The sequence below is a fragment of the Nuphar pumila genome, chromosome 13 (assembly GCF_984573655.1).
Source record: "Nuphar pumila chromosome 13, dmNupPumi1.hap1.1, whole genome shotgun sequence".
NCBI lineage: Eukaryota > Viridiplantae > Streptophyta > Magnoliopsida > Nymphaeales > Nymphaeaceae > Nuphar > Nuphar pumila.
In genome coordinates this window covers 6,189,105-6,313,246 of record NC_143261.1, presented here as the reverse complement: position 1 = coordinate 6,313,246, position 124,142 = coordinate 6,189,105, and the positions used below count along the sequence as shown (strand labels likewise).

Genomic DNA, 124,142 nt, shown 5'->3' with positions numbered 1-124,142 from the left:
CCCTACATGGAAACTTGTTAATTATTTATTATTAACCTAATTAGTTGGGTTTGGACTGGGCCTGCTCCACATCGGCTCATTGGTCTTCAAACCCAAGTTTGTTAAGAACCGGACCAAAGCTTGGCCCATTAATAAATGGGCCGGTCAGCACTTAAAGCCCAGTGGGCCTAGCTCTACAAAAGCCTGGACCCGGCTGATGTCCACATGGGAGATTTCAGATGTGCACATGTTTTATGCTTTTCCAAAAGCACAAGAAAAGTAACTAAGCTTCTTTGAATTGACAAAAGTATACACTTTTCATTGTTTATATATCCATGAAATAGCAAGCTTTTTCCTTATAATTAGGGATGCAAACCCGGACCAACTAAGTACATGGAGAAGTCGAATTGGGTCGGATCCCGAAACAGTAAAAAATTGCAAAACCTCCATCATGGATCTGATCCATATGCATCCATACTTATAATGGTAACAGTTTGAAAGGCAATGCTTCATTTTTTGAGTGGGTAAAAAGTTAAATTCTTTTGCATACGCTACAGACGGATTGTTAGCAAAATGAACTTCTCTAATGGAGGTCTATATTTTAACTTAACTGACTAAAAAAGATAGGTGTGTACTTGATAAAGATAGACCTCCAAGGCAAACAAAACACACCTCAAAGTATGTATGGGAATTTGATTCTTTAGCACATTATCCATCTCGGCCTTAGGGATGGCAGTGGACCGAGGCAGTGGCGGGGGACAAGGTCTCCACACTCGCACCATCTCAAAATCCTATCTTTCATCCTCACCTCCATCCCTGCACGGGTTTTGATTTTAACCTCCATTCTCGGTCCAAACAAGACGAGGCAAGGTGGAGCCCCATTTTCTCTCAGTTCACTGCCATCTCTGAAAAAGGATCGGGGATGAGGGCGGGGATCGAGGACAGGGACAGGGCGAGATTGGGGAAAGCATAAGTCTATCCCCGCCTCCATCCCTACGTGGGTTTTGATTTTTAACCTCAATTCCGGCCTCCATCCCCGTTTCATGTCCTCCATCCCTGGTCCAAATGGGATGAGGTAGGGCAGGACCCCTTTTTCCCAGTCCACTGTCATCCCTACTCAGTCTTTAAGGTAGACAACCAATTGATCAAATCCAAACACGTCCGTATGAATACATAAAACATAAGAGATTTGGTCTTTTATGATTACGAGGCTTGCATTCACCCACGTAGGACTTCACACGTTAGGAGATTATGATATACAAAAAGTTCCCATGGTCGGTTTCATTGATACGTATGTGCACTAGCCAATGCTATTTATCGTTTGAAAAAATTATTAGTGCCACATGAATAAATAAAATGAAAGAAATTTGGACTTTTATCATTGAGGCAAGCAATTAGTCATCTAGGATTTTTTGGGATACTACTCAAAAAAAAAACAGGCACCCAATGCAAATTGGCAGGCCTGATCCAATTGGTAAAACCTTTGAGGTCCTGCCTCAGAGTTTCATGCCACTAAAATACTTTTTTTTTTCTTCCTTCCAACTACAATGCCACATTAGGAAATTATTATGTATAGAGTTTTTTTATGGCAGGTTTGCTTGAGAAACATGCGCACTAAGTCAATACTATTGTATCATTTGAGAAAAGTTGGTGCCATTGTTTTTTCAAAGTATGGGTGGGCAACCAGCCGGACGACCGATGGAACAAGACAACTCGATGTGTTATGGGCCGGGTTTGGGTCAAGGTTTTAGGGCTAAACCCATTAGCTATTAGCTTGAAACTCAGCCTGTTATGTTATATATGTGGGCCGGGTCCGAGTCAGGTCTGAGTTATTTATTACTTTTAATAATATAAATTTTAAAAATTAATTAATTGCAAAATAACTTGATAACTATTATTATTTACCTAATTAGTTACATTAATTTCATGAAAACTAGAAAGATATTTAGTTGGGTACATCCATACATGAAAACTTGTTAATTATTTATTATTTACCGAATTAGTTGGGTTTGGGCTGGGCCCACTTCACATTGGCTCATTGGTCTTCGAACCCAAGCTCGTTAAGAACTGGGCCAAAGCTTGGCTCATCAGTAAATGGGTCGGGCCGCAATTAAAGCCCAGTGGGCCGAGCTCTAAACAGGCCCGGGCTGGATTGGGGCGATGCCCACCCCCTACTTCAAAGTGGAATGGTAGGATTTTTAACTCCTATGGCAACCGACATATTTAATGAATGAACTCAAGTGATTCACGGTTACAATCTCACAGCTATGTTGCTTCGATTTTGCAATAAAAATATCAATGGGGGGATTTCAGATGTGCACATGTTTTGAGCTTTTCCAAAAGCACATTCACACATCTAGGAGTTGAAGAAAAGTAACTAAGCTTCTTTGAATTGATAAAAAGTATAAATTTTTCATTGTTTTAGTTAGATAAAGATTACTGTTTATACATCCATGAAATAGCAAGCTTTTCCCTTATAATTAGGGATGCAAACGGATCCGGACCAACTAAGAAAATGAAGAAGTCGGATTGGGTCGGATCCAAAATAGCCAAAAATTGCAAAGCCTCCATCGTGGATCTGATCCATATGCATCCATACTTATAATGGTAACAGTTTGAAAGGCAATGCTTCATTTTTTGAGTGGGTAAAAAATTATTCTTTTGCATAAGCTACAGACGGATTTGTAGCAAAATGAACTTCTCTAATGGAGGTGCATGTTTAACTTAACTGATTCAAAAAGATAGGTGTTCACTTGATAACTTGCAACATTGAACTTAGTGCACGCTTGCAAGCCCTGTGAAACACTTTCTCACTTTGGAAATTCGACCACTTTTTTTTATCAGCTGAAAAAAAGTTCTTTACCGCTTTGCAAACATGCTAATTCGTTTTCTCAAAGCACTATGACCAAAAAAAAAGTAGGGTTTTTCCATAGTTGAGAAAATATACCTGTGAAAGTGTTCTTCACTCTTGGTCATAGAACAAACCTCAATCACTTTTTCAGAGGCAGCACTTTACTTTCCCTCTTGCAAAAGCATGCCCTTAATTGAATTTGAGAAGTTTTCTTTAGAAACACATCTTTTCCCTTTATTAAACATGCAGAAAGATAGCTGCAGCATCACAAGTCAAAAAGATATTTTCCTTTGTCAAGAGATAGGATTCTTTTATTTCTTTTCAAGCCAAAAGGCTTCAGCATCATCTATTAAAGTAATAAAAAAAAAGGCATTCAATTCAACATCAACACATTGAAATGTGGAAGTGACAATTGACATGGCTATCAAGTGCCAAAGATGCCACACAAATGAGATTGCTCGATTTATGCATTCCAAGGCAAGTGGCATGCGTCGAACCAGTCCAATAAAACCCTCTGTACTTGTAAAGTATGCAAAGAATTATGGGTAAATATTTGGTATTATGATGAAGGTACGGAACTATTGATAATAAAATTACTTTTATTTTTTTTGCTTTTTTTTTTATGTATTGGAGCTTATGGTTGTTTCATTTAGATAACCAAGAAGAAAATCATTTTGCTGGTCGATGATAGGTGATATTGTTTACCAAAGTCTTATTTTTGGATAACCTCAGTTTAAGAGAAACCTTGCGGCGAGGGATGCAAACGGATCAGATTCGGATCAGCTAAATACGTGGAAGAGTCGGATCCCAATAGGGTCAGAACAGCCAAAAACCACAAAACTCCAGTGCTGAATCTGACCCATTTGCATACACAGTCCTTGCCCACTGAGTGAAGCCCCCCATCTTTGGCCTTGTGGCAAAGAACATGCCTAGGCTATTGAATTTGAGACACCTCTTCAACTTGAGATGTACCTAGCTAGAGAGTGAAGCCCTTGTTGGGCTTTTTTTCTTTTTTAAAGGCAAGCTGGGGTTAGGCAGACCCCTACCAGTTATACATAGATACCACTGGGATTTGAACTTGCAACGTCTCACCACAAGGTGACGTGCACTAGCTGCTCCTACCAGACAAGCAGAGCCCCTGTTGGTTTGTGAGCCTCTTTCTCGATTGGTTATGAATTCCCAATAATCATGTGTACTCCTAATAACACAATTCTTCCAATCAAAGGGCAAGAAATGATCATTAATTTTCATGAGCATGCTCAGGGCAGGTTTGCCAGCAGTGTAAACGTTTCCGCCTCAGGGGGTCCGGCATTGATTTTGGGCTCTCTTTTCGTGAGGATATGGAGCCCCACATTTGCATTGTCGTAATGGGGCCCTGCAAAAATACAACTAATGTTGTGAGTTTTCGCCAAAAGCCCCAGCTTTCCACGCAAATGGGCCCTTAGGTGTTGAATTTGCATGGAATTGGTTTCCACTCCAAGCCAAAACATGCTACTGGACAACTCAAGTGATGCAAAAAAAAATTGAATACAAAAACAGATTCCCAGATGCTCCAGTTAGGCGTTGCATCCATTGAAAAAAGATAAGATTCGGAACGAGAAAATACAAATACTTAAGAAGGTAGGCGTTGCATCCATTGAAAATAAGATGAGTGAAAATCGTTTACGGTGGTTTGGGCATATTCGGCGAAAGCCTAATGATGCTCCGGTTAGAAGGATGGAGAAATGAAAAAATCTATTAGCTAAAAGAGGTCGGGATAGGCCTAATAAGACTTGGATGGAGATGATAAGAAAGGATATGAATGCTTTGAACTTCACCGAGGACATGACATTGGATAGAAATGATTGGAGGAAAAGGATTCATGTGGAGGACCCAAAATGATTTTTTTTTTCATATCGCCAACCCCAATTCATATCGCCGACCCCAATTGTTTGGGATGAAGGCGTTGTTGTTGTTGTTGTTGTTGTTGTTGTTGTTGTAAAAACAGATTCCCAGAAAGAATATGGCATATTGATATTATCTATTTGGCTCTTAGAAAAGAGTCACAAGGTGACACTCCACAGCCACATCACAAAGATATGCTAAGTGAGCCATATCTTTTTGAAAGTCAGAAAACCTAATCTTATGTCTCTATCCTGTCTTTGACCAACAAGAGCCACACCTTCCCTTCTTGCTCATTGTCCTGCTTGGGCAGGGACGTATATTCTGTTTGAAGTGTTGGTGTTGTTTTTTTAAGTCAAGCTGGGGTTAGGCAGACCCTTACCAGTTATACAAACTATACCATTGGGTTTTGAACCTGCAACTTCCCGACACAAAGTGACATGAACAAGCTGCTCCTACCAGACAAGGGCGCGGTATGTTTGAAGTGGTGTTGGCATACTGTGGAGGTATATTATCAGGATGGTCATCTGACTCATCTCTTATATATATGTTGCTGTGGGCGACCTAGTTTCTTGCTCTGGCTAGGGTTTAATGCTCAATAAAAGATGCATACGTATTAACTCTGGCTCTCTGCATGGGGCATGCGCATGACTGAGTAATGACTGTTTAGCTGGAGAGTCTTTCAAAAATCAAGCTTCCAATGTGTAACGCTGCTGGTTGTAGAAATCTAGGGTTGGAGTTAATAGCAAACTTTTTTTAGATAATCCAAGAAAAAAAAACTGCCTTATCACCGATTGCCATATTGGCTGGTCTCCGGTTGTTTAAAACTGTTGAGGTCCTCCCTGCTCACCGGAGAGTGCACCGGCTTCGACCTTGCGGCAGGAGTTGATAGTAAACTTTGATAATACTATATAGGTGGCAGCAAAGGATATAATGACTTGAATTTCTCAAAAAGCAGTGGGTTAATATGTTTTTGGAAAATTTTCAAATAACCACCAAACTTCTGTTAATTATCTATTTATAATTACCAAAGGGAGGCTCTGCTTGTCTGGTAGGAGCAGCTAGTGCAGGTCACCTTATGTTGGGACGTTGCAGGTTCAAAACCCAATGATATAGTGAGCTGGGTCCTGTATCAAGCTGAAGGATCAGGATCGAATCCGTCTGCCACATGGGGCGGGGGCTTGTGTTTTCAAAACAAAAAGTTGTATTAACTGGTTGGGGGTAGCTTGCCTTTCAAAAAAATATCTATTTATAATGACCATTTTACCCAAAACACCTTTTCCAACTCAAAGGGCGTAGTTATTAGGAAACATTTCCTGCCCTCATTGGCATGACTTTTCATATCTGTCTCTCTCTCAACTCGTAGGAAAATAGGTTGGGTCAAGCTTAGGTGTGTCAATGGGCTGGGATTGACCCAAATCCAAACCTTATAGGATTAGAGTTTGGTGATAAAGGAGGTTCAATTAGAAATTGGGTCAGACCCAATGGGTCATTTAATATATAGAAGTGGGTATGGTTTACAAAATTTCATCCCAGACTCAAGTTTTGATTAAAATCCATGATTCTTTAATATAGAAAAGATAAAAAAATATTATTTTACTTGGTATGGACCGGTTCTGGTTCATGTAATGCTTATAGGACCTGGGTATGGTTTTTCTTATACTGAACCAAATGGGACCTGATACTAGCACCTCAAAGTCATATCCGTATTCAAATTCACTGGGTCCAAACCAAATCTGACCCATTGACATCTCAAGCTTGATAGAGTGGACCTGATTTTTGAAGAATAAATCTTATTATAGATCTAGTTCACTATATTCAAACATTTAGGAACTAATCACCGTATGAGTCAATCTCGTATTGGATCCTAAAATGCACTTATTTCTAGGCAAAAAAGGTAAAATAAGTTAGATTAGATCAAATCATATTTTTTACCAGATTTTGACCAAGATTTAACCATATCCATCCATATATGTTTTTTCCCAATATGATATGGATTTGGATATACTGTATATGGATCTGATTTAGCTCAATTGACATAAAATCTGACCCATTTAGTATTTAATACTGAACCTCTAAACCTGCTTTATATCAATTTAGGTTTGTTTAGGTCTAATTCTAAATTTGTTGGGAAAAATGAGTCTATTTAAAACTCAACCCATTAAATATGTCAAAATCATACCAAAGACGAGCCCAAACCCAACTTACATTAATTAGGTAGGTTTGTGTGTAGTTTTTAAATCTTAAATAGGTATATGGATATGAGAACTACTTGACCAAACCTAGTTACACCTCTATAAATAACAGAGTTAAAATTATGATGGATATGGTTCAAGTTAGATGTAATACTGGTTCTAACTTTTGAAGAGTGGATTAGGTTTCAGATATGAATCTAACTTGAGTCATACAATAAAGCTGAGGATCCATAACAAAAATGAGATAATATATTCCTTGATCCAAGAAAATGGATAAAACAAACAGATTTTTAAGGGAAAAGATAAACGACTTGGGTTTGGCCCCATTATGACCCATAATCATCAAGGTATGCAGCCTATGCTTATTTGATTTCAACCACGGGTATGGATAGACCTTAACTTTATATATTCTAGTTCTGAACAAAATTCAGATATACACTATCCGGATCCTAATAAAAAAATGTGGATTGAATATAGTTTAGACTTAGGTTAAAATTCATACCCCATTTTCATCCATAATAAATAAGGCAACAAATGGTGATTGTGATAAGCCTCAAGGGGTTTGGTGCAGTGAAAGGGCCTTGGCGCCTGGACAGTTGGTAAGAGTTTCATTCTCGTAAGTGTCAAACCTCTTTCATTAATGAGAGCAAGGGATAAGCCCTTGATTGTCCTGAACCCGGATGACTCACTCTCCAGGGGTAAGGGGTGCATCATAGGGTTTACTTACATCTACAACAGGCTTAGCCATCGCGATTAGGTCTTTGATATCGATGGCGCTTTTCCCATCCTTCATGAAAAAAATGGTGATTGTGAATTTGTGATGCGTCAAAGCAAAAAAGACTTTTATGTATAAAGACAAAAAGAGTAATTTTAGTTGAGTGGAAAGAAAAGCACAATACATTGCAAAATTATTATTACTTTTTTTTTTTACCAACAGGGGCTTCGCTTGTTTAGTAGGAGCAACTAGTGTGTGTCACCTTGTGTGTGAAGCTGGTTATATGCCCCCCCCCCCCTTGAACACGCAGGTGCATCTTCGGGGATCTGAATGAACATCACGTATATAAGCACGTGGAGCGCTTATCCCCATGTGTGTCGGCATCACTTAGCCTCATAGTCTGGTGTGATTGTAAAGACTTAAGTACCATTTCTTGCCATTCCTGTTATGAAACGACGGTTCGAAAAAGGGACAAAAATGTCCATCCAAAAAAGAGAGGATGTCATGAAATGACGGTTCAAGAAAAGGACAAAAATGTCCTTCATTCAGAAAAGAGAGGATGATCTTAACTCTTCAAAGTCTAAACATTTCGTTTTTGCCCTAAGTAGTAAACGACGCACCATCTGCTTTAACAGGAGATTCCTTTGACAATGCACCATTTGCCATTGTCTATTGCCGTCGGAGCACCCTTTGTTGTCGTCAGAGCAACATTTGTCATCGTCTGCATAGTGGAAGCATCGTTGCCACCATCGGTTGCATTTACCTTTTGGGTGTTTCTTCTCCACTATCGGATTACCAAAACTCATGTTGTTTCGATGAGTTTCATGTAAGGTTTTGTTATGTAAACAAATCAATTTGTAAATCTGAGTGTTAAATCTTACAACTGGTTGTACTATTCATGCTAAATAACATCTATTTTCATACTAAAATAAATCAATTTGTACCTATCCACCTTATGGGCATCGAAAAACAGTTAGCACGATGTGTTCTTATGAAGACCAAACATTACAACGATATGTACTTATGAAGGTTACATTTCTACAATGATTTGTACGTTGGAATGCAACAATGATTTATACATTTAATGCAGTAGCAATTTATACGTTCGATGCAACAACAATTTATATGTTTGAATCAGTAGCGATGTGTATTTATAATTTATGAAGTTACCACGATTTGTACTTAAGTTTGCTAAATCATACAATGATGTTTACTTATGAAGCTCAAATGTTACAACGATATGTACTTATGAAGGGTGTGATTTCTACAACGATTTACAAGTTTGAAGCATGAACGATTTATACATTTAAATGAGTAGCAATTTGTACGTTTGAAGCAACAACGATTCATATGTTTGATGCAGTAGCGATATATATTTATGAACTTACCGCAATTTGTACTTAAGTTTGCTAAATCTTACAATGATGTTTACTTATAAAGCTAAATATTACGACAATTTGTAATGTTGGTGATTGTATAACGAATGTGATAATTTATAATAACATATACTTGGGGAGGCAATTGTAACATATAATGATGTGGTTAAATTTATGTGTTGTGCAGGTTAGCAATGACTAAAATTTGTAAGATAAGAAAGTTCTCGTTGTTCGATGGGATGACTATTAGAGAAATTATATGTCAGTCTGATATATATGAGTATTATGAAACGTACCAAAATATAATGAAGATTGAGAATGATGAAGACAAGGACAAAGCGTTGAAATTATATAATGTGGAGCATGATCCATCAGATATTGAAGATAAAGAGCAAAGGAAGAAGGATTAGGAATAACTAAAGATGAAGAAGAAGAAGGATGGCAAAGAGAAGGAAAAGCAAAGGAAGGAGGAGGAGAATGAAAAGCAAAGGAAGAAAAGGCAAATGAAAAAAGGGGAGGAGGTGGAGAGGGAAAGGCAAAAGAAGAAAAATTAGGAGAATAAAAACAAAGGAAGAAAATGCAAATAAAGAAGGAGGAGGAGAGGGAAATGCAAAGAAAAAATAAGGAGAAAGAGGAAGAGAAGGAAAGACAATTAAAGAAGGAGGAGGAAGAGAGAGAAAGGCAAAGGAAGAATAAGGAGAAGGAGAAAGAGAAAGAGAAGGAGAAAGAGAAAAAGAAAGAGAAGAAAAGGCAATTGCAGAAAAAGAAAGCGAAGGAGGAAGAGAAGGAAAGGCAAATGATGAAGATGAAAGAGGAAAGGAAAAGGAAAAAATATCAAGATGAGGAAGAGAAAGAAAGGCAAAGAAAGGAGAAGAAGGACGAGGAAGAGAAGGAAAGGCAAAGAAAGGAGAAAGAGGACGAGCAAGAGAATGAAAGGCAAAAGAAGGAAAAAGCGGACGAGGAAGAGAAGGAAAGGCAAATGAAGGAGAAGGAGGACGAGAAAGATAAGGAAAGAGAAAAGAAGAAGCGGAAGAAGGAAGAGAAGGAAGAGGAAAGGCAAAGGAAGAAGCATCAGGATGAGAAAGAGAAAGAAAGGCGAAGGAAGGAGAAGGAGGACGAAGAAAATAAGGAAAGGCAAAGGAAGAAGAAAGAGAACGAGGAAGAGAATGAAAGGCAAATAAAGAAGAAAGAGGACAAAGAAGAGAAGGAAATGCAAAGGAAGGAGAATGAGGATGAGGAAGATAAGGAAAGGGAAAAGAAGAAACAGAAGAAGGAAGAAAAGAAAAGAAAAAAGAAAAAGTAGAAGGAGAAAGAGAAAGAGAAGGAAAGGGAAAGAAAAGAAGAAGTAGAAAAGCAGAAGAGGGAGGCGAGGGAGCGAAGGAAGGAAGAAGTAGAAAATCTGAGGGAGGCGGCAGAGTGAATGAGCAACAAGAAAAGCAGAGGAGGAGAGAATGAATAGAGAGTAAGAAAGGTAGAGGAAAGGAGGAAGAGGAGCGAATGATGGAGCAACAAGAAAGGCAGAGGATAGAGGGAGGGGATAAAGAGGACAAAAGTGTGACCAAGGTACGTAAATCGCTCAAGTCTGTCACGATTTACTATGATAGGTATTATTATGTATAGTGATTACTGTGATAGCAATTACTATGTATAGTGATTATTGTGATAATGATTACTATGTATAGAGATTACCGTAATAGTGATTAGTACGTATAGTGATTACGTAATGATTTACTATAATAGATATTATTATGTATAGCGATTACTATGTATAGTGATTACTGTGATATTGATTACTATGTATAGCGGTTACTGTGACCTATGTATAGTGATTACCGTAATAGCGATTAGTACGTATAGTGATTACTTTGATATCGATTATTGTGTATATGATTACAGTGATAGCGAGTGTATAACGATTATTATATATAGCGATTTGTGTGTATAATGATGTGTAAAAGTATAAATGGGACTAATTGTGATTTGAAATGAATAATATATTATTTTGTGTTATAGGGAGGTCAGAAGAGAAGTAGAGCACCAGGTGAAAAGCTCAGAGGGCGGTGTCAATGGCCTGTAGTTCTGTCGTGGTATGGACAGCTGAGTGAATATCAAAAGGATCGATTATGAAATATGCACTTCGGCGGCCTTCTGGACCAGCATTATTTTGAAACGTGTTGGAACGCCATGACCCACCTTGTCAATAAGTGAAATCATATGACAAACACATTCCAGTTTGATGGTTTTGAGGTCACCATGATCCTAAAAGATGTGGCGCGGATTACAGGTCTTAAGTACCATGAAAGTATTGTCCTAGCACGGGATTCAAACTATAATGCAAGGGACAAGTGCACGACCCTTCTAGAAATGTCAATGGAGAACTGGGGTCAATATATTTCTGGTGAAAGCAATTTCACATCGATAAAATTTTCTTCTTTTTGTAATAAATGGGAAGGTCAGTAAGCTAAATGTGCATCTGAAAGAGCTGGCCAAGAGTTGTGCAGCTTCCTTCTTTATTTTTTTGGACTTACTTTATTTTTGGATTTGTATGGTTTGAGGTTAAGTTACTAGTGGTTGCAGTTCTTGAAAGACTTAAATGAGGTCGACAAGTATGCATGGGGTACTGTTATGCTCACACACTTGTACAACCAACTTTATCGTGTGAGTAACGGTACAAAAACCGTCGGAGGGTTTTAGCTATTTTTTAGGTAATTGTTTATTACATATTTGGTAGTTATAGACTAAGATCGTTGAAAGTTATAGTCTTACTAATATATTATTTTTGTAGGCCTGGACATGGGAGTATATTGTTGCCTTGCGTCCTCAGTGTGGCCCTACGATTTATGGTTTTCTCAAGATCGGTCGGTGGGCTACAATAAATGTCAAGGAGGATAATGCTAAGTTTATTTTAGATGGTCTACAATTAAATAAGGTAAATATTTTAAAATCATTTACAATCATTTTAGCATTTATCATTCATTAGTATAAATCATTAAAATGTTTAACAATCTTAAGTAATAATCGTTGTAGGATTTTATCTTCGTTAGTTTAAATCGTTATCACATTAGCATTTAGCATTCATTAGTATAAAGCGTTCTAATGTTTAACATTCTTAAGTAATGATCGTTGCAGGATTTTGTATTCCTTAGTACAAATCGTTAGCGCTTTAGCATTTAACTTTCATAAGTGTAAATCATTAAAATATTTAGCATGCTTAAGTAATTATCGTTGTAGGATTTTGTCTTCGTTAGTACAAATCGTTATCGCATTAGCATTTAACATTCATTAGTATAAATCGTTCTAATGTTTAACATTCTTAAGTTATGATCATTGCAGGATTTTATATTTCTTAGTATAAATCGTTATCACTTTAACAATTAACTTTCATTAGTGTAAATCATTGAAATGTTTAGCATTCTTAAGTAATCATCGCTGCAGGATTTTATCTTCGTTAATACAAATCGTTATCGCATTAGCATGTAGCATTCATTAGTATAAATCGTTCTAATGGTTGACATTCTTAAGTAATGATCGTTGCAAAATTTTGTATTCCTTAGTACAAATCATTATCACTTTAGCATTTAACTTTCATTAGTATAAATCATTGTAATCTTTAGCATTCTTAAGTAATGATTGTTGCAGGATTTTGTCTTCGTTAGTACAAAGTGTTATCGTTTTAGCATTTAGCAGTCATTATTGTAAATCATTGTAATATGTAATATTCATTATTATAAATTATTGTAATACAAATCACTCATTAGTAACAATCATTGTAATATATTTAGCACTCGTTATTATAAATCGTTTTAATATTTAACATTCATTAACATGAATAATTATGTATATACCTAAACCACAATCTCTAATATACAAGTTGTGTGGAGACCGTATGGAGATGGGGAGGACAAGGACCAAGATGTTATTATTGAGGTTGCGAGACTGTCTCGCTGCGATATTTGGCTCTTTAGCAAATATGAAGCCGAGTTGCAACATGGTAGTCGAGTTCTCCTATAAGCTGGCTTGGGACAGTCTACCCAAAAGTAGCATGTGGAAGTGATAAGGAAGATGAATAGTGGTGGGTCAGGAAGATAAATTGGCACGAACGCTTCAAGAAACAATTGGATAACTTGAACAAATAAGGTGTTTGTGCCATAGCATATGATTATAAAGAACAAAAATATGACCCCAACTATTTCAAAAACTATTAAGAACCCATGCATCGAAATCTGGAGATTGAGAAGAAGCAATGTGGAAGTAAGGTCCCTCTTGTCCCCCAGCATAGAAAAATGTCCATCATGTCCCTCCGGCTGCAACTACGATTCTCTCAGTTACAATACACGATAAGAAGCCAATACAACTCACAAAAATGAAGGTAGTCTCTGCTATAAGGTTAGAGATGTTGGAGAGGGAAAATAAGAAGTTACGAAAGCAGGTATAGAATTTGAGGAGACAAATGTGGTCATAATATGGTACACTGGTAGAGATGATTACCAGTGGTTTTAATAAGATCGAGGGAACCAAGAGGTTACTAAAGAAAGAGAGTCCACCAAGGAAAAGAAAGAGATGATTTGTATGTCATAGTCCATCTGAGTCGTCAAGTGCCACTGAATAATTATTTATTGTAATTCTATAATTCTTTGTTGTAATGTGACATTCTATAAATATATAATTTTTTTTAATAAGTCTAACACACAAGTACCACTGAACAAATAGTTGTAATGTTCGGCCTTCATAAATAAAAATCTAAGAAGCTTTTAGTGTTGTGTAATATAAAAATTATTATTTGATTTTATAAGTTGTCATCCTATCACGATTTACATAATGATTGATAAAAGGCTAAAACAATTTGTACGTATGAAGGCTACATGCTATTGTGATTTGCTTGATACCGATTTGCTTGCAACCAGTTATAATTTTTTTTTGTAACGTAACATTCTATAATTATATAATTCTTTCTATAACAAATCTTGATTTATTTTTTATAGAGGAAGTGTCCTATCATGATTTGTACAACCATAGACATAAAGCAAAAAAGATTTATCCTATCACGATTTGCTTTTACGAGCTTTGTCTATGTGAACGATATGTCCTATAGCGATTTATACAATGACTGATTTATAAAAGGCAAAAAGGAAAAACAATAAACAAATTGACACGATGTTTAGACTTTGTAAAGTACAAATTGAGGTAACTTCAACTATACAAATTGAGATAACTTCATAAATACAAATCAATTTCGTTCATAAAGGCAAACAAATACATATCGTTATCGTGGTAACTTCATAACTATAAATCAATGTTATTTACAACCACATTCAGTTACAGAAAAATATGAGTATTTAGTTATAATATATCATAACCAATGGTTTGGCTTAGATACAATACATGACCATCATCATCAGCATCACCCCCACGTCCAAATAGTGATATGCTTCGAATACAATCCAGATGCACATGAAATCCAACTTGCTAGTGCAGAAAGCTTCAAGGCATAGCTGAAAAAGCTGCAAAATGTATGGGATCCCAACAGGTAGAGAAGATGGAGCCCGCACGACTGTAGTATATTTTTCATGAAGTATATCAAAGATTAGATAGATATTTTTCCAACTGCAAAGTATGGTTTGCGAACAATGGAGGGTTCGACAGTAGAAATATATCAAATAGATGGTCATCAGCATCACCCCATGTCTATCATGTAGAATATTTGTGCTTGCTTCGGTATGGCGACAACAATTGAGGATGGTTATGGTCGTTATATTCTACGTAAACTTCAATATACTCCATGACAAATACGTCACAGTCGTATGTGTCATGAATATATCGATGTATACACAGAAGATAACTATCATAATCATCATCGGAGATTATTCAGATCTTTCCTCACAGCGTGAAACAACTAGGTTATCAACATCAAACCCCATCTATCAAGCACAAGTAGAAGGAACATAGAAGAACAAAGAAGAAAGAAAAATACAAGAAAGAAGAAGAAGATGAAGGTGGCGGAGAAAAAAGAAGAAGAAGTTGCGCTGCCGCAGAAAAGAGGAAGAGAGGTTAAATAGATTTGGGTTTTAGACCTGAACAACGGGTCGGGTCGGGTAGGGTTTTACATAGAATAAGGTTTTACACAAATTTATATTAAGGTTTTACATATACTAGAGTTTTATGTACGTGTACACAAATTGACACGATGTTTAGACTTAGTAAAGTACAAATCAAAGTAACTTCATAAATATAAATCGATTTACAACTTGATACTGATTTAAGTAACAATTGCAAATCAATATCACTGTTTCGTTCGTAATATTTTAGTAACAGTTGCAAACCGATATGAGTAAATTATGATATTACATTACATATCGATATCGTTTATAAAGACAAACAAAGGTATATCATTGTCGTAGTAACTTCATAAATACAAATCGATGTCTCGATAATTATTTATTATAATTCTATAATTTTTTGTTGAAATTCTTTAATTCTTTTTTGTAACGTGATATTCTATAAGTGTATAAATCCCTTTTTAATAAGTGTAACACACAATTGCCACTAAACAAATCATTGTAATATTCGACCTTCGTTTATAAAAATTGAAAAAGCGTGTAGCATTGTGTACTGTGAAAATTATGATTTGCTTTTACGAGTTGTCTTTCTATCGCGATTTACATAATGATTGATAAAAGGCTGAAATGATTTTGCACGTATATTTAACTATTCTGTTGTCAACATTATACATAATATATGCTTCTTGCCTTTTCGGATGCTCTTCGCCATCTCATATAATATGATATTTATACATATTCTCAGTTTCCATATGTCCTTCTATGTTGCAATTCATGACCTGCATAATCCCCTTCTTAATTCATTTAAATGCAGTTAGTGTATACAGATCTGCAGGTCGCATCAATATTTTTATGTCTCAAGTTACAGGGCGTGTGTTGAAGCATTTTACATCTTGTTCAAGCCCATTCTGTCTAAGATCGTCTATAAATAATTCATATTATTCCAAAAAGTGAAACATTGTTAAACATGAATACAAGGTTTTCTTCAGTGTGTCATGCATAGATTCAGCTCTTTGTGTGCTTATCATACGTGCACAAAAGTATTATCTTCCATATGTCAATGCCCACTTCTCTTTGTCTGCATATAAATTTTGTAACCACACACAGTCTTCAAGGTCGTACATCTAAATCATTTTCTCCTAATCAAACATAAAGGTGACCTCATCTACGCTCTCAAGTACACACCTTGTAAACTTTTTATCAAACCATGTATTCTGATTAAATATGTGTCATATGTTCTTTGCTGTATTTTGAAAAATATGCCACAAATATAGGTGATGATGTGCATCTGGCCATACATGAGACACTACAATCGTAATTGCATGATCACCATCTGTAAGTACAACTTCAGGGTGTTTCCCATTCATTGCCTGTGTAAAGGCTCTGAACAACCACTCAAAGGTTTTCTTGGCCTGGTCATACAAAAAAATGTTGCCTAATATGCAACTCTGTGAGTGATGGTTCACTCCGACAAACTGCACAAATGGCCACTGTTTAGTATTAATCTTCACTGTCATATAAAAAACAAGCACATCATTAAAGCATTCATAATCTGCTATTGACTTTAAATCTGCCCAAAACATATTCACAATATATTCATCTTCATTCAGTTGCATTGCACTAAAGAAACCAGGGTCATTGTTTGATTTCTTCTGCAAGTAATCAACCAAGAACACATTTCTTCATTCTTTATGCTATCTGCCATCTTCTTTTTCAAGTGGTTTCATTGATCCATAGGTGTGAATGACATATTCTCACGACCACCATCTATGTGTGCGCACAAATTGTATGTCTTCCTTGGTGCAATGCCAACGTTATAAGGTATTTTAACAATTACAACATGCGTTTCAGTTACTTTACGATGTGACCATAACATAGGAGTCATAAATGTAGCTGTTAATTCATGGTTATGATCACTGATTAAAGTACAAACTACATATTTTACATTCAAAAGTCTTCTTAACACCATTCTCGCTGGACATCCACATCTTGAATCTGACTTGCTTCTTATTGGATTTCTATTTGACTTCTTCCAACCTTCTTTAGAACAAACATGTCTTTCTCACCACGACACTCATGTGCATTTTTTGACCAAGAATACCTTCTAACACTGAAGCCAAGTTTGAAGGCATAATCATTATAAAATTTGTATGCAACTTCCTCATTATTAAACTACATTCTATTTACGAAAACAAAGTCAAGTGTACGGTCATGATCGTCTACCTCATCATCGAATTGCATTTCTTCTGCTGGAACAAAAAATACCTCATTATTAAACTGCATTCCTTACTACAATTTATTTAAGATGCATATAACAACGGATATCAATTAGTTAAGCAAGTCAAATAAACGATTGAATGAATCATAGTATAAAAGCAATAATGATTTGTTATTTGCTTATACTATGCATTGAGTTGTTATTTACCATGCTAATAAAAGAAACAATTTATCATATATATGTGTTGATGATAATGAATTACGTGATAGTGATTTGATTATATCTATGATGCTGTGAAGCAATTTTAATAGAAATCGCTAAATGAGCAGTGATTTGAATACACAAATTGCCATCGCAAGCGTGCAACAATATAAATTCTGCACACACATAATTTTAAAATCATACTACAAATATATTATAAATTGACACTAGAAAATACATAATATCTTACAAATCGATATACATATCGCATAATATATTACAAATCGAAGTGACAATTCAACATAATAGCTTATAAATCGATATTAACAAACAAAATAATAACTCACAAATCAGTAGTATATTACTACAACTGTGATTTGTGATACATTGCATATACTGAGTGAATGAACGATACCGGATGGGGTAGAGGCCCTTTCTCGCATCTTTAACAAAGCATTCTTGTCAACAGGTTCCAGCGTTATGTAAATATCTTTAATTTTCCAACTATCGAAAAGTCAACATTCACCTGCAATAACAAAACAACGCCTTAATGACACTCACGACGACATACGTTCTTCAACAATAGCATAATGACATGAAAAGGTACTCACAACGCCTTAATGGCACTTGTTGGAATGTTTGTGCATCATTGCTTTTTTCCATACTACCTAATGAAAACAAAGAAAAAGAGAAGACTGTAATAAGAGATGGCTGATAAATCCCCCTATGACGCCCATCAATGATCGAACCAGTCGATCAATTTATAGTTATCTCCACGAGGTAGGAATAAACCTGAGAATGTTTTGTAACACAAAGCAGGAACGAGAAGGCTGCAATGTGTTGTAATACAAGCTAAAAGCTAAGGCGGGAACCTAGATTCGCGGGAATGTGCAAAGCTATTTATGAGAATACATTTTCGTCAAACACATCTATTTTACGGGAGGACATTTTCGTTAAACTCATATCTATCTTTTTTATATGTTATTTATCTTTTTATATGTTATTTTATTATAAAATCATCATGGGTAACATTGGCATATAAATTATTATGGATCCCAAGATATTCTTCCATACACACCAAAACACATGAATTTGTCTTCGGGGGAGAACGCAGAACCCCCTCCCCCCTTGTGCGGGGACTATGCACATTCAAAATCCAATGGTACAAGTGTATAACTGGTAGGGGTCCGCCTGACCCACCTTCCCTTTAAAATAAAAAAGAATAGGTTGCAACTTTTTTAAGTGTAAAATGGAAATCTCACACCATGAGTCAAATAGAGGCTCATGGTTAAGCTACCTGTGGTTGAGGGTTGGACTATTTGCTTAGGGGTGGCAATTTCTGACACGACCCGCCAACCCGCCTCTTAGGCGGGTTCGGGTTGGGCTTAAGCCAACCCGTTTAATAAACGGGTCGACCCGCGTAACCCGTTTATTAAATAGGTCGGGTTCGGGTTGAGGGTATGCCAACCCGCCAACCCGCCAACCCGGCTGACCCGTTTAATAAACGGGTTAGGCGGGTGGGTCAACCCGCCAACCCGACCCGTCAACCCATCAACCTGACCCGCGAACCTGAGAACCCGTTTACCCGACCCAACCCATTTATTAAATGGGTTGGCGGGTCGTGTCGGGTTACCCGTTTATTAAATGGGTCGGGTTCGTGTTTGCCACAGCCGACCCGTTTAATAAACGGGTCGGGTTCGGGTTGAGGTATGCTGACCCGCCAACCCGTCGGGTCGACCCGCCAACCCGACACGATTGCCACCCCTATATTTGCTTAACGGTGAGAATTCTTTGGTGGATATTTGAAAAGCCAAATAAGGTGGTTATGTTAGATAGAAGGAATACTTTGGTGGTTATTTGAAGAATACCCTACATTTTTCTTCCTTTTATGAAGTATCCCAGCCACTTGACAAGTTCCTGCCAATAGGATCACAAAATACAATGGGGAGTCGAATTGGATCGGATTCTAAACACCCAAAATTTTAAATGGATCGGATTTTAAACACCCAAAATTTGAAAGTCTCTTCCTGAATCCGACCCGTTTGCAACCCTACTGGATAAGCTTTATGGGGTTGTGAGACTAGTTTTTTTTTTTTTTTCTCTTTTGACTTACCACCCTAAATAATTAGAATTATTTCTAGGATCCCTTTGCATGTCTATGAAGCACCTTCTCGGTAAGTAAATTTTTCCATAGATTTGCAAACACGTTTTTTTTTATTTTATTTTATGTGTCAGTAACTTAAAAATATCATGTAATTTTCACATGTGAAAAGTCTTTTGTGAAAGCTCTCCCCAATCCTCATGTAAGGAAATAGTTCTCAGCTGCTTGTTGCAACCTGCAAACATATTTATAGATAAATAACGGAAGTTTAAAATGGCAAAATAACGGTAAGAATTGAGATTTTTGCTTCGTTTTTTCAATTTTTATTGAAAAATATTAGAAAATATTTTAAATAATAGTTTTAAAAAAATGCAAAAAAATAAAGAATTAACCGAATTATATTTAGATTTGCAAAATATCATCAGTCAATTTTATAGGATTTATTTTTTTCAAAACATAACAAGAAAGCATTCAACCCTTTTACTAAAGGAGTTACAAGTTAAACCAAACTACCAAAGAGTCAAAAACAATTTTGACATCTGCCCGTTTGCTTTCCCGGGAAAATGACGCATGGGCCCACTGTTTCACTCGCGAAGCTCCCGATTTTAGCTCTCGGGAGAGAGAGAGCGGTCCCTATCGGAAACCGCGTTCGTTTCCCCGAGAATTCGGTTTCCCGAGTATCTTGCGCTGGCCTGAAGCGCGTATAAAGGGAAGAGAAGGTCTCCCCTCGTGGACTCGGCTGTCTGTGTCGCGGGAAAAGGAATTCCATCGCATTTGCCCGAACGGAGGAAAAAAGCACCGCCCCTGGGTCTATTCCTATGCCCTAATTTTCCTTTACCATTCTTTTATTTATGTTTTTTAGTGGAGGAAATTTGAGAACGATTTGTTTGGAGTTTGGTGGTGGTGATTAGTAGGATGTAAAGAAATTTGTTTTTTTTTGTTTTGTTTATTTATTTTTGTTGGGAGAAACGATTTAGAGGAGTATTCACGATTCATGAAAGCGTGGTTTTGTTGTTTTCCTCCTTTTCTTTATCATTTTATTGATTTCTTTCTTTTTCTTTGTCGTTTGGTGGCGTCGCATCGTGAAATGGACGCGACGAGGAATTGGAATTCTTTACTGTTGTGGGAATTTATTTAAACCCTGAGTTTTTTATTACTTAATTTATTGTGTGGAGATTTGTTTTTATCTTTAATCAGAGTAAAATTTGATTACTCTTTCTGACTGAGTTGAATTCGTAAAAACTATGGTTCGTTTAATTTGAAGTTAAAATTATTTACTGTTTGTATGACTTAATAATTTCAGTCCTCAAAACACTAGCCTTTTCCTTGTTTCTTTGTTTTTCTCAAGAATGGTGTTCGTTGGGTATGTTGAATTTGAAGTAAAATTTTGTTGGTGTTTGTTTTTATTGACAGATTTTCGTAAACCTAGGGTTTTTGTGTGTTCTGAGAAGTTGGTGGTGTTGGTCAAGTATGGATTGCTTGAACAAAAGGGATAATCCTTTGGTTTAATGCCTTTTTCTTTTGTCAAAAATTCTCTCTTTTCTTTTGAAGTAAAATTTTATTAGTATTGACTGGAATAAAATTATTGAATACATGAAGTTCTTCCTTTTCTCTCTCTCTTTGGCGTCTTGTTTTGACAAGTGCTGAATAGGTTTGATTAATTAGTTGGGGAAGGATTGTTTTTTCTGTTATCTGTCTTCTTTTCCTATCTGTAAAAAAACACTTTCCGAAGAGTAGCTGGGGTTTATGAAATCCTATTTCGTTTCATTTTAGTTTTCTTTTTCTTGAAGTTGCTGTTTGGTGATGTTGACAGAATCTGATTTATTGCTGGGGAAAGGCAAACGTTGGAGCTCAAAGTGTAACATGACTAAGAATATGCGCTCTTTGTGATATTGCATGTCTCTCTGATAAAACGAATCCATACACGGTTCTCACATGTCCGTTTAGGTGGAGGGAGGAAGAACCCTTTGTTGTCCATACCTCACGTTAAATACGAACCAGAATCCCTCCTTCTCTCTTATCCCCCCACCCTTTTTGTTTTTCCCTCATCCCTCTTCTTTTTTTTCCCTTCTAATTCCTGTCACCCATCTTTTTGGTTTCAAGTGCCTAAGGCTTGTGTTAGCATCTGGTGCTGATAGGTTGCTCCTTATTTGGTGTTGGACCTGCTATGTTATCGGTATTGAGTAAAGAAAATCCAGACCTAGAATACTCATTTCTCTTAAGAGCCGGAACAAATGACGATGTCGATACCGAGAGAGCCAGAACGAGTTATGAACCACAGAGGAGGATCGGTCCTGGGGAGGAAGACGATTTTAAAGAGTGATCATTTTCCTGGTTGCCAGAACCATCGGTTGAAGCCTCAGATAGAAGGGGCTCCGAATTACAGACAGGTGAGGGTGCTCTTCTTGTGGATTTCTATTTTCTTAAGCCATTTTGTAGTAATACCTTTAGTCTGAGGGTGAAGGAGTAATTGTAGTTTTTCCTGTAGCTGGCCATGGAGAGGGTGATTTTTATGAATTTATTGGTTTCATTTTTTTTGGGGGGGGGATTGGATTGCGGTCTCTCTCTCTCTCTCTCTCTCTCTCTATATATATATATATATATATATATATATATATATATATATTAGAGAGAGAGAGGGAGATTCCCTGATCAAAGAATGAAGAATGAATACACAGGCTGCATATGAACTCAAAACTATAGAACCTGGATTTGTTCATGCAGGTGCCCGGTGTTATAAAGAATGTCCCTTGAGGCGCAAAAGGCATGCCTCAAGGCGCAAGATTTTTTTTTTTTACAAAAAGATTTCTGAGACATGATCAACAAGATTTTTGTAGGTTAATCTCATATACTTTTTTAGTTATTTCAGTTATATAATCAGTTTCTTAGTATATTACTATATTTTAACTTTTGTTGGTTAATCTCGTATATTTTTCAGTTATTTCAGTTATGTAATTAGTTTCTTAATATATTTTAACTTTTGTTGGTTAATCTCATATATTTTCCAGTTATGTAATCAGTTTTTTAGTTACTTTTATATGTTAATCTCATATTTTATAGAATAATATCATATATTTTAACTTTTGTAGGTTAATCTCATATATTTTCCAGTTATTTCAGTTATGTAATCAGTTTCTTAGTATATTTTAACTTTTGTTGGTTAATCTCGTATATTTTCCAGTTATGTAATCAGTTTTAGTTACTTTTATATGTTAATCTCATATTTTTTAGAATAATCTCATATATTTTAACTTTTGTAGGTTAATCTCATATATTTTCCAGTTATTTCAGTTGTGTAATCAGTTTTTTAGTATATTTTAACTTTTGTTGGTTAATCTCATATATTTTCCAGTTATGTAATCAGTTTCTTAGTATATTTTATCTTTTGCTGGTTAATCTCATATATTTTCCAGTTATGTAATCATTTTTTAGTTACTTTTATATGTTAATCTCATATTTTTTAGAATAATCTCATATATTTTTAACTTTTGTAGGTTAATCTCATATATTTTCCAGTTATTTCAGTTATGTAATCAGTTTCTTAGTATATTTTAACTTTTGTTGGTTAATCTCATATATTTTCCAGTTATGTAATCAGTTTTTTAGTTACTTTTATATGTTAATCTCATATTTTTTAGAATAATCTCATGTATTTTAACTTTTGTTGGTTAATCTCATATATTTTACAGTTATGTAATCAGTTTCTTAGTATATTTTATCTTTTGTTGGTTAATCTCATATATTTTCCACTTATGTAATCATTTTTTTAGTTACTTTTATATGTTAATCTCATATTTTTTAGAATAATCTCATATATTTTAACTTTTGTAGGTTAATCTCATATATTTTCCAGTTATTTCAGTTTTGTAATCAGTTTCTTAGTATATTTTAACTTTTGTTGCTTAATCTCATATATTTTCCAGTTATGTAATCAGTTTTTTAGTTACTTTTATATGTTAATCTCATATTTTTTAGAATAATCTCATGTATTTTAACTTTTGTTGGTTAATCTCATATATTTTCCAGTTATGTAATCAGTTTCTTGGTATATTTTATCTTTTGTTGGTTAATCTCATATATTTTTTAGTTATGTAATCATTTTTTTAGTTACTTTTATAAGTTAATCTCATATTTTTTAGAATAATCTCATATATTTTAACTTTTGTAGGTTAATCTCATATATTTTCCAGTTATTTCAGTTATGTAATCAGTTTCTTAATATATTTTAACTTTTGTTGGTTAATCTCTTATATTTTCCAGTTATGTAATCAGTTTTTTATTTACTTTTATATGTTAATCTCATATTTTTTAGAATAATCTCATGTATTTTAACTTTTGTTGGTTAATCTCATATATTTTCCAGTTATTTCAGTGATGTAATCAGTTTCTTAGTATATTTTAACTTTTTTTGGTTAATCTCATATATTTTCCAGTTATGTAATCAGTTTTTAGTTACTTTTATATGTTAATCTCATATTTTTTAGTACTTATTTCAGATTTTCTATTTCTTATTGGTTGTTATTTCATCAATAAAGCATTTCTTTATTTATTTATATTTTTAGATATTTTTTTAAAGTTTTTTAAAAAATATTTGAGGCTTACGCTTTACGCCTTGCCTCGGTTTTTGGTGGAGCGCCTCGTTACGCCTCAACACTTTTCACAACACTGCAGGTGCCTATTGCTCATCAGTAAGACTGATGCTAAATGTGTTTCTATTGGTCCACACATGGCCCTTTGGAATGAATTGCCATCAAATTTTAACATTGACTTATCACTGTTTTTTTTTTCATTTTTTTCTTAGGTTCCTAAATTTGTTTATTTTGTCAAGCTTTTCCAATTAAATGCAAGAAAAAATGAAAAATCTTACAAGAATTTTTCGGTTGAATAATTGCTGTTTTAGACATTCTTTTGCAAGCAATATCTTAGGAAGAAAAACAATGCCAATTCTCAAGTCCAATTCACCAAAACGAACCTGGTTAGTTACGGGAGTTCAGAAGGTTACCAAAATGAACCTGGTTAGTTCCGCGAGCAATATCTTGGTGGTTTTGAGCACATTTGCTTTGTGACTGAAACATGCGTCTTCCCAATCTTGCAACCTGTTGGCTTGTCTATATTTCTTCAATTGGTTCCTTGTCTAAGTTTAGATTTTTGTTGATGTCTTACAGGCTGGCTCTTTGCATGTTCATGGTGTTGCAATACCCACCACAGATGGGATCCGAAATGTGCTTGATTATATTGGAGCCCAGAAGAATGGGAAACAAAAGCAAGTGCTTTGGATAAGTCTTCGGGAGGAGCCTGTAAGTTTTGTTGCTTGTTTAAATGTGGTTTTTTTCCTTTGTAGTTGAGGTTTTCTTTCAATGACTTTTCGTCTAGTTGTAAATGACTTCCTATTTACTTTTCCTCCTTAATTTGAATTAGTTGATAGGTTTTATACTGAATAAAATGTAATGCATTTTTTGTTTGTGCTTTGCTGCTGAATAGGTTGTGTACATTAATGGCCGCCCATTTGTTTTGCGGGATGTGGAACAACCTTTCTCCAATTTGGAGTATACGGTGTGTTTTTACTACTGTTAGGACTTTCCATGGCTTTTTGATATGCTACAAGTAGTGAATGTGTCAAAATAGTTTTTGGATTCAGTATTTTAAGATGTATCTTTTAATTGGAAATTCAATGGAAGTTACTAGAAAGGATCATAAATTCATAATGAATCAGGTGAGCTTGCCCTTGAAATATGATATTCTTGTGATCTGTTTTTTCTTCTTGATTTGTAACTGTTCATGGGAGATAAAGGTGGAGACAGCTACTGATGCATTTCCTTAATGATACTGCATCAACGGAAGAAAAGGGGTGCTTCAGGATTCTGTCAAACTCTCTCATACTATTTTGCCTAAGATAGTCACTCTGCATGTTTGGTTTATCTAGCATTAGGCTCTAGATTAATTTGCTCATTTTGGTAAGCAGTGAACTCCAAAATTATGAATGTGGTTTGCTGAATTTCTCCAACTGTTTTTTAGTAGTATAGTTTAAGTTAGAGCTGCCAAAAAGTGGTCGGCATTTGGTTTAGTTAATGAGTATGTTTATCTATTTATATGGCTTTATAATTTTCTTAAGCGAAACTGTTGTGTGACCAGTGGTCACTTTGTTGTATTTGAAAATCAAGCTCCTCAAATTGTTCTGCCATATTTAAGGTCGATTGCATTGTTTCCTTTTTCTTTTTCATTTCTTTTGTTGATTTTGAGAATGCCAGTTTATGCACAATATTCCACCGCATTAACAACTTGATATTTAAATGATTCATGGCCTCCCTATTATATTCTTTGCTTGAGTGTGTTGCATATTCTACTTCTTATTTCTTTGTTTCCAGAATATGCCGAACAATTGTCTCTTCCTTAAATTGGTCTAACCTGAAACTGATCTGCCATTTCAAAATAGGGAATCAACAGAGCAAGGGTTGAGCAAATGGAAGCTCGACTGAAAGAAGACATAATTCTGGAAGCCGCAAGGTGTTGATAAGAGTTCTATGTAGTTGCACACATTAAACACTTGTTTGTTGCATACATCCTATTACTTTCTTTCTATAAGATGGATTGCTTATATGTAATTTAATTAGCAGATATGAAAATAAGATCCTAGTGACTGATGAACTACCAGATGGTCAGATGGTAGACCAGTGGGAGCCAGTCACTCAAGATTCTATCAAGACACCTTTGGAGGTTTGATTCTTGGTGTTCTCTCAATTTCTTATCGCCGTGTATCCAAGATATGTTTTCAGATGTGATGATTTGTTATGGATATTGTCTTTTCTCATTATTAGATTTATGAGGAGCTTCAAGCAGAAGGATACCTTGTTGATTACGAGCGTGTTCCTATTACAGATGAGAAGTCCCCCAAGGAACGAGATTTTGACATTTTGGTTGGTCATTTCATCCTAACTAATATTATTTTACAAATTTGTAGTTCCATCAGTTTGTTCTTATTTGATTTTGCTCCAGGGGCTGCACAAGCCTGATAAGGTTTAAGTTTTGGTTGGTGTGCATGCCTGAGTGGTTAGTAGATCTTTGAGTTTTATATGACTAGGTGGATAGCTTGGATGACAGTTGTTGTCTATGTCCCATGATGGCCCACATTCTAGCCTATTGAATTTTATATCTGAATTCCTTAATTGATGTCCATCATATTGTGTGCACACACACGCACACACATGTGCATCTTCATTTATATGCAAGTATATCCATCAGATTGTTTCTTAAATGTATCAAGTTAAAACATCCTCTTATGATACTCCAGGTACATAGAATCTTACAAGCAGATATAACTACAGAAATAGTTTTTAACTGTCAAATGGGACGTGGAAGGACTACAACTGGGATGGTGATTGCTAATTTGGTTTATCTTAAAAGAATTGGGGCATCAGGTACTGATTGTATCTTTTCTTCTGCAATTTGTTTCTTTAAGGAGTTGCAAAGTTTTTCTTGCACATTGAATATAGTTAAGTTGCTTAATTTGCAATCTGTTAATTTTTTTCTCTGCTGGTAGTATTAGCAACTAGAATTACAATTTGTATGAAGTGATTATGGTGTGATGTTAGGCTCATTGACTTCAAAGTTCAAACATAGAATATTGAAGATGTGTAAGAACATATAGATGGTCTAATCTAAACCATGGTTATCAAAAGCTTCTGTTAAGTTGTGATTATATTTGTGGTAAATGTCGGTGTATCTTCTGTGAATGATAAAAAGATGTGCTGATTTTGGTGAAACTTAAATGTCTTTTAGGTAATTCATTTAAAGGGATAAGTAGAACTGTTTAAAATTTTCCTCATTATATGAACATGTACATCATTACACATTTCAACTGAGATTTGGTATTTGCTGCTTGCTAGCTATTATGATATTAGCACACAATGTTTTTTGCTTGAATTAATCATATGATAGAGTAATTTTATCATTGTATATGTAACCAAAAAGAAAATTCTTTAGATTTGATTGGCACAATGGTAATTTATAATTTATTTTTTTAAAGATGAATTTAGTTAATCTTGGACGTAATGATAGTATCATATAGTTTGACAGTTTTGACTTTTAAAGTTTGACTTTGAATTTCTAAATCTTTGAATTGCTTCTCAAATGCTTCTTAATCATGTCATGTTGCCTGCTTCACATGAACCTGAAAGGCCTTCACTTCTTGTTTTCGTTTCCCACATTGTTCCTCAATTCTGCTTCTTTCTTTGACTACCATGGTTGAAGTGACTGTTAGATTCAAATGGAATTGCATGTTATTTTGGAAACTGAAGACAATATCACTGAATTAATGTGTTCTTGAATTTGTTATCATTGGAGACAGGAAGCAAACATTGATCTTTCAAATTCACCTCTTCTCTTGTTATTATGATTGTTGACTAAGATCGGTCTTATTCTATTCATGTGTTTGGAAAATAGGTATTTCTAGGTCCAATTCAATTGGGAAAGTTCTAGATACGGTCCCCCATGTAACTGATGATATCCCCAATTTTGAGGAAGCAATGATCAGAGGTGAATATGCTGTTATACGAAGTCTAATTCGTGTTCTGGAGGTACCTTAAAGTTTTTTTGACAATATGAAAATTCTTTCATCATTTGCTGTGCTATTTGATCTTTACATATCTCTATTTTATTCTGATAAGCTTTCAGGGTGGAATAGAATGTAAAAGACAAGTTGATAAAGTTATTGACAATTGTGCCTCTATGCAGGTATTTTTCTATTGTAGAACCTCTATTTGTATTTGACGTCATTTCTTCAATGATTTGCAAAATGGGAAGAAGTTATCTTTGGTTATATATTCTTATTCTTGCTGTTACAAATTTCTGCTTACTTGGAAGTTGATCTTGTGTCAGTTGTCTGATTTCTTTTTTCCACTGAAATCAACAGAACTTACGGGAAGCTATTGTTACTTATCGCAATAGCATTCTTCGTCAACGAGATGAGATGAAGAGGGAGGCAGCACTTTCTTTTTTTGTGGAATACTTGGAGCGCTATTACTTCCTCATCTGCTTTGCTGTGTATATTCATACTGAGAGATCAGCCCTTCATCTCAATGGATCCAGACAGAACAATTTTGCTGACTGGATGAGGGCACGACCTGAACTCTATAGCATACTGCGCAGGTGTGATACATGTGCAGTTCCTGTCATAATTCTTTGAGACTTGTAGCCTTTATTTTTATAATTGTTAGGGTGTGATTTTGCTATACATGGAAGAATTAATTGTTTTTGAAAGAAAGGGATGCCTCTGATAACCTGCAGCAAAAAAGTTGAGAAAGAGGAAAAAGAAGAGGACGTTCGAATAGAGGAGCAGTCCACGGTTTTTTTTTTTCCCTGTGGCTGCCTCTTGTTTCATTGCTATTTAATATGTTTACACTAGGGTTCGGCAATTTACCTGAATACCCTTAATACATAAACATTTTACATGGATTTACAAAGAGTACAATAGTGAGTTGGATCATGGATCTATCCTAACCTGATCCAAATATGATAGGACGCCATTTTCTAACAGCCTCCAAGCTGTACATGTAGATTGAATAATGGACAGCTTGCTCTTTAAGAACCATAATCTTGCTCTCATGGGTAGATATCTGCTCGGACCAACGATGTAGGGTCATCCACAGCTCTCTAGCAAAGACACCCGTAGGAACCTGCAGCAATACCTCGAGAGAGAGAGAGTGGCCGTAATGAAAGCCACAACAAACTGATCATTTTTCATTCAGGAAATGTACTCAAGATTTTTTACTGTAGAACCTTGAGGTAACTGCCCTTCCATAGTAGCTGTATACACAATTAACTTGGCAGGCATTGGTAGAGTCCTGTCGAGATGCCCAATCAGATCTAAGCTGTTGATAAAAGGGGTGATTTGCTTCTTCCATGTAATGAAGTTGGAAGAATCCAACTTGTCTGAGACAAGTTGGTTGAGAAAGAAAGAGTTCAATGTGGGATTGGAAGACGACATATTCAAGAAAGGTAAATAAAACAAGAAACAAGATACCCCAAGGAATCAGAAGGAGAAAAGAGAGGCAGTATACTGATCTGAACAGATTTGCAGTCATTATATATATATATATATATATATATATATATATATATATATATATAAAAGCAAATATAGGAAAGAAAATAACAAGAAAACACGTCAAAAGAAATATGAACACAAAGATTAAAGAAAACACAAAATCAGAAGGAACAAAAGTTGGAGAAATCATAAAGAAATCAGAAAACTCTGATCGGTATAGGTGCTGACTTCAGCAGTAATGGATGCCTCTTTTTTTATAACTGGTCTGGTCTGAAATATATGCAACGACCAGATGTAATCGACCCTTAATTTATTTATTTTTTGTTGGGTCCTACTTTCCTTTTTTTATTTTTGTTTGGAAGGATTTAGGCAAAGAGTACTGATCCCCAAGAAAGATTAGATCTGTCACAAATCTGAGCAAATATAGATCAGATCTGTGACAGATCAAAGGAATCTGGGAAAGAGGAGAATAAGGAAGAGTAGTAAAGAAGAATAAAGTAGAATAAGAGATAGGGATAGAAGGTAAGAAGAAATAGAAGAAACTTATCTGGGAACGAAGGGGAATCAACAGCTGCTTTGATATGAGGGGACTTATGTCTCTCCCTGCTCTGATACCATCTGAAGTTTCTCGGGTTCTGTGTCTGCATTAGGAAATCATGCCTTAAGAGAGAAGAGAGGAGCAAATGTGAGCAACCAACAAAGAGGACGACCCACTGTGTTAGGGTTCGCGTCCTTGATATGTATATCGTTATATCTCAAAGAACAAAAATGCCCTTGGCAAGAATACAAAAGAATGTTTATGTCCTATCTAACTTGAATGACTGAATTACCCTTTACAACATGGTTATTCTTAGCACCTAGTTGTTTGAGCCACTTGAATTTTTGCAAACAATAGCTTAGATTCACTGGTGTCATCTTGTCTCTTGTATCATTAAACTGGTCACTGTTTGAGCTTTAAAGAATTAGGAGGGTTCCAAATCAAATAACAGGTAAAACTTGGGGAGTAAGTCGAACTTGATGTATTTTTTGGAATTCATGAAGAAAAAATTTTCTTTTTACAGTGCAAAAAAAAACAAAAAAAAACGAGTGTCTTTGCAATTGCATTACACTCAAAATCATGCAATTGTCCTAATTTAGAAAATTTTAAATGACATCATAACCACAAATCATTATGTCATTTTTAGTGTAACGTCCCAAAATTTCAAACTTTCGAACCTTTAAGAGTTTGTTTATAAAATCAGGGGAAGACTATTCTTTTGTCAAAAATCAGAAAAGCAAGCTACAACTTTGGGCACGTTAGCTAAAAGAACCAAAACTCACTACACATGTTACATGTTACATGCAAAACACTTGAAAATGCTACTTTCATATAAAGGAGTTCCCAAATTGTACAAAATTCGGATATCCAAAGAAAAACCCGTTACAAAACCCAAAAACAACCAGGACGTGAGCTAAGAGCAGAAAAAAGAAAATCATGAAGCCATCTTGCAATCGCGCCATCGCCCATGGTGTATCTAATCATCACATGTACCCATAGAATGAGTTAGTTTCGCGAAAAACTAGTAGGTGCACAAGAGAGACTATAGGAAACTGAATTAAGCATATTTAATTTAGCATGCTAAGCAATTTAAAGTAGATCAACAGATATGCAGTACAAGCAGGTAAGCAGTGCAAAACAGGTAAGCAGTGCAAAACAGGTAAGCAGTTCAAAGCAGGTAATCAGTGCAAAACAGGTAAGCAGTGCAACTGTCAAAACACAACATGACGATTCATTTGATCGTAAGCTGTGAACTCCCATGCAATAAGCAAGTCTCATGACCCATCAACCAGTGTGAACAAACTTTATGTTTCGATATTACTGGCCTGCGGGTACGCGCAGCTAAAACGTAGAAACAACTGAGACTAATTCGAGCGTCTGTTATTCTATGCATTTTCAATAACCCGAGTCCGCTCCTAAGGGGGACGACTTTCAGCCAAGAGAGAATTCCCCAAAGGTAGGTAAACAGTGCCACGGATGCATCCAACTTCTGCAGAAGTCAATGGGATCTACCACCTAGGATAATGTCTGGTAGTCTCTTTCCCTAACTCCAATGACTGGGGAGGCCGGATCTTTGCCCGTGGGGTGGTTGTTAACAACCTGTCTATTGGAGTTTTTGTACTACTTTGTCCTCTCTCTTGACAGACAACAAGAAGCGAATGGGTGCGTTAGGGGTTGCTTAACTAACAACCCATTCTAATGCTGCGGTCTTTCAACCACTCTAGCATCTTGCCTGTGAAGGTGAATTATTCACCATTTGATGTGATTACAATATTGTGCATTTAACACTATTCGAGGTCGCACGACCGTCTCATCCGATCATCACAGTAATAGCGTGTAGTGCATGACTATAAATACTCTAGGATGAAAGGGGTGTAGTTCCTCAATAGGAACCTCAACAAAAGTGTTTTGCAAATATGCAACATTTCTCAAACACTGCTTTGCAGGACTGCTCACTCGAAAATCCAAGATCCTGGCTAAGGATCCCTCTTTTGAGACGATGATGTATCGTTAAGCCTCTGACTCAACTCTTATCGTAAGATGGAGAGCGGTAAATGCCCTTTGCATCCTCCACGAGGATGCTTGATTGAACATGCAATGAGGGAAGACTTGAGCGTCATCTGCAATGGCAAGGCATTAACGAAACATTCACAAAAGCAGGAGCCTGGGCGCAAAGCGCGACGACAAAGTAAAGATTGTAAGCAGGAGTGCAAACGCAAAGCCTAGGCCTAAAGCGCGACGGCAAACAGAAGACATGACAGAAAGTAAAGGACAAGGATCGCGAAACCACGTCCTTGAGTTAAATGTGTACTCGTATAAACATATATATATATATGTATATATATATTTATTTAATTATCCTTTTTAGTTAATTGAACTCAATTCAATTGTCCAAGTCCTTCGTGCAATCTTTCCCTATCGCGGGGTATCGCAAGAAGGTAGTCACCTGCGAGCGTAAGTGATTGCCAGTTCGGTTCGCGGGGCGCGAACAAGCTCCGTTGCAACTGCAAATATGCGATATTAACATGCAACCAAGACGAAAAGCGAAAGCAAGGAGAAGACTCGACTTCTCCGATACACAATGCTGGGGCCAACCGTCCCAGTTGACCCGAAAAAAAAAGGAGGGGGCAGGGCTCAACGACCCTTGCTACCAAATGAATAGGTGCAGGGGCCATCAGCCCCCACTGGTTATTTAAAAAGGCAGGGGCCATCGACCCCAAAATTTTAAAAGGGCAGGGGGCCATCGGCCCCTGCTGAAACAATAAAAAGGGCCCCTGCCGGGAAAATGAGCAAAGAGAGGGGGGGGGGGGTGTAGGGGCCAACCCCCCTGCCCCTCGCTTGCAGCTTTTGGGGGAGAAGGCAGGGGCCAATGGCCCCCGTCGGTTTGCTTGACAGGGAAACGAGACAGGGGCCAATGGCCCCCTGCTGGCATTTAAAAGATGAGGAAGGGCCCAAAGGCCCTTGTCGTAAAAATCTTAAGACAACGAAAAAGGGGGGGGGGGGGCTTCCTGACCCCTTTTCATCGGACCGCTGCGGGACCGAGGCAGCGAGAGGGGGGAAAAAGGGGGGAGAAGAAAAGAAAAGGGGAAAGAGAGGAGAAGAGGCGTACTTGGGGGGTCGCCGGACGGGGAGGTCGCCGGTGGCGGCCACCGGCGGTAGACGAGAGAGAGAGAGAGAGAGAGTCAGGGTATCGAGAGAGTGTCGGGGAGAGTGAGTGAGAGAGGATTGGGGGGAAGAGAGTGCAGAGAGAGAGATACGAGAGAGCGAGAGGGGAAAGGCAGTGAGTGCAGAGAGAGAGATACGAGAGAGCGAGAGGGGAAAGACGGTGAGTGCAGAGAGAGAGTCGGGGGAAAGATTGCAGAGAGAGAGACGAGAGACCCCTGCCTCGCTGTTTTTAGAAGACGTGATGGAGGCGGTGCCTCTGTTGGGTTTGGGTCGGGTCCGGGTTCGGATCCGACCCAAATCCATCTTTTTTTTCTTCAGGTTATTACATCCTACCCTCCTTAAAATAATTTCGTCCTCGAAATTTCTATTGCATTTATTGGCTAAAATACAAGGGTATTTTTTCCTGATGTCTGACTCAGGCTCCCATGTAGATTCATTTATTCCATGGTGTTGCGAATGTACTTTTACAAGAGAAATCATCTTCGATTTGAGCACTTGGTCTCGACGATCAACGATTGCCACAGGTCTCTCCTCAAACGTCAAGTCTTTTTAAAAGTCCACATCATCGAAATGAATGATGTGCGACAGGTCGTGAACGTATCTTCTCAACATAGATACGTGGAAGATGTTGTGGATCTGAGCGTACTGAGGAGGCAACGCCACACGGTAAGCCGCCTCATCGATCCGATCCAGGATTTCAAATGGTCCGACGAATCGGGGACTCAACTTTCTCTTCTTCCCGAACCGAAAAACGTTCTTTGTAGGAGATACCTTAACAAAAACCATCTCTCTCTTTGAGAAAATGAGCTCTCTACGCCGATGATCGGCGTAATATTTCTGCCGACTTTGCGCGGAGCGAAGACGTTCCCTGATCATCTGCACTTGCTGAGTATAGTGCTACAACACTATAGGAGAATCTTGCGTCTGTTCGCCTACCTTGTCCCAGTAAACAGGTGATCGACAAGGCTTTCCGTACAAGGCTTCGTACGGGGCCATACTGATGCTCGCATGATAACTGTTATTATACGCAAATTTTGCCAATCCAGTATGAGAGTCTCATTCTCCCTTCCAGTCCATCATGCAAGCTCACAACATATCCTCTAAAGTCTGAATCGTACATTTAGATTGTCCGTCGGTCTGAGGGTAGAAGGCAGTGCTGAATTTCAACTTCGTGCCTAAGGTTAACTGCAGCTGTCCCCAAAACCTTGAGGTGAACCTCGGGTCACGATCAGAGATGATTGACACAGGAACACCGTGCAATCTCACAATCTCCCTGACATAGAGGTCCGCCAAGCTGTCCAGTAACTGACTGAGACGGATAGGGAGGAAATACGCCAATTTAGTGAGTCGATCTATGATCATCCAAATCGCATTGTGTTTCCTCCGCATCCTCGGCAAATCGACGATGAAATCCATTGTGATGTCCTCTCACTTCCATTGTGGAATCTCCATCTGCTGCATCACTCCACCTGGTCGCTGGTGATCGATCTTAATCTTTTGACAAGTCAAGCACTTTGAGACGTACTCAGCTACGTCTCACTTCATTCCGCTCCACCAATATCTGCGCTGCAAATCTTTAAACATTTTTGTGCCGCTAGGGTGAATCGTGTACTTGGACTTGTGGGCTTCTGCGAGAATCCCTTCTCTCAAATTAGGATCTTCTGGCACTCAGAGACGATCCTTATGTCATACACTTTCTTTCTCACTCAGACGGAAGGGGGTATCGGCTCTCTGCGCTAAAGCCTTCAACTTCTCGTACTGCGCATCGATCTTCTGTCTGACGAGGATCTTGGCCAATAGCTCAGGTTGAGCTACCATGCTAGATAGACTGATTGAATTTTGGGTGACTCAAACGGTTCCCACGATACTAGATCCTCGATCAGCTTCCACCTAGCGAATAACAAGTTAATGGAAACGCTGAGAGACTTGTGGCTCAGGGCATCGACCATGACGTTCGCCTTTCCTGGGTGGTAGGACAAAGTGAAGTCGTAATCCTTGAGGAATTCTAGCCAACGTCGCTGTCTCATATTAAGCTTCTTATGTGAGAACAAGTATTTTAGGCTTTTGTGATCTGTAAAAGCCTCGAACCGCTCCCTGTACAAATAGTGCCGCCCATATCTTCAATGCGAAGACCACCGCTGCTAACTCCAAATCATGAATCAGATAATTCTTCTCATGAATTTTAAGTTGGCGCGATGCATAGGCGATCACCCTATCGTTCTGCATTAGGACACAACCCAAGCCTGTCCTGAAAGCGTTGGTGTAAATCACGAAGTCACCTTGACCCGAAGGTAAGGCCAGAATAGGAGCAGTCGTAAGACGTTCCTTCAACATTCGAAAACTGCTTTCACACTTGTTGTCTCACACGAACTTAGCTTCTTTCTTTAGGAGCTTCGTCATGGGTAGAGAGATCTTAGAAAAGTCTTGGATAAATCTTCGATAATACCTAGCTAATCCAAGAAAACTCCTGATGTCACGAACATTCCTTGGTTGCTGCCAACCCAGCACAGCCTCCACCTTCGCCGGATCCACTAACACTCTTTCTTTGGAGATGACATGCCCCAAAAACATGATCTCCTCGAGCCAAAACTCGCACTTGGAGTACTTAGCAAATAAATGCTCCTTTCGCAAAGTTTCGAGAATAACTTTCAAGTGCTCACGATGTTGCTCTAGTTGTCTGAATACACTAGGATGTCGTCGATGAACACGATCACGAAGGTGTCCAAGAAGGGTTTGAACACCCTGTTCATGAGATCCATGAACGCTGTAAGGGCGTTAGTGAGTTCGAAGGGCATGATCATAAATTCGTAATGCCCGTACCTGGTCTGAAAGGCCGTCTTGGAGATATCATCTCCCTTAATTTTGAGTTGATGGTACCTAGATCTAAGGTCGATCTTTGAAAAGATCGTGGCCCTTTGCAACTGGTCGAACAGATCCTCGATACGTGGCAACGGGTACTTATTCTTTATTGTTGCCTGGTTGAGCATCCGATAGTCGATGCATAACCGCAATGATCCGTCATTCTTTTTCACGAACAAGACAGGAGCTCCCTAGGGCGAGACACTGGGGCGAATGAATCCCTGATCCATTAACTCCTGCAACTGCTTCTTGAGCTCTGCTGGCGCCATCCGATATGGAGCCTTTGGAATTGGTGCAGTACCAGGCAGCAACTCGATGCTGAACTGCGCCTGATGCGGCGGAGGAAGTCCTGGTAGCTCCTCTGGGAAGACGTCTGGAAAATCTTGAACCACCTCCAAGTCTCCGGTCGGGACTCGCATCGGCTCGGTCTGGATGACACTGATCAAGAAAGCAGTGTATCCCTTCTTCAGGTAGTTCTGCGCCTTTAACGACAAAATCAACTTGCTCGCCTGAACGAGTTTCACGATCTTGAATTCCACCTTGGTCATTCTTGGTGGAGATAAGACAATTCTGCTATCTTGGCAGAAGATCTTGGCATGATACTTGTGCAGCCAATCCATGCCTAGAATGACGTCGAATTCTGTCATATCTAGCAGGATAGCACAAGCCGGTAAATGCCGATATGCCAAGACTATGTCCAACTCTGGCACGTAGGCCGCACAAATCGTGTTTTTGCTAATTGGGTTATACACTATGCAAGGGTTTTACAGGTATGTGAAACAACTCAACAAAATTTACCGAAATAAAAGAGTGTGTGGCACCACAATAAAAAAGCACAAAAGTTGTTTGGTTAGCGACCAAAAGGGTACATTGCACAAGGTCGCCCTTGGTCAACTGCTCGACCGTGGCGGTGTAGATGCTTTCCTGTGCCTTCCTCTGACCGCTCAACTACGGTTGCAGCGACTGATGCTACTGCAGCGGTGGCCGAGGGAGTAGAGGTGTTCCATTGTTCTGCCTGAGGTCATCAGCCGCCTTTTTGCGACAATCGCGGAAGTAGTGGCCCATCTTGCCATAATACAGGCATCTGCCTGTATCGAGCGGGCACGCTTGCCCAAAGTGGGATCGTCCGCATCTGGGGCATACATTGCCAGCCTGCTGCCTAGCTGGAGGGTTGCTCTGAGGCCGCAGACGCTTCGAAGGAGGAAACTGTTTCTTTCCACCTTCGATCTTTATGGGAAAGAAGGACCGTTTACCCGGGCCGCCAGATGGTGTCGTCGGCTAACTACCCGCAGAGGGTGGTCTTCTACTTTGAGCACTCTTAGTGTGCTCCCAGGCTTCACTCAGGAGGGTGGCGGCAACAACTGCCGTAGAGAAGGTCAAGGGCATACTAGTTAGGACCCGATACATGAGCCCCTCCTTCAACCCCCGAATAAACTTTCCTGTTCATTCGCGATAATCCTTGAACAGGTTGGGGCAGTAGGGTTCTAAACTCTGGAATTTGGCGATGTAATCTGTCAAACTCAAGTTGCCTTGCTTGAGCTCCAGGAACTCCACCTTCTTCTTCTCTCTCGCATGAGGAGGGAAGTAGTTCTCCAAGAACGCTTTTCTGAATGCTTCCCAAGGAATTGGTGAAATTCCCTGAAACTGCACACCCCGAGCCATATCCCACCAGCTACAGGCATTGTCTTTCAGTCTGAAGGTCCCGAATAACGTCTTCTTATCGTCGGAGACTGACAAGACCTCGAACACTCATTCCACCTCCTTCAGCCAATTCTCGGCCATATCTCGGTCGGGCTTGCCAGCGAAGGTCGGGGGATCAAGCTTTAAAAATCTTTCATATGTCACTGCAGTATGCTGGCACGACTAAGGAAATTGCGCTTGATCCCTTTGGGAACGAACCTGGCCTCGGATTACGTCGGCCAAAGCGCCAAGAGAATCCATGACGAATCCCTGTTGTTCCGACCACCCGTCTGATGAATCATCGTTGGAGTCTCGAACCATCCTTAAATCATAAAGGATACCAAAATTAACAATTTTCTTACTCCTAGATATTTAACGCAGAAAGTGTCAAGCTCTTTAGCTTAACGATGCAAAAACAAACACAAAAGAAAGAAAATGTATACTCACAGCGTGATGCAGATGCTCAATGGTCAAGAATCCTTGCTTCCCTTAGCTCTGATACCAGTCTGTAACGCCCCAAAATTTCAAACTTTCGAACATTTCAGAGTTTGTTTATAAAATCAGCGGAAGACTATTCTTTTGTCAAAAATCAGAAAGGCAAGCTGACAACTTTGATCACATTAGCTAAAAGAACCAAAACTCACTACACATGTTACATGCAAAACACTTGGAAATACCACTTTCATATAAAGGAGTTCCCAAATTGTACAAAATTCAGATATCCAAAGGAAAATCTGTTACAAAACCTAAAAACAACCAGGACGTGAGTTAAGAGCAGAAAAAAGAAAATCATGAAGCCATCTTGCAATCGCGCCATCGTCCGTGGTGTACCTAATCATCACCTGTACCCATAGAATGAGTTAGTTTCGCGAAAAACTAGTAGGTGCACAAGAGAGACTACAAGAAACTGAATTAAGCATATTTAATTTAGCATGCTAAGCAGTTTAAAGTAGATCAACAGTTTAAATGATATGCAGTACAAGCAGGTAAGCGATGCAAAACAGGTAAGCAGTTCAAAGCAGGTAATCAGTGCAAAACAGGTAAGCAGTGCAACTGTCAAAACACAGCATGACGATTCATTTGATCGTAAGCTGTGAACTCCCACGCAACAAGCAAGTCTCATGACCCATCAACCAGTGTGAACAGACTTTATGTTTCGATATTACTGGCCTGCGGGTACGTGCAGCTAAAACGTAGAAACAACTGAGACTAATTCGAGCGTCTGTTATTCTATGCATTTTCAATAACCCGAATAGCTACTTGAGTCCGCTCCTAAGGGGGACGACTTTCAGCCAAGAGAGAATTCCCCAAAGGCAGGTAAACAGTGCCACGGATGCATCCAACTTCTGCAGAAGTCAATGAGATCTACCACCTAGGATAATGTCTGGTAGTCTCTTTCCCTAACTCCAATGACTGGGGAGGCCGGATCTTTGCGCGTGGGGTGGTTGTTAACAACCTGTCTATTGGAGTTTTTGTACCACTTTGTCCTCTCCCTTGACAGACAACAAGAAGCGAATGGGTGCGTTAGGGGTTGCTTAACTAACAACCCATTCTAATGCTGTGGTCTTTCAACTACTCAAGCATCTTGTCTGTGAAGGCGAATCATTCACCATTTGATGTGATTACAACATTGTGCATTTAACACTATTCGAGGTCGCACGACCGTCTCATCCGATCATCGCAGTACTAGCGTGTAGTGCATGACTATAAGTACTCTAGGATGAAAGGGGTGTAGTTCCTCAATAGGAACCTCAACAAAAGTGTTTTGCAAATATGCAACGTTTCTCAAACACTGCTTTGCAGGACTGCTCACTCGAAAATCCAAGATCCTGGCTAAGGATCCCTCTTTTGAGACGATGATGTATCGTTAAGCCTCTGACTCAACTCTTATCGTAAGATGGAGAGCGGTAAATGCCCTTTGCATCCTCCACGAGGATGCTTGATTGAACATGCAATGAGGGAAGACTTGAGTGTCATCTGCAATGGCAAGGCATTAACGAAACATTCACAAAAGCAGGAGCCTGGGCGCAAAGCGCGACGACAAAGTAAAGATTGTAAGCAGGAGTGCAAACGCAAAGCCTAGGCCTAAAGCGCGACGGCAAACAGAAGACATGACAGAAAGTAAATGACAAGGATCGCGAAACCACGTCCTTGAGTTAAATGCGTACTCGTATAAACATATATATATATATATTTATTTATTTAATTATCTTTTTTAGTTAATTGAACTCAATTCAACTGTCCAAGTCCTCCGTGTAATCTTTCCCTACCTTGGGGTATCGCGAGAAGGTAGTCGTCTGCGAGCGTAAGTGATTGTCGGTTCGGTTTGCGGGCCGCGAATGGGCTCCGTTGCAACTGCAAATATGCGATATTAACATGCAACCAAGACGAAAAGCAAAGGCAAGGAAAAGATTCGACTTCTCCGATACACAGGGCTGGGGCCAACCGTCCCAGCCGACCTGAAAAAGAAAAGGACAAGGCAGGGCCCAATGCCCCTTGTCGCCAAAAGAACAGGTGCAAGGGTCATCGGCCCCCGCTGGTTATTTAAAAAGGCAGGGGCCATCGGCCCCTACTGAAACAGTAAAAAGGGCAGGGGCCGATGGCCCTTGCTTGACAGGTTGAGAGGAAAAAGGAGACAGGGGCCAATGCCCCTCTGCCGGCATTTAAAAGACGAGGCAGGTGCCAAAGGCCCCTGCCGGAAAAATCTTAAGACAACGGAAAAAGGGGGGGCTTTCACGACCCCTTTTCATCGGATAGCTGCGGGACCGAGGCAACGAGAGGGGGGAAAAGGGGGGGAGAAGAAAAGAAAAGAAAGGGGAAAGAGAGGAGAAGAGGCGTACCTGAGGGGTCACCAGACACGGAGGTCTCCGTTGGCGGCGGCAGACGCGCGAGAGAGTGTCGGGGAGAGAGAGTGAGAGAGGATCGGGGGGGAAGAGAGTGCAGAGAGAGAGAGATACGAGAGAGCGAGAGGGGAAAGGCGGTGAGTGCAGAGAGAGATACGAGAGAGCGAGAGGGGAAAGGCGGTGAGTGCAGAGAGAGATACGAGAGAGCGAGAGGGGAAAGGCGGTGAGTGCAGAGAGAGAGTCGGGGGAGAGATTGCAGAGAGAGAGAGAGACGAGAGACCCCTGCCTCGTTGTCTTTAGAAGACGCGAGGGAGGCGGTGCCTCTGTTGGGTCCGGGTCCGGGTCCGGATCCGACCCGAATCCATCTTTTTTTTCAGGTTATTACATTTAGAATTATTATAAGGCAAATGAATTTGCACCAATCAATCCTGCATCAACTTTACTATAATAATAATAATAATATCCTTATTATTAACAATTGGCTTGGTACTTGGACTTTGGCTCCATAAATCTGCTACTTTTTTCTAATTTTCTTTATCAATGACCTGTCATTGATTCTTACCTTTCCATTTTGTTCTTTTTTCAAATCAAGTTTTCATTCTCCTTTTGATTGGCTCTTAAATATTGTTTAAGAAAACTGATGACAGAGTAGCACTTCTATGGAACCAAAGTCCAGATGCCAGCCAATCTTACAAAATCCCAAGCCACTGAGCTTTTGCTAAGCTAAGCAGTTGAAATGTATGCTTCAAGGTCCACTTGAAGAAGTGAAGGTGGCCATGTTAGCATTTCTTTCCTGAAATGTCCAGTGCACTTGACAGCAATCACCATGTTTGATCCACCATCTTCACAATTTAGTAATTTAGTCTATTTTTTTCCTGGATCTTTGTCCAAGGTTCAATGAGAGTACTCAAAAGTGCACCTCTGCTCACCAGTATACCACTGAAATTCATGCTTCACACATTCACATTCCTGGAAGAAGCCTCATTTCACAACTTTGCAGCAATTAATATATTTATTTGCAAGATGAAAGCCCTCCTTTTGGAATCCTCTTTTAAAATCTCCATGCTAAGGGGTTCAAATGTCACCAAAAAGCAAGCAAAATCCTAGTCTGCAGGTTAGTGGCTTGAGGTAAGACTTTGTGGGTGTCTTGTCCACTCTAGTTCGAGAAGAACCTGGTAACATGTACCAGTGGAAAATCTCTCAACTTTTGCTTCTTTTTCCAGACAGTCAAGGCTGGTTCTAGACGAGAAAACTTCAATGCGCTTTCATTAACACCAACCTTTCTAACATATCTGGATAAAATCTTCAGCAAGAAATGTGTTGTCAGTGGGTTATTTATTAAGGTAACTGATTGGTAACAGTGCATATACAATATAAAGATGATAAAAAGGCTAAATAGATGTTACTTTCTTCTAAGATATTGTTGCTATCATATCAAAAGTCCTGCTTAGTTTTCATCATACTTTCTTCTAAGATATTATTGCTATTGTATAAAAAATCCTGCTTAGTTTGCGGCATACATAACTTGTTATTCCTTATTTTCTGACAAGTGCTGTAGATGTTTGATTTATGCTGTTTCAGATTGCTAAGGAGAGATCCAATGGGTGCCCTTGGCTATGCAACTTCGAAACCATCTTTGATGAAAATTACATCATCAGCTGATGAACATCCATGTGACATGGGAGTGGTTGCGGCTATGCGAAAAGGAGAAGTACTTGGAAGGCAGACTGTTCTGAAAAGTGATCATTGTCCTGGCTGTCAGAATCTCACTTTGCCTGAGATAGTTGAAGGTGCTCCAAATTTCAGGGAAATTCCAGGATTTCCAGTTTATGGTGTTGCCAATCCAACTGTTGATGGTATCAGGGCTGTCATTCAGAGGATAGGAAGTAGAAAAGTAAATTGCCCCATTTTGTGGCACAATATGAGAGAGGAGCCTGTTGTCTATATCAATGGTAAACCTTTTGTACTTCGTGAGGTGGAAAGACCATACAAAAATATGCTGGAATACACGGTATGGCATCTGTAATCATATTTTAGTTGATCCTGTTACAAAGTTGTGCCCATTTTTATATTTTTTAGTTGGCTTGTATTTTTGCTATCTGGAAATTTGAGATTATTCTGGCAATGGTTTGATCCCATCTAAACAGATGGCAGTTGCCTTGATAGGTGTAAGAATGTTTTTCTTTTAGGCATTTATTTCATCAATTAGCTGTTGGATGTGGGAAATTTCTTTATCTTCCGTATCTTTTGTGTCATAATGAGTTTTTCTGCTATCGAAGTTGATTGGTGCTTGCTACTCCATTAACATTTCTGGTCATTGAATTGATATTATCAATGGTCATTGTATTTCAGGGTATAGATCGTGAGAGAGTTGAAAGGATGGAGGCTCGGTTAAAAGAAGACATTTTAAGGGAAGCAGAGTTATATGGAGGTGCTATAATGGTGATTCATGAAACAGATGATGGTCAGATATTTGATTTGTGGGAACATGTGTGTTCTGAAGTTGTTCAAACCCCTCTTGAAGTTTACAAAAGTTTGGAAGCTGAGGGTCTTCCAATTAAATATGCAAGAGTTCCAATTACTGATGGGAAAGCTCCCAAGAGTTCCGACTTTGATACACTGGCGATAAACATAGCGTCTGCTTCAAAAGATACTGCATTTGTTTTCAATTGCCAGGTAGCATGCCTTTCTATTTGGTTATTCTAGTTGTAAGCCTGATTTCGTTTTTGCTTATATGCAATCGGTTTGTCGCTTCTTTTATTTGATATGATTGAAAATCATAATGTTTTCCCTTTTATTTCAACAGATGGGTCAGGGAAGAACAACTACTGGCACTGTCATTGCTTCCCTTGTGAAGCTTCGGATCGAATATGGGAGACCTATTAGACTGCCACATGACGAATTATCTCATGAAGAAGTTGATAGCGGGTCCTCTAGTTGTGAGGAAGCAGGAAATGAAAATGTTGCAGGCACATTAGAGATTACGAAAACTAAGCATGGAAATAAGCTGCGACATATTTTTGGAATCAATGATATCTTACTACTACGAAAGATTACAAGATTATTTGACAATGGCATTGAATGCAGGGAAGTGTTGGATGCTGTTATCGATAGATGTTCAGCAATGCAGAATATCCGTCAAGCCGTTCTTCGATATAGAAAGGTCTTTAATCAACAAAATGTGGAACCAAGGGTAAGGAGGGTTGCACTGAATCGTGGTGCTGAATATTTAGAGCGCTACTTTCGGTTGATTGCTTTTGCAGCATATCTCGGAAGTGAAGCATTTGATGGTTTCTGTGGGCAAGGGGATCTAAGGATCACATTCAAAACTTGGGTACATAGGAGACCAGAGGTCCAAGCAATGAAATGGACCATAAGGTTGCGGCCTGGGAGATTCTTTAATATTCCTGTAATGTTTCTGTCTGAGTTTAGTAGTGGTGTATCTCTTTGTTACAAAAATATATCTGCATTAACCTATGCGTCAACGAAAACTTATTGTGTGATCCTTCATATGGCAGGTGGAACTAAGGACACCTCATGAGTCTCATCATGGTGATGCAGTGATGGAAGCTATTGTCATTACTCGTAGTGGTTCTGTTTTGGGGAAAGGTTCTATACTCAAGATGTGCTTTTTCCCTGGTCAGAGAACCTCAAGTCACATACAAGTTCCTGGTGCTCCACATGTTTACAAGGTTTTTCTTCTGCATAGTAGGAACCCCTGAATTAAAAACTGCCTTTTCTGCTGCTTCAAAATGCTCAGTGTACCTGTGTGATTCTAATGCTTCACAATGTTGGTGCTGGTGTCCGCGCGGTTCCATATAGAGACATTTATGCACACACTGTATACATCAAATATGGTGATGCAAACTCTTAGGCATGCACACATTGTATGCATCACATTTGGTGACACACACACACACACACACACACACACATGTACACATTTGCATGAGCTTAGTAGAAATATCATCTAGGCGTGAGAAGGTGTCAAATGAATGTTAGGCATGGTTGTTCGGCATTTTGAGCAAGGATTCAAACTAGATCTGATGAAGTTGATTTAGGATCCATGTCTTGTTTTGTAACTTGATCCAACAAAAATGGTTGAACTCAAGGGTTCTATGTAAGAAGCAAGTGGAGCTAATATGTTCTGGACCTATTCACTGACCTGACAAAAAAATAATGACTCAGATTTGAGGAATCCAGTTACGTATGGTTGTACATAATCCAAATATGCATTTGGATCTAATTTTAAGATCCATGTTCGAGAATAAGGTGTTGGATGAGACCATAGGTATGATTAAACTAATTTACTTGACATAGTAAAGTTTGTAGACCCAATTAGTCGAACAATTGAAATCCAGAGATGGTCAGAGTTCCAACCTGATTACATGTAAAAGCATATCTTACTAAGGTAAATATGAATATATTTTTTATGATGTTTATCTTCATCTTCCAAGTTGAGTTCAAGTTATGGTTAGTAATCTGGCACATATGCTTTTTATCTTTTCATCATATTGTGTCATAATTGTATTCATGTGCCATGCAGTATATGACTAGGTCTTTGGAAAAAAGCATAATACTGTTTGCCAAGATGTCTTTTGCTGTCTGATCCGTCTCTTTCTTCCAGGACCACAACAAGATTATCTTTGGAAAGGCTTTCTAGTCCATTTAATTTTATGTCAACGTCCCTTAGTTTTTATTGCAGCATATATGATGCTTGATATTATCTTTCAATGTGTAATTATTATTTTTCCTTTTAAAGTTTCCGTGTGTATTATGCTAAACAGACAAATTGTCCTGATCTTTATTAGCTCCTTAGGATTATTGCTCTTGACATGTTTTATGTGAAACTGGTTCTTTCTAACTCCAGAAAGCATGAGCACAGGATTATCTTTCTGAGAAGCTTTTGCCTTCCAGGTTGATGGGTATCCTATATATAGCATGGCAACACCTACAATTTCTGGTGCAAAAGAAATGCTGAAGCTGTTGGGTGCTAAACCCGTGGATCCTCAAAGTATTGGGAAGAAAGTGGTTTTGGCTGACCTGAGAGAGGAAGCTGTTGTTTACATCAATGGAACACCTTTTGTACTGAGGGAGTTGGATCAAGCTGCTGACACACTCAAGCATGTGGGGATCACTGGTCCTCTGGTAGGAAAAATATATTAAACATATATATATATATATATATATATATAACTTGATGTGATTTTCTATGCTTATTATCTTCACAGGTTGAGCATATGGAAGCCCGCATGAAAGAAGATATTTTTGCTGAAGTAACACAATCTGGTGGTCGAATGCTTTTGCACCGTGAAGAATTTAGTCCATCAACAGAGCATCCTCATGTGATAGGATACTGGGAGAATGTTTTACTAGATGATGTGAAGACTCCTGCTGAAGTCTATGCTGCTCTTAGAAATGAAGGCTACAACATTGTTTACAGGAGAATACCTCTTACAAGGGAAAGAGAACCCTTAGCTGCAGATGTTGATGCGATTAAGTTATGTACAGATGGGTATGTCATATAATGATAGAATGCTTGTTGGCCAATCATAACAAATGTAGCAGTCTGCATCAACTTGATGGCATTTGAATTAATTCCAGGCCAACTGTAAAATCAGTTTGTGCTGTTCAACTTACTTGCATGAAAAAGCAACTGGGGAAAGTTATGAGGCCTACTTGGCTGAAATGAGATGATGATCTTCCAAACACGAGCTGAGATTCGAAATGATGTCTTAACAAGACATTTAAGCATAACCCTTAAGAAGGGTATAAAGGGAACAGAAAGAAAAAAATATTCTTTTATTGAACAAAGAGAAGGCAATGCTTAAGAAGCATTTTACAATACATTACAAGAGGGGCTGAACCCCTATATATACACAGTATGAGAGAGGGAGAGAATGAGAGACTCAATAGAGTCGTTGGACTCAGTCCAACGGCTCTAAATAGAGCTGTTGGACTAGAGTCCAACGACTCTATTGCTAGTCAAGTCTTAACTAAGACTTGACTAGTTATGTCATTCTAGTTCAAATTGAACTAGATGACAAAAAACAGAAAAAGAAAAGAAATTTTTTTATTTATATATAATAATATAATATTATTATTATATATATGTTTACAAATTTACATTTTAACACTCCCCCTCAAACTTACGGTACAATGAGCGAAAGTTTGTCTAAGAGAAAGTTAAATCGGGGAGTAGCGAGAGGCTTTGTAAAGAAGTCTGCTAACTGATATTCTGAAGTAACACATGGCAGATCAATTGTCCCATGTATATATTCCTCTCTGACGTAGTGATAATCCATTTCGATGTGTTTGGTGCATTCGTGGAATGTTCTGTTACTTGCAATGTAGATCGCACTTTTGTTGTTACAATACATCCGTGAGGCTTTTGTTGCTTCAGCTCCCATGTCAGTAAGCAGTCGTCGGAGCCAAATTACTTTCATGGTCGTGGTTGCCATGACTCTGTATTCAGCTTCGGTGGATGATAGAGATACCTTATGCTGCTTTTTGCACCTCCATGAGATTAATGATTCACCTAAAAAGATACAAAAACCAGTGGTTAAGTGTCTGTTATTGGGATCACCTCCCCAATCAACATCAGTATATGCAAGTAAATCAAGAGAGGATGAAGAAGACAAGAAAAGTCCTCGTGAAAGGGAGGACTGGATGTATCTGATAATACGCATGACTGCTCCTATATGAACAAAAGTAGGAGCATGTTGAAACTGGCTTGCTGTGTGAACAACATGTGCTATATCTGGTTTGGTAATGGATAGATAGAAAAGTGCCCCGACAAGTCTGTAAGGAGTAGGATCAGCAAGAAGTTCTCCATCATCAATCTTCATTTTAACATTAACAACTTCTGGAATGTCTACTTTCTTATCATCAGTAATACCAGACCTGGAAACAATGTCAAAATCAGAGTTACCAGAAGTGCCTAGGTAAAAGGGAAAGTGCGTTTCGAAAGCGCAAAACGTCGCGCTTCCGAAGCGTGAGGGGAAGCGTCTCCCTTTTTTGGGAAGCGCGTTTCCCTTTTATGGGAAGCGCGCTTCCCCCTCGCTTCCCCATTTTTTTCATTTTTTTTCGCTTCCACCTCGCTTCCGGTCCGCTTCCTAGGTTGCTTCCGAGACGGTTCTGAATTTTCTTCTAAGTGGTCCCCCGCTTCCCCGCTTCCTAAATTTTTTAAAGTGCCTCGCTTCCCGCTCCCGCTTCCTCGACTGGTAACTCTGGTCAAAAGCAAATTTAGTCTGAGATAATAAATATCCTTTAGGAGAATACGCAATTTCAATGCCTAAAAAATATCTCAATAAGCCTAAATCAGTCATTTCAAAATGAGATTTAAGAAGTGTTTTGATCGTTTCGACTCCCTGTTTATCGCTTTCAGTGATAATCATATCATCCACATAAAGAAGAAGCACAATGTTTCCTGCATCAAAATTCTTAACAAACAAAGCAGTGTCAGTTAAACAGAATTGAAAACCAATATTAATTATAACACGACTAAACCTATCATACCAAGCTTTTAGTGTTTGTTTAAGTCCATAAAGAGCTTTTTCTAAGCGAAGGGCTTTACTTTTAGAAATACTTAGACCAGGAGGAGGTTCCATGTATACTTCTTCAACTAACTTTTCATTTAAGAAAGCATTTTTGACATCCATTTGAAAAATGAACCATTTCTTGATAGAGGCTAAGGCAATTAAGGTTCTGACAATTGTCATACGAGCCACAAGAGCAAAGGTTTCTTCATAATCAATGCATATTCTTGAGCATAACCTTTGGCTACTAATCGGGTTTTATATCTTTCAAGAGTGCCATCACTCTTAGTTTTAATTTTATAAACCCATCGACATCCTATAGTTTTTTTCTCTAGAGGAAGATCTTGAATAGTCCATGTAGAAGCCTTTTCTAGTGCATCTAATTCAGCTTTCATGGCTTCTATTCATTTGACATCATTTTTTGCTTGGAGATATGTAGATGGTTCTTCATATGAGTGAATTAATGCAATGACTGCCCTATATGTAGGTGAGAAGGACTCGTATGACACAAACTTTCCTGGAGGCCTCGAGACTCTGGATGATCGTCTAGTTGGAATGCCAAAAATATTTTTCAAGTGCACATGGAGGATTAGACCCTTGTCGCCTGAAATATTGGATACTAGTGTCTCTATGAACTTCTTCGTTGTCAACATTATGAGCAAGATCAATAATTCTTTGATCTTTATCAAAGTTATAATCAAGATCATATTCATCGGATTTTGATGTCAGATCTAATAAAAAAGAGTACTCAATGTCATCCTTTGGTTTTTTAAAATCAAAGAAGCTCTCTTTTTCGAGAAAGGAAACATTTCTAAACACATATAATATATTATTTTTTAGGTCAAAACCCTATAACCTTTCTGATTTTCAGCATATCTTAGAAAAGCACAGGGAATCGCACGAGGGGAAAGTTTATCATTTTTGTCAGTAAATATGAAACATTTGCACCCAAATATTCTCAGTCTAGAGTAGTTTGGGGAAACGTTCATAAGTTTTTCAATGGGAGTGATATTTTGTAAAGAAGAGGATGGCATCCTATTAATCAGATAGGTAGCAGTTAAGGCAGCTTCTGCCCAAAAGTCTTTCGGGACTTGATTTGCTATTAATAAAGTCCTAGTGGTTTTCATAATATGGCGATGTTTACGTTCTGTCAGCCCATTTTGTTGAGGTGTATAAAGACAAGATCTTTGATGTGTGATGCCATGTGACCTAAGATAATTTTTAAAATCTATGGATAAAAACTCTCCTCTTGAATCTGTGCGAAAAATGGTAATATCATTTTGAAACTTGTTTTTAACCATTTTATGAAATGTTTGAAAGTATGAAAATACTTCAGACTTATGTTTAAGAAAATAAATCCATGTATGTCAGGAGAAATCATCAACAAAAATAACATAGTAAGCAAATTCTCCTTTAGAAATTACTGGTGCTGTTATGTTATGAAATGGTAATCTTTTCATTTTGCCAAGAATATAATCTGTACAGTCAAATGATTCAGGGTTACAAAATTTCCCTAGATTTGGAAAAAGTTGGATTTTTGCTATACATGGATGACCAAGTCTCTTATGCCACAGTTTCAACTCATTTTTCTGAATATTATAGCAAAAAGCATTCTTCGACATTTCCAAAAAATCTATGTAATAGAGTCCTTCTCTATGGCCTTCCCCAATCAGCTTGCCTGACTGACGATCCTGTATCCAATAACCATGAGAAGAAAAGGAAATATTACACTCATAGTCAAATTTGAGATATAGATAAAAGATTTAAATTCAATTTGGGAACATATCTAATTTCTGAAATAGAAAATTTCTTTGTTTTATAGATTTTTTCAAAATTTCCTATTCCTTCTATTTCAAGAGAAGTCCCATCGGTTGTAAAGACCTTTGACACACTTGTTTTGTTTTTAACACATTCGGATAGACTTTGATTATTTGAAGTCATATGAAAAGATGCACCAGAGTCAAGGAGCCAAGAAATTTTATCTGAATCGGAAAAAGATGAGGTTGTTGTGCCGATTGAAGCTTCAGATGAAAAAAGGCACTTTTGATGAGAGGCTGAAGAATCTCCATTAGTTGGGCCATGAAAACTGGTGCATCTTGATCTTTGGGCTTCGATCCAGCAATTGCAACTCTTTTCTCTCTCAGCTCCTTAAGTTTGGGACATTGTGGCCTGTAGTGTCCCGGTTCATGACATTGATGACAAATAACTTTCTTCTTGTCATAGTCACCATTTTGACGATTGAAGTGAGGAGGTCTATAAGATCGAACATGATTCCCTGGTCTAAACACAGCTAGAACAGAATCATCTTCAGTTTTAGAAGAACATTTTTAGAGACGATTTTCTTCCATTGTTAATTCTTCACTAGTTTCAACAATAGAAGGAATTTTTCCCTGGCGAAAGAGGGCCGATTTAGTGGTTTCAAATTCCGCCCTCAAACCAGTTATAAACCGGTAAAAATGTTCAGCATCGAGTTGTTTATGACGAAGCTCGATGTCTTCGGCACAATGCCACTTAGGTTTTAAGAGGGAAAGTTCTTCTCAAAGTTCGGACAAACCATTGTAATATTCACGAATTGTTTTGTCTCCTTGGGTCATCATTCGAACATTTTCTTGGAGATTGCACACGTGTGCAATATCTTTAAGGGAATACATATTCTTAAGGTATTCCCATGACTTATCAGCATTCTTTTCATTTTTTCTCGTAAGAGGCTAGAGCCTTGATTTTATCTTCTTCCGATATTGGAACCTCTTTATCTCCCTCCTTTTTAGTAAGTGATAGCTTAGGTTCCGAATCGAAACCATCCATAATCCTCCATAGGCCTTTTTCCCATATATGGTGCTTCATGATTGAAGCACATGTTACATAGTTTGTATTGCTCAATTTCATAGGCATGATGGTGACTTTATCATTATCATCCATCGATTACAAGGAGAAAAAAAGAATAGGGATAGAAGAGAAACAAGAAGAGAAGTGAGAAAAAGAAAGAGATACAATACAACAAGACGTGGAATCTTTCCCAACGAAGTAATAAAACACTTCTTCTTCAAGCGGCGAACACTTTTGCAAGCGGGCACAGAAACCGAGACAGCAAGATGTAGAATCTTTCCCAACGAAGTGATAAAACACTTCTTCAAGTGATGAACACTTTTGCAAGTGAGCACGGAAACCGAGGCAGCTTTTCTTCAAGGACTAATACTTCCGTGGCTCTGATACCATGAAATGAGATGATGATCTTCCAAACACGAGCTGAGATTCGAAATGATGTCTTAACAAGACATTTAAGCATAACTCTTAAGAAGGGTATAAAGGGAACAAAAAGAAAAAAATATTCTTTTATTGAACAAAGAGAAGGCAATGCTTAAGAAGCATTTTACAATACATTACAAGAGGGGCTGAACCCCTATATATACACAGTATGAGAGAGGGAGAGAATGAGAGACTCAATAGAGTCGTTGGACTCAGTCCAACGACTCTATTGCTAGTCAAGTCTTAACTAAGACTTGACTAGTTATGTCATTCTAGTTCAAATTGAACTAGATGACAAAAAAAAAAAACAGAAATAAAAATACAGAAAAAGAAAAGAAATTTTTTTATTTATATATATATATATATATATGTTTACAAATTTACATTTTAACGTTGGCAAGCAATGCAACATGTGTCATGCTTACTTAGCACCATATATTTTATTAGTGTTCCCTTGATATATTTATCAATTTCTTAATCTGGACCATTAATCTCTTTGTTCATTGAAAAAGTTGTTGAGTGATACTCAAGCAATCTTTTTTTTTTCAGTTCCGCAGACTATTATCTATTTGTTTCTCATACGGGATTTGGAGGTGTAGCATATGCGATGGCTATTACTTCTCTTAGGCTTCAAGCTGATGAATTATCTCTATCAAAGAGATCTGAATCATTTGACAGCAAACATCTTTCTTTGAGTCATATGGAACAGTTGCCATCTAAGCCTTTAGATGGGGAAGAAGCCTTCAGACAGGGAGATTACCGTGACATTCTGAGCCTGACTAGAGTTCTAATGTATGGGCCGCAAAGTAAAGCAGAAGTAGATGCTATCATAGATAGGTATGCTTGCTTACTGGATTCTTAACAGATTCCTTAGTTGTCATGTGTTCTTTCTCCTGCATATTGTGAACCTTACCACCTTGTTTCCAACAGTTTGTGAAGCAATAAATCTGCATGGAATTTACATTTGTAAACAAATGAGGACATTAGAAGTTTGATGCTTTGTTGCTCTTTCTCAGCATTTTTTTAATAATATCAGTGCAATCCTGGTTTAGTAGAGGCTACTTATCCTTTAGTCATTTTTATAGTCCAAGCTCCTACATCAGGTATCTAGTGGTATTGCTTGTGTGATTAGCAGCTTTGGAAAATTTCTTGCTTTTCCAACAGGAGCAGGAATGTGATTTTAGAAAACAGTATAAGGTGCAACTCTTGTTCTCCTTAGATCAATATCTTAAAATGTATCATTTAGCTCAACAAAGTTCCCCTATTTATTCTGATCAAGAATCTTTAAGTACTCTTGGCTTATGACAAGTCAACTATGTCACATGGATACTCCACTTTAACTCCCATTCCATATCCCCTTACATTCAAGTCATATTGGAAACTTCAGAAAATCACTGTATCCTCATCATTTTCCATGTGACATTGCAAGTCAATGAATAATGAAGTGTGGCATCTGTCTCAAGGCCTAATTTGCATTTCCTAGTGCAAAAAATTCATACCCTTGCCATAGAAACCAAAAGGTTCTTGTTCTTAACATGTGTTTTATCACTTGGCTAACAGATCGTCACACAGTTCCATCCAAAGCCAATCTTCAAGTTCTATCCATATGAATTCACGGATAACTGTTAGCATATTTTTGTTAGAAACCAGATCCAATTCCCAAGTATGCATGTAATTTCTAGTCCCTCTAATTCCTTAATGGTAGACCATCAGAGCCATACCTGCTCTCTTTTTAAAAATGTCAAAACAGAGCCTGCTTTTTTGGAATTTGATGAGAGAAAAGTTGAGGCATCCTTCTCATGGCCAGAAGGATATCGGCTACACAAAGATACTGTTGAATAGATAAAAAAGTGGACGGATTCATGACATGGACATGGGTGGTAAAATATATGGATGTTATATATATATCTTTTGTAATGCCCATCAGGGGCAATTTGGTCTTTTCATCATTTTATAAATAGATATGTCCATTAGGGACATTTTTGTATTTTTATATTTATATTTTTTATTTTTATTTTGTTTTGGTTATTAAAGGGGTAAAAAGGGGTTACCTTAAGAGTCGTTGGGACTCTCCCCAACGACTCTTTTGGGAGCTCCCCTTGGCCCCTCTTGTGGTGTATATACAAAGGACTTCTCCCTTATCTTCCTTAATGCTTTTTCAAGCATTTCAATAATTGATCCACTATTATTTCAAGTTCTCTCTTATCTCTTGTGTGTGTTTGGTGTTTGCCCTTTGTGGCATATTGTATCTTGTCCATTAGATACATTGTGCTTATGTGATAGTCACTTTGTGACATTGTTTTTTACACTTGTATTTTATTACATGGTATCAAAGCCCCTAGGTGTTGGAAGCACTCTTGAGACTTATTTCTTTTATTTTTGAGTGTTATTAAGCTTCACACTCTTGTTCTTCTTCAACTCTTCCACAATGACCGACAAAGATGTAAAGATTGACGTCTCATTCAAATTAAATTGGACCAACTATAAAATATGGGCGGGCTGCTATGAAAAACAACTTCAAAGGTAAGAAACTTTGGGGATATGTATGTGGAACTGTTCTGAAACCACAATTGAAGCTCACCAAGAAGGAAGGGAATGAAAAAAAACTTTGGGTGATGAAAAAAAGGCTAAAGCTATTAAAGAATACCAATTTAAAGTTGAAGATTGGGAAAGTGAGCATGCCAAAATATTGCCATGGTTCAAGAATAATGTAGAGCTCAAGATTTGTGTTAATCTAGCCAAATTTTAGAAGGCAAATCACGCATGGTTCTTCATAAAAGGTATTACACTCAAAAGGACCTTGCTAGACATTTTTTTACAAGAAAAAATAAGAAGAACAAAGCAAGGAGATATGAGTATTAGAGACTATTATAGTACTCTATCCCCTCTATGGGATGAACTTGATCTCCTTGAACCACAGTGAAAAGGAAGCGCTATTGCTACGAGGCAAAGAGCAAATGGAGAAAGAGATTTTTCAACTTATTCATCGGCTTCGCCCCGAATTTGAACAACTAAGAGGATCCCTTCTTCATAGGGATTCTACTCCTCTTAGTGAAATTCTTGCCGATTTATGCCAAGAAGAAACTCGCTTGGCTCTTAAAAAAAACTTTGATGAGGTTCATGTGGTATCTAGATCGGAAAATAATATAAGGATATATAAACCTCCTCATTTTTTGGAAAAATAATAATGGTGGTGGAAGAAAAATTGTTTATCACCATTCTAATGAACTAGGTCATCTTAGACCCGATTGTCCTAAGCTTAAAAAGGTGGCTTTTGTTTGAGATAGTCTAAGCAATTCAAGTGAAGAATCAAGAAGAGATGGAGACATAAAGGACTCCATTGCTTAACTTACGGAAACTCTCTAACAATTCATGAGAATCAACTCTTTCACACCTTCCACCTTCGGTGTCGTGGTTTCATCAACTTCCGATATGTCCTTTTGGATCCTTGATTCGGGTGCCTCCTTTCATATAACTCCAAATGCATCTCTTTTATCCAAACCAAGTCTTAACTCTTTTAAATCATTCGTTTCCACTACCGATGGAACATCATTAGATGTTAAAGGGATGAGAAACCTTGAAAAATTTGTAAGCCAAGGCAAAAATTTTTATGTTCCAAAAATTAAAATTATTCCAAAACTTAACTTAAATCTTTTTTTCGTTTCTCAAATAACCGGTTTTTATGTAGTGTCTCTTTTTTAATGTGTAGGATCTCTGGTTCGAGAAGCTGATTGGGGCAAAGCCATAGAAGAGGAGACCTATATTACATGGATTTTTTGTCTTTGCCATCCAAATCATTTTGTAATAATGTCTAATCTAGCGATATTGTTACTTGTACAAAAGGCTTGGTCATCCTAGTGTTTTTAAGTTGTATTTTTTTTCTTTTTTGGAAAAATTTTGTAATGAAAAAGAATTTACATGCAATGATTGTATTCTTGGAAAAATGCATTCTCTTCCTTATCCACATCAAAGAGACTATTTGAATTAGTGCATTCGGATGTATGGGGACCGGAAACTGTTATGTCTAAAGGAGGATATTCATATTATGGTGTCTTTATTGATGATTTCACTAGATACACTTGGGTTTACTTTATTAAAAACAAATCTGATATTTTTTCTATTTTTAAAGAATTTCATATCCTTATTCAAAATCAATTTCAAAACAATATAGTCATTTTTAGATCCAATTCTGGAGGTGAATACGTCAAATGAATTTCAAAACTACCTTAAACAAAACGACATTATTCATCAAAGATCTTGTTCCAAAACTCCTCAACAAAATGGCCTTGCCGAAAGAAAACATATGCATCTTATTGAAACAACAAAAGCCCTTCTTGTTTCTAAAAATGTTCCAAAAAACTTTTGGGCCGAAGCCACTCTTTCCGCAACTTATCCTATAAATCGAATGCCGTCCTTATCTTTAAAAAATGTTTCTTTCTTTGAAAAATTGTTCAAAATGTCTCCGGATTTTAAAAGATTAAGAATTTTTTGTTGCAAATGCTTTGTTCTTTTTTAAGGACAAGATAAACTTTCACCAAAAGCTCTTGAATGTGCTTTTATTAGCTATGGTAAAAATCAAAAGGGTTATAGGTGTTATGATATTAAAAATAACAAACTTTATATTTCAAGAAATGTGACTTTCCTTGAAGAACAAAATGGATTTGAATCTCAACAACCTAAGGAAGAGGTTGACTATTCTTTTCTCTTTGACTTATTACCTAGAAATAAGTCTAAAGATTTTAATGATATTATTTGTGATAATGTTTGTGATGACAATTCTCATCGAAATGATGATTTATGAGAATCCCAATGATATACATGTGTATACTCGGGCGAGAGGGCAATGAACATCAAAATGCTTTCGACATATATCTACAAAATATTTCCTTAGAAGACCAAATTGAAGAATCCTTACCTACGCGATCTTCTAGGAATAGTTGACCTCCTTAAAAATTTGTCATATGATTCTTTTTCTTTAAATTATAAAACTTGTCTAATGATGATCCATTCTTATCATGAGTCTTTCAACTTTAAAGAAGCCAAGCAACATCATTGGATTGATGCCATGAGACTTGAATTAGAAGCACTCATTACAGCTAACACTTGGACAATTGCAGGTCTCATTTTAGGAAAAAAGGCTATTGGATGTAGATGGGTTTATAAAGTCAAAACTAAGAGTGATGGGTCATTAGAAAGATACAAAAATAGGTTAGTTGCTAAATGGTATGCACAAGAATATGAAATTGATTATGAGGAAACCTTTGCTTAGGTTGCTAAGATGATTAGTGTAAGAACTTTAATAGCCTTAGCATCTATTAAACAATAACCTATCTATCAATTAGACGTCAAAAATGTTTTTTTAAATGGGAACCTTTATGAAGAAGTTTACATGGATCCTCCACTAGGTCTTGAGATTGAGAAATAAAAAATTTTTAAACTCAATAAAGCTCTTTATGGTCTTAAACAAGCTTCAAAAGCTTGGTATGATCGCTTTATTTAAGTTCTTGATAATGGTTTTACCTCTTGTTATATTGATACTGTTCTTTTTGTTTAGAATGCAGGTGATCACATAAGTATTTTATTGTTATATGTTAATGACATGATCATCACTGGGAATGATAAAAAAGGCATTGAGTTTATTAAAAATATTCTTAAAAGTAATTTTGATATGTCTAACCTTGAATTTCTAAGGTATTTTTTAGGGATTGAAGTTGCATATTCTCCTCGGAGATATGTTTTGTCTCAAGTGAAGCTTGCATCAGATATTATTGCCAAGTCTATTTTAACTGGCGGAAAGAAAGTGGAGACTCCATATAATAACCGGGAAAAAAATTAAGTTTGGATTCGGGTCGGATCCGGACCCGACCCGACCCAGACCCAAATGGAGGCACCGCCTCCCGTATTTTGAAGACAGCGAGGCTGAGGTTTCAAAGAGAACCCCCGCCCCCTTCTTCCTCTCTTGGTCTCTCTCCCCCAACCGACTCCCATCTCGCTCCTTTGCGTTGTCGAGCACAGCCACCGACGATCGCATCGCCGGCAGCCTGCTCGAGCCTCCCCTCTACGACCTCGTCGGCGATGCCCCTCTACTCGACCTCCGCTATCGCCGCCACCTGTGACCCTCCTCGTCGGCCTCTGTGTTGCCGAGCAACCCTATCGAGGACCCCCTCCTTCCGGCAGCCTCAGGTACGCATCCACCTCCCCTCTTTTCCCTTCCTTCTGCCTCCTCCTCCACTTCTTCTTCTCGGTGAGGGGTCGATCGACAGGGGGGGGGCAGAACCCCCTGTCGTCGCCTCTCATCGGCAGGGGGTTTGTAATAACCTCAATTTTTGACAACTAATTATTTAAGTTTATTGGAAAATAACGAGTGCTTTTCTAAATTTGGGCCTCGAATCCGTTATCGGATCCATAAAAGAATGCGTAAATAACCCACAATGGGGTATTAAAACTATACTTATAATATTTAAATAAATAATTAATAGTATTTATTAGAAGAAAAAAAAATAAACTTTAGTATATAGGGTCGGACCCACAGTTGGATCCACGGATCCAACTGAGGATCCGTCACTCGTAGGCGAAACCGGGTCCATTATTAAAATGGACCCAGCGTCGCGGGTCACGGGCTCGGACCCGGACCCGATTTCATTTACAAAGGGGGGGGGGGGCGTAAAACAGAATCGTGCCTAGGGCACAATTCTTGTTTTCAAGAATCTGAAACAGAAAGGGGAGGGGGGATTACGCAGGGCGTAACCAACCCTGCAACTCGCAAAAAGGGTTCGGTGGGCCGATAAAAGGAGGAGTGGAGAGGGGTTTTTCCCTCTTCACTCAGTGGATCTCTCTTCCCACGTCTCTTCCCGTTTCTCTCTCTGTCTGTGAGCGCACGCCGGAGGGCAAAACGACACCGTCAGACAACGTGCGCCACCGGCTGCCATTGAAGGCCACAACGAGTAGCCCTGTCACGAGGAGCGTCAGCCGCGGCCCTGCCTTCGTGTCTTCAGCCTATGATCGCCGAAAATGTCATAAAAAAGGTACGGTTCTTCTTCGAACCTGGGTGAGGAATCGAAGAGGGGTTCGATTCCATACGTTGATTTGAGATGAGACCCTGAGAAACCCCTCTTTTCTTCGATGGCATCTTTGGGCTGGGATTTAAATAAGAGAAAAAAAAATATAATCAATCGTAAATGTTGTTCCCGTTTGTACAATACTTTTAAGCGAGGTTTTGAGAGAGAGCTTGTTTCCTCTTTTTGATTAAACCGATATGCTGAGGATTTGGGGAAGGAGGGGAAGTGGTGTATGGAGGTGCCGACCCTAATCTCTATACGGGTCAGTCCCAACCTCACATTTTTGATTGAAAAGTTGGGTGGTTAATTCCCTCGAGAATAGTGGGGGCGAACCATGGATCGCCCCTCCATGGCCCGATCCCTTTTTTTTAGAAGAAAATTTTTTGTGCAAATTAATGAAGCCCAACCTAGTCTTTTGCTCCTGTTGAAATCTTAGTGTTTGATTTGCCTTTGCTCTTGCTGTTTTGATTTGGGTTATCAAGCCTCAGAAATCTATTTCAAATTTTGTCTTGCAATTTCATATTGTGATGTGCCAAATAGGAGGACAGAATTATTAGGTACACATAGCCGACCTCCACTCTTTTGTACAGTCCCCCACATGAGTTCGGTGTAACCTGTAGACTGAGCACATTTGTCATGTTGGCTCATTGAATCTTTGTATGTTTTCAAAATCTCATTGAGAATTTACTCTTGATGTGTAGTGTAGTAATAAGACATAAATTTCTGGTTATAAGTCTCTATTGGATATGCATGTTTTGTGAGACAAGAATATGGGACGCGTGATGATAATAATACAAAAGCAATTTGCTGTGATTATCGTTTTCAGTCTAATCTGTGTTTTCTGTTTTGGATTCAGTTTAATTTTCTTTTCTATTGATTCATGTTCAGAAATTTAAATCCTTGCTCACATGGGTTAAAAATCATATGTAAACAATAAAAAAAAGGGGAAATGGTGGATTTCGGATTTTTCCTAACAGAAGGGTTTTGTTCATGTTATGAACCTATATATATGAAGGGGGCATCTCAATCAGGTTGAATTTGCAGTTCTTGTGAAATCAGCCACGATTTATTTACCTATGTATTTATGGCATATTTTCTTACTGTCTCTTTACATTCGATCTGTTAAAGGACTGAATCTGTCCTTTCCTTGCGGATATGCCTCTCAGTGTAAAATTTAAGTAGCTATGTTATGATCTGACATGCTTTGCATTTACTGATGTTCAGAAAATCAAGATTTTTCCTTCTGCTAATCGAATTTCAAAATGTAGGAATAAATGACAAGTAAAATACATAACATAATATAGTTAGACAATGAAATTAAACCGGAATGCTTTACATGTCATACCTAGTTGTGAACCTGTTCATCGCAAATCAACATTTGTGGCTGTTGAACCAAGTTTAAATGGATATTTCGTTGTATTTTGTATAATTCTAGTGAAAATTCTCGTTATTTAATGTTAGATGCATGATTTGACTAAGGTATATTCATTTGGTTATCATGTGAATAGTTGATGGGGTTATATGCTTTTTAATATGTTGTTCAATATGTGGTGGCATTCAGAGTATTACTGGCATTATACAAACTATATTTTTCTTTCCTGAAAATCTATGGCATTTCAGTGTGATTGGTTGATATGTAGTCGGCTGGACTGAATTTACTATATCTTTTGATTAGCTAGAAGGATGGGAATTCGGGATTGGTAAGCCCAACCAACTTCTCTAGCATATGCAGAAACTTACACTTCTGCCCGGTGAATATGTGGAGTATTATCTTAGCATATCACTCTACGGGTTGTTAAATCGTGAATGTGATCATGGATCGGTTATTGATAGTTTTGTAAGCATGTACGCTTGATGAGAATCTGTATTGCATGTGTACACTCTCACACTCAAAAGAAATATGCATTGGTTAATACACGTATATGATGTAGGTACCACACATAGTGAAAATGCGTATGATTGAGAAACGACATGCATATGATTGGGTTATGATTGCATGAGTGCACGTGCTTTTAGCACTTTGGCCTAGTGTTATAAATAAACACTAATTTAGTTTTATTATGTGGTGCATTGATGGCCTAAATGGACATCATCGGCCTGAAGAGCCGTGGGTTTGGTTTGCTTTCACATATGTTTTTAACTGCATCACTTGAACCACATAAGATGGTTTGACACTTTACTACATTGTTCTAGTGGTTTATACGGGCTGGAGTCCCGAATGGGTCCCCGCAAAGGAGAATGCGGGTTTTTCACTTTACTTTTACATATGGTGTTGCAAACTTAAAGAATTAACTTAAATAAAAATATAACAAGAACAATGTAATATACATTCTGGGATATCTCATATGGAGTATAAGAATCTTAGAATTCCGGTCTTGGGGAGACTGTGAGGATACAAAAACTCTGTGCTGTAATCTGGTCCCCTGAACCCGATATTGAGGTTCTTTCTCCTGGCCACGGTTTTAGGGAGAGTCCGCCACTTGGTGTATTTGACACAACTGTTGTTTATGGTACCAAGGAAGTGACACTTGTGGGCGTGGGGTGTCCCTTGTGTCCCCGACATTAGATGTGGAGGTCTAATGTTCCGAAGGTGATTCGGTCGAGGGCTAAGTTGGAACCCAGTAATAAAATATAAATTTGTGTGTTAAGCTACCCTGGGAACCTACTTGACCTCGGGGATTGTACCCGTTTGGTGTATCTGCGGACAACGGTAATTAAAAAGAGGAACTTAAAGCTGCGTGCATTTAATAGGGCATGCATATGGAAAGATGGAACTTAAATGAAAGATAACAGAAGAAATCATGCATTGCACATAATCATGCATTTTCCTGTTATGCATTAGATCATGCATGTTTGAATCATTCTTTATATCATGACATTATTTGGTGGTAGCATATGATTTACTTCTTGAAATCATGCTGCAAGGTTTGGTTATTTAGTTCTTGATATACGGTACTACTTTACTGTTCTTGACTGGTGAGCATATGTAATTGTTGGTAGGTATGGATATTTGAATGTTGCAAATTTTATATCTGTACTCACTCAAATCATTACATGAAATCTTATCCATGTTCTTTGTCTCACCTGGTTTCTTTAGAAGTAGCTGTACTCAGAATTTCGGTTCTGAACACCCTACTTTGTTGGTTTTTCACAGGACATGGTGAACAGTGAGGCTGGACTGGCTACTGGGGATGGATGAGAGTCATACTTGGGCTTGTCAGTTTCAGCAGGGGACATAGTGACTCTATTTTTGTTTCTCTTAGTTCTTTTAAATTTCTGCAGTTGTTACTTCACTTTTGAGTTGTGTATGAGACTCTTATTGGTTCATTAATAAAAGAGCTTTAGTTGGTTGTTATGGATGATGATTGCAACTTCGTTTGTGGTGGTTGGGCTATCCAATGGAAATTGGAACTGTGAGGACCCCGGATCTCTGGGAAGGTTTCCGCATTGAAAAAAAAATTGCATTTTTAAAGGGTATGGATTGGGGTCGTTACAGGGTTACCCCCTGCCTTTCTCAAGATCGGCCGACGGGGGGGGGGGAGGGGGGGGGCTAAGCCCCTTGTCGTTGCCTGTTGTCGACTGGGGGACTCCCCCCCTATCTCTCTCTTTGGGTTGACTGACAGGGGGGCAGAGCCTCCTATCGTCTCCATTCGTTGGCAGGGGGCTCCGCTCCCCCTGTCCCTCTTGTTTCGTCGGTAGGGAGCGGAGCTCCCTGCGTCGGCCCACCTTTTCGGTAGGGGCTTCTGTCCCCCTGCCTTTTGTGGATTTCTCGGCAGGGGCGGAGCCCCTGCCTCTTCGTGGTTCTTCCTGCAGGGGAGGGGTCGAGCCCCTCCTCCCTGCTCCCTGCATCCCCTTATGGCACGGGAGGGGCCGAGCCCCTCCTTGCTCCCTATCATGGCAGGGGAGGGGCTGAGTCCCCTCCCTGCTTCGTGTTATGACAGGGGAGGGGTTGAGCCCCCTCCCTGCTCTTTGTGTTTACAGGGGAGGGGGACGAGCCCCTCCCTGATTCTTGTTACGGCAGGGGAGTGGCTGAGCCCCCTCCCTGCTCTTTGTTTTGACAGGGGAGGGGGTCGAGCCCCTCCCTGCTCCTTATTGCGGCAGGGGAAGGGGCCGAGCCCTCCCTGCTCCTTATTGCGGCAGGGGAAGGGGCCGAGCCCTCCCTGTGCCTCTTTTCTCGTTAGGCAGGGGCAAGCCCCCTTGCCTCGCTTTTTCCTGGCATCAGGCGGGCCTTCGTTCGTTGTTGACAGGCAAGGGCTTTGACCCTGCCTCTCTTCTGCTTTGTCAGGCAGGGGCGCAACCCTGCCTGCCCTCGCTTTATGAGGGCAGAGGTGCAACCCCTGCCTCCTCGGAGTCCGCTGACAGCAAGTCAGACGGGGCTCACAGCCTCTGCCCCTGCTTCTTGCGCTTATAGCAGGTGTGCAAGGGCACGATGCCCATGCCTCTGCTTCCTTTACGTCAGGACGACGGCAGTGCCCCTGACCTTCTATTTTTGGTATTAGCTTGCTAAGATTGTTACTTTTGCAGCTCATGCGACAGATCCTGCTTGCGCTCCGTGACCCGAGTTGTCCATCGCTTACACTCGCAGACGCCAGTAAGCTTGCAACTCTCAAAGGTAGGGGAAGATTGCACAGAAGTCTTGAACAATTGAATTGAGTTCAATTAACTAAAAAGGACAATTAAATAAATATATATGCATATATATATATACGTATATATTTATATGAGTACGCATTTAACTCAAGGACGCAGTTTCGCGATTCTTGTCATTTACTTTGCCGTCGTGCATCACGCAAAGGTTCTGCGTTGCACTCCTGCTTACAGTTCCTTTACTTTGCCGTTGCGCTTCGCGCAAAGGTTCTGCGTTGCACTCCTGCTTACAGTTTTTACTTGCCGTTGCGCGTTGTGCCGAGGGTTTGCGTTGCACTTCTGCTTACCGCCTTTATTTTGCCGTCGCGCTTTGCGCCTAGGCTCTTGCTTTTGCATATGTGTTGGTATTGTCTTGCTATTGCAGATGACGTGCAGGTTCTTGCTCTTTGCGTATGCCTTTGAGGATGCAAGGGGCATTTACCACTCTCCCTCTTGCGAAAAGAGTTCGGTCGGGAGTGAGCGACACATCCTCGTCTAAGGAGAGGAATACCTCGCAAGGATCCTGGCTCTTCGTGTGCGCAGTCCTGCAGAGTCGACTTGAGATTTTAAGGAGCTGCGCAAAAACATCAAAGACTGCTCCAAATCGAAGCATTGGAAAGCATGTGACTGGCTGGTTCTGCTCACCTTTTTGGCATATCTCGGGTGATCCCGAATTGAGGGTTCGAGTGAACTTCTTAGCGGGTGTTTTGTTGAGAAACCCGTATCCCGTCTATCGAGACCGGTATCGAGTCATGCGAGTCATGTAGATACCCCGATAGCGGATGTGATTCGAGATAATCACATGCATAATGTTGGCACAAGGTACTGTTGTTTCAAAAGATAAAACAAAGTTGATAAACTTTACATCTTTGTGAAACACTCCTGTTGAGGCTTCTATTGATGAGTTATACCCCCTTCATCCTAGAGTACTTGTAGTCGTGCACGACACGTCTAGTACTGCGATGATCGGATGAAATGGTCGTGCGACCTCGAATAGTGCTAAATGCACAATGTTGTAATCACATAAATGACCTCACATTCGCCTTCACAGGCAAGATGCTCGAGTGGTTTAAAGACCACAACATAGGATGGGTCGTTAGTTAAGCAACCCCTAAGGCACCCATTCGCTTCTGGTTGTTTTGTCAAGGGAGAGGACAGAGCGGTACAAAATTCCAATGGACAGGTTGTTAACAACCACCCCACGGGTAATGATCCGGCCTCCCCAGTCATTGGAGTTAAGGGGAAATGGGCTACATTAGTTAGCTCAACTCTTCTGCAGAAGTTGGATGCATCTGTGACACAGCCTCCTTTGGGGAATCCTCTCTCGGCTTGCATCTCTTATGATTGATGTGATTGCATACAACTTGAAATCTACGAACTGGTGGCAACTAGGATTGATGTGACCGCTTGTCTTATAAGTTGCTTACATATTATGATATAACTGTTGTTGTATGATTGCTTATGAATGGCTTGTGATGTAATGGTTTATGCCTTACGATTAATTTAATTACTTGCTGATGGACTGAGTCATATTATGGCAATTGTATGTTTTATGAGCATTGTTACGAGTGTTTGTCTTATTCAGTTGTTTTGTTTGGCTGTCAGATAGAGTTAGTTACTCTTCGCCTATAGAATCAACTGGATTGCCATATCTGCGTGTTCTCATGTGTCGTTTATGCATTCTTTGAGGTCCTATTTGAGGATTGCAATATTCCTTGTAGCAATAATACGATGTGTAGGATTATATGCTTCTGTGTGGAGTGATACGATGCATATTGTTGATATACATGTTTGTGCCCATATTGCGGCTACTGACCTCGAGACAGTCAATGGTTTAGAGCAGTCGATTATTGATGCATGTATCACTGAGTAGGGTGTCTATCGAGGACCTGATCTCAAAAGGATTATCTGCGAGGGCGTGTATGATCAAGACCAGGTACCCGGCTATAGTGGTAGATTCTCTATGAGGATGTACACTGTCCACGAACGGGTAGCCGCAAAGGCGGTGAACTCCTGTGAGGAAGTGTATGGTCAAAGACCAGGTATACCATCTAGGGCGGAATTCCTTGTGAGGTTATACATTTCCCAAACCAGGTGATCCGGCGTTGATCTTGTTGTTTGTATTAGTGGTTATCGACCCTGAGAGCGGTCATTCGTGTTGATGTGTGTATCGCAATGATTTTCATTGGATATGGCATTTGTTGGGGACCGACTTCCCAAAGGTTTCGCTGTGGGGGTATATATGATCAAGATCAGGTGACTCGGCTAGAGTGGGAAATCTCTGTGAGGATGTATACTCTCCACGAACGGGTAGCCGCAAAGACGGTGAACTCCTGTGAGGAAGTGTATGGTTCAAGACCAAGTATGCCCTCTAGGGCGGTAATTCCTTGTTAGGTCGTATATTTTTCGGACCGAGCGATTCGACGTGGATCTTGTGTTTTTGCTTACCATAAAAAGTTATGGTGAGCTGTGATGATCTTCTGAGATTGTTTGTGATAGCCAACTATGAATACATAGTTTCGGCTTTCTGTTTTAGCATGATTACATGCATGACTCAGATGTGAGAATCAGATCGTTAGCGATTTGAGATAGTGATCATGTTTTGGACCTTCTACGGAAGGGTGGGCTTTTCTGAGAAAGTATGACGCCTTAGTGAGTCATAACAAGTGATAGTTGGCCACGTAAGGCTTTGAGAGATGAGAATAGATTAAGGTTGTTCATGACAAAGCGTTTGTTAGAAGTAGTGAGCGTCAAACGGTGTCCTGATGATGATGACAAAGCGTTTGTTAGAAGTAGTGAGCGTCAAACGATGTCCTGATGATGATTAGATGCAGAGACCTCGCTCTAGGAACGAGAACAAGCTAGTTGCGTGGTGGTTCACAACCTACGATCAATTGAATCGTATGTTGCGTTTGTCAGTTGCACTGCTTACTGTTTGCACTACTTACTCGCTCGCACTACTTATTCGCTTGTAATACTTACGCGTTTGCACTATTCACATGCTTGCATTGCGTACCTGTTTAACTGCATATCTGTTTTAAACTGCGTAATCTACTGAATTAAATGTACTTAATTCAGTTTCTTATAGTCTCTCTTGTGCACCTACTAGTTTTTCGCGAAACTAACCCATTCTATGGGTACAAGTGATGATTAGGTACACTACGGGCGATGACGCGATTGCAAGATGACTTCAAGACTTCTTCTTCCTGCTCTTAGCTCGCGTCCTGGACGCTTTGGGTTTGTAACAGATTTTCCTTATGATACTCTAATTTTGTGAGTTTTGGTTCTTTTAGCTAACGTGCCCAAAGTTGTCAGTTTACCTTCCGATTTAACAAAAGAAAAATCTTTCGCTGATTTCATAAACAAACTCTAAAGGAAAGAGATATTTCTAGTCTCTTGCCTGTTTTTCTGAAAAGGTTCGCAAGTTTGAAATTTGGGGCGTTATACTCCAGAAGTAATCAACGCCAAGATGAGAGTCGATGATGGAACTCCTTTAGAAGATCCCACTCCTTATTGTCAATTGATTGGATCACTAACATATTTGTCTATTACCAGATGCTGCTACTACTATTTACATGGCTGTTGTCATGCGAATTTGAAGGAATCCATAACTAAAGGACTATTTTTATCTTCTTTATCTCCTAATTTAATTGCTTATACTGACTCTGATTGGGGTGGTAACCCCAATAATCGTATTTCTACCACAGGTTATTGCATTTTTCTCAAAGAATCATTAATCTCTTGGAGATCTAAGAAACTACAAAAGGTGTTTTTATCTTCCACTAAAGTTGAGTATAGGGCGATGTCCACAACTACAACTGAACTTGTTTGGTTGAGAAGTCTGCTCAAAGATATGGGAGGCATTATCTCTATTCTTTTGAAGTTGTGTTGCGACAATAATAGTGCCATCTACATTGGTAACAATCACACCTTCCAGTAACGAATAAAGCACATCGAGATGAATTTTTACGGGGCACCATTCAACTACCATATGTTACTTTAGAGTATCAGCTCGCAATTTTTTTTACCAAAGCCTTGCCATCACTCTGTTTCTACTTTCTCCTAAGCAAACTCTCGGTGATCTCACCATCAGTTTGAGAGAGGGTGTTAAAATATATGGATGTTATATATATATATATATGTATTTATTTATATGTATATCTTTTGTAATGCCCACTAGTGGCAATTTGGTCTTTTCATCATTGTGTAAATAGACGTGCCCATTAGGGACATTTTTGTATTTTTATATATTTTTTTCTTTTTTTCTTTCTGGTTATTAAAGGGGTAAAAGGGGGTTCCCTTAAGTGTTGTTGGGACTCTCCCCAACGGTCACAAATGTGACCGTTGGGGAGCTCCCAACGACTCTTTTGGGAGCTCTCCTTGTCCCCTCTTGTGGTGTATATAAAGGGGACTTCTCTCCTATTCTTCTTAATGCTTTTTCAAGCATTTCAATAATTGGTCCACTATTATTTCAAGTTTATATTCTCTCGTGTATGTTTGGTGTTTGCCCTTTGTGGCATATTGTATCTGGTCCATTAGAGACATTGTGATTGTGTCTTTTGTCAGAATTCTTGCAGAAATCAAAGACGAGAGAGAGAGAGAGAGAGAGAGAGAGAGAGCTCTGATATTGTTGGGAATCAGCAGTCTGTATCCGTCACACAGGCTGCGCTAATACTTCATTAGCCTTAATAGGGTTACAATAATTTACACATGGACAAAAGTGCCCCTGTATTAGTAACTCATATTACATTAAAATACAAAACCTGGGAATGGATATGGATCCTTTATTGAATGGATCCATATCCATCCCATATTCTAATATATTCTAATACCCTCCCCAAGTTGTGCAGTGAACCATGTGCAACTTGTTCTTCAGATGCCAGAAACAGTGACTTGTAAGACCTTTTGTAAACATATCAACAATTTGGTCTTCTGAAGGCACATAAACGGGTTCAATCTCTTTGTCTGCTATCTTTTGTCTGATGAAATGTTGATTAATCTCGATATGCTTAGTTTGACTGTGATGAATGAGATTGAATGCAATTTGTATAGCACTTTTATTATCACACATAAGTGTCGAATTTGAGATATCCTCCCCCATCTCTGTAAGTAGATGCCTAATCCAAGTCACTTCTGCACTGGTGGCTGCCATAGATCTATACTCTGCCTCTGTGCTAGACCTTGCCACAGCCTTCTGTTTTCTGCTACTCCATGAGACAAGATTTCTTCCAATGAAAACACAGTATCCTGAAACAGACCTCCTCTCATCTGGATCCCCTGCCCAGTCTGCATCTGTATAGGCCAGTATGTTATGTTTTGGTGACTTCCATGAAGATTGAATATATGTAAGTCCATCGCCTACCGTTCCTTTTAGATAGCGAAGGTTGCGTTTGACAGCATCCATGTGACCAGTCTTTGGTTCATGCATGAACTGAGATACTTGATTAACAGAATATATAATGTCTGGTCTAGTAAAAGTAAGATATTGCAACATACCCACTAAACTGTGATACTTGACTGCATCAGGATATAACTCACCATCACAAATACTGAGCTTTTGGTTAACAACATTGGGTGTAGGTAGAGGTTTACAATCTGTCATTCCTGCTTTAGTCAGAAAATCAAGAGTGTATTTGTGTTGAGTTAATGACATTTTGTTATCTTGTCTGTCCACCTCTACACCAAGAAAGTATCTCAGTTCCCAAAGGTCTTTCATTTTGAACTGCATACTCAATAAAACTTTAATTCGTTGAATATGGTCTGGAGCATTACCAGTGATCACAATATCATCAACATATATGAGTAAGAAAACCAGGGTGGTATCATTCCTGTATATAAACAGAGAATGATCTAGTTGAGAACGAAAAAAACCATGCTTCTGAATCTCTAAGGAGAAGCTTTCGAACCATGACCTGGAAGCTTGCTTCAAACCATACAAGGCTCTGGTTAATTTGCATGCATACTCTTTTGGGTCTCCCTTTGTATAACCTTGAGGTTGCTCCATGTAGACCTCTTCATTTAAATTTCCATGAAGGAATGCATTTTTAACATCAAGCTAACTAAGGATCCATCCATGTTCAATTGCCAAGCCAAGTATGATGTGAATAGTTCCCATTTTCACCACTGGGCTGAATGTCTCATCGTAATCCTGACCATATTCTTGAGTGAAACCATTGGCTACAAGATGTGCCTTGTACCGTTCAATGCTACCATCCGGTTTATATTTAATTTTATATACCCATTTGGAACTAACAACATTCTTATCTGGAGGATGGACAACTATCTCCTATGTTTGACACTCATGAAGTGCCTCGATCTCCTCATTCATCGCTTCAATCCATTTGTTGGATTGGACAGCTTGATGAAAACCAAGTGGTTCATCATGTTTTTCAATCTTGGATAGAAAATTTTGAAAGTCCATAGAAAAGTTGTCATAACTAACCCATTTTTCAATAGGATGTCTTATCCTGCCTGATCTTCTTGGTGCTTCTCTGTTATCAGGGAATGCAACGTGTTCTTCAGCAGGTACATTTGTTTGCTCTCTGGGTCTCCTGGTATACACATTACCTTTGTATCTCAGACATGTTTGTGATGCATCATCTGAAACCATCTCACCATGTATGCCTTCAGGGGTCAAAATAGTATCTTCGGCAGTATGTGAAATAAGTTCAGCACTAAGCCATGGATCATACCAATTACCAGCTGCATCACCATGTTCTCGATTGTGATTTGCTTTACTTTCCAGAAAACTATTTTAATCAAAAACAATATTTCTAGAAATTCTAATCATCTTATTGGCCGGGTCATAGCACCTGTAACCCTTATGTTCATCTGCATAACCAACAAATTGGCATATGGAGGCTTTGTCCTGAAATTTAGTTCTCATGGATTTGTCAATGTGTACATAACATGTGCATCCAAAAACTCGTAACTCAACATAATCAGGATGTGCACCAAAAAGAACATAATAGGGAGACTGATTTTCAAGGATAGGCATAGGAAGACGATTTATCACATTTGTGGCAGTGTGAAAAGCTTTTGTCCAAAGACTAATGGGCAAGTTACAACCATGCATCATACTCATTGCACTTTCCACAATATGTCTATGTTTACGTTCAGCAATTTCATTTTGTTGTGGAGTGTACGAGCAAGAAACTCTACGATGTATCCCATTATCTTGGAGAAAATCTAAAAATTCTTTGGAGGAATACTCACCACCTCCATCACATTGGAGAATTTGAATGTTTTGGGAGAATTGAGTTTTAACATAGGCATGAAAGTGACGGAAGATGGGAAAAAACTCTGATTTGTGTTTCATAAAGAATATCCAGCTAAAACGAGAGAAACTATCAATAAAAAATACATAATATTTGCTTCCAGAAGAAGAAGGATTGGGGGCTGGGCCCCAAACATCAGAACATATTATTTCAAAGGGCATGAAGGCTCTTTTATTTATTTGATGAAAAGGAAGTACATGACTTTTGCAGACCTGACAACTGAGACACATTTAATCCTTCAATGAAGGTGAAACAAACTCTGAAAGAAAACCATTGGACACTAACTTTTCAATAAAGACTTGACTACAATGACTAAGACGAGAATGCCAGAGATCTGACTTATTACATTTGGATATACTTAAGACGCTTTTGGAGACATGATCAGACTTGGGCTTCAAGACACTGGAGGCTGAATCTTCATTGAAGACATACATGTTTCCACGTCGCTCTCCTTTAGCGAACATCTCCTTCGTTTGAAGATCCTTGACAAAGACAGAATTAAGAGTAAATTCCACAAATGAATTGGTAGAGTCAACAAGCTTAGAAACAAAGATAATATTTTTCTTTATATTTGGCGCATGAACAACATAAGATAAAGGAATAGATGACAGGAATGAGGACATTGCCTATGTTTGAAATAGGGTGGTGAGTCTCATCTCTAGTTACAATATTAGATTTACCAAGATAAGGAGTCAAAGTAGAGAACTTACCTGCATTGCCAGTGACATGAGCTGCTGCCCCAAAGTCAACATACCATATTCCATCATCACTGTGTTTTAGATTCAAGTTGGCCATCGCAGATAAGAGAAGATCCTTAGCCATCATCACTGACTCGAAATGTACCTGCAGTTCCTGATGTAGCAGCATTTCTATTATTTTGTGTTTTATTCCGATTTTGTGGATTGAACCAGCAGTTGGCTTTGATGTGACCACGTTTGTTACATTGGTAGCATGTGGGAACATTCTTTGAAAAACTGACATTGGAACTTGGTGTAGGTAGTAACCCACGTCCACCTTGGATTGGAGTTCCCCTGCTTCTGCCACGTCCTCCTCGTGAACGATCAACTATTATCCCTGTGGCAAGAACCTCATGCGTAGATGATTGTCCTGCTGAAGCATCAGACATGCTTTTCAGAGTCATTTCGTACTGAAAGAGTTTGACACGTAATTCTTCAAAACTGAGTAGCGTAGGTAGGCACAATAAAGACGTCACAAGAACATGATATTCTGATCCCAGAGTATTCAGTGTCTGCTGCACATTTTCTTTATCTGACACTGGATATCCAACCATGGCTAACTGATCTGTGATGCTTTTGACTTGATTTAAGAATTCAATGATGCTCATTGCCCATTTTTTTAACATCTGAAATTCGCGTTTGAGAAACAACACTTTGGCCTCCGATATCTGAGAGTAGGTCTGAGCTAAATCCTCCCACAAAACTTTGGATGTGCAATCATCAGGAATGGAAATCAGTACTTCTTGTGATAACGTGGAAGTGATGTATGCGACAAGGGCCTGATCGCGCTTCATCCAAGAAACAAATATAGGATTGCGAACAATATTCGGCAATCCTTCATCCTCTTTGGCTTCGGTTGTGATGAATTCTGGGGTCATTGGAATGGAGTCATCCAAGTGACCTGAAAGGTCTTGACTTCAAATAAAAGGAGCAATTTGCCTTTTCCAAGTTAGATAGTTGTTTGTAGTTAGGTTTTCCGAAACTAGCTGCCCCAGGAAATTGGAAGAAAGACCCGAATTGGCTGAAGTATCCATTTGTAGGCTTGTTGACAACCTTTTTTTTTCGAAAATAACACTAGTGGCTGAAACTGGGTTGTTTTATCATAAACGGACACAGTTGACAGAAATCGGCACAATGTCACGACAAGAGAAATGGGAGCTCTATATATACCTTTTTTTTTAGTGTATGGAAAGTTTGACATAAAATGAATGAGGAAACGAAAATGAATGAGGATATCACAGGCAGATTCCTGGTTGGAAAACCAGGGAACTCGACTGTACTGATATCAGAATATTAGATGCTAAATATGATGAATCAACAGGAAACTAAAGAATAGATTTTCACGACAGAAACTAGAAAGATAGATATTAGAAGATGATGAAGCAAAACAAATGGAAAACTGAAAACTCGATGAAAACTCCGCCTGTGTATAACTGTTTAGTTATACACTGCCGGTCCCAACCCCGGATAAAGGAGGAGGGGTGCAGTAGGCCTGTGACAGCCAGCATAAAAACTTAGTCATACCCTATGAATATGAACCAATATGAGAATTTCGTGGAGGGCGTTCCCTACTGAGCGACGCGCTGTACTCTATAGGCCCAGAGGCAGTGATAAATGGGAAGGGTTGCTAGGTCGTCGCCCGAAAGCGACGCGTCACACCGGCGTCCCGGTGTGGTGTCAAATAGGCAAGGGTTCCCTCACTTTGTTGGACGGGTGGGGGTAAAGAAGTTAGTCCAAGACCATAAAATTAGGTTAGCCACTTGGAACATAGGATCTTTAACTGGTAAGTTGGTAGAGTTAGTAGATGTTATGTGTAGGAGAAAGATTGATATTTTATGTCTACAAGAGACCAAATGGGTAGGTGAGAAAGCAAAAGTGATAGAACCTTGGGGATATAAGATTTGGTATACAGGAATAAATAGGAATAGGAATGGAGTAGGGATTGTTATGAGTTGTGAGTTTATAGATAATGTAGTTGAGGTCCGTAGGAAGGGTGATAGGATTTTACTTATTAAATTAGTATTAGGTTCAGAATTATTAATATTATTAGTGTTTATGCACCTCAAGTAGGTTTAGATGATTCCATTAAGCATCAATTTTGGGAAGATTTAGATGGAGTAGTACAAGGGATATCTTATGGATATCGTGGTGGAACGAGGATGTCAAATTAACTATTAAGGTTAAAAGAGAGTGTTATAGAAATCTAAGAGTCGTGATAATGAGAATTTGGAGAAGTATATGATAGCAAAGAAGGAAGCTAAAAAAATAGTTCGGAACGCGAGGGATAAGGTATATAAGGAGGTTTATGACAAGTCGGATACCAAAGAGGGCGAGAAGGATATTTATAGGCTTGCAAAGATGAGAGATAGGAAATCGAGGGATCTGGGTATGGTTAGATGTATCAAAGATGAAATGCAAAGGGTTTTAGTCAAAGATGAGGAGATTAAGGAGAGATGGAAAGATTATTTTGATAAGCTATTTAATGAATGTCATGCTCAAGATCTTGGAGACTTCTCCATTCCTTTTCATGAGATGAATTGTGACTTCATGCGTAAGATTCAAAAGAAAGAAATTGCAGAGGCTTTGAAGAAAATGAAATCAAGAAGGGCAGTTGGCCAGATGGTATACCTATCGAGGCTTGGAAATGCTTGGGAGAGAAAGGTTTAGAATGGTTGACAAATCTTTTTAACAAGATTTGGCGGACAAATAAGATGCCTAATGAGTGGAGGAAGAGTACTTTGGTGCCTCTATATAAGAATAAGGGTGATATACAAGATTGCACAAACTATCGTGTTATAAAACTCATGAGTCATACTATGAAACTTTGAGAGAGGGTGATTGAGTCTAGGTTGAGGAAGGTTGTCATGATATCGGAGAATCAATTTGGTTTTATGCCTGAAAGATCAACTATGGAAGCTATACATCTTCTTAGACAACTTATTAAGAGAAATAGAGAGAGGAACAAAGATTTGCATATGGTTTTTATTGATTTGGAGAAGGCATACGATAGAGTACCTAGGGACGTTCTCTGGTGGACAATGATGAAGAAAGGTGTTTCTCTCAAGTACATTAGTATAATTAAGGATATGTATGAAGGAGTAGTAACCAATGTCCGCACTTGTGGAGGGGTGACAACCAATTTTCCTATAACGGTTGGGTTACATCAAGGATCTGCTTTAAGCCCTTTCCTATTTGCTATAGTGATGGATGAGCTTACGAGATCAATTCAAGAAAATGTGCCGTGGTGTATGTTGTTTGCTGATGATATTGTTTTGATTGATGAGTCTAGAGCTGGGGTTAATGCTAAGTTAGAATTATGGAGACAGACTTTGGAAGCAAGAGGTTTTAAGTTGAGTAAGAGTAAGACATAATACATGGAATGTCGATTTAGTAAGCAACGAAGTAGTGATGGGAGTGTAGTGAAGCTTGGTGAGCACGAAATACCGGTGGATGATTCTTTCAAATATTTGGGATCTATCATTCAAAAGTATGGAGAAATTGATGGAGATGTAAATCATAGGATAAAGGTTGGGTGGATGAAATAGAAGAGTGCAACTGGAGTGTTGTGCGATCGTAGAATGCCATTGCGGTTGAAGGAAAAGTTTTATAGGACGACTATTAGGCCCGCTTGGAGGCATATAGTGATCAAGGAAAAACAACCTTTCTTAGGTGTGTAATGCTGATTTAACCAGAGATACCAGGAGTTTTATGGATAGGTGGGAAGTGCGCTTGTCTGAAACTTGCTTCGGAAGCATGATACTCCTTGCTTCCGAAATTTGATGGGAATATCGATTCTCACACGCTTCTCATGTGCTTCTCCCATATTTCTTTCCTGCTTCCTTACATGCTTCTTATGTGCTTCTATTACGCTTCTTTTCATGTTTTCCATGTGCTTCCTTTTACGCTTCCCACTCACTTCTCATGTACTTTTTCTAAATTGGTAACCGTCATTTTTAGATTTTGAGAAAAATTTAGTTCTTACACCACAAAATTATGAAATTTAAGAATAGTTATTTTATGTTAGCTTTTATTTCCTTCCTGTTCAATTAGTATTTTGCTTCCCATTTGATCACATATCACTTCCTTTTTTATTCTTATTTTTTTTTAAATTGATTTCTCGCTTTTCGGTTCTTATAAATGTTAAAATACCTCGCTTTTCACTTCCACTTCTCGTTTCATTTCCACTTCTGCTTCCGCTTCCTAGTCTGGTAAACCTTGGATTTGACTCAACTTTGGAAGGACTAACATGAAAAGGTGAGTAAATGCAAATCTCTAGATTGGAAGTGAGGATGACAGGGAAAATAACATGTTTTCCTGTGCAAAAGTGATAAGTTGAGATTAACAGAATCATAACACTTGTGGAAAATTTCCTTGAAACATCGAATATCTACTGTTTTTGGAGTCTTTGCAGTTGCCATTGCATAAATTGTGTAGTTAAATTGCTTCTTCATTGTATCTGAGCACCAGTTCTATTAAATCTAGGTTAAGTTGATGTGGTAATAATTTGTTTGTGGTAGCATCCGGCTGCAGTGTTTCATGTCTGACCTAGATTAGCTATTTGTGTCCTTTTGCTAGATTTTCACTGTCATAATTTGGCTACTTTAGACCATTCAGATCAGTGATAATATTAATATGGCGTATGAGTTGCCAAGAACTGCAGTATTTTAGTATCTGCACTGTAGTGCCATTAAAATACAAGTGGTGCCATTAAGTCAATTTGGCTGGTGTGAACTGGTCAGCAAGATGAATCAAATTGAATCAGGTGGTTCTGAAAATTTTCCCTTGTTCAGGTCGCCTGTCCTAGATAAATTCCTTCTTCCACAATTCTTATGTAAACTGGTCCTCATCAATCCGTCCAGTAAAAGTTTGACTGCTGTTCTTTTTTTTTTCTTTTTGAAAAGCAAGCTGGGGTTAGGCGGACCCCTACCAGAACAACAGCCGCCCCATGTGGCAGAGGGATTTGATCCTGGGCCTTCAGCTTGACACAGGACCCAGCTTACCACATGGGATACCACCTCGGTTGACTGCTATTCTTATGAGACCTGCAATTCATATTTTGTGACGCCTTCTTCCAACATGTGTACCTCAACTTTATGCTGGCAGTGTCCTTGGTCAATTATTATCTGTTACTGTATTTCCTTTACCACAACATATGTTAATTTGGGTGTTCCTGGACTAATGGTGGATAATATGTATGTTTTACCTATCTCAGTATTTTTTTTCGCTGCTGTTTTTTAAAGGTGTGCGGGTGCTGGTAACCTTAGAGACGACATCTTCCACTACAGAAAAGAGTTGCAGAGATGTTCTGATATTGATGATGAGAACAAGACGTACCTTATGGATGTCGGTATCAAGGCCTTAAGGTCAGTATAAGATTTTGGCAGAATGCAACTGAATTGCATCTCTGCTTTCTATGAATATCTACTTGGTGTATCTTTCACTCTCATTACTCTCACAGTGACTAGCGTGCCTGGATTTTCAACATTCATCAAGCTAACTTCTGCATTACTCATTCTATCGCTAAATCATTGTGAATGCCTACTTGTAGGCGGTACTTTTACCTGATTGCATTCAGGTCTTATCTCTTTAATACTGTGAACACAACTACGAGCTCAAGTGAATCTGGATTCACTGCATGGATGGAGGCCAGACCAGAACTGGGGCACCTGTGTGACAACCTGAGGCTTGACAAGTAACAGGTTTTTTGGGTTTCCCATGCATACATAATGTTATCATGTAGAAGATGTGCATGTGTGAGCATTGCCTATAGTATAGTCAGCATCACTTCCTCTATAGCCAGCACGGTAGGAAGTGTGGACCGCGGCAGATGCACCACTATGAGGTTTTACATGGCAGATGTATAGGTTGCTTTGTCCAGTTGGCATAACTGAGATGTGCATCGAGTGCCTTGCCAGCACATGTAAGCTTTTGTATTTGATTTAGGAAAAGGTAGCATATTGTTTTGAAGATCAGATCCTAAATTCTGCAGCTTGATCCTACGCGGTGTTTATAAGGGGATTATAGTAGTGAGAATTGCTCACCCTATGTATACCAGGTTTCAAAGTTTTTACTTTGTTTGATTGCGCTACAGTACATTATATTACTGGATCAGAATGCTGAGGTGTATAGTATGTGCATACAAATAATGTACAGTGAATGCCGTGTGATATTCCAATTTGGCATACAAATAGTTTAATTTCCGACTTTCTGTTGTTTCTTGTATCTGCCTTTATATCTATCAGTCTTTTAGACTGGTGAACTCAATATTCAATAATGCTCAAAAGTTGCCCCAAGGGGTTTGGTGCAGTGGAAGGGCCTTGGCCACTAGACGGGTGGTCAGGGTTCCATTCCCATGAGCATCAGCCCCCTGCATTAATGAGGGCAAAGGATAAGCCCTTGCTCAGAGAAGCTTGGCGACTTCCTCGGGGCAAGGGATGTGCCACAGGTTTACACTGTCAGGACAGCAATCGTAAGTATGGCAGGCTTAGCAAGCTGATTTAGAGGGTGGTTTCAAGGTTGTTAAATGCGATGAGGCGAAGCGAGGCGTTGAGCATGTTATGAAGCGAGGCGTAAGCCTCGAGGCGTTGAAGCGTAAGCTTCATGATCAAAATAATAAAATATATAATATTAATAAAATAGCACTGGTAAATGGTTTTTTAATATAAATATACATATATGAGTTTGTTATATATATATATGGGTTTGTTTGATGGTTGATTTAGTAAATATAAGGTTTTTGAAGGACTTGAAAAATAAATAGCTCCCAATTTCTTAAAATTATAACCTTGAATTTGTTTCCATCAAAAACGGCCTAAACCAAAAAAAATCTTAGTAAATATTTTTTTCTTGGACATATCAAATGCATACATGCAATAGAACTATCATGAAACTATAGTTTTTCTGCAATGCACTTTTGCGCACATCTCTTACTTATATACAGGTATATGTAAATTTAAGTTAGTTATACTAATGCAAGATTTTTAGTGGTTTACCACCACGCAATTAATCGGGCGCTATTAATGCTATTGAAACTTGCATCAAACATTTAGCTGAAATCATAGTGATGGCAATCCAAACAGTGTTATATTTGAAATTATTTTAGATAATTATGTACTGAGGCGTACGCTTCAAGTACTGAGGCGTACGCCTCTCACAACACTGGGTGGTCTCCCTGTCCATGGAAAAAATAATGCTCAAAAGTTGCCAGAGTTATGTTATACAGGATTGGGTGTATATCATTATTCCTGCTTGAGACAATATGGTGGCTTCCATCTTAAGTAGGGGTGGCAAAACTTGACACGACCCGCCAACCCGCCTCTTAGGTGGGTTCGGGTTGGGCTTAAGCCAACCCGTTTAATAAACATTTCAACCCGCCTAACCCGTTTATTAAACGGGTCGGATTTGGGTTGGGGGTATGCCAACCCGTTTAATAAACGGGTTAGGCGGGCGGGTCAACCCGCCAACCTGCCCACCAACCTGCCCACCAACCCGACCCGCCAACCTGCCCGCTACCATCCAACCCATTTTCCTGACCCAACCCATTTATTAAATGGGTTGGCGGGTCATGTCGGGTTACCCATTTATTAAATGGGTTGGGTTAGTGTTTGCCACAGCCGACCCGTTTAATAAACGGGTCGGGTTCGGGTTGAGGTATGCTGACCCGCCAACCCGACCCGATTGCCACCCCTAATCTTAAGGATTGTCAAACTGAGATGGCTGGCGCCCTTTTCATCACAAGGTAATATTCATTTGCATAATCTGTGTACCTTACATCAATCCACTAATTCTGCCTGTTCCAAAATGCCACATTTAGACCCCAAGGGATTGCCCACTTGGCCCCGAGCTTGGGGATAGGAAGCTTTCCCCCTGTTCCAAGTTTGAGTCCCCATGTGGGCAGTCCCTTCTGCAAGGCGAAGCATGGTGGCTCTTGCTGGGGGTCGAGGTGTATGTACTACCTACCCGCAAGACCAGGTCTCTGATTCTGGAGGCGATCCGCCACTCTCGCATGGAAAAAAGGTGCCACATTTATGCATATCATCACTCTTAATGGCTGTGATTTTCAGGTATTACTGTTCTTGCAAGATTTCTGATGGACAAGAGGCCCTTCGACCTTTGTTGTTAACCTCTGAATCATGTCCATTGGTTTAAGCCTGCGATAGATTGATGCAGAAAAAATTGGTAAATGCATATTTTACTTTTATTTTTCTTCTCTGCCAAGTTAAAAAATTAACAATAATAAATTTGAAAAAAGTGGAATCTAAAGCAACCACGCTTTACATATTCTTTAAAAAAAAAATCCAAAAAGTGATTTTAATCTCCTGTGAACTGGTCTTGAGGATTTTTTTTTTTTGAGGTGTGGAAAGCTCACCTCCAAAGCGTGCTGGTTTAATCTGGAGTAAAACCGTGATGTACTTCTCTCTCCCTTCAGAAAGCGCTGCCATGCATTGCCTTGCAGAAGAGAGTGCCTTGGGGATTCGAACTTGTAAAGGAGGAAAGCTTCCTATCCACAAGCTCGAGGCCAAGCGGGCAACCCCTAGGGGTTTGTTTTCTCTTTTTGTTTTTTTAAGATCTTCAATGGTGAAAGTAAACCCTCTTAATATTTTAATTGCAGTCTCGAGTCTGGTCTGAAATTAGTAAAGGAACTGCTGGCAAAAACCAATTTCGTCCAACCTATCCAAGTTTGTCAGTCTTCTCACAGATCATGAAGTGCAATCAAATCGAGTCACTTTTTACAGATCCAGTTCTATTGTATGTCTTTTTACAGATCCAGTTCTATTTTAGGTCACCGGATTTTCATGATTAATTGGTACCACTGTGGCCAACAGGTCTAGAAGAGCCTCATACGTATTTTATTGGAAAATGCTGATGCTACACCAAGAATGAACCCCTTTTAACATTCATCTAACACCACTCTTGCGATTCTTGGGAAAGACAAAAACGCCAACGTTGCATGCACAAGGGCCATGCGCCCCTTGTTCAGTTTGATATGAGCTTGTGTGCAGATCTCGAACAAGGGCTGCTCAGTTCAGCTTCAATAGGATTGTGAAGATAAAAATGTACCTCCTTTTTAAGAATGCATAGATACCATGCCTGTTTCTGCAGTTTGATCTATCAATTCTCTGAAACCAAGTTTAAATGCCCAAGAGAATCATTGTGACAGTAAAAAAGCCAATTAAATTCCTTGGAATTTTATTAGGAGATTTTATTACAAAGCTTTATAACAAGCAGGAATCACCATCATCTACACCAAAGTCCACTTTTTAGAAGTTCTACCTATTCTCTCTCAATATTTACCCATTTGTTATAAGAAAATACCTCCTCGGTTTATTCAGCTTTACTTACAGGAAAGGACGTCTCTTGATCATTCTGCAAAACTGTTGAGTTGGAAACAGAGTTCTCAGCTGTAGCAGCTTGCGACTCGTTATCATCCTGGTTATGGAAAAAGGATGCAAAAGACAAAGGGTTGTAAGTCGAGCTCTCTCTTTGAAGCCCTTGTATCATCCTCATCGCTGCCAACGCACTTCGGTAGATTTCATCCGCGTTGTCCTGAAGAGACACTGCAGTCTCAACGGAGCTTGAGCTGCCTCTCTGCTCGGCATGTGTCTGTGGTTCAACCACTTCTGCTGTCAGGAGGAAAAGAAGATCAAGATTGGCTTCACATTCACAGACAAGCCTGGTAAGAGGTTCTGTTGTGAAGAAAGGTTGATGAAGGGCGCGTTGTATGAAAGGCAGGCGCAATAGTGCCCCCAGTTCTCTTGTCATATTTTTTCAGAATCTTTACAAGACCTGCAAATAAGAATTCCTTTAGGCACCATTGCAAGGTGAATTTCATAGTCCAAGAAGGGTAGGAAAGAGGCAAAAACTACCTATAAAGTTAAGAAGAGAGCTATAGTTTTCCAAAAGCACCATTTCCCCATGGATGGCAACGTAGTCCTTGCAGATGTCTATCATCTCCTCACTAAACTCCCCCTCAGATGTGAAATCACCACTACCATGGGTTTTCTCTTTCACTCTTTCTATCCTTTCCTTGAATTCCTGCAGAATGAGTGAGGAACAAACTGAAACTAAAATGAATTATATGACCTTTTTTTAGTATCAAATAAGTTACAGTTAGAATACAAAGTCCCTATAAAGCAATACAATAGAGATGGGAATTTCTTATGGACCAAGCTCATTATCGTTACAAACATAATTACGGGTATATTCATAATAAGTAGTCATACTAATCTTATTAATAGCTAATAATCAAGATCATTAAAAGCAAAATAAAACTTAAAAATATGTCAGAAACATCTACTGTGGAGTAGAACCATATACTTAAGATATAATAATGTAAGATCAACATCATTGCCAGCTTAGCTGTCCAAGGAAAAATAGTTGCAAACGAACAATTCCAGTATATGGGTTTGAGGGAATAATACAGCTAACTACACCTATCTCATAGACTGTCACATGGACACTTCACTTAGCATGTATATTTTGTGTCCACACGACACGACAGTCGGAGACTTCGTGGACACGACATGACACTTCATGGGCATAGCCAAATGAATTTTATACTCAACATTGTGTTATTAGCTTTACCTAGTTTTTTTATAATCTTTTTTACTTATTTCATATCCACTTGAGTTTTTTTTTAAATCTGTCATCAATTATATTACACTTCAATTTCAACATAGTTTCATTATTTGATGTTCATGAATTAGAATTGTCGCAAACATATATACATCTATGTGTGCATACAGTTGTATCCCCGTGTCCTAATTTTTTAAAATTATCGTATTGTACCAAGCGTATCCACAACCTGTCCCACTCCCGCATCTGTATCCATGTGACATAGCTCATAGTGACTAAACTATGACCTACAAGGATAGCATAATTTGTCCAGATAACCAGTGGATATGGAAATTGGTTTCTGAGAACCATCAATCACTAGAATTAGCAAACCAGAAAGGCAGAAACTAAAAGAAATAAGCTTCAACAGACAATATGAAAGATAAGGCAGCATAGAATGATTAAACAAGATCAAGCTGAATGGCTGGTGTGGCTCAAAAGATAAGGAAAAGCTTCAATCATGTTGTTATGCATCAGCAATGAAGTGTATGATATACTGAATGTAGAATGAATGGATGACAGGGATGCTATAATCAAATGAATAGTCCCAATTATTGAAATGTTAGTAAATATGGTGAAAATATCATAGGAAAATATAGAAGAACATGATCAGCAAGAAGAACATCTCCCATGTAACAATTTTTTTTTCTCATGATTGAGAAGGGATAATTTGTTACAGACGAGAGCACGCATGAACCTGTAATTGTTATCACAAATGATCTTGAGAGTTCTTATCAAGGCTAGGTGTCTCATGCACAATTGGAATGATCAGATACATCAGTTCCAACGAGAAATTCAAATATAATTCATGTAACTACTAAGAAATTGAGATCATTTTGGTAATCAAGCTGAGGGATAGCCCACGTAGGTTCAGCATTTGGTGAATATCGTTTTGTTTCCCTACGCACCATTTCACAGAGGGGTTACATTTGATCATACCATCATGAAAGCTAACCATGATCTGAAGAACTATAATCTCATACCGTCATGAAAGCTACCACAAATTCAGCATGATCTGAACTATAATCTCATACTGTCATGAAAGCTACCCCAAATTCAGCATGATCTGAAGAATTAGAATCGCGAACAAACAAACAAACAAACAACAACTACGCCTTCATCCCAAAACAATTGGGGTCAGCGATATGAACCAAAAAAGAAATTCATTTTGGGTCTTCCACATGAATCCTTTTCCTCCAATCATTTCTATCCAACGCCATGTCCTCGGTGAGGTTCAAAGCATTCATATCCTTTCCTATCATCTCCATCCAAGTCTTCCTAGGCCTACCCCGACCTCTTTTAACTAATATATTTTCCCATTTCTCCAACCTTCTAACTGGAGCATCATTAGGCCTTCGCCGAATATGTCCAAACCACCGTAAACGATTCTCTCGCATCTTATTTTCAATGGGTGCAACACCTACCTTCTTACGTATCTCTTCGTTCCGAATCTTATCTTTTATTGTATTTCCACACATCCATCTAAGCATCCGCATCTCAGCTACACTCATTTTTTGAATATGATGTCTCTTGGCAGCCCAACATTCCGTACCATAAAGTAAAGCGGGTCTAATAGTCGTCCTATAAAACTTTCCCTTCAACCGCAATGGCATTCTACGATCGCACAGCACTCCAGTAGCACTTTTCCATTTCATCCACCCAACCTTTATCCTATGATTTACATCTCCATCAATTTCTCCATACTTTTGAATGATGGATCCCAAATATTTGAAATAATCATTCACCGGTATATCTTGCTCACCAAGCTTCACTACACTCCCATCACTACTTCGTTGCTTACTAAACCGACATTCCATATATTCAGTCTTACTCTTACTCAACTTAAGACCTCTAGCTTCCAATGTCTGTCTCCATAATTCTAACTTAGCATTAACCCCAGCTCTAGACTCATCAATCAAAACAATATCATCAGCAAACAACATACACCACGGTACATTTTCTTGAATTGATCTCGTAAGCTCATCCATCACTATCGCAAATAGGAAAGGGCTTAAAGCAGATCCTTGATGTAACCCAACCGTTATCGGAAAATTGGTTGTCACCCCTCCACAAGTGTGGACATTGGTTACTACTCCTTCATACATATCTTTAATTATACTAATGTACTTGAGAGAAACACCTTTCTTCATCATTGTCCACCAGAGAACGTCCCTAGGTACTCTATCGTATGCCTTCTCTAAATCAATAAAAATCATATGCAAATCTTTGTTCCTCTCTCTATATCTTTCAATAAGTTGTCTAAAAAGATGTATAGCTTCCATAGTTGATCTTCCAGGCATAAAACCAAATTGATTCTCCGATATCATGACAACCTTCCTCAACCTAGACTCAATCACCCTCTCCCAAAGTTTCATAGTATGACTCATGAGTTTTATACCACGATAGTTTGTGCAATCTTGTATATCACCCTTATTCTTATATAAAGGCACCAAAGTACTCTTCCTCCACTCATTAGGCATCTTATTTGTTCGCCAAATCAAGTTAAAAAGATTTGTCAACCATTCTAAACCTTTCTCTCCCAAGCATTTCCAAGCCTCGATAGGTATACCATCTGGGCCAACTGCCCTTCTTGATTTCATTTTCTTCAAAGCCTCTGCAATTTCTTTCTTTTGAATCTTGCGCATGAAGTCACGATTTATCTCATGAAAAGGAATGGAGAAGTCTCCAAGATCTTGAGCATGACTATCATTAAATAGCTTATCAAAATAATCTTTCCATCTCTCCTTAATCTCCTCATCTTTGACTAAAACCCTTTGCGTTTCATCTTTGATACATCTAACCATACCCAAATCCTTCGATTTCCTATCTCTCATCTTTGCAAGCCTATAAATATCCTTCTCGCCTTCTTTGGTATCCAACTTGTCATAAACCTCCTTAAATACCTTAGCCCTCGCGTTTCGAACAACTTTTTTAGCTTCCTTCTTTGCTATCATATACTTCTCCAAATTCTCATTATCACGACTCTTACTTAGATTTCTATAACACTCTCTTTTAACCTTAATAGCTAATTTGACATCCTCGTTCCACCATGATGTATCCTTACCTAGTGGTGCACCGCCTTTAGACTCACCCAATACCTCCTTAGCTACTTTTCTCATACCACCCGCTATCTTATTCCACATTGATTCTGAATCCTCCTCGAGACACCAATCAACTTCCTTAACTACCTGCTCTACAAACATTCCTTGTTTAGCTCCTTTCAGTGCCCACCACTTAATTCTAGGATCTATCCTATGTCTATCCCTTTTGCGGCATTGTCTAATTCTAAGATCTAAAATTAAGACTCTATGTTGTGTAGCTACACTTTCTCCTGGTATAACCTTACAATCGATGCAGCAACCCCTATCTCTCTTTCTAAGTAGGAAAAAATCTATCTGACTCGTATTAACCCCACTTTTAAATGTTACTAGGTGAGACTCCCTCTTCCTAAACCAAGTGTTTGCTAAGATCATATCATAGGACAAACAAAAATCTAAAATCCTTTCTCCACTTTCATTTCTTTCTCCTATACCATAGCCTCCATGGATATTCTCAAATCCATCCCTACTAATGCCTACATGTCCATTAAGGTCACCGCCGATGAAAAGCTTTTCTCCATAAGATGTCTCTTGTACTACTCCATCTAAATCTTCCCAAAATTGATGCTTAATGGAATCATCTAAACCTACTTGAGGTGCATAAACACTAATAATATTAATAATATCCGTACCTAATACTAATTTAATAAGTAAAATTCTATCACCCTTCCTACGGACCTCAACTACATTATCTATAAACTGACGACTCATAACAATCCCTACTCCATTCCTATTCCTATTTATTCCTGTATACCAAATCTTATATCCCCAAGGTTCTATCACTTTAGCTTTCTCACCTACCCATTTGGTCTCTTGAAGACATAAAATATCAATCTTTCTCCTACACATAACATCTACTAACTCTACCAACTTACCAGTTAAAGACCCTATGTTCTAAGTGGCTAACCTAATTTTATGGTCTTGGACTAACTTCTTTACCCCCACCCGTCCAACAAAGCGAGGGAACCCTTGCCTATTTGACACCACACCCGGGCGCCGGTGTGACGCGTCGCTTCTGGGCGACGACCTAGCAACCCTTGCACATTTATCACTGCCTCCGGGCCTAGAGAGTACAGCGCGTCGCTCAGTAGGGAACGCCCCAACGAAATTCTCATATTGGTTCATTTTCATAGGATATGACAAAGTTTTTATGCTGGCTGTCACAGGCCTACCGCAACCCTCCTCCTTTATCCGGGCTTGGGACCGGCAGTGTATAACTACATAGGCGGAGTTAATTAGAATCGCGAACAATCATGAAAATCTACCACAAATTCGGCATGATCTGAAAGAATTAGAATCGCAAACAATCATGAAATCTACCACAAATTCGGCATGACTTGAAGAATTAGAATCACGAACAATCATGAAATCTACCACAAATTCAGCATGATCGGAAGAATTAGAACTGCGAAACCTGTTCTACTTCCCACGGACATTCTGATACCGATACTTGCAGATTACAGACAGGAATTGATTCAAAAAACAAATATGTATGCCATTCCGCAATGAAAATACTGGCACTGAAACAGAGCATGTAAATGAATTTCGCAATTTGAATGCCGATCATGGATGCACCAGTTTATCCCAAACACAGAAACGAGTCCGGATATTGTAATAGGAAGCGAGACGCCCATAACCTAAGATTTCCAGGAAACTGGTGCACCCGATTCAGCAACAATCTTCAAATGCATGTAAATCCAAAAAAAATTAGCATCCAAATTGGCGAAAAATTTCCAAAAAACAGACCAAAAAAATTGCATCCAAATCGGCAAAAATTGTCCAAAAACAGAGAAAAGAAGAATCCACCAAAATAGAATAAAAACTTACCTGCAATCGGATGATGAACTCCTCCTTATCGACGTAGAAATCGTTGAGCTTCTCCAATTCCCGATCGAGGAGTCCGACGAACCACTCCTCCCTACAGGCGCTGCCCGCCTTCCCGTCCTCTCCGGGAGCCGAAACCTTAACTCCGTCAGAATCATGCCCGGGATCGACGTCACCGCCTTCCCGTGCAATACGGCGTTTTGCTGGAGAAGGATCCGCCGTCGCCGGGGCTCCCCTAGCCACATAAATCGTTTCGGGGCGGGAGGGCCGGCCCCGGAGACCTTCTTGACCAGCGATGTGGACGGGGTATGCACCGATCCACGATTCAAGATTCAAACGGATCTTGACACGCACGAAAGCTTATACCATAATGAGTCCGAACAGAACTTTAGAAAACAAAATTTCGGGCTACTTCAACATATACAACCCAAATAAAAGTTGTGCGTGACTCGCACAACTTTCCAACGAATCCAAAATCACTGGATTTGGATTAGCGGTGTTTGTTCTACGAACCCGAAACTAGGACAGACAAACAAGGTTATGACAGACTTTCGAATTTTGCAGACAGCTTGTTCGACAAGGTTTTCAACCCTGAAAACTCCCAACTGAGAAATTGAAGGTCAAATTCAGACCTTTTCAACGAACTAAAATTCAGAATTTTTTGAGTTTTCTGCAATGCTCTATAAATTTTTGAATTCTGGAAAATGGTATGAGTTGTTGATAAAAAAACTAAATTTTCCGACAGTATTTTTTAGGTACTTAAACGAAGATTCAATTAAAACTGAAAACATGAAAATTGTAGATCTAGGTTTTAGCTTTCCATAAAATTAAACAAAATGAATTTTCATGCAAGAAATTTTCAGATAACGAAAAAATACCAAACACCACTAGGAGTGTTCTGAACCAAACTGGTGAAAGTAGACTTCTGTCAGTTTACGACTTTGATAGTACTTTTTAGGAACTCAAACGGCTAATTCATGAAATGACTTCAACTACAAAGTTGTAGGAAAATATTTTAGCTTTTCGGAAAGATAAAAAACGTAAGAATCCGACCAGTATCAAAGCCGATACAGGTGATTCTTCGGAGTCGTTCCAGACAACTCGGGATTCGGAAATTCGGTTTTGACAGGAAACTGAGTTATGCAATATCATAGATAAAATGGGATATTTCTTGTGAGCAACAACACTACTTCGTAACATGAAAGACTTCTATTCATTCAACCGAAAAACTCACACATAACCTATTGCAACTCACAAGCAATATACTTTGATAGAAACAAAAAAAAAAACACAAATAATACTTTGATAGAAACAAAAAAAAAACACAAATAATAAAATAACGACAATATAAGAACAAATGAACCCGAAAATATGAGCCAACACCGGAATGACGATTCACGAACAACCACTTGAATCAGCTACCAACTCGAACCACGAACATTTGCATCAAGCTTCTTCAGGGGCTTGTAGGAGAGAAACTTGTCCTGCCAATCCGGCAGGGTCTGCTCCAGGTGCGTCCCGAACTTCATTGTCCCCGATCAGCCTGAGAGGGAACCATGGGGATTTTTGAAACCCTAACCCTAACCTTGGCGATCAAAAGTTTTATATATCCGGGCGATGGAGATCGCCAAGTCAATGTCAAATCAAACGGGATCGTGCGCACCACCTTCTCCATTTCTCTCTCTTTTTGAAACAAGTGGTGAATTTCAGCTTTTTCAGGTTCTTCTTCCTCAAAGAAAAGACAATCAGGGGGTGGCGGAGCCGCCTTGTGGGGACGGTGGGCACGTATCCTGACCCACAAAAATCACCCAAAGGGGTAGTGCTCACCCTAACCTGCAGTGTATGTGGGCGGTGCCCACCTTGACTCGCAAGGCAGGTGGGCACCACTCATGCCCGACGCTCTGAACTCAAAGGGGAATATGATACCTCTCTTTGGCGACAATGGCACCCACTTTCGTTGGTCCTCTGGTTCTTCCTTTTCTTTTTTCGAAGGAGGAGGGTTACATAGTTTGCTTTGATAGGCATAGCATAGTTACTTGCAAGAATCAACTAAGGAAACAACCCAAAGAAAATGAAAACGAGGATCCTAAGTATTCTGATTGTAGTCCTCTTGGGTACTCTCTTCTTTAGGCCGGTGTCCTACATGCCCTTCGACAATCTCTATGATTGGATTTCCTTTTTTTTTACATGTTCTTTTTTAGGATTAAGGTTTTTATGTATTTTCTAAATTAGTATGAGGCAAATAATGGATGTTTGATTTTAGCTAGACAATTAAAGTTTTTATAAGTTAGCATAAATTTATAAATTTTTAAGAATTAAGGTATTGATTTGGCTTTTTCAAATGACATAAATGTTTAATTAGGAATTTAATTTTTTTTATTTGTTTATTAAGAATTATCTTATAATAGAATGAATGTTTTGATTTTAAAGGTTTTATTTGCTCTTTTTGGGGTTTTTTATTTAATTTTTTAAATATTATAAATATTTAATCAGGGTTTTAAGGTTTTTTTATGTTTTTATTTAACATTAATCATGTAGTGAATACTTGATTTTAGTTAGAATATTAAGGTTTTTTCAATGAACATAAATCCATGAATTTTTTTAGAGATTACGGTATTGCTTTGCATATGTTTAATTATAATTTGTTTTATTTTTTGTCATTTTTTTTTATATATCATTAAGCATGATTCCATCAATGAATGCTTGATTTTGGTTATTGCTTATCAAACCTCTAAATCTTTTATTTTTATTAGAATTTAAGTTTTTTATTTGATTTCTTCATTATTATGAATATTTAATTAGGTATGTTTATCTTTTTTTAATCAACATCAAACATGATTCGTGAATGTGTGCTTGATTTAGGTTGGAATTTTAGGGGTTTTATGTTTCTTTTTCAATTAGCATACCTATGAATCATGTTGTTAGAATTTAAGGTAGGCAAGGTTTTTAAAGGCTAGAGGTGTATTGATGCATTTTTTTAAAAACTCGAAAAAGGCATATGCCTTGAGGCGTAAGCTTCTATGTTTCTCAAAGTTTAATTATTTTTTTAAAAAAAAAATCTACAGCTAATAAGATAGATCACTTATTCATTAAACATAAAACATAAAACATAAACAAATAATAATCGGTGCAAATGCAAACAAAAAAACATTATTGCAAGATGTGACTAAATGAAATAACATAAGTCGGCACCCATTTAACTATTCCAGCATCTTTTTTTCATTTCATCTCTTCAAAAAATTTCATTAGTTCTTTTGAAGGAATCAACTTTGACTAGAATATTTATTACATATATGGCTCAGTTTGTCTGGTAGGAGCAGCTAGTGCATGTCACTTTGTTGTGTTGGGATGTTGCAGGTTCATAACCCAATGTTATAGTTGTATAACTGGTATAGGTCTGCCTAACCCCAGCTTGCCTCTCTTTCTCTCTCTCTCTCTCTCTCTCTCTCTCTCTCTCTATATATATATATATATATATATATATATATATATATATATATATTAATGTTAGGGTGCTCCCAGACTACTTACTTCCACGTAACAGAAGCTTTAGATTTTCAAAATTTTGGAACTTTTTTGTTGATCAGATATTATCTATAATCATTATTTAGTAGAAAACAAGTTTTAGATCATGTAATTGTAGCAAACATGTAGGATTTTTAAGACCAATAAAAATCAATGGCTCACAATGTATCAAAATTTTATGACTTAAAAAAATTTATTTTTATGTCAAAAAAACATGATCCAAAGCATGATTCCTATCATATAAACTATGTTGAGAAGTATGATTTCTACTAAGTGGGAGTAGGTGCTCCCAGAGCACCATAGCATTTCTCTCTCTCTCTCTCTCTCTCTATATATATATATATATAGAGAGAGAGAGAGAGAGAGAGTAATGGGTCCATGCTAAACTCATTTGGTGCTAAACCGCATGTTAAATGGGCTTTTTCAGTTCTCTATGTATTGAGCATGGTCGATTTACTAAGAATCTACACCTGGATCATGTGTTTTCGATGAAAATTTGATGTTTGGAGCCTCGAACAAAGATTTTAGACTGTTGATTTTTTGAACTTTATAAAAACCCACCCATGTGTTGGAATCAAATGCTTCAAGGTCCCTATAAAATATACATAGATCACATCTGTACAGTCAGAATTTGAAAATAAAATAAAAAAAACCCGAAAAACCTATTTAACACACGGTTTGTGGACACAGTTTATGGATCCCATTTCCACCACTGATCCCGTGTGGATCAGCAACTACTGCTAAAGCATCATTTTTTGCCCAGACTTTTAACAGCGGTCAAGCCCGCAACTAAAGGTCGTAAAAATGTAAAAAAATAAAAAGTAAGCCGATGCGCCAAGCGTGACAGACTTGCCTTCTAAGGGAGTCGGACATTACACCCTTCTCTCTCTCTCTCTCTCCATATATATATATATATATATATATATATATATATATATATATATATATATATATATATATATATATATATATATATATATATATATATATATATATATATATATATATAGCCCTCGTGTCTTTTTTTTAATTCCGTGAATCCGTGTCTCATATCCGGATCTTGTATTCCATGTTTTTGTGACATACGAAATTACAATGGTAACTAACAAAATCTACTTAATTTCATAGATACTATGAAAAGTTTTCTAGCTTGTTGAACATTCTAAATGAATATAGACCTAGTGTAGATTTGACAACCAAATACAAGCTATGACCCAAAACTAGTAAATATCCAAGGAAAAAGATTGGATCAAATTGGATCGTGTGGACATCAGTCATATCTGATTTGCACTCTGCATCAACCAGGAATTTGAGATTCACGTATCAGTATCTCTAAGCGGATCCCTCATGTCAGTCTAGCAGGCTAGAATGTCAAATCTTCAGCCTTGAATCACCTGGATTTGGCATGGGCCCTGCACCAAATCCAGTTTCCATATTCAACCCTTCTGAACCTGACCAACTTAATGCTCATGATTTACCCATCCTGAAAGTAGGACCTGGTTCTTTGTTGCCCGCCAATAGTCCATATTAAAAACTATGGATAAAAAAAACTACCCAAAAAAGAAAAAGAAAAAATAATAATAATACTTGTACATTCATAACAATGTTGTGTTGGTCGTCACAGTTATAGAGCAACACTGTTAAGTCAGCCTGTCATTAAAAAAAAAACAAATTGTGTTGGCATTTTTATAATAGACTTATAAATCACCAGTTTACTTGTTCCCTTTTTTATCAACTCTAGGGCTGGGAAATCAGACGAGCTGCTATGTCTATCTTGGCTTGTGTTCGGCTTATAAAGAGCTTGTTCAAACTTGTCAAATAGGTTTGGCAAGCCCAATACAAAGATATTCTATTTGGTTTAACTTGTAGGGTTGTTAACTAGTGATAGATATAGGATTAATCTAACATTAAACTAGTGTTTAACCGTAGATGGATTCAACCATATGAAAATGACTAAAAAACACCTTTAAAATAATGACATTTTTTAAAATATAAAGTTACTTTTTGAGATTTAAAAAGAAAAGATCTATAATACCCCAAAAAGTTAATCATGCACTTTAAAAAAATATCATTCTTTAATAATATTTTAATCATTTTCATAAGGTTGAATTCATCTAATGTTAAACACATCATATCATAGGTTATAAATGGTTGAAGTGTTTTGGCTTGTAAACAACAAGTTGAGAGTTCAAATCCTCTTTGCAATAATGTTATATTTTGTAGATGAATCAGTTGGAGCTTGGCTCATAGGTTAAAAGTCCCAATCATATTATTTTTAATTTTAAAAAACATTTTTTTTGGTAAATGAGTCTGCTCAAGCTCATTTCATTTAACTTGGGCTCATGAGGAGCTCAAGCTCTACTCAACTCATCATAAGAATGAGCTGAGCTTGAACACCCTCTGTTTGGTTCATTAGACTTAATCCTCAAGCCAATGCAAATTGAATTCACCCTTATGCAGCCAAGGGTCCCCTGGTTGCATTGCCCATGAATGTTTCTGCTGAGTCCTTGGCTCTAATTGAGAGCTAGGGATTTGGGGGAATTAAAAAGTTGAAAGGCCTCCAATCCCTCAAATCGGCACTAGTACTTGCCAACTCCACGTTTGGGCAAAAATACTTAAGGAAGAAACTCCATAACTACCTCCTTTAATTCTTCAAACTTGGGATGCAAGTGGTAGGGGCTTGGGTTGAATTTGGTCAGCTAATTTGTTAATGTGATTGGATTGAATTTTATTTTTTGAATTCAACACTGACTATGATTCAATTATGGATGGCCTAATTGTATGTAAATTAAGATCCCCATTAGGATAAATAGCTAATCAGACTCATATTTTGGTAATGTACTTCCTTAATCTGATAAATGTGGTTTTTGGATGCTTGAATATTTACAAATTTTGAGCTGTTGATTTTCAAGTAAGAGAAAAAAAAAACTATGAAAATCTTGGTTCACACTCTAGTCCTCATATTCTAGTGGCCCAAACAGTAGTCATATGGTGATTTGAATTGTAATGTAAGAGTAACAGAATTCTTGAAAATTCCTTGTTATAACTCCAAATGAGTTACTATAACTTAAAAAAGGTCACCTACATGGAATGAACATGATTTGAAACCCATGAGGGATGTCCCTTGCCACAAGGTAGAAGCCGTGTACTCTCTCATGAACAGGGAAGGCCTCATAGGTTTCACCAACCGAAGGCTAGCCAATATGCAATAGCTGCTGAAGAGTTTTTCCCTGGTCTAGCCAAAAAATAAAAGAAAAGAAAAGTTGACGATGAATATAAGAAAATTACTCTAATCAACTCCCCTATAGGGCGTACTGTGAAATTGGATTAGTGGGGCCATAAAAAACCAATAGAGTGGTTTATTACCGTAGAAGAACTTACTGCAATCCCAATTTTCACCAAGTTGGGCATTTTAAATTGTGAAAATGAAAGGGAAGAAAATGTCTAAGAGCCATGTTCAGAAAGCCCTTCGGTTTCTTGTTTCTAACTTTCTATGGATGGTTTTGCTAAAAAAACCCTCATAAAAAAAAAAACTCAAACTAGCATCACCCATCTCTCTCTCTCTCTCTCTCTCTCTCTCTCTCTCAGAAAACATCCCATTTTGATCTTTAAAAAGGCTCACAACCTAAAAATAACTCAGGTCCCTTGGCCAGTCTTATCAATAGACTTGTGGAGCGCCATAGCTAGCTCAATGAAGGCCATGAACCCCTATAGGTGAAGTCTTTCCCTGCTATGATTGGAACTTGGAATTGTTGACATGTGTGAGAGAGAGCATTTTAAAGATTTTTCTTTATGGCTCTGGCCCTCATGACTCGGTGGTTAAACTGGGGGAAAGAAAAGAGCCAGGATCAGGTGCCATCACATGGTACACTTTGAAGTGTACCGCTGCACCTGATACCCTCCATCTTTGGCTGACTCTATATAAAACCCAAAAGGAGATTGAGGGCAGTCATGTGCAGAGGCACACTCAAAGTGTACCATGTGATAGCACCTTATCCTGGTTAGAAAGAAAACTTAGGATGCGACGTTCACAAGATATATATATATATATATATATATAAAGGGAAGTTGGGTTAGTTGTTATACAACTATACCATTGAGTTTTGAACCTGCAACGTTCCAATACAAGGTGACCTGCACTAGCTGCTCTTACCAGACACGCGGAGCCCCCATGGTATTCACACCTTATGACTTTGCGTGTGAGACCGTTTATTAGGATGACGACGAATACCAAAACGTCATCACCACCAATTAGATTGGGCAATTATGAGGATAAGTATGAAACACCATCAATATATGTCAAAAATTATTGTTTTCATGGTTATCCAGATATGTCACTTCCAAAATCACTCAGTATCTTTCCTATCCTTCTCAACATGAAAATTGACCCAGCATTTCGGTTTAACCAAAGCAGGGACATGTTGGTCAGTTTTTGCAACAAAAAGGAGCCCCTACTCCTTGATGGGGAACCGCCTCTTTGAATTTCCACCTTCCCTGTGTGGTTTTCATCCTTCTGAGTTCTGTGTGCTCCCATACTCCACCCCCACCCTTATTAAAAGGACAGGAATCCTGGATCAGAGCACAGAAAAACAATCATTCTGCTGGATTTTGCTCACAAAAGTTGTTGGGCTCAATGGGTTCTTTGATGGCAGGTTGGGATTCGCCATTTGTGGATCCTAAAAGAGGTAAGAGTCAATCAAAATTGATCCAGCACCATATTCAATTGCTTGGTGGAGCTGCTCATGTCAGATATGACTGATCGTCATCAACAAGGATGGTGGTTTGTGTGCCTGTTCAGTCCAGCACACAATATATATGACCACCATATGATGTTGATCCCCAATCATCTTTGTGATGTATGATGCTGGGTAGCTCCAATGTCAAAAATTACATGATGTTCAATCTTGCACTTCTATGAGTTCCCCACTTCTTATTTGTGTTTACTATTCACACTTATTATCTTGAACCAGTTAGTCTGGAAAGAAACAAGTCCTTCACCAAAGAGGAGATAGAGAATTACAGGAAGATGCAGAGAAGTGCAGGACAGGAAGCATACTGTAAAGAGGTAACAAAGATCTTTGCTACATCCCCCTCAACCCATCTTCTTCTTTGAAATTATGACATAATCAGATTTTTTTTTCCTTTCTGGAGGAAAACGATCTTGAGGAACAAGAAACCAAAATTCAGCAAACTGATTCGGTAAATGATGAGGAGAATGTGAAGAAGAAGGACGACTGGTAAGTTGCTGGAAAGAAATTTCTTTTTTTCCATTATAATTTTCAGGTTAATGAGTCCTGAGAATTGAATTACAAACAGGTGGACCAGAAGCAGTTGGGCGTACCTGAATGAACCTCCAGAAGAGGACACCAAAGACAGATCTTTCAAATACATGGCGCAGTTTCATGTGGCAGAAATGACAACTACAAAGGGTTTGTGTGCCAATTGATTCTTAGATGGGATGGAATTGGATGTAAATGTGTATATAAGGGTGTGTAAGTGAGAGGCTATGTTTCTTGTTAAGTAAGATGGAGATGGAATCAGGTTTTATTAGAAATCACTTGTAAGGAATACATGTTTTGTTTCATAGAACAATAAATTACACATATAGAAGTGTGATACCATGTCCTTCATTTTCACCAACAAAGCTCCTAATTAGATTCTGGATACATGTTCTATTTCATAAAAACAATAAATTATAAATATCAAATTGTGATACCATGTCCTTCATTTTCACCAACAAAGCTCCTAATTAGATTCTTAGATGATGGCATGCCTGCAACCACATCCTTCTCGATCCCACATTCGTTAGTTCCTCTTTTAATCTTGAAGTATCCATCCTGAAAGAAACAAGCAACATGATTCGGTGAACTGAGAAAAAGGAGAAAAAAGAAAAAGGAATATGGAATATGCATTAGATAAAGACGATTTAGAAACTTACATCCCCCCAGCTCCTGTTCCACTGATTTGCAAGAAGCTGCAGAAAGTAACCCGAAATCAAATAAGCCAAGCTCTCATAAGAGAGACGAGAAAAGGGCAAAGAAAGGTAAGATTTATCGAAATTCATGGAAACAGACCCAGTAATGTTCTCCTTCATCTGTGGTTCCCCATCCGATTAGCTTGACTGCATGGCCTCCCAATAGATTACCAGTGATGTGTCTGTAAACGCCTGATTTGTAGTAAGCAAAGTCCTACAACCCACAGCATAGTGTTCATTAAGCCGATCATGTTATCAGTATAAATTACTCAATTTGTGACTTGAAACTTGGTTGACTCAGGCGACACCGAAGTTTCACAACCAACCAAACACATTGGGCAGGAGAGTTGCACAATGGCTCACTTAGCCAATCCCAAGTAGCACAACTCAACGGTGTGTAAGTAGCTAAGAATTTCATTTTTCATGGTTGTTGAATCTTAGAACCATTACATCAAAACCGGCTTTTCTAGCCACCTATAAGTCCTGAGAATGGGAGCCTTGGAACGCAATGTTCCTTGTTGTGGTCTAGAATTTTTTTTTGTGATTTTTAATTGCAATTACATAAAAAAGAAAGATCAATCGACCTTTGTTTGGGAGAGAATTTGAGGGGGAGATAGGGATTCACTGAAACCCTTAGCTCCGTTGCTGTTTGGGAAATGAGAGTGGAGATGGGTGTGGAGATAGCCTCTCCCATCTCCACACTTCAACTACAGCGTCAAAGGATGCAGTTGACAACTCTAGTCCCATTACCCACTTTTCATCCCCACTCCCATCACCACTCTCCTTTCTGCTCCAACACATGCTCCCAAACAGAGCCCAAAGTAGAGATATCCTTTTACCTCATAAACAGAGAATGAAACCTCCACTGGACCATTTTTGTAAACCTCTGCCATAATGCTGTGGGGGCTTGAATGGACTCTGTAAGCATTCACACTGAAGTGTTTGGACTGGCCCCAGATCTGGTTATTCACTTTGCACTTTTTCTCACACCGGGGAGTTGGATATGCGGGCTCACAGCCGGGGTGTTTGCATCCAACATCGTCAAAATAAGGGTCACACTGCCAGATAAAATTTGTTAATGTGAGAGAACTCATTAGACATCCTAGAGACAGATAAAGGCAACGAGAATGTACGTTTGGCATATGCATTATGACTTTATGAGATTACGAGAAGAAGATAAATTAAAAGTTGTGAAACATTCTGTGAATCTCAATAGTCTGACCATCGTCAAAATTCCAAAGGTTTACTAGAATAACTCGAGAAAGTAGAATGGTAGTAGGCGCAAGTATTTATTTCAGACACTTTAGGTCATATAAGATCTTCACCCTATGATGTTTGGACCCTTTTTAATTGATTATCCTTGCAATTGCTCGTCCTAAAGAACCTCATGAGCAATTGCAAGGAGCTTATGGAGCAACAGTAATTCATGGTTTGAAAATCCACAATCTTGAGACAGAACCAAAAAGTCAATTTGATCCTGCATGAACTATGTTCTGACGATAATCACCAAATTATCACCAAATTCAATCTAGCAATAACTTAGGCAAGGGTTTTTCTCGAGAGAATGACTCCAAAGCACAGCTAACTGCTAGCCACTGAGGACTCTATTATGAAAGCCTTTTGGTGGTGGTGAGCCCACTATATATGCCCAGTTATCCAGCTTACCCAACCATGTCTTTAAAGTATTGTTTTCTTGAAAAAAACTCAAGAATTTTTAATCATGTTAATAACTTAAAGTAGAAACTCAAAAACTCAGAGAATCTGAACTTCTCAAAAAATGTCACGGCAATAACATGATATTTCAGTTTTGTGTTTTCTCAAATATCACAATGCCTTTCCCCTGTTTTGTTTTTGTGAACAAAACCTCTAAAAGCAATGTCTTCACAATATTGGGTGATTTGACCAATATGGTTCTGGACATGGATTGGCATCAACTAGTCTCAAGCTATTCAGTAGTGCATCTTGAGTCTCTCTGTATCCATAATCACGGTACTATTCTAGATGAAATGATCTCAACTAGCACCATGCCAAATTCAGATCTACCCCATGATTCAAAGAATGAATCCAGACAAGTGAAACGACTAAAGAGACAAAAGTTGGGTAGGACTACCAGCATCATTCACAGTTGGAAATCCAATTTAAAATGTTATTGTGAACTAACTTTAAACTTGAAACTAGACAACTCCATTCAGGTCCACAATAATTGCATAAATTTGAAGAGCTCATATTTGATTCGAAAGACGGTTGGATATGTTGAAATTTGCTCTTCTTTAAAAAATTTACCTCTTCTGTGACAACACCATTCCGGACAAAGTATCTCCATGCATTGATAGGGTAGCCTCCATCACATCCATCTCCACACAAGAACCCACAGCATGAGAGGAGATCATTCACAGATAAGGAGATGTTCTGCAGAAGATAATTTAAACTAGTCAGAAAAGGAAGGAAATCTTCATCATATCAAAGAAAGTGGTCTATCACACACTCTATGAAGGCTATGTATCCCAACACATGGATAGTTGAATCAGGAACTTGAACAGGTCAGTGCCTTCATGGTTTGCCAAGAGACTCAGCTCATGTCTATGTCCATTAGCACTCCATGACTCATCCTCTCAAAGTCCCAACTAGCCAAAAGGCCCAAATCCCTTAAATCTTGTTTCTCAATGGAGCATCAATACAAACTAGCCAAAAGGCCCAAATCCCTTAAATCTTGTTTCTCAATGGAGCATCAATACAACTGTATATAGAGAACACTACCACATCAAAATGGACACAGAAACGATCTGACAGAGATTCCACTGCTCCAAACGCCCAACAGGAACCACAATGGCCCTGTTAAAAAGAAAAGAGGAACAAAAGGAAGAATCAGGCATGCTTAAGCTATGTGTTAGCAGAGAATAAATTGAAAGAAACCAGTAGTTTGGGAATTACCTGATCTGTATTGCCGATATGATATCAAAACAAGCAGTTCACAGATTTAGAGAAAGGAGAAGAAAAGGTCAGCTCCAATCAAGATTCAGTTTGAAAGCCAAAAATGCCATTGCTCAAGTAATATACCAAGTATTCTCCTGATTGTGCTACATTGTGGCCAGGCAGTTCGTGCATCAAAATGCTGTGGCAACTTTAAGCTTCTGTCATGAATTATAACAGGCGTGGACTCTAATGCATCTTTAGGTGTTGGTTTCACTCCAAGGATGAGTTTGAATTGCCCGATCTTTAATTCATAGAACAGAAAACTATTAACTGTAAGCATACTACCATGAATCACTCAGGCCAATAAAAGAAAGAATATAAACTTGAAGCTCACTGTGTAATTTGAGAAGCCCGGATTTATGGCGGCCACCCATCCAGCCTTTGGATTTGAATTTATTTGATGTACTATAGATTCCTATACATCAAAAGAGAAAGAATGGGAAAAAGAAAAGATACTCCATGTTTAATAACCATTCCAACCAAGTAACTATTGACAAGTCAGTAATCTGAACAAAAAAAAATCCCATTAAACAAGACCAACCTGAAGAACCTTGACATTGTTACCAATTGACGGTATTGGTTTCACAGCAAATACCTAACATGAAAAAAAAATGAATTATGGTATTCCCTAACAAATATAGTTGTTAAACACAAAATAAAAAATGCATTAATCTTTTAAATCTAAAAACTAACAAGCATAGATTCAATATGTCTGGCCTTTTTGCAAATATCACAATAACATCGTGACTTTTTACAATTATGTTAAGTGATTTACTCTCATAAAATAGCCTCTTTGCAAATATCGCTATAATATCTTGATTTTTTATTATTGATGTTAAGTTATTTACTCTCATAAAATGGCAGTTGAATCTAAAAAACATGCCAAACAGAGAAGGGAGGGGGGAACAGCCCAGAATCTCAAAAAAAAAAAAAAATCTGCATCTTAAAAGTTCTCAAATGCCATATTAAACTTATGAAATTATTAATGAAACTCATAGGCTGAAAAACAGGAACTTTCCAACGACACCAAACCCGAAAAAAAGAAGCAAAAATTTGATGATCAACAAATTTATCAGAAAGGCATCATTAATTAAAAGGGTAGCTCTCTAAACAGCCAGGGAGTGAATGAGGGAACCTTACCCCTTAAAAACTAGAAAAACCAACCAAAATTTTAATCCAGAATCACAAACTAAAAAAGTCGGAACTTAAAGAATCTCTCGCTGTACAACATCAAAGTCACGAAATTAATCGCGAAAAACATAAAACCTGTAGAGAGAGAGAGAGAGAGAGAGGAAAAACTAAGTAGCTTAGGGGACAACGAGGAAGTCGTTAATTAAAAATCGCACAAAAAATCACAAATTGAGGAGAAAAAGAGAACAACAAACTTTAACGACTTGTCTGGCTGTAACAGGTGAAACCCCTTGAAAAACGATATCACGAAACGGATCTTACAAACTTTTCTGAAACCCCATATAAAGTTATAAAATAAACGATATCACGTACAACGGATCTTCCAAACAGTATCAAAAAAGGAAAAGTCCCTAAAAAACGATATCACAAAAACGGGATCTTCCGAACGGTACCAAAAACGGTCCTCCCCCGGTACGGCAACCACTCTAGAAGCAGAATCTCCGACACTCAAATTGGCAAAAACAAAAGAAAGAAAGAAAGGAAACCGAGATTTCAGAACTTCTCTTGCAATAAAATCAGAGAAACAGCAAAAAGAAAAAAAAACAGCGGAAAAACAGGATCTCCCAAACAGAACCAACCGGAAAACAGCGATACCTCGCCAATCGCGGAAATCGCAACTAAAATCAAGAACCCAAACGCGACCAACGACCTCCCCATCCCGATTCCTCACCTCCCTCCCCCTAAATTTCTTGCCCTTCTTCCTCTTCGCCCTTCCCTCTCTCTACGGCAGAAATCTAGAGAGAGAGAGACGATGGTCACCCACAGTCGGGGATTGGTGGCGGGCGCTTAAATAGCCCCAGAATATCATGATTTCATGACATCAGAATCGCGAACATGTTCCCGAAACCAACGTGATATTCACGAATTTCGTTCCGCTTTCAGACGTTGTACGCCGTTTGGGACGTTGGTCCTTTTCCCGAAAATAGAGAACTTCGGTTGGGTCCTTTACGAGGCCTTCCGACCAATCAGAAAAAAGGATCCTACCATCCGGCATCATATGTCAGATGGTTAGATCCTAGCCGTCCAACTGATGCACTTCCATGGCTACTATCTCTCCGCATGCAGGTGGGAATGTGGACTGATTGTAGCCGTCGATTGGACGGCTAGGATTGAGTGCAGAATGTGATTCCATCATATATCATATGATGGGAATCTGTTGTCACCAACCAGTCAGTGGTGAGTTGCGTGCCGTCTTGAATCTCGAGAGAACCGCTTTTCTAACCATTCGTTTTGTGCCAACGTGGACCGCTCAGTGACCAATCATTGCTGTGGGCTTGGTCTCGTCCGAGCCTTGGTTGTGTTTAGGTGTGGGCAACGGGCCGGGCTGCCCGATGGGCCTAGCCAACCCGGCTCGTCATGGGCCGGGTTTGGGTCAAGTTTTTAAGCCCTGCCGCATTAGTTATTGAGTAAAAATCCAGCCCGTTATATATATGGGTCAGACCCAGTTCAGCCCACAGTTGTTCATGTTCACCATGTCCCTGACCCATTTTATACAAGCCGGTTGTTCATGTTCACCATGTCGAGCCTATTCAGGTTAGTATTGTATCTATTTTTTGCCCATATGAGGCCGATTCACACCGATACTGACAACATTGGTGTGGTGCTGATCAGGGATGTCAGCAGACCCAGGTGGGTTCAAACCTGGATCTGTCTTGCCTGATCAAGTCTACCATAAAGAAAACCATATCCAGGTCCTATATGAATTACATGAACCAGGCCTGATGCATACCCTTTAAAATACATATTTTCTCTCTTTTTACATTAATGAAAAAGCATGGGTCTTAATTGGAACTCAGGTCAGACCATGGTCTGGTATGAAATTTCACAAACCATACACAGCTCCATGCACTAGGGCCTGACCCGGATCCTAATTGAACCTTCTTCTTTGCCACCAAACCCTGACCTTATATGGTTTTGTATGGGTCGGGTTCGGATCAAACCATGCTGACCCTTAATTGGGTCCATGCCCAGAGGGAACCAGCAGCGGGGCCCAGCCCACATGTCTCAGCTTTTCTCCCACCAGTAGGGCTGGCAAAAGAGCCGAACAAACTGAACATAGGGTGCTCAAGCTCGTCTCATTTCTTGTGTCAAGCCAAGCTTAACCTTAGCTCATAAAAATCTGAAGGTAAATGACTAAACACGGGCCAACTTATTTATAAAAAAAGATATATATTTTATTGTTTGAAAGAATAAAATTTGGACCCTAGCTAAAGGCTAAAACTATTCAAATAAGCATATAAAAATTAAATAATTGTTTCAAACTTGTAAGAAATAAGATTTGAAGTTTAAACTTATTGCCAAACACTCCAACTATCTCCACTCTATGATATAAAAATGTATGTAAAATATATTTATTATTAATCAATGAGCCTATACAAGCCGAACATTGGTTGTTCATGTTCACCATGTCGAGCCTATTTTACTAGTTTGAACGAGCTCGTATTAGATGTAAGAATTACAAAACAAATGGATTTAATATGGACCCCAATATAGATCTAACAGAAGATATATTCATGTGGATCCAAAATTGGTAGCCAATTACATGTACAAGATCTTGACTTAAGATAGGCGTTTAAGAAAAACATATCCAATCTAGATCATCATATTGGATATCCAAAATCTGAACTGATGAACAAATAAGGATCTGTCACTACCGGGGGCCTTATTTGGATCCTCAACAAAACGGATCCTACCATTGCCAGCTTCTCTGAATTTGGTGCTTCATAGATCCATGTCTATTGAGCATTTGGCTTATCCAATCGGTGAGATTTGGTTTATCTCCAAGATGTTGGTATGTTTTTGCAGTTTGCTGAGTTGATCCAACCGGTCGATGAGCTGATGAGTGCCGTTCATGATTACATCAAGGTCGATTTGCTAGAAATATGATGAGTTTAATTTATTTTAGTTTTACTCTGATTGGGTTTTCTGGATTTTTAGATTTGTCAGATGCGTAAAGGAAACGGCGATTGATTGATTGATTGATTGATGGTGGGTGAGTAGTAACTTGCGAAACTTAGCATAATGAATGTTTCTTTCCTTGATTGCTTGGCTCTTCAGCCTTCTAAACTTGGAAATGATCATCACTTGAATTGTTTAAGGAACACAAAAACTAAGCATCTTGACATCGATTAGTTTAATTTAGAATCCTCATAGGAAGATGACCAAATCTCAGGGCCCACTTGGGGGGAATTCTTCGGGAAGCCTATTTGGGTGGTGTTATAAATCCCCTAGCTAAACTTATTGATGGGAGGGGTGAAACTTCGGAGAAGATATTTCTCAAAGAGATTTTCAAAAGTTGATAAATCTCAGGAATACATCGGAAGTTTAAAAAAATTGGAAAAAATATAAACAACAACAAAAAAGTTAAGAAAATAGTAAGTTTTGCATTATTTTCTTTTAAAAATATAAAGAAACATGTTTTTAAAGGTTTTAAAATTTAAAAGAAACAAAAAAATAAGAAATGCAAACTTAAAATTTTAAAAAAAAAAGTTTTTCACAAAAATATCACTATATTATTGCGATAATATTGCGATAATATCACGATAATATCGCAATATTTTGTCTTCCGGTGATATTTTGAAAATATTGTGAGATGTTACTTTTAATATCGGCTACCTTAAAATATTGGTATTTCTTGTAATATTTTCAAAATATCCCCGATAGCGGTGACACACACACACATATATATATATATATAGAGAGAGAGAGAGAACATTTATCATTCAACATTACCAAAATACATCCAACCGAATATTGGATGAGAGAGGAACATAAGAGTAAGACCACCACCATCTAGATGGTGACTTGTGCACAATTGAGAGTACAAGTAGATCCAACCCCCCGTCTCTACTATGTAATTTAAGAGCCAGATACACATCAGACATAACCCTCTGATGTAGCCTTCCAAAATTGAATTTGATGCCCCTGAAAAAGATATTATTTCTTTCAGTCCATATCACCCACCATGCTGAAAACAACCATACCCGCCACAATAATCTTCCTTTTTTTTTTCGTAAACTCATGGGACCAAACAAGAGGTCCTGAATAACAGAACTCGAACGAGTTTGAACAGGCGGTGCACCCCAAGTTTGAAAAAATAGGTCTAGAACTACCGGGCAAAACCAAAATAGGTGAGTTGTGTCCTCTACTGCCTTCTCGCAAAGAACACACATGCTGGGAAATTGAAGCCCCCGTTTCCTGACATTAATCTGGGTTTGAACACGATCCAAAACCACTAGCCATGCCAACACTTTTGCCCTCTGAGCGGGTCCCTTACCCCATATACAATCAATGGAAAACCAGTCCATCCCGGATGACAACAAGGAATAGTAAACTTGCTTAATGGAGAACCTATCTCCGCTCGCCATGGCCCAGTGAAGCCACGGGCGGCCATGGCCAGGCCTAAGATCTCTGTCACTGAAGGAGCGAAGTGTTTTCCGCCACTCCAACCAGAGGGACGAATGACACACTGAACTGGGCGTCGAAAGAAGGGAGTCAGGTAAATTACCATATTTTTCCCTAACAAACGTAGCCCAAGAAGATAGAGATGTGGAAGCGACCCATGCCCACTTCAAGACTAAAACAATGCTCCTCTTTCTCAGAGCCGGAATCTCCAAGCCGCCTCGCTGCCTCAGGAGAACGATCTGCTGCTAAGAAACAAGCGGGTACTTTTTATGAAACGCATTCTCAAACCAAAGAAAGTGCGAAAGCAAACGGTTAATCGTTCGTTCTACTGTGGTCGGTATAATGCACATGATCATACCAAAGTCTGGTAATCTGGCCAAAACATGGCGAATGAGCGTCAATCGTCCCGCAAAAGATAAATATCGGGTCTTCCAAGACTGCAATGTCCCTTGCACCCGCTCTATAGTAGACGTCCAAGATGAAGTTCTCGACGACTGCAGTGAGTGCAATGATAGACCCAAGAAATTAACAGGAAGGTCGGATATCAGGCAGTTGAAGATCCTTGCAGCAGTCAATTGGAGGAGAGGGTCAGCATTGAGTAAGACCAGAGCGCACTTACTCTCGTTCAGGCGAAGGCCGGAAATTGCAACGAATATTTTAATAATGAAGCACAACCTAGACATTTGATTAACATTCGCATGACCAAATATTATAGTATCAGCTGCATATTGAATTGTGTGACCAACAAAACCAGGAACGCCCAACGAATTCAAGAAGCTTGTTTGTTCTGCCCTTTTCATGAGAATAGGTAAACCCTCTGCCGCGATATTAAAAAGGATGGGGGCTAGGGGACAACCCTGTCGCACGCCTCTAGCCAACTTGAATTTTTTCCCTCTCAGTCCATTGATGCACACCGACGACACTGATTTCGTAACCAACTCCTTAACCCATGCTATAAACCGATTGCCGAACCCCATATTTGTTAGAGATTCAAACAGAAAATCTCATGCCAGACTATCATAAGCCTTGTGAAAATTCAATTTTAACAAGAAGTATGGTGCTCCAGTCGACTGTAAAGAGTGAAGAAGCTCAGTTGCACAAATAAATGACTCTTGCACACTTCGACCTGGAATAAAAGCCCCCTGATTCGGAGAGACAAGTTGATCAATGACAGCGCGCAACCGGTTAGCCAACACCTTAGATATAATGCGATACAGAGCACCCATCACCGAAATTGGCCTGAAGTTGGATATGTCTGACACCCCTTGCCTTTTAGGAATCAAAGAAATGACTGCCACATGGTATGGTTTAGGCAGCCTGGCATTACGATAGAATTCATCGAACAACTAAAGCAGGTCAGCTTTAACAATTGGCCAAAAAGCTTTGAAGAAGTCTACGTGGAAACCATAAAGGTATGAGGCCTTCCATCCTCAGAGGTTGCTAATAGCATTAGAAATCTCAGCTTCGGTGAATCGAGCCTGCAGAGGAACAGATTGGTTTGCCGCCAACCGCTTATAACCCATCCAACCATGCCATCTATTCAATTAAGACATTAAAGTTGATATTGGATTGGCAACAAATCAGTTATGTGCAAATTGGTTACCAGAGTAAGAAGTGTGTGCAAGAGATGTGTGAAGGATGAATCAAGGAGTGTGTGTGTGTTTAAGAAATGCTTGGATGTGCAAGCATGAAGCATTTAAAAAGCATAAGGGCATGTGAGTAAGGAATATCAATAGAAACAAGTACAAAATGACATAAAGCATAGTTAAATTTTTACTTTACTTAAAATTCAAAAAAGGAAATTTAATCCTTTTTAACATGAAAGAGACGTTTATAAAATCCAAGAAGTTTTATTTTCATATTGAGAGAAGCAAGCTTGCCACGTTTTAAAAACGAGTTTCTCATAAAGTTTAATGAAACATGAAAAAGTGTGAGGCTATGCTTTCGAAGAAAGCTTTTGGTAACTATGGTAGACTATCTCATAGAATTGAAGATTTTAAGAGGTGGCACTTGGTGACTTCGGCACATACAACCAACCAACCAACCAACTCCTATAAGTGCCTCAAGCATTAAGATTGTTTGGAACAAACATTAGAGAGGAAATGGTGGTCTAGACATTGGGAAATAAAGAGAATAAAAGATGGGAATCCACAAGCATCTCACATCCAGGATTGAATTGTGATATCTTATTTTTAATAAAGTTACAATGCTCTAATGCCTCAAAGGAGCTGGGAACGAATCTCTGCCTTTAATCCCAAATGCCCCCTAAAAGCACTTTATAATAGTATGAGTTACTAAAGCACGAGGATGCGTATTGGCTGAGCATCATTAGTCAACTAATTATGCAATAATAGATGAACTCACACCTTTGGAGCATAAGTTTTTGCAACAAATTTTGTGGTAATTCCAAGTAACCTTTCAAAACGAGGAGATACTTAAGAAGGTAGGTGTTGCATCCATTGAAAATAAGATGAGAGATAATCGTTTACGGTGGTTTGGACATATTCGGCGAAGGCCTAATGATGCTCCAGTTAGATGGATGGAGAAATGAAAAAATATATTAGTTAAAAGAGGTCAAGGTAGGCCTAAGAAGACTTGGATGGAGATGATAGGAAAGGATATGAATGCTTTGAACCTCACCGAGGACATGGCATTGGATAGAAATGATTGGAGGAGAAGGGTTCATGTGGAAGACCGAGAAATTATTTTTTTTTGGTTCATATCGCCGACCCCAATTGTTTTGGGATGAAGGCATAGTTGTTGTTGTCCAAATAACCTAGCAAAACTTTTATGATATTGAGATCTGGTGTGGATATAACCTAATTCTTGGTGGATTCTATTAAGCATCAGGTTAATTGGATTTTGTAGAAGCTCATAGGATTGTTGAAGAAACAACAATAAGTGAATTCTTATAAAGAAATAAGTGAGAAATGCATTTGGTGCAGTCATGTTACTTGGCATCATCAGAGAGGTAAGCTGGGGAACAGGCCTTTCACTCAGATCCTTGTATTTTGTACCACTAGTCCTTGGGCACATTCATGTATCACAAAAGCGGTCTCTTTCAGAAAATAAAATTTAGAAATAGACCTTAAAAAACATGTCTTTGTTTTTAGTTAATAGTCTTTGAGCAGGACATAAATTACAAAAGTAAGGTCATAATTGTCTGAGAAACGTACTTTATGCAGCATAATGCTGGAATCAGTAGTACATATCACAAATTTTGTCTCCAAATTATGCTTTTATTAGTCTAACCTTGTCGTGGCTCCAATTGACTTGAAATGTTGATGGATTCAAGATCCTGCTCAAACCTTCACTTTCTACATGCATGTGCATGAGTGGTTAATGTATTTGAATGTTTTAAAGTAACCATTAACTAGGCTCTATGTGATTGCTGCCATTTATCATTGACCTTTAGCTAACCAGTATTTGATCATTAGGCATTCATATTGACACCTAACTAGTTGTTATTAGATTGTTGGTTACCTAGACAATTGACTGTTGGAATATGACTATTAACCTATCACTTTAAAAAGTGTGGACACATCTCCATGTGAAATCCAAGTTTTGAGTAATTTACTATTTTTTTTATCAATTTCAACAATATATGTGGATTTCATATTGCCAAGTTCACGTAAATGGAGCGACAATTGTATACTCAAATTTATTTTGGAGTCGTCACCTCTTAGAAGGAAAACAAGAAATGGGAAAAGGATGTTCATAATCTTATTAACCAACAAATGGTACATCCAAATAAGTATCTTCACAATCCAGTCCACTGTATTCTTTTTACTTTCCTTTGGTGCATATGAAGCTTACAAAATCAAGTAAAAGAAATGGCAAGTATATGTTAATTTGATAAAATTAATATATGCATCAGTATGTTTTCTACTAAAAAGATATATATCGGGGTTGTGCTGCATTTGTATCACATTTATGACCTAGATCCACTTTTACTAATTCAAGTCATTGGATACAGTCTGCTTGTAGGAGAATATTGTTGCATGCTAAAATTTCAATACATTTCAAATAAAATAACATAGATCTTTGTGAACAAAAACATGGAAATAAATTCATATTTTAATCACATTATTTGAGATATTATAAGAAAAAATAGTTGAATCATGATGATAATAAGACTAATAAAACAATTTAAATTGTTTGACCAATTGTATTATTAGGTTATGTTGTTTAGTTTCTAGACCAAATATGCTCCTGATTTAACCGTATGATCCCACTTAATATGAAAGTATGATGTAATTCCTTGTTGAGTAATTGTGTTAAAGGTTTTAATATGAGCAATTGAGATTAACTTAGACAGTTAAATATATGTTAGTTGATTGAAATGTAAAAGTTTTTATCAAATTTTGCATGGAATTGAATTCACAAAAATGGTTGTTCGACAATGGTTTATATAAATGTAAGGTCAATAGTTAAAAACAAATGGATAACAGTCATATTCCAACAGTCAACTAAGAGCTACTTAGCAAATGGTCAATTGGCTAGTTAAGGGTCAACAATGAATGTCTAACAATTAAATAATGACTAGTTGATGGTTCACAATGAATGACTCAATGGTCACGTAATTTCTACATAATGACCTAAGTCACAGGGACTCGGCAAAGCAGGTGTCGCACCTGTGTCGACGCGATGTGACGTGGGTGCACATGCATGTGCGGCACTGGGTGCCGTCAACATGACCTGGGTGTTGTCAACGCACCCAGGGTCATTTTCATCCATGTTTAAGACTTAAAAAAAACTGATGAAAAGGAGGATTAGGGCAAAAAAAAATTTTGCCCTAATCTCTCCTCTCCCGCGCAGCTCAACTCGAGCTCTCTCCTTCTGACGCCACCTCCTAGGCTCCTCCTCTCTCTCGTCACAGGTATGTACCCTCAGGCTCCCTCTCGCTCTCTTCTTGTGTCGACAATGGAGAAGTCAAGCCCCCATGCTCCCTCTCGCTCTCTTGTTGGGTCGGCAGGGGAGGGGCTGAGCTCCCTGTTTTCAGCAGGGAGGGGTCGAGCCCCGCCTCTCGCTCTCTTGTTGGGTTTGCAAGGGAGGGGCTGAGCCCCCCCCCCCCCCCCCCACCCCCACCCCACTGCTCCCTCTATTTTTGGTAGGGGAGGGGTCGAGCCTCCCAACCTGCTCCCTTTGATTTCAGGGAAGCCCCCTCCCACCCCCTCTCGCTCTCATGTTGGGTCGACAGGGGAGGGGCAGATCCCCCCTCCTTGCTCTTGATTTTGTTATATATATTATATATATTTTTATATCAAGATAATTTATGTATAATTGATTTAAATTTTTGAATATATATATATATATATATATATATTGAGATAAAAATGACGGATAAAGGGAAATAAGTTGTGTCATCCTTATCCCAACATGTGAGTTTTGCTGCTAGTTTTGCTGATAGTTGTAGTGAGATTGATGATGTGGGGTCACAATGGGTACATGTAGATAAACTTGCAAAAACTGGAGAAGGAGGTGGTGCAAACAAGAGATTTTGATGCAAGCTCTGTGAAAGAGATTTTGTTGGATCTTACACAAGAGTGAAGGTTCATTTGTTGAAGATACCGAGACATGGCATTTTAGGATGCAGAAAAGTTGATGAGGCAATGCAAAGACAATACAAGAAAATACAAGAAGAATATGAGAAAAGAAAGACAATGGCCGATTTTTGTGCAGTCAGTGTGTCATTTGCAAGCCACCAAGAAGATGCTGAAAAAAAAAAGAAGTCAATGTAGGAGGTAGAGGAACGATACAAGCAGCATTCAATACATATGAAAGAGAAGAATTGTATAGAAAAGTTGAGAAGTATTTTTATTCTAGTCCACTCCTATTTAATGCGGCTAGAAATCCTTATTGGAAGGATTTAGTAACATCCTTGGTAAATTGTAATTTGAGTGGCTATATGCCTCTAAGTTCAGAAAAAATATGAACCACACTTTTTGCAGAAGAGAAGACAAATATGGAGAGATTGCTGAAGATTAAAAAATATTCATGGGAGCAAAATAGAGTTTCTATTGTGTCTGATGGATGGACAGATATTCAAAGGCGTCCACTAATCAATTTCATTGTAGCCCAATATTCTTGAAAGCAGTTGATACATCTTGGGAATATAAAAATGCAGAGTATTTGAAAGGGTTGTTTATAAAAGTCATAAATAAAGTGGGTAATCAGAAAGTGATACAAATCATTACAGACAACGCTCCAGTTTATAAAAGTGCAACGTTGAGTTTGGAGAGTGAGTACCCCCATATTTTTTAGACTCCCTGTGTAGTACACAACTTAAATCTGACCCTAAAGAGCATCTGCAACCCCAAAGAAAAAGAAAATTCACAAGCATATGCTTTATGTTCATGGATTAAAGATTTAGAAAGAAATGTCAAAAGCATTAGAAATTTTGTTGTTAACCATCATCGTGCTAATGCTATATTTAATAGGCATTCTGATCTAAAATTGTTGAAGGTCACTGAAACACGTTTTGTGTCCATCATTGTGATGGTGAAGATGATTAAAAGAGTGAAGAATGCTTTGATTAACATGGTGACTGATGAAAATTGGACATTCTATCGTGCTGATGATGATATCAAGGCTCAAGAAATTAAAAAATTCATTTTTGATGATGAGTTTTGGGACATAGTGGTATACTTCCTTCAATTTATGCAACCTATTTGGAAAATGTTAAGAGAATTTGATACGGATGAGCCCATGCTTCACAGAGTTTATGAAATGTGGGATAATATGGTTGAAAAAATACAAACTATAGTTTTCAAGCATGAAGAAAAAAATCCTACATTGGATGATTCAGAATTTTTTAATCATATTCATTCAATTTTAGTCAGAAGATGGGATAAGAGCAACACTCATTTATATTGCATGACACATTCTCTTAATCCAAAATATTATGCAAATAAGTGGCGGGCTGGTGGTATTGGTCGTGTCCCTCCAAATTTAGACCTAGAGCTATCGAGACATAGAAATATGTGTATGACAAGACTTTTTTCAGAAGCATGTCTTCTACATCAAGTCACACAAGAGTTTGAAAAATTTTTATCTTCAAGATTATATGGACCAACATTATTCGCGAGAGAAAAAGATAATATAGATCTTATCACATGGTGGTCAACATTTGGATTAAAAACACCTTTTCTCCAACGTCTTGCATTAAGATTGCTATCGCAGCCTGCTAGTTCATCTTGTTGTAAAAGAAATTGAAGCACATATTCTCAAATCCACAACATGAAGAGAAACAAACTCATCAGCAAGCGTGCGGAGGATTTAGTATATGTTTATTCAAATCTTCGATTACTTTCGCGAACCAATGATGAATACATGTACTAATTTGCTCTCTTTGTTATTTGATTATTTCTTAGTTTTTCATTTAAATATACTTGTATTGTATTTAACATTTTTAAATTGAGTTTGCAACTCAGACAAGGAACATCCAAATTTTGAGATATAAACCTAAAAGAGTCTGACTTCGAGGGAGAGCATGATTTAAACATAACAAATATGGATTTAGCTAAGCCCAATATTCCTTCTAATAATGCATTTGATGATGAAGAAGAAAATTATTAAGATCCATTACTTCATCAGGATATACTTTGGTATGTAGTTTAGTTCTTTTTTGCTTTACTTATTTGATTGATATTTAGGTTGATATATTGCATGCATGATGAATGATATTATGACAATGTTAACTGTTAAATGTTAATTGTTAAAACTTCAAAAAAATTTATATATATATATATATATATTACATTTTTTCCCTGCCGCACCCGTACCCCCACACCCAAGGTTTTTGAAAGTGTCGCACCCCCGCACTCGCACCTGCACCTGCACCCATGTGACATAGATAATGACTACTTATTGATTGCTTTAAAACAAATACATATATTACTCTCTCAAGTGCATACACATGCATGTAAAAAGTCAATGTCAAAACAAAGTTTGATCAAACTTTTGATTTAGTCAATAAATAAGTTTAATGAAACCATCCAAGTTTATGCTAAAAAGCATAAACTTTTGAGACAAAAATTGCAACAATACACTATCTTTATAAATTATCTTTCTTTCACTCAATTTTCATCACAACGCGACAAAGTTTGCCTGCACGCATGACTTTATTATCGCAAATCAGATAAGATCATAATGTAGTTCATGGCTAAAGCTCATAGGTGACTAATGCTTACAGTTTGGTGGATATTTTAGCCAACAAACAACTACAATATTTTCATTGACTAGGCATCTTTTATTTGTGTATCCACATATGAATTCAAAATGATATTTGGGTTAGAACCGTAGCTATGGAGTAATCTGAGGTTATCAGGTGGGTAGGAATTGGCTGAATGGTTGTGGATATGATGTACAGACAACAGTTGTTATAACCCTTTTACCTTTTTCCATTTCTTGCTTATACATAAATGTTGTACTTTTGAACCTTTTTCGCTCTTCATCTTTGTTCTCTTTTGCCCATTTAACAAAAAACCTCCCTTTGATACTCCCAGTCCAATTTTCAAACTTCAAAGGACATTTCTAAAAGGATACTCCCAGTCCAATTTTTAAAATCCAATCCAGTTTCAAGTTCATCTTTCTTCAAAACTCAATCTTTCAGAATTTCTAACTTCGTTCTTAACCTCAAATCTATTTCAAAACTTGGATTCAAAGTTTAAAACAAGTTCAAATTCTGAATCACTCCTTCAAAGATATTTTCAAACTTATTTCAAAATCACTTTGAAAATCCAAAATTATGAAATATCTTCAAAAAGCATACATTACAACACAAGCATGATTCTCTGTGCATTTAGGATTTCAGAATAATCACTTAGACAAATTTAGTTAAAGCAAATGACATTGATTCGATCTTTGGTTCAATTACCTCTGGTAAAGGAGCCAAGAACGGTTGAACCTCGTACCGACAAACGAATCACGTCTCTTCATTTTTCTCGCAAAATTTTAAAACGAAAGTGAGTAAATTTCAAAACATCTTTTTTAAAATGTCAAGTGAGACCCTGCAAAGGGTTTTTCATTCTCTCTTATGCTTTTTCCCCTAAAAAAAGAAAAGGAAGAAAAAGGAAAAGAGAAAAAATTTGCAACGATCACAATTACTAAAAAAAAAAATCTAAATAAAGACAACTTAAGTCACTCATGCATAAATGATTCATTGTCCTGCAATGGTAAGTGCATGCATAATATATTAACTGTCCATGAATGATAATCGTGTGACGCACTATAATGTTATGCATGTTTGAATTGATAACTATCTGCATCCTCGTGTGAGTTATTGGAATATGACCATGCATTTTGGTTTTGGTTTGTGTGTATTAAATAACACTTTCTACCGGACATTCATGAGTCTGGCTTGTTTTATGGGTTTTTAGGTAAAATATGATGTATAGTTGTGGAGCGAATACAAAATACTTAGGTGGCATCGAGAGTCAGTCTTTTTCTTTCTCGGGGATAGTTTGGAAAAAAAATATTTATTATTATTTTGGATTAAAAATACTCTGATATGCATTTTAAATTATTGAGACTCAATTAAATTTTAAACGTGAATGTTATTCACATTTTAATTCAGTTATAATGATTAGTCGTATTGTAACCCATTCAGAATGTTTAACCCAAAGAAAAATGTTGCTTTCGCTGTTTAAAAAAAAACTCATAAATTTTTGGGTTGAAATTTTAAGGCATTACAACTTTGGTATTAGTGCGAATTGAAAATATTGGCTCATGATACGTCCAACAGTCTGACATTGCTCGGTGAGTAAGTTCCAATTTATTTATTTGACTTATAGTGTTATTGTTTGATAGATAGACAATATAATATGCATATGCATATTTTATTTTATGTTATTTTTGGTTCATGCTATGTTGGAATGAGTCTCATGCATGTAGTGTGATATGGGGCATGTAACATATTATAAGTTATATAAAAAATTATATTAACTTTGGTATATTTGTAATTCTAATGCATGCATAGTTTTTATGAGCTTCTATTTATGTTTATGAACTTTAAATAATATATGTATTAATTACGTATGTATGACTTAAATGATGCATATAGAAAATATGTATACTTGAGGTTTAGATATTTCATGTTATGAAATACACATATTTGAATTATGAGATATAATTGATTTAATGAATTAAATATTCATGCTTCGAGGTTCAATTTAGGAACGTGTTGATTTTAGATAATATGAAATGTGATATTACGTGTGGCTATGTCATAATGTCAATGCGTGAGATGATGTGCTTCTATGTGATATTGAAATGCCATATGTGCTGAGGTTCTGAATGCATGCGATAAAAGTTTAATCATCAATGATATAGCTATAGGGTGACATAACCCTTTTGATATGCTAACATGTAATTATATGTTGAATTGTCATATGAATGTAACCTATGATGTGATGCATATTGAATGTATACGTGATTGTGCTTGAATTGATGGCTATTCACCCTACGGCTGATTAATTGTGTTTATGCATGTATGATAATAGGTCCATTGTTGAACTCTTCCAAAGAAAATATTTGTGAGGGTGTGCATAACCAAGATCAGGTGATCCGGCTAGGGCGGTAAATCACTGTGAGGAGGTGCATTGTCCAAGATTAACCCACTAAGACGGTAAATCCTTGTGAGAAAGTATATTGTCCAAGACCAAGTAATTCGATTAAGGCGAAGATTTCCTGTGAGGTTATATATTTTCAAGACTAGGTGATTTGGAGTGGAACTTGTTATAAAGATATGATAAATTTTTTAGGATAAACAATGAAAATAAATTCTGATACACCAGATTAAGGATGCATGTTTGTGATTACTGATGTTGATTATGATAGAAGGTTTAATATAAGATACTGCGTAGTTGAAGCGTGATGATTTATATTTTGAATTTATCATGTTCGATAATTTGATATTAAATTTTGAGGATGCAATTTTCTTTTTAGGGAAAATAATGTAATACCCTTAAATTTTTTACAGTTATTAAGCAAATAAATGATAAAAATAAAAACAATATATATTAATAATTGATTCAATAAATAACCCCAGTTAAATTTCACTGATGAAATTTCTTTAAAGAGGGAAGGATGCGAACCCCATAATTTTTTTGATATTTTTATGAGAAAAAGGTGAATTTAATGCTAAAATATTATTTAAACTTAAGATAAGAGTTAATTATAATTCAAGCTTTGATTTGGATTTTGAATGAATCTTAAACTAGGAATTTATTTTGAATTGGGTTTTGATTTTTAATCAGATTTAATCTAGATTTAAGTTGGGCTTAGTTGAAATTTAATTTGAGTTTCAATTTAGTCGGGATTTGAATTAAGTGAGCATTTGAATTTGGAGTCTCAATGAATTTCGATTTTTAGAATTTTAAATTCGAATTTAGATTCAATTTAGATTTAATAAGTGAATCTCATATATTCTAGTTGGATTTGGATTGATTTGAATTTTTATTAGGATTTAATGGAATGATTAATTTGAGTTTGAATTACACGTTAATTTGAATCTTAGTCGAATTCAGATGTAGAATTGAGTTTGCATTTGAATTTAATTAGGTGAGAATTTCCATTTGGCATTTAATTTAATTTAGATATAATTTAAGATGAATTTAGGATAATTTGATATGCATCTAATGTCATTTCATTAAATTAGGATTTGGTTTTTATATATTTGAAATCTATAATATAAAATAATACTAATTATTAAAATAGATTTTTTATGGAATGAAAAAATAGGTTTAATTAAAATGAATTGAATTGTAGAGGTCTATAGGGTGGGGCAGCCCCCTATGTGGGCCCATCCTATGTGGCACCTCAAGTGAAATTCAAATCGAAAAGTTAAAATTTAAAAACATAAGCAAAATATCTTTTTGAACATTTCCTAAAAATAAAACATGAAAACAAAAAATAAAAAGAGGATTAAATTAAAATTTGCCAAAAACCAACACAAGGCAACTTGTCTTGGCTATTGACTAGAAGCGAATTCTCTCTAGGGTGGGACGTCCTATCCTAGTAGGTTCTCTAGGTGGGGTTGTCAAACAAGAAAAAAAAGTAGTAACAAGGAAGGAAAGGAAGAATAGAAAAAAATATATAGCAAAGTCAACAACTTGCTATTAAAGCAAGTGTGGTTGGCTTACTTTGAAAGTTTAGTAAGTAAGCCAACAAGGGTGGGCGGGACGTCCAATGCTTATGGATCGTCTTGCTTACATGGCAATATGATGTACATGAGAATGTACATCATATGAATTATATATGAGATCTAAGGTATGGCTTTAGTAAGAAAAAAATTAATTAGAGAAAACGTTAAAAAATAATTAGGAGAAATTTAAAAGCATAGAAAAAGAAAAAAAATTATAGAAAAAGAAAGAAGGGATGAGATTTATTTTGAGAGGGTATAGAGGTTAGAGAATGAGTATAAAGGGGCTAGGAGGGATGCACGTAAAGACTCAACTTCTATTACAGATGTACAAATTAATTAAAGTTGTCTAAATACTTTCTTTCTTTTGTAGACCTTTGTACATCTTGGTACTACTAGGGTGAATAATGTACCTGCTCTTATGAATTTTATTCAGATGCTCCTCTCAAATCTATAGATTCTTGGGCACCCATAGCCTACGCCCAAACCATATGCTCTCGTCTTCTTTCAAATGCAAGGCCAACTCATCTTGCTTGCATCATGACAACAAACTAAATAATATAAAGCATGCTCTGATGCATGAAACCATGCATCGAGCTAAGTAAATTGCGTAAAGTATATCTTGGTGAATGAAACCACACATCAAGCTAAGTAAAGTGTGTAAAGTAGGGGCCGATCAATGAAACCACATATCAAGCTAAGTAAAGTGCATAAGTAGGGCTTAGTAAAGGAAACCACACATTGGGCTAAGTAAAGTGCGTAAGCAGAGCTCGGTGAATAAAACCATGCATCAGGCTAAGTAAAGTAAAGTAAAGTATATATATATATATATATATATATATAAGTAGTCACAAGTATACACGCGTGAACACCAGAGCAAGCTTGTGGTGACTTAAAGGACATAAACCAATGACTAGGACCCTATGACACATAATTCATTGTAAACATTGAGAAATAATAGCAAGGGCACACACATGAATACTGAAGCAAGCTTTCAGTGCTATAGAGGGAGTGAACCAAACACTAAAACCCAATATTATTCTAGAAAGGTATACGGTAAGGAAAATTGCACCATACACGACAATTATTTTAACAAAATAACTTGAAAAAGAGAGATCAACATGCAAACCTACCAAAAATCTGGTAGAGGTAGCTCAATACAAGCGTAAAGGCACTTCTTGGTCATGGTTGACACATCCTTACTTGTGATACTGTTGCAACCAAGTGCATCTTACATGAAATTGCTCAACCTCACTCTCGCAAAAACTAGTGATGACTCACCTATACTAATTTGTCTTATCAATTGAAAAGTATTTACGAATGAACTCCTGCTGTAATTGATCCCATGTTTCAATCCGCTCTGTATTCAAATACTTAAGCCAATGCTTCACTTTATCCCTCAATGAAAATGGAAATAGTCAAATTCTCAATGCATCATCCCCGACATTATTGATCCTAACGGTATCACACACGTCAAGGAACTCATCTATGTATTTATAGGGATCCTCATATAAAAGTTCATAGAAAGATGATAACATGCTAATCGTAGTGACCTTGATCTCATATTGGTGGGCTCCTATCTCGGGTTTTATGATAGCGGAACCCTGGTGGCACTCTGCAGGCACAAAATACTCACGAAATAACCTAGGGGCAGGCCTCTCTTGCATAGTATGCTCTCGCCTCTCGTTTGCCTTGAATTTTGGGTTTTCTTATGATTCGCTTTGGCTTTGGCTCGAAAGGATAAAGAGGTTTGCCTAAATTATGTCGCCTCTGCATACACTGGCACAAGTCCAAGTGTATGGCCCGAAATCTATGTGATCTTCTTAGCCTATCTAATCGAGATGTGCAACCAGATCATGAGTCTCACACCAAAATAAAAACTAGACACAAAGAGTGCTAACTGAAGACTAAATTATCAATAAAAAACAAACATTCAAACAAGAAGCAATAAAAAAGACACTTCTACCCTCCTTTCTCTACTATTTCAGAAATTCCAAAATCTGGATTTCTGACAGCTTCAAAGATTGAAACCAAATAGCATTGATCAGAAGCCTCTAATAAAAACAAAAACAAAAACTAGACAAACCAGAGAAACTTATAGAAAAAAGAGAACGCACAATTCTGCTTTCTACATAAAGTTAAAATTCGGAGAAGAATGCCCTCTGTACAAAAATTTGCAGAATCCAGGTTTCTAAAAACAGAACAAGATCTGATTTCAAATTTTGTAACTTTAAAACCATAAACCCAAAAATTCTAAAATTTTATATGTTGATTCTATGCAGAAACAACTTTTCAAAGAGCCCAAAATCACCCTAAACTCGACTCCTAGTCTCCTAAAAAATGGTCAGAAAGTTACTACTTAGAAACAGGGACAAAAACTCTTTGTTTTTGACATATTGGAAATCTCGGGTTAGAAATCAAGATTTTTCAGAAACACTTGTGCCAAAATTTTATTGTTTTTTATTCTACACACTTCAAAGAGTGTTCGAACCAAAAATCATAATTTTTAGAACAATTTTGGCTATTATAGATTTTTTTTGAAAATCAGTGAAAAATAAGAGAAAACAATACATGCTATACTTGGTTTTTCTATGAAATTTCTGAGCTCCTAAGCATCAAAATAATATGAAATAAATCCTGAAACAATTCTAAATACTCAAAAGTATATGAATCTAAACTAATATACTTGCAGACAAAACAAATCAAAGCAAACTATAATAAACAAATCACACTAAACTACACTATCATGAAAACCTAAGTAACACACTTCAACAAATCAAATCAAGCAAATCCTACTCTAAGCACACAAAGCAAAATATCACAAATAGCAAATATAAAAATCAAAACCTAAGTCTTCTAGAACCCACCAGGCTACTCGCTCCTTTCTTATGCGCAATTCACAAATATAGGAGGAAATATCAAGTGAAACCTAGAAAAACTGGAAAGTGAATCCTATATTTACTTACTATGTTTTACCTATATTCACTAACTAGAAAACAAAAATAAAAAATATTAATAAAGTGAAATAGTGGATAGAATTGGATATAATGCGTCGTTCCCTGGCAACGACGCCAAAAATTTGGTGTACCTCTGACAGTTGAAAACTTTATAAATATATTTTTAATGAAAACTTTGTAAAAATCAGACACTAAATAATAAAAACCGACTTCCACTATAATAGTGAGTCAAGTCGATCCACAGGGAACATGATATATCCAAGATCCAATATCCAAATGAAATCCACTTTATTAATGAACTAAAAACAAAGTTTATATACTATCCAATCAATACATACACTCAAAACACAAGAAAATACTTAAAGTAACAAAGAAAACTCCTATCTAAGGTGCTTCAGCCTTCGACGCTCTAGGGGCAAACTCATATTTTTCCACACTCACAAAGATCTTCAATTAACCTCTAAAGTGTTGTCCTCGACCTGACGAAAGCTCAAATACCTTGTAAACACTCAGAAAACACGTTAGAACACAAAATAAACAAGTAAAAACTATCTAACCTAATATAACAATTTACCTCACCTACCCTAAAAAAATTGACTAAGTAATACTTATGTTCTATCTAAAAACCTAATTATCTAATAAAATAACAAAATATATTCAGCAAACCTAGTCCTAACCTACCAGACTATAAATAGAATAAAATGACAGAAATAAAAGAAAATGACAGAAAAATAAACCATCTAATAAATAACTATCCTACCCTAAATATATAGCAAATAAAAAACACCACTATAAAAACCCTAAGAGCACTTAGCTATAATTAAAACAACAACTAAACTAAAGCAAATTAACATGATGCACTACCAACAATAAACGAAGCAATGCTAAAAATTAAAAACACTTAACTAAGCTAACGTCAATCTAAAATTATCTTGAATCTAAAAGAAATTTAAAACTAAAGTAAAACAATCAAGAAAATAACTCATAAGCTATGACACATCCTACGTGGGGTCCGCATTAGCTAGGTGGCAACCAAGAGTGGATGACATGTGGTCTAGTGGGTCTACAACTAGAATTAACCTAAGGTGAAATAAATTAAACCTACTTACCCTAAGATCAATGTAAAAGACTAAGGTTAATTATAGAATCTACCTTAAATAACCTAAGTAAATTGAAATTAACTAAGTAGTAAAACTAGATGGTTAAAAACTAAAGTTAACCTAATGTGGGACCCAAGGAGGTAGACAACTAAGAGAGAGAAGAGAGAAAAGATGAGAGGGAAGAGGAGAGAGAGAGAAGGTCATCCTCTCCTTGGGGGGGGCACACATTTTCTAGAAACTCTTAGGTTAATTAAAATTCTAACACTAAGTTAGTTATTTTAAATGCACATGATAATCTAATTAAATCTAAATCAAATGCAGCTAAATGTTAAATGAAATTCAAATTAATCAAAATAAGCCTAATTACAATCCTATCTAATGTAGAAAGTCAAAGTTAGTGGTTAACAAACTCTTAAAACCTAGGAACTACCTTTGACCAAATTAATCTAAGATAATTACCCTAATGACCTAATTGGTCATAAATAAAATACGTAATACCTATTTTGTCTCTAAGAGGTCGACCTTCCAGAGGATTCTTAGCTAAAATCAATGAATTGACCCCTAAAAGCGAGGAATTAGCTGCTAGAAATAAGGATTGACTCCCCTTACCACAAATGCCCTTAAAACTTTTACCTAATAACTAGAATGTTCTTATTTACATGACATGCATTAATGCAAATTAATGAGATATGAAATGAACAAAAATCAACATCCTATCATATGCAAAACCTAGCAATGATATGAATAGTACAAGTATTTACACTACCTATATGCTTAATGTATATGATATGAAATAGTAAAAATTAACTAATGCATATTAAGCAAAAAAAAAACACACCATGAACTAGACACACGATCTCCTGATGAAAAACAAAAAAATCAGACCTAACGACCATCGGTAAACACACAAGAAAAATCTTAAGAACCGACTGAATTCTAAGACTAAATAGTTGGTACACAAAGCAAGCTAAATAGATTCCTAAACTTCAACTCCTCAAACACGCCACCTAAGATACTTGAACCTGGACAAAATTCACACAAAACACTATTTCAAACCAGGGAGACACGTGGCTAAACAGACCCCTAACTCATGCAAAAATCATTATTCAATTCAATACCATAATCAACACCATTCAAACCCTAATGTACACTAATAAAAAAAACCTCTACTCTAGACAATTGGAAACAAAAATCAACCACACAATACATACACTTAAACACGTGTAAAACAGAAGAACACAACCCCAAAACCAAACTAACACACCCATCCTATACTGGAACAATAAGGGAAATATAATAACATGAATTGAGAAGAGACCTCAAAACTGAACCCTAGATGGGCCAATTCCTACAAGAGACCTTCTTCATGTAGAGAACAAGTTCAAAACTTAATATAACATCAAAAGCACAACCTAAACTAATAAAACACAACCTACACTAAAAGTATTTCACGTTGAGATCAAGGGAAAACCAGCAAACCAAAACAAGAATCGAATACTATACTAATTCCTAATTCTACATCATTGAATGTAAGAAGACATACATTTTGGATAGCCCGACGAGTTTAGGTGCAAGAAGAGTGGACCACAATCTTAGAAAGGCTCTCACACGTCCTCCAATGGCTTTCTACAGGTCTGTAAAATCCAGCAAGGCTTTGAGGTGGAGTGGTGGAAGGAAAAGCACAGAGAAGACCGAGAAGAGAAAATCTGTCTGCTAGATGCAAGAAGATCAATCGGGCCTCATGAATGCTTGATTTCTCAAGCACGAATCACTCCTCTAACTTGCATAAATCAGCAAAACCAGCAAAGATCCAAGGAGAATAATCACAAGGAAAAGTGAATGAGAAATCAAAATGGAAAGGTGAAGATGGAAGAGAGATCGTGGGAGAATATCAAAGTCGGATACGACGAAAAGAACTTGTAGACGCAAGGAATACCTTTTTTCAACCATGGACAAGGTTCTCCAATGGAGGACACGCCCAATATGAGGGAGAATCAGAAGATAAATTTTTAATATTTCAAAATACCTTAATTATGCTTGAAAATTTTCACCCGAACTTGAAACTTATCTAAAATTATACTTAGCCTAGGTCGACCCCTATTTTGCAATTTCTACAACTTAAAGCTAGATGGATTTGGATCTTGGAGTTAATAAGAGGGTCTTATCTGGTCCAAAATCCAATAATAGTTAGCCTGGTTTAGGTTTGGATCCGATTTGTTGCTGAAATCTGCTCTAAGGCACTGAAATACCTCTAACTTCTTCGTTTTAGCTTTGTTTTTGCTTAAATTTGAATAATTGTTCCTTGACACCTACAACGACATAAACATGAGTTTAAGCCATAAAAACACAACTAAATGCATACAATTAATGATTAAAAAGTGATATATTTCATGTATCATCAGTAGGTCCAAGCTCACTTCAAGTGAGCTTCGGTCTAGGTCAAGTAGGCTTGACCCAAGGTAAGATCAAGAATAAAAGAAGAGAGAAAACCTAACCTGGTAGGTCAAGTAGGTTTAACCCAAGTGGGCTCAATCAAGCTCACTTAAAGTGAACTTGATCTAAGTTAAGCAACCTTAACATAGGCTAGAATCAAGAAAAAGAAAAAGAGATAGAGCTGGACATTTTTTTTAAAAAAGAGAGAGTGATCTCCTTTATTTATAAACTTTTATGAGGATCTTGGGTATGAATATGGGTTGGATCCCATCAAGATTCAAATTTAAGAAGAAAGTAATAAAATAACATGTATATCGCTAAGGGCCCATTAAATATTTTTATGAAAGATTTATGTGGGACGTACACGATATTTTTGTGAGATATTTGTGTGGGGCCCATGAGATGTTTATGAAGTGAGTATGTTATTCTCTTAGTTTCGACGATACAAAGCATATTGGCTTTAAATTTTCTTATTTTTGTCAAATGAGTACAATAGGACTCCTTGAATGCTTTGAGTGTATGTCTCTGAAGATATATACGTCTTAAATATAATTAGCTTTGCAAATTTTTTTGTTTCGATGAAATTATATTAAAAATGTCTCTTATTTTTATTCAAAAGTTTACTAAAAACTTGCTAGTTTTACAGTGATAGTGGGTGATGGTAAGATGGATGGTGAAAAATCTTCTGAAGGATAATTTTTTGGGAGGAGGTGGTGGTGAGTAGT

At 37.9% G+C, this 124,142-nt stretch overlaps 3 protein-coding genes and 1 pseudogene across 3 annotated transcripts; 2 read left to right on the top strand and 2 right to left on the bottom strand.

Annotated features, from left to right (window-relative positions):
• The first annotated feature begins 21,630 nt into the window (after window positions 1–21,630).
• LOC149817621 (uncharacterized) lies at window positions 21,631–77,357 on the top strand. Its single transcript, XM_089985933.1, has 19 exons — window positions 21,631–21,963; window positions 24,739–24,870; window positions 25,055–25,126; window positions 26,007–26,077; window positions 26,188–26,287; window positions 26,389–26,487; window positions 26,862–26,988; window positions 28,013–28,146; window positions 28,244–28,303; window positions 28,482–28,717; window positions 42,282–42,711; window positions 43,053–43,376; window positions 43,507–44,109; window positions 44,219–44,392; window positions 45,618–45,848; window positions 45,932–46,215; window positions 52,034–52,321; window positions 76,423–76,545; window positions 76,731–77,357. The coding sequence occupies exons 1-19, from the start codon at window positions 21,808–21,810 to the stop codon at window positions 76,876–76,878; spliced, it is 3,792 nt and encodes a 1,263-aa protein (XP_089842059.1). The 5' UTR covers window positions 21,631–21,807; the 3' UTR covers window positions 76,879–77,357.
• A 3,149-nt stretch (window positions 77,358–80,506) lies between these two features.
• On the bottom strand, window positions 80,507–88,247 carry LOC149817620 (SPX domain-containing protein 4-like; annotated as a pseudogene).
• Window positions 88,248–94,437: 6,190 nt separating this feature from the next.
• On the top strand, window positions 94,438–96,080 carry LOC149817619 (uncharacterized). Its single transcript, XM_089985616.1, has 4 exons — window positions 94,438–94,928; window positions 95,214–95,308; window positions 95,395–95,480; window positions 95,560–96,080. The coding sequence occupies exons 1-4, from the start codon at window positions 94,877–94,879 to the stop codon at window positions 95,687–95,689; spliced, it is 363 nt and encodes a 120-aa protein (XP_089841742.1). The 5' UTR covers window positions 94,438–94,876; the 3' UTR covers window positions 95,690–96,080.
• Window positions 95,753–101,164, bottom strand: LOC149817618 (cathepsin B-like protease 3). Its single transcript, XM_089985617.1, has 11 exons — window positions 100,976–101,164; window positions 99,732–99,785; window positions 99,525–99,605; window positions 99,275–99,431; window positions 99,149–99,153; window positions 98,975–99,049; window positions 98,501–98,626; window positions 97,057–97,275; window positions 96,318–96,431; window positions 96,182–96,217; window positions 95,753–96,080 (listed from the first exon to the last, which is right to left on the bottom strand). The coding sequence occupies exons 1-11, from the start codon at window positions 101,036–101,038 to the stop codon at window positions 95,946–95,948; spliced, it is 1,065 nt and encodes a 354-aa protein (XP_089841743.1). The 5' UTR covers window positions 101,039–101,164; the 3' UTR covers window positions 95,753–95,945.
• Window positions 101,165–124,142: the final 22,978 nt, after the last annotated feature.

Coding starts and splice junctions, on each gene's coding strand:
- LOC149817621 (XM_089985933.1), top strand. CDS start 21,808: ATGACGATGTCGATACCGAGAGAGCCAGAACGAGTTATGAACCACAGA. Junction 44,110..44,218: donor GGAGATTCTTTAATATTCCT/GTAATGTTTCTG, acceptor TTCATATGGCAG/GTGGAACTAAGGACACCTCA. Junction 46,216..52,033: donor ATTAAGTTATGTACAGATGG/GTATGTCATATA, acceptor TTTTTTTTTCAG/TTCCGCAGACTATTATCTAT.
- LOC149817618 (XM_089985617.1), bottom strand. CDS start 101,038: ATGGGGAGGTCGTTGGTCGCGTTTGGGTTCTTGATTTTAGTTGCGATT. Junction 96,218..96,317: donor ATGAAGGAGAACATTACTGG/GTCTGTTTCCAT, acceptor TACTTTCTGCAG/CTTCTTGCAAATCAGTGGAA. Junction 96,081..96,181: donor GGAACAGGAGCTGGGGGGAT/GTAAGTTTCTAA, acceptor TGTTTCTTTCAG/GATGGATACTTCAAGATTAA.
- LOC149817619 (XM_089985616.1), top strand. CDS start 94,877: ATGGGTTCTTTGATGGCAGGTTGGGATTCGCCATTTGTGGATCCTAAA. Junction 94,929..95,213: donor ATTTGTGGATCCTAAAAGAG/GTAAGAGTCAAT, acceptor ATCTTGAACCAG/TTAGTCTGGAAAGAAACAAG. Junction 95,309..95,394: donor AGGAAGCATACTGTAAAGAG/GTAACAAAGATC, acceptor TCCTTTCTGGAG/GAAAACGATCTTGAGGAACA.